The 144,179-nt window shown below is 37.8% G+C and overlaps 8 protein-coding genes and 1 non-coding gene across 16 annotated transcripts; 2 read left to right on the forward strand and 7 right to left on the reverse strand.

The window, feature by feature from the left end:
• Positions 1 to 7,497: 7,497 nt before the first annotated feature.
• LOC132116127 (microfibrillar-associated protein 3-like) lies at positions 7,498 to 13,526 on the reverse strand. Of its 3 annotated transcripts, none has more exons than XM_059524736.1 (3): positions 13,368 to 13,526; positions 12,006 to 12,422; positions 7,498 to 8,583 (listed from the first exon to the last, which is right to left on the reverse strand). In XM_059524736.1, the coding sequence occupies exons 2-3, from the start codon at positions 12,319 to 12,321 to the stop codon at positions 7,691 to 7,693; spliced, it is 1,209 nt and encodes a 402-aa protein (XP_059380719.1). In that variant the 5' UTR covers positions 12,322 to 12,422; positions 13,368 to 13,526; the 3' UTR covers positions 7,498 to 7,690. The 3 variants fall into 3 exon arrangements, with proteins under 3 accessions (XP_059380719.1, XP_059380727.1, XP_059380736.1); XM_059524744.1 differs by having other exon boundaries at positions 13,265 to 13,526; XM_059524753.1 differs by lacking the exon at positions 13,368 to 13,526 and adding an exon at positions 13,119 to 13,217.
• Positions 13,527 to 29,533: 16,007 nt separating this feature from the next.
• On the forward strand, positions 29,534 to 31,686 carry LOC132116169 (INO80 complex subunit B-like). Its single transcript, XM_059524810.1, has 2 exons — positions 29,534 to 30,481; positions 31,074 to 31,686. Exons 1-2 carry the CDS (start codon positions 30,270 to 30,272, stop codon positions 31,432 to 31,434), a joined length of 573 nt encoding a protein of 190 aa, XP_059380793.1. The 5' UTR covers positions 29,534 to 30,269; the 3' UTR covers positions 31,435 to 31,686.
• Positions 31,687 to 33,017: 1,331 nt separating this feature from the next.
• intu (inturned planar cell polarity protein) lies at positions 33,018 to 68,870 on the reverse strand. Of its 4 annotated transcripts, none has more exons than XM_059524572.1 (16): positions 68,478 to 68,870; positions 65,462 to 66,030; positions 63,207 to 63,292; positions 57,868 to 58,053; positions 46,890 to 47,008; positions 46,560 to 46,649; positions 45,475 to 45,552; positions 45,206 to 45,389; positions 44,987 to 45,040; positions 44,051 to 44,113; positions 40,005 to 40,223; positions 38,377 to 38,880; positions 36,697 to 36,791; positions 34,303 to 34,492; positions 33,509 to 33,648; positions 33,018 to 33,271 (listed from the first exon to the last, which is right to left on the reverse strand). In XM_059524572.1, exons 1-16 carry the CDS (start codon positions 68,567 to 68,569, stop codon positions 33,160 to 33,162), a joined length of 2,781 nt encoding a protein of 926 aa, XP_059380555.1. In that variant the 5' UTR covers positions 68,570 to 68,870; the 3' UTR covers positions 33,018 to 33,159. The 4 variants fall into 4 exon arrangements, with proteins under 4 accessions (XP_059380555.1, XP_059380538.1, XP_059380528.1 ...); XM_059524555.1 differs by lacking the exon at positions 68,478 to 68,870 and adding an exon at positions 67,711 to 67,961 and having other exon boundaries at positions 46,890 to 47,005; XM_059524545.1 differs by lacking the exon at positions 68,478 to 68,870 and adding an exon at positions 67,711 to 67,961.
• A 3,474-nt stretch (positions 68,871 to 72,344) lies between these two features.
• Positions 72,345 to 72,557, forward strand: LOC132128795 (small nucleolar RNA U3). Its single transcript, XR_009428367.1, has one exon. It is a non-coding gene; the product is annotated as a small nucleolar RNA U3 (small nucleolar RNA).
• Positions 72,558 to 74,140: 1,583 nt separating this feature from the next.
• trmt10b (tRNA methyltransferase 10B) lies at positions 74,141 to 78,939 on the reverse strand. The gene is made up of 8 exons (XM_059524762.1): positions 78,630 to 78,939; positions 78,451 to 78,556; positions 77,097 to 77,224; positions 76,838 to 76,990; positions 76,658 to 76,736; positions 74,627 to 74,694; positions 74,393 to 74,516; positions 74,141 to 74,298 (listed from the first exon to the last, which is right to left on the reverse strand). Exons 1-8 carry the CDS (start codon positions 78,747 to 78,749, stop codon positions 74,165 to 74,167), a joined length of 912 nt encoding a protein of 303 aa, XP_059380745.1. The 5' UTR covers positions 78,750 to 78,939; the 3' UTR covers positions 74,141 to 74,164.
• A 1,852-nt stretch (positions 78,940 to 80,791) lies between these two features.
• Positions 80,792 to 84,515, reverse strand: LOC132116181 (interleukin-8-like). Its single transcript, XM_059524852.1, has 3 exons — positions 84,378 to 84,515; positions 82,676 to 82,811; positions 80,792 to 81,239 (listed from the first exon to the last, which is right to left on the reverse strand). The coding sequence occupies exons 1-3, from the start codon at positions 84,430 to 84,432 to the stop codon at positions 81,131 to 81,133; spliced, it is 300 nt and encodes a 99-aa protein (XP_059380835.1). The 5' UTR covers positions 84,433 to 84,515; the 3' UTR covers positions 80,792 to 81,130.
• Positions 84,516 to 99,417: 14,902 nt separating this feature from the next.
• Positions 99,418 to 100,505, reverse strand: cxcl8b.3 (chemokine (C-X-C motif) ligand 8b, duplicate 3). The gene is made up of 3 exons (XM_059524839.1): positions 100,322 to 100,505; positions 100,027 to 100,156; positions 99,418 to 99,937 (listed from the first exon to the last, which is right to left on the reverse strand). Exons 1-3 carry the CDS (start codon positions 100,422 to 100,424, stop codon positions 99,865 to 99,867), a joined length of 306 nt encoding a protein of 101 aa, XP_059380822.1. The 5' UTR covers positions 100,425 to 100,505; the 3' UTR covers positions 99,418 to 99,864.
• Positions 100,506 to 103,478: 2,973 nt separating this feature from the next.
• Positions 103,479 to 105,640, reverse strand: LOC132116189 (interleukin-8-like). The gene is made up of 4 exons (XM_059524864.1): positions 105,080 to 105,640; positions 104,840 to 104,966; positions 104,029 to 104,097; positions 103,479 to 103,863 (listed from the first exon to the last, which is right to left on the reverse strand). Exons 1-4 carry the CDS (start codon positions 105,147 to 105,149, stop codon positions 103,830 to 103,832), a joined length of 300 nt encoding a protein of 99 aa, XP_059380847.1. The 5' UTR covers positions 105,150 to 105,640; the 3' UTR covers positions 103,479 to 103,829.
• Positions 105,641 to 115,830: 10,190 nt separating this feature from the next.
• On the reverse strand, positions 115,831 to 132,563 carry LOC132116194 (interleukin-8-like). Of its 3 annotated transcripts, none has more exons than XM_059524878.1 (4): positions 117,248 to 117,356; positions 117,013 to 117,139; positions 116,264 to 116,332; positions 115,831 to 116,100 (listed from the first exon to the last, which is right to left on the reverse strand). In XM_059524878.1, exons 1-4 carry the CDS (start codon positions 117,315 to 117,317, stop codon positions 116,067 to 116,069), a joined length of 300 nt encoding a protein of 99 aa, XP_059380861.1. In that variant the 5' UTR covers positions 117,318 to 117,356; the 3' UTR covers positions 115,831 to 116,066. The 3 variants fall into 3 exon arrangements, with proteins under 3 accessions (XP_059380861.1, XP_059380879.1, XP_059380869.1); XM_059524896.1 differs by lacking the exons at positions 116,264 to 116,332; positions 117,013 to 117,139; positions 117,248 to 117,356 and adding exons at positions 131,427 to 131,495; positions 132,199 to 132,322; positions 132,411 to 132,563 and having other exon boundaries at positions 115,878 to 116,100; XM_059524886.1 differs by lacking the exons at positions 115,831 to 116,100; positions 116,264 to 116,332; positions 117,013 to 117,139; positions 117,248 to 117,356 and adding exons at positions 130,968 to 131,264; positions 131,427 to 131,495; positions 132,199 to 132,322; positions 132,411 to 132,563.
• Between the last annotated feature and the right edge of the window lie 11,616 nt (positions 132,564 to 144,179).

The raw sequence follows: 144,179 nt of genomic DNA on the forward strand, positions 1-144,179 counted from the left end.
CTGATAAAAGTGCTTATAAAAAGCCAAATAAAATAAGACTGGGCTGTAGTGTCTTAAAATAAAAAGCATACACATGCCTATATTATAGCGACAGAAAAACATTACTAGTAGATCTGGTTTAACAAACAATAATACACTACTTTGGTTCCTTGTCTGGGGCAACTATATGGTTTCTAACCTGGATTGGAAAAAAGTACTAAAGACGATGTCTACTTAAATGACAGCTAATTTCACACGGTGTAATGTGAGCTGAAAGCAGAATTCCCACAATCTTCTCTAAATGTGTGATGTATGAATTCGTGCAGCAGCGAGAGGTTGTACCACACTTGGAGCAAGCGTGTGGTTTCTCTGTGTGGTTGCACAGGTCATTAGCGTCAGCGCCAGACTTTCCTGTCTGAGGACTGTCTACATTCACACACACACATCTACATTTGTATACTGAGACGAGCTACCCAAAGGCACAGAAAGGGGGAAGCCTTGTATGATGAGAGATGAAGAAAATCAATTTAAAACTGGTTTACTTTTAAGATCAGTTTATTTTGAACTCTACTTACAAAACCAAATTAATATGGATCTCTAATTCTTGTCTTGAATACGAATGAACAAATCATTTTATGACTTCAACTACTTGATGTCAAAATAAATGGTAAATGTTCACCATTTTAAGCCTTTTAATGGATTTAGTGTTAAAATGGTTTGTGCATATTTCCTTGCATTTGGTGTCTGTTTTCAAGGAAATGCAAATTGCTCATTTTCATAAGCCAAAAGCCATCAGTTTACTATTTTTAAATATTAAAGCATACTCCCATTTATTTGTAAGCTAAAATGTAATTTGTAAATCATTTGAAAGATGTGTTACAGCATTTATTCAAAATTTGAGATTCAAATTGAGTTCATTTGGCATTTTACAAAACAATACATCTTCCTAGCATTCATTTTAAATGTATCTGTAGTAATCAACTTTTTCCTATTTGGATGTGTAGTCTCAAGCAGTACTTAAGAATCATTTTATCACCGTCTGGCTGCTCAAAGGGACTTTTCCAGTGATTTTGTGGCTGTTTCCAGAGGAAACATCTCACATTTAAAAGCCTCTGATTTGAATGGGTTTTCAGAAGAGCAACAGTACTCTCTCAAGGCTTTTTTTTCAGTCCATAAACATTAGAATGTGTTTTAAGGTGACCTTTTTTTGTCTTTTCTTGTAAAAGAGGTTTGGTAACGTGACATCCATAGTTGCACATAGACACTGCTCCCATACTAAAGGCAAGTGTGTTTTTTTCTTATGAGTCACTTCAAAACTCCTCCCTAACTGAAAGTACAAGTTTGGTTCTCTCCTGTAGACATGTTAAAGGGTTAGTTCACCCAAAAATCAAAATTATGTCATTAATAACTCACCCTCCATTTATCTTTGTAACACAGTTTAAGATATTTTAGATTTAGTCTGAGAGCTCTCAGTCCCTCCATTGAAGCTGTGTGTACGGTCTACTGTCCATGTCCAGAAAGGTAAGAAAAATATCATCAAAGTAGTCCATGTGACATCAGAGGGTCAGTTAGAATATGTTGAAGCATCGAAAATACATTTTGGTCCAAAAATAGCAAAAACTACGACTTTATTCAGCATTGTCTTCTCTTGTGTCTTTTGTGAGCGAGAGTTCAAAACAAAGCAGTTTGTGATATCCGGTTCCCGAACGAATCACTCGATGTAACCGGATCTTCTTGAACCAGTTCACCAAATCGAACTGAATCGTTTTAAACGGTTTGCGTCTCCAATACGCATTAATCCACAAATGACTTAAGCTGTTAACTTTCGAACAAACCAATATCCCGGAGTAATTCATTTACTCAAACAGTACACTGACTAAACTGCTGTGAAGAGAGAACTGAAGATGAACACCGAGCCGAGCCAGATAATGAACGAAAGAAAGATTGGCTGCATCCGAAAACTTAGGCAGGTGACTTGCTGCCTTGCTGTCTAATCAGGCAATGCCCGAAGGCACCTCATGAAACGAATTTCGGACAGGCTTCTGAGGCAGTGCAATGGTTTAATGATTGACAGCAAAATATACAGAGCTTTGGTGATAACTAAGTGGATATATCATTACTGCAATATTAATTTCTCACTAGAAATTACATAAAAAGTGGAAAACGTTCATAAACATACATTTACACTCAAACTGACCGCAACTTTCAGACGCCATCTTTATTTTTTGGCTTAACTGTCACATAATGGAACGCACAGGATTGTGGGATATCAAAGGCAGCGAAGGATACATCTATGCTGCCTTCTATGCTGCTTTATCATGGAGACCTGAAAAATAAAAAATAACCAATTACCTTAACGAGATACATCAATATAAGATCAACTTCTGCCTACGTTTCTCTTTCGTTGACATTCTACATCATTTCGTAATTAATCCTGAGACCGTGATTAGTTGTTATTAATCCAAGATGTCACTTTCACGGTTTTCTACGATTTCGAAATTAGTCAGTACTTTGCCGATTCAAGTAAATCTGGAACGCAGCTCTGCATTCGTTCTTCTCATTAAAGCAATATAATGGTGTTACTCGTATTATTTTAAAACAAATCTTAAATATAATCTGACAGAACTGTGCGCCATTCCGCTCAGTTTATGCGCACGCACTGCTGGAGTCATTGGCGGGTAAACGTCAACGGCATTTTTATGTAAGGTCAGCCTCATTCTACAGAAACATCCACTTTTGTTATGGAAAGACGTCTGAAAATGTATTTCTTTTTTGTTTTACATTTAAACTTAGACCACATTACTAGATTACCTGTTGGCTTCATGAATACATAGCCTATAAATGACAGCTTAATTATTATTTTTTTATCTTTTGTGTATTTATTTAAAGAGCACGTGTCATTTTTTGTTAAGTTACTTTGGCAATTTTAGAGGTTTTTATGAAACAGCACGAATTCAGAGTTGCAGAAAAGTAATAATAATTCAACAAAAAAAGGAGATTGTTTTATTTATTTTTAATCGGGTTTGATAAAAGTGTGATTGAATGATGTTAGTTCATTTGCGAACCATGCTTTTGTTGTAACAAAGAAAATATTTGAAAACAAAAGTTATAAACAAGTAATGATGCAATCCTTTAAATCTTAACTCTTGATATTAAAAAAATTTAATGTGTTTAATGTAATACCAGTGACATTCATTAGACCAAAGATCACAGAGATGACTCAAGGTTTAATTGTTCAAATAACACATTGTTTCATTTAACAATAATATATATACAAAATGTAACCCTAAAGTGTTTTTCAAGTGTGATAGTTCTGTAAAGGTTTGGGCCAGAAAATTATAGAATGACCCACATATAATAATAATACATACGTAATTATAAATTACATACTTTTTCACTTTTTATTGCTGGTCAATAAATTTAATTAATTGAATTTAATTCTAATTATATTTTATTCCATTAATTTCAGTGAAACCATTCTGCAGTAAAAAAAAAAAAAAAGTCATCTTGTCTCCGAGCAACACGAGGGCAAGTAAATAATTGTTAATTTTTCATTTTGCATGAATTATTCCTTAAAATTAGATGCATTCATTCACATATGCAACTCAGTAAGCACTTGCACACACAATATCTGGACTGGGTGTTTTAATCAAGCATTTCAGCACTTGGAATATCCACCATTTAATTAACTTATTTAAACACTAAATCACTAAAACACTAGACATTGACACTAGACATCTGCAAAAGATCAACAAGTGCCTACAGAGAGTTTGGATGAAATTTTGAAGATACAAAGGCTTTATCAAAGATCAGAGTCAATGAAGACAAACAGGGAATCATGGGTACACAGCAGCTTTATTTCACTACTTCTAAAACAGCGGTTTGAAGAGCACCATGGCCATCGCTTCCTCACACAATCCTGACCAGGAACATTTGTAATGACTAGTGCTTAACCGGTTTAGCTAGCTATCAGCGGTGCAGCGAACTGCTAGGTGACTCTGGAAGAGCCCAAAAAAAGCAAGATCAACACTGAAGAATTCCAACTTGTTTGCACTAAAACTAAAATGTGAGCCTTTTTAAGAAATAAACCTAAGCATGTGCAGTGTTTCAGAACATTATTATCGTAACTCTCTGTTGTATTCTCAAAAGGACAGGTTGAAATAAAACAAAAACACTCAAAGAAAGAAACCTAGCTGTGCTGAAATCAAAAGTAATATTTACTGTTCTACTAGTCAAGTAATAATACTATCATTTATTACAGTAACAGTATAAAGACTCCAGTGGAAACTCAACTGAATAAAACGCCTCGTAATCAATAACCGTGTTTACCCGATACAGAAGATAAATAACACATAGTCAGACAAGATCACACGAACATAAGTGTAGCCTCTCCGAGTCCAGCACTGAAGACAGATCGACATGCATTCTTCATGCATTATACGAGGGAGCTAAATTTGAGAAATTACTGTGCACATCACTTCAGAAATATTTTTTTTAAATGTTGGATTTCTATGGAATGGAAAAATGCACTTCAGCCAAATGTATTGATTCTCATTCATTCCTGAAATGGATGATCCTGAACTACATCCACCCTACTGATGATTGAGACGCAAGATGTGAGCTTTGTATCCCTCAAGAGCCCTGGTTTCTAGAGAGTATAAAAAAAATATATCATGGGCAAACCTGGATTTTCTAAATAAATAGAGAACTTTACCCAAAATACATTCAGCATGAGTATTCATTGTCATGGGAAACATAACTTAAACAGGTCAATCTCACAAAGAAATGACAAGGCTATATTTTAAACCAAAATTTAAGGAGGGGAAAAATTGCATAAATTAAATTTTTTTAGGACAATTAATAATTTTAGGGGTTTGTGATATCATTTTAGGGAAATTTAGCCTTCAAAATCACACTAATGTACAGCAAAACAATTATAATAATAATAAAATATTAATGTAAATACACAGTAATGCAAATATTTATACTTTTTTATATAATTGCAAAAGTGCTAACAATTATTCGGTTCAGTTTTAATTTAAATTAAAGGCGCAATATGTAATTTTTCTGCTTTAAAAATAGCAGATATCACTATATCTATATTATATATATTTTTTAGTTGTGTACTTACATTATCCCGACAGTTTCCACGAACTTTCAAATCCGGAGAAATTATAGTTTAATTAGAAGACATGGGACGTTTCTTTATTTCCGTTTTGTCGCCCGACTATGGCGTCATATAAACTTTGACCCCTCTAGTTTATCTAACTTCCTGTGGAACCGCCAAATACAAAGGTGATCAGAAGCAAAGAAGAGAAAAAGAAAAAGTAGTAGCTAGCCTTGATCGAGACTATTATATTTTATATTTATATTGTTTATAAATATTTATATTGAGGTATGTATTTATACCTCAATCAATAACTTAGTTATGGATCATGATTATGCTTTGCATGCACGTTCTGTGAAGCGCAAATGTACGGGTGAAATAAATGACCCGAGAAGGTTTTGGGACAAGAAAAGAAACAAGACACGGGTAAATATTGGAGCTGCATTTCCAAGATGGAGAGAGCTTCGTGACAAGCTGAAACTACAGAGAGATGCCGAACTCGCTTGCATTCTAATAAACAGGTATGCATCCATTCAGCTAACTGTATCCATCCGTATATTTTGTGAAACGATGATGTCTTGTGTAAAACGCAGACGGACTAGCTCTCATGTATAGTATAATGTAAATCCACATTTGTTCTTTATCTAGCTGGATAAAGTAGCTTCAAATGCAGTTCACTATCTTGTTCGATAAACCTAATTATAATTTTTAACGAAAGGCGACCGTGTTTTTTTAACATATATTACTACTAGCTTGATGGAATATTGATTTGATAGGGGTCTGATAATTCATATATATCTCCGTTCGAAAATACGTGATAGTAAAAATACTAAGTTAGAATGAGTGCAGAATGTGGGGAGCGACAGAGCGCGTGTTCCAATAAAACAACAACTCCCATGAGCCCACGCTCTTTCCCGACGTCATCAAAGTACGTCTTTTGTTATTATTTTGATTGAGTGACCCCTGGTGGCCAAAAATCCCATACTGTACGTTTAACTAGGGATGTAACGATTAACCGTGAGTTGGTTGAAAATCAATTTAAATTTGTGATGATTCAAATCAGTTGAGATGCTAAACAAATCTTGATTCATTTAGGTGCAGTTTATATGAATGTATGTCTGAGGGGAATGTACGGTCTTTAGAAAAGTTTAGAAGGTATTTTTTTTTCTTCTTGCCTCTGTATAATGCACATTAAAGTTCATAAGTGCAGCACTGCTTTGTTTACAGCGGTAACCATGGAAATGCTTTAAGTGCCACCTGCTGCAGTGTTCATAAGTGCTTTGTTTACAGCGGTAACCATGGAAATGCTTTAAGCGCCACCTGCTGCAGTGTTCATAAGTGCTTTGTTTACAGCGGTAACCATGGAAATGCTTTTAGTGCCACCTGCTGCAGTGTTCATAAGTGCTTTGTTTACAGCGGTAACCATGGAAATACTTAAAGCGCCACCTGCTGCAGTGTTCATAAGTGCTTTGTTTACAGCGGTAACCATGGAAATGGTTTAAGTGCCACCTGCTGCAGTGTTCATAAGTGCTTTGTTTACAGCGGTAACCATGGAAATACTTAAAGCGCCACCTGCTGCAGTGTTCATAAGTGCTTTGTTTACAGCGGTAACAAAGGAAACATCGGTTTCATGCAGATATTTAATGTATAGTTTAACAAAAAGTCAAATCATTGTTTTTGCTTTAATTTTCAAAATTATACATTCTAATTTATATTAAAAACTGCTCATGTTAAATGTATGCAGCATCTTTGTTTGGATCATGATTAAAATGCAGTGGTTGCCACTAATTTTAAATGGAAAGAGCACAGACAGTGCCTTATTTTTTTATTTTTTTTTATACGAAAAGATTTATTTTGTGTTATTTGATTTGGAGCTTGTTTTATAATTTCAATATAGTTTTATTTACATTAAATGTACATTTAGCAGACACTTTTATCCAAAGCGACTTACAAATGAGGACAATAGAAGCAATCAAAACCTACAAAAGAGCAATGATATACAATTTCACAAAGAAATGTGCAGGATTTTGTCCAAGCAATAATAAATGGATATTTAATTTATTATTTGTCTTAAATCTCATTTTGTAAAAAAAATAATAATAATCAAATCATGTAATCAAAATCGTGAATTGAATCGAATAATGAGTTAAGTGAATCGTTACATCCCTAAAATCAACCTAAATTAAATTCTGTTGTCACAAATACAACCAAGATGTATAATTGAATATATATCGAGCATTTAAAATTAAAAAAATAAATAATTTTTAAATTGTACAGTATTGAGAACATTTTATGAATTACAATAGCTTCTAAAAATGGAGGGTTAATTTAATTAAAATATCACAACACAGCGCAGAAACTATGGAAAGTAGTATTTATTTTCTTAAAGAAAAATACAATTTCTATCCCCCCCCCAATTAATTTTAAGGTAAAATATGACCCAGAAATTAGATTTTTGCGAGATTCACCCAAACACAAATGGATCTATTCTTAATCTTTCCTAGGATGACTAACAGAAAGCAACTTCTGAGACGAAAAACAAATCTTGACCTTTTCGTTCCCCAAGAAAATGCATAGCGAGGTCATTATCCTTCCTTCAGGATATTACACATGGCTTTCATAAATGACTTGGGTTTCCTGTGCAGCACCACCTCCTTGTACAGACTCCACCTTGTTTTCATTCTCCTCAGACTCCGCCTCCAGAGGCACCTGAGCCAATGGGGGCGGAGAGGAGACTATTTCAGAAAGAGGTGGAGCTTCCTCGTTACAGCATCCTGCAGCAGCTAACTGTGGATGAACCGAAACCTGAATGGCTATGTGTTGAGGTTGCTCATGAAGCGATGCGTCGTCCGAGTCCACGGCGGGAGAATCGCTGCGCTCCCTCGCCCTCTCCCTCGCCCGTTCTCTTTCGTGCAAGATAGTGAAAACGTCATCATTAGTGCCAGCAGCTCCATCACCATGACTCTCAGGTGCTTGTCGGACAAAAGTATGTCTCATTTCCTCTACGCCGACGACCTCGAGGATCTCCTCCATGAAGGTGCGGCAGTTCATGATCAGCGGCGGGAGCGGTATGCTACGTGCTAACTCCTCGATGTAGCGCGCGAACTCCATGGTCTTGAACTGCGTGACCTTCGCCAGCTCCAGCGTTTTTGCTGAGGTAATGATAGGAATTCTTTTCGCAATCTCGAAGGCCTTCTGGAGCTTTTCCGCGCCTTCCGTGCGAAAGAACTCGTTGATGGCCTTCTCAGTTTTCTTCAGATGGCTGCTCATCATGCAAAGGCGAGTGATGTTCAGAATCATGATGATGGTAAACGTCACCAGACACACCACCATGTAATACACACCCATATCTCCGTTGGTGAAGACCACACGCAGCGTCACTGTGCAGTTGGCCTTGCCGTGCGCATTGGAGGCCGTGCACGTGTATTTGCCGCGGTCTGAGAACGTGATGCTGGTGATGTTGAGGACGCCATTGTCCAGAATCCACCATTTACCATCTGCAGAAAAAGACCAAGAAAAATCACTTACTGAGACTGAAAGTTTCTTTTTTTCATTAAAAACAGATTGAGTAAACTTGAGTGAAATCCAAAGACTTCAACAACAAAATGAGTTAAAAAAATTTATAAAAACCTTTTACTTTTGGCATAGTCTACTCCAATTTTCATTATATTGTGGCCAAGAATGGTTGTCTTGTTGCGTTCAAGTCAAGATCGCATTTAAGAGTTAGGCCTAAATGTACATGAATGTCACCACAAAGTTTAATTAACAGTGGTGAATTGATCTCAAATTACCCAACTTGGCAAAAGCAATGGACAAAGCATCTGTATCAATGGTAAAATTGTTACAATTAATATTGTTTATATCATAAAACTGTCTTAACTGCCTGTACAAATTACCATAGTACTGCTCAATAATGACAGAAAATATGATTCAATTTAGAGCATTATTAAAATAAAAAAACTCATATTCTTCTTTTTAATTTGTATATGTAAAGTGGAAAAATCTTGTTAAATTTCATTTACAAAAGTGCTTAAACCTGAAGTGATCTGAACGCACCTGAGGCTGTAATTACAACTTCCCAAAGAGGACTTGAATGCACCATTAAATATGAAGAGATAGTTTGAAAAACCCAAGTAAGTGAGCAGCCACTTTTTTGTTTTATGTTCAATTAGGGTCGTTTATGGGAAATAATTCATTCCAGCATAAAACAGCACAGAGAGAAAAAAAAAAAAAGTCAAATGAAAACAGAAGTGTCTATCTGTGACTGGCTATTAAAAAAAAAGCATGTGAATAAATGTGTCTAGACTTAGTAATCATAATTTCTGATCATCTGAAAGCAGTAAGCACTAAAATAACTCCAAGCTAAACCTGCAGTTCTGCTCACAGATAACTAGCGTCTTTTAAGATCCGAGATCTAGATCTGATGCCAGTAACCTGACAAATGATTAAATCCAGTGATTAACTGCTGAATATCATAACTCATAAACAGTTTCATAGAAGTCAACCAATCACATTAGTCTGTGCAAGATCACAATCAAGATACCAGAACAGATGCTTCTAAAATAACTGGTGCATGTTAACACCTTTTTTTTTCTGTAAGCCCAGTTCCTCAAGATGAAAGTACAAATGTAGTTCTGTGAACAATGCAGCCTTTGCATAACCCACAGACAACTATGCAACTATATAAAGGTCAGTTTCTGCCTTGTTTGTGCAGGAACTCTTAAACTGTCCACCTTCTCTAAAAGGACGCACATACTGTACATAATGCACAAGTCGCCTATGTTTAATGTGCTGATGGGAATTTATAAACTCCACATCAATAACTCCATTTTTGGCCCCAGTCCACCAACGCATCACTTACTGGCAGCAACCTGAGGTCTTTTAATCATTATGAAACAATTCAGCAATGCATTATGCATAAAGTAAATCATTTGATCTTTAACTGCTGGCTATTATCTGTGCAAAGTCAATAGTATGAAATTCAAATGTACTATATTGACTTTAATAAATTGAAATCCTGGTCTTATTGTGAATGAACAACGTGGAATGATAAATCAAATTAGCTGTCCTTCAGCTGATGCAATCTAGGCCAAGGGTGCTGCCTATTTTTAAGAGTGCTGGTAGTCTTTCAGGAAGTAGTTAGTCCTACACAACAAGATGGTTAAAATAAAGTTCCACTTCACATTTTTTTAAATATCCAGTTTCACTGAAATACGACAGTAAAACGGGTTGCAAATACTTAGTATGTACTTAATGTGCATGTCAAAGCTAACAACAATGTCCAACCATCCTGGGATTTTGTTTAACAGAATAGTTCACCCAAAACGAATCTTAGCATTACGTCACTTTGTAAGCAATGGATGCTCTGCAGTGAATGGGTGCCGTCAGACTGAGACTCCAAACAGCTGATAAAAACATCACAATAATCCACACCACTCCAGTCCATCAGTTAACATCCTGTGAAGCGAAAAGCTGCATGTTTGCAATAAACAAATCATTAAGGTGTAATAACTTTAAAACCTTAAGCTAAAATACAAGTTTATAATCCTAAATAACACATCCTTGAGTGAAAAGTCCGTATATACTTTGTTTACTTGTAAACGGTGCTTGATCTGTGCATATTTCTCTCCCGATTCAGATAAGATGACTTTAAGAGGATATAGCATTTTTGTGGATTATAGACTCTTTGAATTCAAAAACTCCTTAATGATGCATTTGTTTCTTACTTTTTCACTTCACAAGACATTAACTGATGGACTGGAGTACTGTGGATTAAGTCATGTCTTATTGTGATGTTTTTACTCTCATTCTGACGGCACCCATTCATTTCAGAACATCCATTGAGGAGTATATGATGTAATGCTACATTTCTCCAAATTTGTTCTGATTAACAAACTCATCTACATCTTGGATGGTCTGAGGGTTAGTACATTTTCAGCAAATTGTCATCTTTGGGTGAACTATTCCTTCAATATAAATTAAAGCCTGCGGTGTCATTCTTTTCATAAATGCTGTGCAAGATGAAACCCGTCGAATAGTCTTTAGTTCACACTAATTCTTCACACAGTAACACACCCCATCTAATTCATCGAGGCTCATTTGAATAGCATGAATGTTTCCATGTCACTTCAGTAAAAGCGTTGTTAGTATTTTTCATTACCTACGCTTGCACGATACCATCAGTAATCCTCCAAAAGTCACTCATAATCAGGAACTCTATAACACTCCAACTGGGAATTACGGAGACATTTTTTTTTACATCACCAGATTTACATTTACATTTATTCATTTAGCTGACGCTTTTATCCAAAGCGACTTACAATTGCTATATATGTCAGAGGTTGCACGCCTCTGGAGCAACTAGGGGTTAAGTGTCTTGCTCAGGGACACATTGGTGTCTCACAGTGGATTCGAACCCGGGTCTCTCACACCAAAGGCATGTGTCTTATCCACTGCGCCAACACCACCCCAGATTTAAAGATCAAATTGTTGCATAACGGATTCATCTCAAATAAAAAAAACGGTGCATGTAATAAAAAATAAATGGAAAACATCCACTGTGATCATTGCCAAAATAATTAAACATTAAGCATGTTTATATATACAAAATAAAAAACATGTTAAAGGAATTTGCATCAGAATATTAAAATGACTTCTGAAGGATCACGTGACAGTGAAGACTGGAGTAATGATGCTATTATATTAAATTGTAATAATATTTCAAATTAAAATTTCTAATTAATGCAACTTTGGGGAACAGAATGTACTAAAAAAAAAAAAAAAAAAAAAAAAAAAAAAAGTGTATAATGGTGTACACCTACAGAATCAAATAAACGTATAAAGTGACAAAATGTAGGTCCAGTGATATGAGAATGCATTGGTGTCAGAAGGTGTTTTTTTTTTTAAAGAGTAAACGTACCACTTTTGTCAGTATCAAGCAGGTGTCCGTGCGAGTTGAACCACTGGATGTCTGGAAAAGGGTCGCCAGTGATATTACAGTCAATTAAAGCACAGTTCCCCTCGCGGGCGATGATCTGGCTTACTTTGGTGAGCACCAGGGGAACTGAGCCACCTCCATCCGCCTCGGTCTCATTCTCTCTTCCATCCACCGCCGAGATGTTCAAAGCCTCTGCCGTGCAGAAACCAATCACGGACACTAAATAAATGATCATGTATCCGTATGCCCTGTTCATTTTCTCTGGCTTTCTGTAACAACCCTCAGGATCAGATATCATTCTCCACCGGTCCTCATGTTCCAGTCACTGGTTACCTGAAAAGCTGCAAGCACAGAGAACAAAAACCACTGGTGCACATGGCCCTTCCCGCAGATGCATCACTGAGAAGACAAAACAAAAAGGGAAAAGTAATAAAAAAATATATACTTGATTTGCCACAATGACAATGGTTTTTATCTCAAGCCTAACACGCATGAGCTGTGACTCCTCCTCCTCTTAGTGTGATCTTATCCAACAAGAATAACAAGGCGTGCAAAAATAAGAAATGACTCATATTTGTAAGGCGGAAATGATCATTAAATGGTTAAAAAGTCACATAAAGCCATTTAATAGTTAATTTATGACACTTGACATATTTAATCTCTATTTGACGTGTGTTGTACTTTCAAACCATTTGCAATCTTATTATAGCATTCATGAAGCAAATGAAAAAATGGACATAAACACTTGTTAATATGGTGTAACGTTACATTACCAAACAAATGGTAACCCGCACGTATTAGCCTAATGTCATCTTAAAAGCTTTAACGCGCAACAAAGCGATAGATTCACTAAACATAAACATATAAACCAAACAAGACCAGGTTTATGTCGTTTGATAGTGATATCCACACAGTTTAAATGCCTCAATCATATCTGACACGTTAAAATGTGTTGCTAACAACGGCTAACGTTAGTCATATGACGGGTCACCATCCGCAACGCAAGACGCATAAAATACAGATTTTTTCCACATTCAGTGGCTTTAACTCTTACAATTCAACATTTAGAAATGAAATATAACACCTAAAGCTTACACGTATTCTACGTGAATGTTATAAAACAGGCGCATGCCCGCTGAACACACCGCTAGCCTGATAGCCAAAACAGCCGCATTTCCTTTTGTTCAATTTCGCTAAACGGTTACAAATTCGGCGATTAACAACGTAATAAACTAACTTACACCCGCTTTTTGTTCCCCAGCTGTTATTATCTCTCGATGTTTGTCCTGAAGCGTGTGTCGACGCTCATTTGAGGATCTGGGTTTGGCTTTAACTGTGACTTACTTGACTTAGTTGATGATCTCTCGAGAAATTCATGGATCCCAAAATGATGTACTGTGAATGAAATAAGACAGACAGAATCGAGGAAAGCGTTGTGTTCGGTCCTTAAACTCCTCCTATCATCTACCTAATCTGCTTTCTGTTCCTCCCCTACCTTTTTTCCCCCTTTCACTCAACTGACCCAGTTTTTCCAGTAATTGGTTGAGAATTTGAGCTAACTTCGTCACCCAGTTTGGTTTATTTCCTCATTTACCTAGTTTTGCATACACAGAAAATGTGTGGTTTATGTTGGTCCTTTGCTGGTTTATGATGGCCTTTTGCTAGTTTATGATGGTCCTTTTCTGGATTAAGATGGACCTTTGCTGGTTTAAAATGGTCCTTTGCTGGTTTATTATGGTCCTTTGTTGGTTTATGCTGGTCCTTTGCTGGTTTATGATGGCCTTTTGCTAGTTTATGATGGTCCTTTTCTGGATTAAGATGGACCTTTGCTGGTTTAAAGTGGTCCTTTGCTGGTTTATAACCGTCCTTTGCTGGTTTATGCTGGCCCTTGATTGGTTTATGATGGTCCTTTGCTGGTTTATGCTGGCCCTTTACTAGTTTATGATGGTCCTTTGCTGGATTAAGATGGACCTTTGCTGGTTTAATATGGTCCTTTGTTGGTTTATTATGGTCCTTTGTTGGTTTACTATGGTCGTTTGCTGGTTTAAAATGGTTCTTTATTGGTTTATGATGGTTAAATATGGTCCTTTATTGGTTTATGCTGGTCCTTTGCTGGTTTAAGATGGTCCTTTGCTGATTTAAATTGTTTTTTTATTGGTTTATGATGGTCCTTTGCTGGTTTAAGATAGTCCTTTGCTGGTTTAAGATAATCCTTTACTGGTTTATGCTGGTCCTTAGCTGGTTTAAACTGGTCCTTTATTGGTTTATGCTGGTCCTTAGCTGGTTTAAGATGGTCCTTTACTGGTTTAAGATGGTCCTTAGCTGGTTTAAGCTGGTCCTTTATTGGTTTATGCTGGTTTATGCTTTGGCTGGTTTATGATTTTTGGCATAAAAGAAACATCAATAATTTTGACCCATACACAATCTATGTCTGACTATTGCTACAAATATACCTGTGCTACTTATGTTTTGTGTTCCAGGGTCACATATATATTATGTACCATACATATAGTTTGGTATATTGTAGTACTTTGGAGAACTGTATGAATACCATGGTAAGCAATCATTATCATATCATTTCAAAGTACTATGTGATATCACCACTGTACTGCTATATTTATACACATAAAGAAACAATAATCCTTGTTTAAGCGTGTGCCATTACTTTTATAATTATTTTTTTTTACAAAATCAACCCTGTAAAGGCCAGCTGATGTGCATGTGGCAATGTGTATCTTTCCACTTCTGTCACACTAGATTGCACATTCAGACTTAAGAAATCCAGTTTAAGAATGAACTGCCCTTGTTGGTCAATGTTAAACCACATCACTTTGACCATTTGTTATAACCAGCGTGTTACACTAATAAAACCCCAGGGAAACTTGCCTACATGCTTTTAATCTTGCTTTTAAAACACTTATGAGTGCATAACTCAGAGTTTCTGCACAATCACACCAAGATTTATAGCAGCTGTCAAAAGTGTGTGTGTGTGTGAGCCCATCATAAACACTTTCCCTGAGTAGGGTACACAAAGAATCTGTTGTCACTGAAACAACACACACTGTGTCAAATCCAGTACTCTTAATTATTTTTTTCAAAAGTTACATTATTACATTCTGCATTTTTAAAATCTAAAAGTTCTCTATTGAAAAACATTGGAACAGATGGTTCATCCAAAAATGGAAAATTCTGTCATCACTGTATGCTTTCTTTTTATTCTGTGAAGCACAAAAGAAGATACTTTGAAGAATGTGGGTAAGCAAACCGTTTTGGCTCCAATTGACTTACGGTATATAATATTTCACTATCCATAATATGGAAGGCAATGGGAGTCGAAAACATTTGGTCACCAACATTCAAAATATCTTCTTTAAAAAAGTAGATGACAGAACTGTAATTTTTTTGGGTGGACCATCCTAAGAAATAAAGCAAAGATTTGGTAAAAGCATAAAGCTGAGTAAGAATCATCATTATTTACAGTACAATAATGCAGTTTATCGATTTATTGAACCATTTTAGGTCCAAATGGACCAACTTGCACAGTTTTCACATTTCCAGAAATGTAACGGTGTATATATGGAAGACCAATGCGAATATAATTTTTGCATTACTATTTCAAAAATACTCCAAAAGCGTGAGCAAAAAAATCCAATAATGCATTCCAATGACTTTCCAAAATATGAAAAAAACAAAGATGTATTCAAGTTATTCAAGAAATTAGTCATTACAGTCTGTGATAAGAGTCCATCAGCATAATGCCATTCTAAAAGCTTCTACGAGCAACATACACATACTATGAGAACATTAATATAAAGGACTATTGCAATAAAATACATCCACTTGACTTTAACCTTTTCATGGTTAAACATTTTACACATTAAACCAGTTTTAAAATCCCTTGATTCCTCCTCCTGGAAATCAGCCGCTCACATGGCATCCTTCATAAGATCAGTCAGACTCCTGAAAGCCTGGATGAAGAGGAATGAGTCATAAATGACAAAGTAAGGCCTTATCCTGAAGTACAGATCAACATCAGATGCACTTGAGTCTATTTAGGCATAATATAAAATGAGAACTTATAAGACTGATTTGAAATGCTCTATGTAGGCAGCAACATTGTAAAAAAAAAAAAAGAAAAAAAAGTACTATACATCTATGAAAAATGATAAACAATGAAATACTGCAGTTAAAAAAAATCTGAGAATGATTTTTCTTTTCAAGAAAATTCATACTTTTAATGCAGTAAATTGATCAAAAACAGGATCTGAGCTGTTGATGTTGAAACTCAAATAAACACACATACACACATTCAACATTCAAACTTTGCTTTGGCAAAAAGCCCCAGCAAACCTGCTGCACTGTATCATAAAGCAACGGCACATACAAATGACTTTGACTCACAGGTCATGTTTGCAGTGATGAAGGAAAGTGGTTTCGTACAGAAGTGAGTATTTGTTCATGCAGAAACTGAAAACATTCATATCATCACATTCAGCCCCAATGTAAACTGTATGAGCTTTTGTGTATGTGTGAATTACACAGATGTGTGTGAGTGTATTGAACCTCTTTCTCTAACGCTCTCTCCATTTTCAGCAGCTGTGTGTCTTTAATGCCCTTGAGTTTAATCCACAGGAACATGCCGGGATGCCACTCAAGTACAAAACACACGTAATTAAAGTAATTAAAGGAACAGATCAGCCGAAAATGACAATTTTCTGAAGATGTACTCACCCCCAGGCCATCAAAGATGTTGATGAGTTTGTTTCTTCTTCTTCTTCTTCTTCTTCAGATATTGAGAAATCTAGCATTATATAATTTGCTCAGCAATGGATGTTCAGCAGTGAATGGGTGCCGTCAGAATGAGAGTCCAAACAGCTGTTTAAAAACATCACAATAATCCACACCACTCCAGTCCATCAGTTAATGACTTGTGAAGTGAGTTTTTGCTTTAAACGCATGGTCGATTACTAAAGAAGATCATTTAGACTTGACTCGCCATTTGCAATTTTAGTATAAAAAATGATATCAGGCATTGCACTGGGATCAATGTTAAAATACAGTTGCATAAGACTAATATGATAGTGTCAATAAAAGATGAGTCCAACCTTTGAGCCATTTATCTGCAGAGGAGAGCATGGCATTGCTCTGAGATCTGTAAAACTCAATCACCCTGAGGAAGAGCGAAAACAAAGGTCAGCCACATGCACATCTCAACTTAAATAAATATTCAATATTTAACAGCTAACCAAAGGTCCAACTGAAGTCTATAAAAGTTCACAATATGGAATAAAATACAGTTATGAAACAACAATTTTAATATAGTAAGCAGAACCCTGTGGTCATTTCTATAATCACACAGGAATTTGATCGAACTCTTAGAGTTGCTAAAATCACAAATCTCCGGCTCACCCTTCAATGTGCTTGAGAAGACCCTCTGGACCCCAGCAATGAAGCAGCTGAGAAACCATGAGCTGAAAACACACAGAGAGAGGAGAGGAGAGGAGAGGAGAAACAAACAGACTCGGAGTGTCATTACACGATATGACTAACAAGAGGCTTCTTTATTCTATTTGGGCTTTAGTTCGATTCATCTACAGGAAACATAATATGTTTGCCTGTATTTCAGGTCACAATATATCAGATATGGTATAGAAATTATAAAAACAAAAGAAAAACAATGCACTTTATACATTAATGTATAAACATACACGGTAAAACAAAACAAAAAAAACATCAGCTGTGGTTGCCGGAATTTTACCGTAAAAAATACGTTAGCAACATTTTAGGTTTCAAAGTTTTAACTTGAATATACAGTTAAATACTGTGATTTCATTAACTAATATAATGTAAATTTATCAACCTACTGAAGTACTGAAATCTGTTTTGTACCTTTGTAATACACTGATAACCAGTGTTGATGAGAAAATCACATGATGAACTGAAGCCCATCACAAGCAGCATTTAAATATTCACATGTATAGAAGGTGCACAGTGTCATTTATACAAACAATAAACACTATTATGTTTAAACACGTGAAACTGAAATAATGCAACAAACATTAATTCAACAACATTAGATGTAACATACATATACCCCAATGTACACAACTGATGAGAAAAAACTAAGAAACATACTTTCTGAAATGTGAAATGTAACGCAGGGTATTCTGGGAATGTCTTTTTAGGGTTATTCACTGTAAATGATATGATATTCACTTTTTCACTTCCAAAATGGTATACTACCGTAAAATTACATGTAATGTACAGTAGGGGAATTTACCGTTAACCATTTAACAGGTTTTTACTAAAGCATTTTGTCAGTATTTTACCGTTAAATTCACAGTAATTTTTTTAGTGTCATTAATCATCTCTCTACAGCTAAAAAAGGAAACATTATTTAAAAAAATAAAACAAATACTAGCAATTATTAATAAATAGTAAATATTATCTAAGATTATTTAATATTTTTTATTCTGCAAATCATTCCACCAAAGTGAAAAACAGGAATCAACATTATTATGTATTATTTAATGTATTAAATAAATATGAATAATTATCAGAATAAACATTACTTAATATTTATTTAATATTAATTAATGACTGGTAATCTTAATTAAATAGTATTTCGCAAATTGTCCCACCACAGTGACAAAATAGAAAACATATACACAATAAAAATAATTACCTAAATATTAGAATATTTATCCAACAGTATTTAATTCATTTTTAATCTTAAAGATTATTTTGCTAGTCATCCCACCACAGCAACAAAATAAAACCGAAAACAATATGTTATATATTATTTAATATATAAAATACATCTACTGTTTAGATAAAGATGCTTTATTAATACTAATAAATAAAGAAAACATTACAAGAATTATCTTTCAAATAAATATTTATTATTATTTGATATTGATTAAACATGAATTAATGACTAATTATTAGTCAAACCATCCCAGCGCAGCTGAAACAGATCCAGTCTCGCGGCTGTTAAAGCACCTGTGAATCTCACGCTTGTTTTTCTCGCTGCATTTCTTCTCCTGAGATTCACACTGTGAGAATAATTAACAGTTCAAATTCATCCCAAACGCACCTCCTGCTCTCATATATATATATATGAATGATTAATGGTGCAATATACTGTAGGGCTGGATGACAGCAAAGCAACAGAAGTAGAGAGCGGAGGATTGACTTGATTTCTTTATACTGAGTGTTATCTTATCACAGCAGCAATAGAGAGGCTATCAGAGAGGTCAGTGAATGACTATCGCCGCTTGCTAATCTATAACACAATACAAACAGAGAGATAAATCAGAGCTACTTACTTTCTGCAACTGTAGGAAATAATACGGGTCGTCCTCAATGATAAGCGAATCACATTTCCTGGGAAGCTGCAAATTAAAAACACAATAGTAAGCACATTCAACACTGGCTGTCTGCTATTGGTCGGAAAAGAGAGACAGACTCATGCCATTGGTTGAGAACAAACTTAAACTACAAACTTTGATAGTTGTCTTTTTTATATTACATTTTTTTTAACACAAAAATAATTTTATAGAAAAATAACATGGTAGAATAGTACTAGATGATATTAATATTTTGTATTGGTATTCATTTTTATATACTTGCACATCATGTATTCATAATTTTTTTATTTTCAGCTGTCATTTTAATTCAGTTCAGTTCAGTCAATAGTGTATATAAATATTAAGAAATAACTTGTAGCTAAATATTTTCATTTTGTAAGTTCAGTATTATTTATGTATATACAAGTATAGTACATATTGATATTCTAAATAAGCTATTATGTTAATATTTTTAGTTTTCTTTTAGTATTATTTATACACCCAGCATATACTGACATTTTTAATTATACAGAATCTTTGAATTATATATATTTTAGTTAAACATTTTCAGTTTGTTTCGTCTTAGTATTATTTCTATACTAGTACACTAAATATATTAATATTCTGAATTAGATTTTATTTGATAATATGTTCATTTTAGTTAAGTATTGTTTACATAAAAGTATAATACAGGCGAATACAAATTATTTTAGGATTTCCAGTTTTAATTTTAGTGTAAGTGATATGCTACATACTTTTGTAATCTTTATTCATTTGGGGGAAAAAATTTTTTTTTTTTTTTTTTTTTTTTTTCAGATTTTCCTGAAACGTCTGCTATAGCTTTAGTTAATTTTTAATTTAAGTTTAAATAATTTTAGCATGTCAACTTCAAATTACTTGTTTAATTTAGTTGACAAGGAACATTTTTATATTTCATTTACATTTATTTTAATCATCATTCTTGTATTATTCTTAATGCATTATTCATTATTCTAATCATTAAAATACATTAAATATATTACTTTTTTAATATATTAAGTATAATATTATACAATTTTTTCTTTAATATGATGTCAAAAGAAAGGAAGTAAACTGTGGGTCCTGTGGGTGTATTAAATACATTTCAGTAGTTCCATCTCTACAAGAAACCATCTCTAAATCCAGCGCTTCTTGAAAACTACAGACCGGTATCCCTTCTTCCATTCATTGCAAAGACACTTGAGCGAGCTGTGTTCAACCAGTTTTCTATGTTCCTTGTACAGAACAACCTCCTGGACAGCAACCAATCTGGCTTCAAAAGTGGCCACTCAACTGAGACTGCTCTGCTCTCGGTTACTGAAGCCCTGCGACTAGCAAGAGCAGCTTCAAAATCCTCGGTACTCATCTTACTGGACCTGTCTGCTGATTTTGACACTGTTAATCACCAGATTCTCCTGTCCACCCTCAGAAAGATGGGCATCTCTGGAACAGCACTCCTGTGGGTTAAGTCCTACCTCTCTGACAGATCCTTCAGTGTGTCTTGGAGGGGTGATGTTTCAAAGTCACACCACCTTGCTACTGGGGTTCCTCAAGGCTCAGTACTTGGACCACTTCTCTTCTCCATCTACATGACGTCATTAGGATCTGTCATTCAGAAGCATGGCTTTTCTTATCACTGCTACGCTGATGACACCCAACTCTACCTCTCATTCCAACCAGATGACCCGACGGTAGCTGCTCGCATTTCAGCCTGTCTGAGTGACATTTCTAGCTGGATGAATGGCCATCACCTTCAGCTTAACCTTACGAAGACAGAACTCCTGGTGATTCCAGCTAACCCATTGCTTCATCACAACTTCTCTATACAGCTGGGCTCATCAACCATTACTCCTTCGAGGACAGCTAGAAACCTAGGAGTTGTGATGGATCATCAGTTAAGCTTCACAGACCACATTGCTACAACTACCCGGTCCTGCAGGTTTGCCTTATACAACATTAGGAAGATTAGACCCTTCCTGTCAGAGCAAGCAACCCAACTCCTTGTCCAAGCTCTTGTTCTCTCCAGACTGGACTATTGTAATGCTCTCCTGGCGGGCCTTCCTGCATGTACTGTCAAGCCTCTGCAATTGATCCAGAATGCAGCAGCGAGGGTTATCTTCAATGAGCCAAAAAAAGCTCACGTTACTCCTCTCCTCATCAGGTTACACTGGCTACCAGTAGCTGCTCGCATCAAATTCAAGGTACTGATGCTTGCCTACAAGACGACCACTGACACGGCACCAACATACCTAAACTCACTGGTTAAATCTTATGTGCCCTCCAGAAGTTTGAGCTCTGCAAGTGAACGACGCCTTGTGGTACCATCCCAAAGAAGTTCAAAATCACGCTCACGGACCTTTTCCTGGACTGTGCCCAGCTGGTGGAATGACCTCCCAATCTCAATTCGTACAGCTGAGTCTTTACTCATTTTCAAGAAACAGCTAAAGACTCATCTTTTTCGCCTGCATTTAACCAACTAACACTAGCACTTTTCCTTTTCTTGTCTTTTTATTAAAAAAAAAAAAAAAAAAAAAAAAAAAAAAAAAAAACCTTGCTATGCGTTCTCTACTAGACTAACTGAGACTTGTCATGGCACTTGTACACTGTTGTTGTTCTCTTGTTGACCTGACTGCTTCTATTGTTCTCATTTGTAAGTCGCTTTGGATAAAAGCGTCTGCTAAATGATTAAATGTAAATGTAGTTCAATAATTTTCTCTGCGTCATTCCATTTTTGTTTTACACACAACTTAATTTCTGAACTTATTTATTTTGTTTTCTTTGTATGTATGAATAACTTGAATTGTCACCAACATCTGGTGAAATGTTCAAGTCAACAGCACCTTTAGAAATATATTTACTGAGAAAAATGTTGAGGTGTTTTTCCCCGCTGTATGTGTGCACTGAGGAATGAACTCTGCTCACCTCACAGACGTCCTGTTTCCTCAGGTCATGGTTGTTGTTTTTTGTCTGTGTAGCTTTTATTATCTTTTATCTATGCATCTGATTGGTTCCAGACTTAAAGCAGATGTATGTGTGATGTTAATGGTGTGGATGTAATTTGCAGAGCCCCTCCTGCAAACATTGCATTTGGTAAATTAATGTGTAATGATAGAACAACAATATCTATTGAACAGCTCTTTTCAGTCCACTGCATTATTTTCATGTTTCCTTTGCATTCCACAGTAAGTAAATGAAAAAAGACAACATGCACTGTGCATTTGTGGTCTATATAGATTTAATTTATTGTATAAATCATGATTTATTTCATTTTTCTTCCCAAATCCTCACGTCTCTTACCATGTTTGATTTCACACGGATGCTGTAAAATGTACTTGTTACGAAATACAGACGTACAGGTATATTACTGTAATGATATTTAACAGTAATAGGCTATTACTGCGGACAGAAGAGGGATCTTTAAGAGTTATTTATAGTATGTTTAAAGCAATTTGGTAATCTTTTACACTTTTACATTTCCTTTTCATGATCGATGGTTGAAGGGTGAGTAAAATAATGTCAACTCATTGTACAAATGCTCATTATTGCGTTCATAGAGTGAACCTTTTGCTGACTGTTTACAGTGTAAACATTAGTTACTGCTATAGATTTGAGCAAAGTGTCACGAGGCGTAGGAAAAAGGTGGATAACCAACAAAGTCTGATCACGATGTACATTAGAGATTCACAGACAGATTACTACATGAGATTTCACCATCACTTTATCGACCTCATTTCACCGTCATTTATTATAAAGAGAGCACCTTTTGTTCGGTAGAATTTTCATTGTTTCTGACTACTGAAATTTAACAACACTAAAGCCAAACAAGAAGCACCAAATGCCAGTATATTGTGCTATACTCGTATGAGCGGGAGTAGGCCAAGAAAAGTTATTTTAATTTTTGTGCACCTGTATTAAAATGTTTGTTATAAAATTCCACAAAATAAATGTAGACTGAGTTTCTATCATAATTTAGAAGCAATCCTAATGGGTTTTCAAATAGTATTTATGATGATAATAGAAAAAAATATCTCTGTAATCACCTAGAAATTACAAGTGTAAAAAGCCCATTAAAAGATCCCTGTAAGTATTTACAAAAAATAAATAAATAAACAAATAAATGAACCAGAGAAGGAATATCAGTGATAAATCATATTAAATTCAATGAGAACATTCATAATTTGGAAGCATCGTAATTCCTTTAATCCCAATCTTTTAATGATATTATCAAGATACAGGCTATCGAACAGTATTATTATAGAAGAAACTAAAGCAATGCAATAACTTAGAAATTTGTAAAAAATTCCATTGTTGAATAGGAATTGGTTCCAGAAATAAAACTAAAAACATAAAAAAAAAGAGAAAACCGGGAATGTTGCACATATTCATAAATAGACAAAGCAAAGTGATTAACAGTGCAATGGAAATCATACAGAACATATATATTTGTTTTTGTGCAAACTTAAATACTGAGCCCTTTATTGATTATGGTATTCTACATGAGCTTTTTACAAAGGAGCTGAGCTCATTATTTTCTAAATATGACATTATTTTTTCCTATAGACAAAAATAAATAAATAAAATAAATACATTTAAAATTTAGCACATATATTTTAACAAACCAAATAGAATTGATTAGTTGTGTAACAGAATGCTAAGTTTTTGATTATGCAAGGTAAAAAAAAGGGAGGGGGGGGGTGAATGAGGCCTACATCCTGTGCCGCTGACCGTCTCCCGCAATGCATTCTGGAGAGTGTAGTTTTCTTTCTTCGAGAGAAACGTAAACAGTTGTTCATTTTTTCCGCTTCAGAAGGCGAATCTTACATTGAACTATAGTCACTATTCGTTCTTTCTGGAGATTTATATTCGCTGAAAACGAACGTTCACGTTTATTAATTGCAGATGCGTACTAGAGATGCAAACGAAACTATTGTGATTGGCCAAGCCTGAGCTGCGCTGAGAAAAGTAACAGGCAACACATGACCTCGCCATCGGTACTATATCGTCACTAATAAAACATAACACGTCATTTACAGCTAGCAAAAACTTGTTTTTGAGGGTTGCAGCTACTAAATTATAATTTTATTTTAAATGTATTGAATATATAACAAAATACAAACAGTATTTCAGAAAGAAAGATACATTATTTATAAAAAAAACAGCTCCGTTGTGACATGCAACACGAACGTGTCATAGTTGATATTTCGTTTTATTACCGAAGGTATTATTCTTTCACAGGTTTAGTTTATAAACAGAACGCTTTCATTCAGTAAGCGGGCAGTTTGCACATGATTTAACACGTTTGCATTCATCTGATCTGCTCTGCAGTTGGAGAAAATGTATTCAGCATGATTATTGTGATGATTAATTAAGGCCAGATTAATTTATTTCTCCAGGGGGAAACGCAAAGACATGATTCAGCACATATGTATAGCTGGTAAATGTCATTTATAGAGGAGAGAGTGTAAGAGTTTTTCTTCACCCACGTGTCTCTTTGAGTAATAAAAACGCATTTCTTAACATGCACGGTAAGGTAATGACCTTATCGAGGGCTTGGAACCAGAGGGGCGTAAGTGGCATTTTGGGCGAAAATGAGTTCTATATATCAAATTAAAGGTCTTGATGAGCTCTATCTAGTTGTGCCAAAAAGACGCATCAGAAATATACCTGTATTGAATAAAGCAACAAAACAACAAAGACCTAACACAAAAGTTTGAGCATTGTTTGGAGCCAGAGGGGCGTATGTCCACTTACGCCCTTCTAGCTCTGAACAATACAAGAGTCTACAGTATTTTTCAGAGCCAGAAGGGCGTAAGTGGGTGGTGCCCCTAAACAGCACTAGCTAAAATGGCTGACACGCATGCTGCACACATGGAACTGTCTGAGGCGGAACAAATTTTGATGAATATAATGAAGCAAACGGATGAATCTTGTGAAGAAGTGACAGATGAAGAGATGTTTTGTCCTGGGTGTCCACTAGTGGGCTCACTTCCCCTTAGGCACCTCACCGTAGGCACTACAATTCCCACTAGCCTTGTCCCTTCATCACAGTAATTGCACCAGGTGCCTTCACTTATTAGTCATTAGCCTCCCTATATTTTCCAGTCTTTTCCTGTTGTCTGCATGGAGTCCTTTCCTTCCTTACCTTCCGTTACCCAGTTTTTCTCATCTTCCGAGTTCCTCGTCGTCCGAGTTCCTGTTCCTCTCCTGTTTATTTTTTTGTTTGTTTGGATGGATTTTTGGTTTTGACCCCTGCTTGTTCACTTCTCTTTGGATTACCCTAATAAAACCTACTGCTATTGGATCTCTCTTTTCCTGTGTCTCACTGGGTCCCGAACGTCACAGAAGGACTCCATCTACTAAGATCCAGCGGTATGTTTTTTGATGTTTCCTCCCCAGCCACCGAGCGGGACAGAAAGAGTGGTTTTGAGGGAACCCATCTGGTCGTTTTTCGTGAGACCAGGGGAGGTCGCAGAGGAGTGAGTTGTCGAGAGGAGGTCAGGCATCGCTCTCCACCATGGCCCCCCTTCGACCCTGGGTTCGTGAGGGACGGATCGGAGCCGCCGTCTCACCATTGCGGATGGAGAGGGAAGAGGAGGCACACGTCTGCCGAGCCAGCGCCGCTGCGCAGAATGGTCGCTGGCCCAGCGCCCCTGCCCAGGATGGCCGCCAGTCCAGCATCACGACGCAAGATGGCCGCCAGCCCAGCGCCACAGCACAAGATGGCCGCAAGCCCAACGCCACTGCCCAGGATGGCCGCCACTGCCCAGGATGGCCGCCACTGCCCAAAATGACCACCGGTCCAGCACCACGGCCCAAGAGGGCCGCCGGTCCAGAGTCATAGCACAAGATGGCTGCTTGTTCAGCGCCTCTGCACAGAATGACAGCCACAGTTGACCCTCCAGAGTCAAGTCAGGTTCCAGTTGACCTTCCAGAGTTGAGTCAGGTTCCCGTTGACCCTCCAGAGTCGAGTCAGGTTCCCGTGGACCCTCCAGAGTCGAGTCAGGTGCTCGTGGACCTTCCAGAGTCGAGTCAGGTGCTCGTGGACCCTCCAGAGTCGAGTCAGGTGCTCGTGGACCCTCCAGAGTGGAGTCAGGTGCTCGTGGACCCTCCAGAGTGGAGTCAGGTGCTCGTGGACCCACCAGAGTCGAGTCAGGTGCCCGTGGACCCTCCAGAGTCGAGTCAGGTGCCCGTGGACCCTCCAGAGTCGAGTCAGGTGCCCGTGGACCCTCCAGAGTCGAGTCAGGTGCCCGTGGACCCTCCAGAGTCGAGTCAGGTGCCCGTGGACCCTCCAGAGTCGAGTCAGGTGCTCGTGGACCCTCCAGAGTCGAGTCAGGTGCTCGTGGACCCTCCAGAGTCAGGGTTAGTTTCCGTTGACCCTCCAGAGTCAGGGCCAGTCACCGATGACCCTCCAGAGACAGGGCCAGTCACAGATGACCCTCCAGAGTCAGGGCTAGTCACCGTTGACCCTCCAGAGTCAGGGCTAGTCACCGTTGACCCTCCAGAGTCAGGGCTAGTCACCGTTGACCCTCCAGAGTCAGGGCTAGTCACCGTTGACCCTCCAGAGTCAGGGCTAGTCACCGTTGACCCTCCAGAGTCAGGGAGAGTCACCGTTGACCCTCTAGAGTCAGGGCTAGTCACCGTTGACCCTCCAGAGACAGGGCCAGTCACAGATGACCCTCCAGAGTCAGGGCTAGTCACCGTTGACCTTCCAGAGTCAGGGCTAGTCACCGTTGACCTTCCAGAGTCAGGGCTAGTCACCGTTGACCTTCCAGAGTCAGGGCTAGTCACCGTTGACCTTCCAGAGTCAGGGCTAGTCACCGTTGACCTTCCAGAGTCAAGTCAAGTCACCGGTGACCTTCCAGAGTCAAGTCAAGTCACCGGTGTTCTTCATGGGCAAAGGCAAGTTACCATTGATCTTCATGAGCAGAGTCAAGTCACAGACTATCTTCATGGGCAAAGGCAAGTCACCATTGATCTTCATGAGCAGAGTCAGGTCACCATTGATCTTCATGAGCAGAGTCAGGTCACCATTGATCTTCATGAGCAGAGTCAGGTCACCATTGATCTTCATGAGCAGAGTCAGGTCACCAATGATCTTCATGAGCAGAGTCAGGTCACCAATGATCTTCATGAGCAGAGTCAGGTCACCAATGATCTTCATGAGCAGAGTCAGGTCACCAATGATCTTCATGAGCAGAGTCAGGTCACCAATGATCTTCATGAGCAGAGTCAAGTCACCAATGATCTTCATGATGAGAGTCAAGTCACCAATGATCTTCATGAGCAGAGTCAGGTCACCAATGATCTTCATGAGCAGAGTCAGGTCACCAATGATCTTCATGAGCAGAGTCAGGTCACCAATGATCTTCATGAGCAGAGTCAGGTCACCAATGATCTTCATGATGAGAGTCAAGTCACCAATGATCTTCATGAGCAGAGTCAGGTCACCAAGGATCTTCATGAGCAGAGTCAGGTCACCAATGATCTTCATGAGCAGAGTCAGGTCACCAATGATCTTCATGAGCAGAGTCAGGTCACCAATGATCTTCATGAGCAGAGTCAAGTCACCAATGATCTTCATGATGAGAGTCAAGTCATCATTGATCTTCCTGAATCCAGTCTAAACTCTGCGGAACTACCAGAGTCTCTCCACGTCTCTGCGGAACTACCAGTCTCTCCACGTCTTCTGCGGAACTACCAGAGCCTCCCCACGTCTCGGCTGAACTACCAGAGCCTCCACACGTCTCTGCGGAACTACCAGAGCCTCTCAACGTCTTGGCTGAACTACCAGAGCCTCCCCACGTCTCTGCTGAACTACTAGAGCCTCTCCTCATCTCGGCTGAACTACCATAGCCTCTTCTCGTTTCTGCGAAACTTCCAGAGCCTCGTCACGTTTCAGCCGAACTGTTTGAGCGCTCGACTGATCCTGTCTTGGCCACGGAGGCCACCCTTAACTTGTTCATCTTCTCGGTTTAGACCTACTCACCCTGTGCACCAATGGGAGTATTCCCCACTGTTATGTAGAGTTCTATAACACTCTGACAGTGGGCAGTGAGTGAACCTTTTAGTTCAACTAAAGTGAACTAAAAAGTGAAATGTGTAATAAACAAGAGAAATTAAACTGTTTGAAATTAAATGTTAAACTGTTTGAAATTAAATGCATTAATGTGAACTCATGAATAAAATTTGAAATTAAACTGTTTGAAATTAAACTGTTTGAAATTAAATGTTAAACCGTTTGACATGAATGTGAACTCAAATGAGAACTGAAATTAAACAGTTAGAAATGAAATGTTAAACAGTTTGAAATGATGAAATTAAATGACTATGTATACAGTATTTTAAATAAAATGAAAAGTTATGAAGTTAGAGTGTTTTTAACCAATGTTTTTACCAATCATTTCTGCATTGATCAGCAGATACGCCCTATTTTTCTTTGGAAGAATTGGAAATGTTTGGTGCCAAAAAGGCGTATTTGATGTTCTTGCCATATTTTCAAGATTTTGCAAGGTTTTATAATATGTTCATTGTGTTAATATGCCATAATATGTTCTCTTAAGAACTTACTCGTATAAGTATGTAAGTGGTTGCAATGTTGTGGTTGAAGGTTAATAAATACAGTTGATTGAAGTGTGGTCAAAATTTTGTTTTGGCTCTCCTGTAAAGTTTGTCAAATGCCACTTACGCCCCTCTGGTTCCAAGCCCTCGTTATGTTAACCATGACTGACTTCATTTATTCCCCCTTTTTTTTCCTGTCTTTTTTTCTTCTTCTAATTAACAATGTGCAGTTTTGGGAAGTAACTAGTTACATATAACAAAATAAATGTAAATGTAATCAGTTAAAGTTAATAAGAAATAATGTGTGGTTAAATTGCAGTTACTTATGCAAATGTTAACTATTTAAAAGGGGGTTAACATCTGAATAATTTTACACACACAAATTTAATTGACTTCTTTCCATAAACTGTATTGACTAAAATATGAGACACCAATGTTTCAGGAGTTTAGGACACATGCTTATTTAATAACTGATTTATTTCCTATTTGTGTTTATGTATATGTTTTATTTTTTTTTTAAGATTAACTGTTAGATGCCAGTGTTTCCTGTCAAAGCAGTGCAAAGATTTGATTTCAAAAACAGTATCATAGCTATTAAACTATTATGATTTTAAATCTGTATTGAACCTGTATTTAACCAGCAAGATCAGCATTAAATCAATAGATCACCCCAAAAAAATAACAAATATATTATATTTTTGGGTGAATTATTGATGAGGCATAAAGATCTGGGCTAGTGACCAAACATTAGGATGTTCGAACCCAGAAAGAGCTGATTTGTATACTGTATGTCGGCTATTTATATTAGATATTGTTCTATGCAATCCAGACAGGTGATTTTTCATAGCACAATAACGTCTGATTTAAACTAAAGAACTCAAGTATTATGTAAACATACAATTTACCACAGTTAGTAGAAAAGTAGAGGTAGAGATGAGTGGCATCAGCATAGCAGTGACATGAAAAGCCATGTTTCTGAATGACAGAACCTAGTGATGCCCTGTAAACAGAGAAAAGAAGTGGTCCAAGAACTGAGCCCTGAGGCACCCCAGTAGTTAGATGTGGAGTGTAATGTGAGTCACATTTAATAAATGAATGTTCTTCTTGTTTCAGTGGGCCCACATTCATAGTGATCTGGGACTCTCTGTGCTCAGTTTCACCTCTGAACGTAGAGAGTGATGATGATGAAGATGACTCTGGTGATGACGAGACATTAGGGGAAGTTCCTGTAGAACAGTACTGAACCTGGCTGGGTGACTGAACCACTTGAAATTTTTTATTTTTATTTTAATTCAGTGACTTGCAGCCAGTTTTAATATGCATGAGTGTGTTTTTGTTGGTAATACCAGATGAAGACATGGACTCGTTTCCTGTGATGGACATGGACTCGCTGCTGGGCGGCCCGATGAATGAGGAGCAGCGATGGCTGGATGTGCTGGAGAAAGGACAGCTGGACGAGAATAGAGAGCTGAAGAAAGAGATGTCTCTGCTAACAGCAAGACAGGTGTCACATAAACCACCCTCACAATCAACTTTCATTCAACCTAATGAAACAAAAACTCAAAAAATCTCTATAAATGAGACAGTGTTGTGAAGATACGCAAATCTATCCTTAACCCGACAAGGGTTATTATTGTTAACTAAAAGGAGAAATAATAAAAGTTAAATAATAGAACAAAATATTAGATTAAAAAAATATTTTTCATTTAGTGTTATTTCTAATTACAAGACGTTTCTATTTGGAATAAATGTTGTTCTTTAGAACATTCTATTTTTTTTAAAGAATCCTGAAATAAAATGCATCTCAATTTTCACCAAAATATGAACCAGCACAACTTAATATATTCAGTTTTATTAAATTATATATATATATATATATATATATATATATATATATATATATATATACAACAGAAATATTTATTGAGCAACAAATCAGCATATTAGAATGATATGTGACACTGAAGACTGGAGTAATGATGCTGAAAATTCAGCTTTGATCAGAGGAAAAATTACATTTTACAATATATTCGCATAGAAAACAGTTATTTTAAATTCCAAAAAAATTCCAAAAAAATAATATTTCAAAATTTTACAACAGTTACCATATTTATTTATCAAAGAAATTGGAGCTGCCCATGGTATACAAGAAGGAGCTGACGGCCGAAAGCAAGGAGCGTGCCCGCAAGAGACGCCTACAGGCCACCAAGAAACCCGAGAGACTGACCAAGACCAGCAAGGCCAAGATCAAGAGCATGAAGGAGCACAAGCTGCCTGTGGTGAGGTACAGCAGTAACGCTCAGAGCGCCGCCATCTTGTACCCCGCCGGGATCCCCGTCTCAACGCCCACTGCCCCGGCAGAGCCTCCTCCTGCGCCCCTGAGATGCTCCAACATGAAGATATACTCCTGCTCCAGGACTGGGACACCGCTGTGCAGTCTGGAGTACTACAGGAAGAACCTGAGGCTGGTGCAGGAAGTCGCTTAAAGCACCGTCTGTCAATGGTGTGTGTTTAGTAGGTCCTTGCAATTATGTTGAACAGCAGACACAAAATTCTATGATTAATCAGCGTAAAATCATGCTGAACTTTATTTTGTGCAATTCATGAAACACAAGCTGTAACATTTTACGGTACGCCTCAATTTGGTAATATTAGGTTTCCTGAACTAACAATGAACAATTTTTACTGCAATTATTTATCTAACTTATAGATGTAAATGTATAAATATTATATACACACACACATGTACGCATGTATATATATACACACACACACACACACCCATATATCTATGTCAATTAATAAATGCTTTATATTATTTTCATTGTGAGTTTGATATCTAATGTTAACAAATCCAACTTATTGTAAAGTGATGCCCAAATTAAACTCAATGTGACAGTTAATTACAAATTATCATCATGAAGAATCATGACAATACATTTTTGTGCAAAAAAATAACTTTGAACTGAGGATAATGCAGCATAATGGCAAATATATTTATAAATCATTCTGTAAAGAACTCAAGTTGTTGCATTGAATTTGTGTGTACTAATGTTTTATAACACATTCATTCTGCTTGTGTTTGATGAATGAAGCTCACTATAATTAAAACTTAAAAGCACAGTTTTATTAGTGTAAATCTGGTTTAATTTATGCATTTGAAGCCACATAAAGCGTCATTCTACACCAAAACTAAACCAAATTTATGAAAGTACGGTTTAATTTATTATCATTAGTTAATGCATACTGCATTAACAAATTTAACTTACCATAAAGTTTTAAGAAAATTATTATTTTTTTAAATTCAATTCATTGTGACAACTAAGAATCGCAAATTATTTACAAAAAAATTCAGGAATCATGATAGTGAATGTGTACATAGTTAATAAAACCACTTTGAATTGATATATTTCTCTGTAAAGGACTCTGTAAAAACATTATTGCATTGAATTTGAATTTAAAAATGTTTTATAACATGTTCATTCTTGTTTAATTATGTAACAGCCTCATGGTTGAAACTACCCAGACTTAAGAGAGCAGCCTTATTTTTGTACAAAGACTGAAATAAAGAACAGCTGAAGTAAATCTGATTTCATTTATTTGATAAATGATGCACATTTGTTGGATGAACAATGCATTACAAAGTTTTAACGAGGAACATGGAGTTCCACACCTTCAATAAAATACAAAATCTTTTCATATCACAAAGTTCAGAAGTGTTGTTAAGGCTTTTGTCATAAAAGCTGCTTAGATTTCACTTGATCCAGCAAGGAAAAGTCAAGTGAAAACATCATGATCAGTTTTTTCTGCTGAGAGAGTTCAGAAGCCTGTAGCTTGTGCTCGTTGAAGGAATCCAGCTTAGTTTGAGGTAATGAAGTTTATCATTTCAATGCATTTTACTGTCTGATTTATCAGACTGCTTCATTAGTTTATTGCTGCAGACGTTGCTGCCTGTTTTGAACTTCCGTTGTGCAAAATAACATAAGATTAAAACAAGGATAGTCATTTTATCTTTAAGGAATGCTTAAACCAGAAATTAAAATTTGCATTAAATGTTCTCACCCTAATCTTGAATGGCCCGAGAGTGAGGACATCTTTGGCTGCTCTTTCCCTTTAAACATGAACCAGTAGTTTTCTGTCGGCGTCTAGTGGATTTACCTCCTAAAAGCTGGTTGTAGACTGCTGTCTGACGCTGAGCTCGTGTTACAGTGCTACACGGCCAAGCCGAACGACAGCCGGAAGGCCATTTCCACAGGAACTTCAGCCACGGAGTCATGGAAGCACACGTAAAACTCTTGAGGAACGGGTTCCAGGAGCATTCGCCTGCAACGCAAATGAGAGATTGGAAAACATGATACTTCTGATGTTTTTCCTGCTGTATGCATTTCAGCGTCTCACACATCTAAGCTCATTTTGTATGCTTTGCATTTACAGAAAGGTGCACGATGGGAGAACGTTTGGAAATGCAGTCCGTAATGGAAAACAGTGCATGTGAGATGTGAACACGTGTGATGCGAGCACAAGAACAGCGGTCAATCACTTGTCTGAAGGAACACGCACCCGATCACCCAGTAGGTCATGGTGGGCGCTGGTTTCTTCTGATCGGTCCAGTTCTCCGGTTTGCACTGAAACAAAACACCATGTTCTTTGACGGGACCCAAACCTCGAGTGCTCTGCGGCCGCTCCGACCCTCGGCGGTCCTGAAACACATTTACACATGCATGAGATGACGAAACCGTGCAAATACTAATATAGCAGAGAAATTATAACGTATTAATGAAATATGTTTTGACACTGTTTAATAGATTGGTTGAAATACACAGGAACAGAAAACAACTATTACAAATTATGGTCAATAATTGTAATAAAGCTGACCTAAAATGAAAAACTTGAACGAAAAACTACAAATGAACTCAATTAAATACTGTAAAAATTATCAATTGAAAAAAAAAAAAAAAAAAAAAAAAATATATATATATATATATATATATATTTTTTTTTTTTTTTTGTAAAAATGACAAACAAATAGACACTTCTAATTTAAATGAAGTATTAAAAATGAAGTTACATTAAAAACAAACAAAAAAAAACTCATTTTAAATTATTTAGAGAATGAAATGCACTACTGTTGATTTATTTTGTCTCTTATGCGCACCTAGACTAATTATTTGATCAGAAATAGAGTAAAAACCACAAACAATTGTGAAATAACATTACAATTTAAAATAGCTGTTTTCTATGTGAATATCTGTTCAAATGTAATTTATTCCTATGTTGCGCAGCTGTATTTTCAGCACCATTCCTCCAGTCTTCAGTGTCACATGATCTTCAGAAATGATGCTGATATGTGTTACCCGTGAGGGCAGGCTCTGCTGGAAGGCCTGGCGTATGGACAGACAGCAGTGGTAGAAGTTCTGGATGAGCTGTGGGTGGATGGAGCCGCTCAGATGATTCATTTCTCTGTGTGTGGGAGCGATGAAGATGCCCTGCACCGTCTCCATCAGCACGTAATGGAACAGTGTGTTCTCAGCGCCCGCCGTCAGTCTGTCACACACACACACACACACACACACACACACACACACACACACACACACACACACACTCACTCACTCAAACTGTGATCGCCTACACAGAACCATATTGATATAAAAATACAAAGAAAATAGATTCCATTGTGAGTTTAATGAAAAGCTAATAATGAATTAAATCATAAAAATGTCACATTAAAATAAATCATTTTAAATGTATGCATTTAGAAATTAAATGCATGCATTTAGCAGACGCTTTTATTCAAAGCAACTTACAGTGCATTCAGGCTATAGATTTTTTTTTTAATCTAACATGTTCTCCCCTGGGTATCGAACCCACTACCTTTTGCGCTGCTGATGCAATGCTCTACCACTGAGCCACAGGAACATTTCAAAAAGAACAAAATAAAAGATAAAACACTTTTTTATTAAAAATATATATTTGATTTGTTTGAATGCATGTCATGTGTATGGAAGGCATTTTCTGCCAAATTTAAATAAATAAATGAAATGATTAAAATTAAAATTAAAACCAGATTAACGATTTCATTTCAGAAAACTGTACGCAAAATATGTGACAAAATTGAGAATGAAATTAAATGATTTCATTTTCACGGTGACATACCTGTCAAATTGAAAAATAAAATGCAATTGGTGATTTCACATTTCATTTTCAATAGAGTCTCGAGGCAAGACTGCCAATATTAAAATGAAAAGCAAACGTGAAAAAGAAACTACACATAAAGTTTTAACAAAGCTCTTTATTAACACTCACGCAATAATAGTGACACAATTCAAATTTAAATGTAAATTTTACTTGTCATTTTAATTCCTCTTTTATTTCACTGTTTTCATTTTCGCTTTCATTTTCAAAGACAACCTGCATGCAAATTATATGTTAATGAGTGGGTGTTGCTCAATTACGTTGTTACGTGGAGGAGCTATAATGGCGGTTATGGCCAGTATAGCAGCAGAATTAAACCAGCTAGCAAGCATTTCGGATGATAATGACTTCATTTTGCTACGAGTTGAATCTATCTTGGATACACTTGGACATTTTGCAGCCGTCACAAACTCAGCAGACAGCAGATTTTCCGGGGAGTCTCGTGGAGGCTCAGGCCGAGGAACTGCAGTGGGTCGAGTGTTTGACGCATGCTGGTCAGGCTGGTTGTTTCTTCCACGTTCTAATGCTGCAGCAGCTTCCCGCAAAAGCTCACTAACAGATTCGCCATGTCTCGATTACAATATATTCACATTTTAATGTCGTTTCACACATTGTTTCAGCCACCATTCAACTCATGCACACGAGACTTCGACGACTGTCTCTAGCGCCGTTACTTGAATAAGCCACACCCACTCATTAACATATAATTTGCATGCAGGTTGTCTTTGAAAATGAAAACGAAAATGAAAACAGTGAAATAAAAGAGGAATTAAAATGACAAGTAAAATTTACATTTAAATTTGAATTGTGTCACTATTATTGCGTGAGCGTTAATAAAGAGCTTTGTAAAAACTGTATGTGTAGTTTCTTTTTCACGTTTGGCTTTTCATTTTAATATTGGCAGTCTTGCCTCGAGACTGTATTGAAAATGAAATGTGAAATCACCAATTGCATTTTATTTTTCAAATTGACAGGTATGTAACCGTGAAAATGAAATCATTTAATTTCATTCTCAATTTTGTCACATATTTTGCGTACAGTTTTCTGTAATGAAATAGTTAATCTGGTTTTAATTTTAATCATTTCATTTATTTATTTAAATTTGGCAGAAAATGCCTTCCATACATGTGACCACTGACCAACGCCAGAGAACCAAGAACATGCAAATGAGATACTTAATTATTAAAATATTTATTTTAAAATCTCAAGTGGCACTTCAAGTAAACATATGAGGTGAAAGAGGTTCGGCTGACAAAAAAGTCTGGGAATCCATGCATTGCTTATAAATAAGAAATTACATTAATTTGTGCATTTTAATGTGTCTGAAAGAAAAAATTCTTCCAAAGTAACTCAAAGTAATCATGTAATCAATAAAAACGCAACTGTAGTCTGATTACATGGATTTTAAAATGTAATTTAATTTAATTACAAGTACTTAATTTCTGGAATCTGATTACGTAATCCAACTTGGGTTACAACCCTATATAACATATAACAAGGTAAAAATGACAAAAAACCTAATAAAAGTTGTTCATACGACTGGATGAACTCACTTGAGAACGTTGTGCATCTCCTCAGTCTCTCTGTCAGTCAGACTCTTCCTCAACGAGCCCAAATAGAAAGGGTTAGGATGCTTTAACCTGGGAATCTGACCGAACACACACACACACACACAAAACTCACATGAAGACTGGATTACACTGCATGATGGACGATACACAATTGTACTGAAGAGTTACAGTTAAGAGCCAATTAAAAAAAACTTGAAAATAAAACAAAACTAAAATAAAATATGATTGGCCTTTTTTTATATTAATATATCTGACTTGGCTGGATAAATGTAAATGCGCTCTTCATCTAACAAGCGCAGCTACTGTCCTACATGTGGTGAAAGAACTGCATGCAATATGAGAGGAGAGGCCATTCTGGCACATACCGTATTTTCCGGACTATAAGGCGCACTTTTTTTCATAGTTTGGCTGGTGCTGCGACTTATAGTCAGGTGCGACTTATTTATCAAAATTAATTTGACATGAACCAAGTGAAATGAACCAAGAGAAAACATTACCGTCTCCAGCCGCGAGAGGGCGCTCTATGTTTTCAGTGTAGACTACAGGAGCACTGAGCAGCATAGAGCGCCCTCTAGCGGCTGGAGACGGTAATGTTTTCTCTTGGTTCTAAATGAATGCGACTTATAGTCCAGTGCGACTTATATATGTTTTCTTCTCTTCACTTCTCTTTCTCTGTAGGTTGTCAAGGGAAAGTACAAAGCAAGTGTTTTATTTCAGCACTTTCTACAGAAACAGAGTCAGTATTTTCCAAACTTCAGTTGGAGCATTGAAAGACAAAGTGAGTGTTTGAATTCAATCAGTATTCTTGTGATTATGTTTGATAATCACAAATCACACAATTCACCTTTAATTTATCGTTATGTTACACAAACCTACCCAAATCAAATACTCTATATAAAATAACATGCTTTATTTGTGAAAGATTTAATTGATTGAATATAATAATTGAGTTTTATTATTTTGACTTGTTTGGAATTTGGTAACAAAATAATTCAAAGAATCATAATCAATTTAAGTAAGTATAGGGTATATGATAAAATATCAACATGAAGAAACACGCTATAAATAATAACAATCTTTAAAATCTATATTTATAAAATCTGCATAAATGAATTTATCTGAATGAATTCATTTTCAGTATGATAAAGATATACAACTATGAAATATTCCTACAACTGTATTTTAATCATGAAGTAAAATGTACTTTAGAATTGAAATAGTACACTATAAAACACAATACAATCAAGAAATGTTCCTACCATTAAACTTCAATTATGAAGCAAAATAACTAATTTAAATATAAACTATTATAATATTTGCTATAAATATCTGCATAAATACATACATTTAAAAATATCTGCATTCATTAAAGTACAATAAATAAAAGTATGAAATATTCCTACAACTGAATTTCAACAGTGAAGTGAACTCTAATGTAAAATGTAAATAATATAGTAAAATATAGACTATGAAAAATATCTGCACAAATACATATATTTACAAAATCTGCATTTTATCAATGCATAATGTAATTTAGTATTTTATTTGTTTGATTTCAGGGCGAAATATGGCCTTTTTTAATGTTTTTTTTAAACTGACTCTTTAAAACGTACTACTAGTGAAACAGCACGACATGAAACGTGATTACTGTAAGAGAAAGACCTTGAAGAACCCTGCGCTGCCCAGGCTGCCGTCTGACCCTCCCGAGCCCAGGGAGTCTCTGCGTGTGCCACTAGAGGGCGTCCGGCGCACTGTGTCCGGTGTGAAGGACGGTGTCCCATCAGTGTGACCCTCGCTGCCGCTGTCAGACAGACTCCTCTGTGGACTTGGCCTCCGTGCTCTCAGACTCGACGACCCTGACCCCGCCTCCCCAAACAGACTCCGCCCTATCCCGCCCGGCGACGGGGGTTTGATGGCTGCCGTCAGACGGCTGAGGATCGGAGAGTCCTGTCGGTCCCGCCTTCCGGCAGGAAGGAACCAATCGGCGCAGGAGAGGCAGGGAGTGGGCGGAGCTGAGAGCCGCTCCTCAATGGCGGCGTCCAGACTCTCCAGCTGAAGGAGTGTGGCTTTGACCTGATCCACATAGACACAGTCTGGACCTGGAGATCCCAGAGCGGGCGAAGCACAACCACTTGCCTCCAGCAACACACACTGCATGAAGTGCCTCTGGAAACATCAGTAATATATTTTAAAAAAAACACGTTAACGTTATTAATCCACAAGTAATACACACCACTCCAGACCATCAATTAACACCTTGTGAAATAAAAAACTGTGTGTTTGTAAGAAACAAATCCAGCATTAAGAAGTTTTAACTTGTCGCTTTGGCCAAAATACAAGTCCACCATCCACAATCCATAGCATAATGTCTGATATGTGACCCTGGAGCACAAAACCAATAAGGGTCAACTTTTTAATTGAGATTTATACATTATCTAAGCCCTATATAAATAAGCTTTCCTTTGATGCATGGTTTGTTAGGATCGAACAATATTTGGCCGAGATACAACTATTTGTAAATCTGGAATTGGAGGGTGCAAAAAAAAAAATCTAAATATTGAGAAAATCATCTTTAAAGTTGTCCAAATAAATCTTAGCAATGCATATTACTAATCAAAAATTTAATTTTATGATATGATATTATATGATATCTTATATGATATGATATATAATATGATATGATATAATATTTCATATAACTGTTTTAAACTGCTTTCACTTTGGTAATCGGTGATTGATCTGTGCATATTTCTCTCCTTATTCAGATGAGATGGACTTTTCCACTGGAGGAAGTGTTATTGTGGATTATGGACTGGTACTTTAGCCAGAAGTAATGGTTTGAAGATGCAAAAGTCTGAATGATGGATTTGTTTCTTATAAACATGCAACTTTTCGCTTCACGAGACATTAACTGATGGACAGGAGTGGTGTGCATTACTTGTGGATTATTGTGATTTTTATCAGTTGTTTGGACTCAGTAAAAATACAGTTAAAAAAGTAATATTATGAAATATTATAACAAGTAAAAAATAACTGTTTTCTATGTGAATGTATTTTGAAATGTAATTTATTCCTGTGATCAGAGCTGAATTTTCAGCATCATTACTCGACAGTCTTGACAGTCTACAGACACGGTCTTCAGTGTCACATGATCCTTTAGAAATCATGTTAATATAGTGATCTGCTGCTCGAGAAACATTTATATACTTCATACTTTGTGGAAACTGTGATACATTTTATTTTGATGTTTCTTTGATGAATATAAAGGTGAGAAGAACAGCATCTCTCACCAGGCCCACTATGAGCAGGAAGTGTCTTCCGTATGGTTCACAGTATCCAGGATGTGATGCGGTGTTGTTCTGTGTTCTCCGCTGTGGAAACACCTCCCTCCACACCACCAGCTGCCCCACGCGCTGCTCCGACGCCAGCGGCAGCAGACAGTAGTGCTGACAGTACAAACACACGTCCAGAAGGTCTTCTTTAGGCAGGTGGTTCGCTATGAGATATCCCTGCCAGACAAATAACAGATCTGTATCCCTGGCCTTCAGTAGTGTACAAATGAGTGTGACAAAGAAAATAAACATTGCTAACTAAGCCCATTTCCACCACTGGATAAAAAATAAAACTATGACTTTTTACCAAGTTTATAACTCACAATTCTGACATTTTTCTCGCAATTGCGAGTTTAACTTTTTTCTCGTAACTGAGTTTATATCTCCCAATTCTGACATTATTTTTGCAACTGACTTGTTTCTTGCAATTGCAAGTTTATATCTCAGAGTTTTTTCTCGTAATTGCGAGTTTATATCTCACAATTATGACTTTTTTCTCACACTTGCGAGTTTATCTAACAATTATGACTTTTTTTCTCGTAACTGTGAGTTTATATCTCCCAATTCTGACATTAGTTTTGCAATTCTGACTTATAAACTTGCATTGCAAGAAACATCTCAGTTATGAATTTTTTCTCGCAATTGCGAGTTTATATCTAACAATTATTACTTTTTTCTCGCAATTGCAAATTTATATCTCACAATTTTGAAATTTTTTCTCGTAACTGAGTTCATATCTCCCAATTCTGACATTATTTTTGCAACTGACTTGTATCTTGCAATTGCAAGTTTATATCTCACAATTGCGAGTTTATCTAACAATTATGACTTTTTTTCTCGTAACTGTGAGTTTATATCTCCCAATTCTGACATTAGTTTTGCAATTCTGACTTATAAACTTGCATTGCAAGAAACATCTCAGTTATGAATTTTTTCTCGCAATTGCGAGTTTATATCTAACAATTATTACTTTTTTCTCGCAATTACGAATTTATATCTCACAATTCTGACATTTTTTCTCGTAACTGAGTTTATATCTCCCAATTCTGACATTATTTTTGCAACTGACTTGTTTCTTGCAATTGCAAGTTTATATCTCACAATTATGACTTTTTTTCTCACACTTGCGAGTTTATCTAACAATTATGACTTTTTTCTCGTAACTGTGAGTTTATATCTCCCAATTCTGACATTAGTTTTGCAATTCTGACTTATAAACTTGCATTGCAAGAAACATCTCAGTTATGAATTTTTTCTCGCAATTGCGAGTTTATATCTAACAATTATTACTTTTTTCTCGCAATTGTGAATTTATATCTCACAATTCTGACATTTTTTCTCGTAACTGAGTTTATATCTCCCAATTCTGACATTATTTTTGCAACTGACTTGTTTCCTGCAATTGCAAGTTTATATCTCACAATTATGACTTTTTTCTCACACTTGCGAGTTTATCTAACAATTATGACTTTTTTCTTGTAACTGTGAGTTTATATCTCCCAATTCTGACATTAGTTTTGCCATTCTGACTTATAAACTTGCATTGCAAGAAACATCTCAGTTATGAATTTTTTCTCGCAATTGCGAGTTTATTTCTAACAATTATTACTTTTTCTTGCAATTGCAAGTTTATATCTCACAATTCTGACATTAGTTTTGCAATTCTGACTTGTTTCTTGCAATGCAAGTTTACATCTCAGAGTTATAAATTTTTTCTCGCAATTGCGAATTTATATCTCACAATTGACATTTTTCTTCTATCTGAGTTTATATCTAATAATTCTGAATTAAGTCTTGTAATCTGACATTTTTCTTGCCATTGCAAGTTAATATTTCGTAATTTTGACTTTCTTCTTGCAATTGCGAGTTTATACAACCCGAATTCCGGAAAAGTTGGGACGTTTTTTAAATTTTAATAAAATGAAAACTAAAAGACTTTCAAATCACATGAGCCAATATTTTATTCACAATAGAACATAGATAACATAGCAAATGTTTAAACTGAGAAAGTTTACAATTTTATGCACAAAATGAGCTCATTTCAATTTTGATTTCTGCTACAGGTCTCAAAATAGTTGGGACGGGGCATGTTTACCATGGTGTAGCATCTCCTTTTCTTTTCAAAACAGTTTGAAGACGTCTGGGCATTGAGGCTATGAGTTGCTGGAGTTTTGCTGTTGGAATTTGGTCCCATTCTTGCCTTATATAGATTTCCAGCTGCTGAAGAGTTCGTGGTCATCTTTGACGTATTTTTCGTTTAATGATGCGCCAAATGTTCTCTATAGGTGAAAGATCTGGACTGCAGGCAGGCCAGGTTAGCACCCGGACTCTTCTACGACGAAGCCATGCTGTTGTTATAGCTGCAGTATGTGGTTTTGCATTGTCCTGCTGAAATAAACAAGGCCTTCCCTGAAATAGACGTTGTTTGGAGGGAAGCATATGTTGCTCTAAAACCTTTATATACCTTTCAGCATTCACAGAGCCTTCCAAAACATGCAAGCTGCCCATACCGTATGCACTTATGCACCCCCCATACCATCAGAGATGCTGGCTTTTGAACTGAACGCTGATAACATGCTGGAAGGTCTCCCTCCTCTTTAGCCCGGAGGACACGGCGTCCGTGATTTCCAACAAGAATGTCAAATTTGGACTAGTCTGACCATAAAACACTATTCCACTTTGAAATAGTCCATTTTAAATGAGCCTTGGCCCACAGGACACGACAGCGCTTCTGGATCATGTTCACATATGACTTCTTTTTTGCATGATAGAGCTTTAGTTGGCATCTGCTGATGGCACGGCGGATTGTGTTTACCGACAGTGGTTTCTGAAAGTATTCCTGGGCCCATTTAGTAATGTCATTGACACAATCATGCCGATGAGTGATGCAGTGTCGTCTGAGAGCCCGAAGACCACCGGCATCCAATAAAGGTCTCCGGCCTTGTCCCTTATGCACAGAGATTTCTCCAGTTTCTCTGAATCTTTTGATGATGTTATGCACTGTAGATGATGAGATTTGCAAAGCCTTTGCAATTTGACGTTGAGGAACATTGTTTTTAAAGTTTTCCACAATTTTTTTACACAGTCTTTCACAGATTGGAGAGCCTCTGCCCATCTTTACTTCTGAGAGACTCTGCTCCTCTAAGACAAAGCTTTTATAGCTAATCATGTTACAGACCTGATATCAATTAACTTAATTAATCACTAGATGTTCTCCCAGCTGAATCTTTTCAAAACTGCTTGCTTTTTTAGCCATTTGTTGCCCCCGTGCCAACTTTTTTGAGACCTGTAGCAGGCATTAAATTTTAAATGAGCTAATTAAGTGGATAAAAGTGTACAATTTCTCAGTTTAAACATTTGCTACGTTATCTATGTTCTATTGTGAATAAAATATTGGCTCATGTGATTTGAAATTCCTTTAGTTTTCATTTTATTAAAATTTAAAAAACGTCCCAACTTTTCCGGAATTCGGGTTGTATCTCACAATTCTGACTTCTTTTCTCAGAACTGTGAGATATAAATTCACATTTGTGATTTATAAAGTGCAATAATGTAAGTTTATTATATAAGAATGCTGGTAACCAAACAGTTCACGCTAGCCATTAAAATGGGGAAAATAATGCTATGCTATGGCTACCATCAACTGTACGGTTACCAGCATTCTTCAAAACATTCTTCTTTGTTCAACATTTGAAAGAAATTCATAAAGGTGTGAAATCACTTGTGGGTCAGTATATGATGACAGTGTTTATCTCTTTAAGGAGCAACAGATGGAGACTTCACTAATCAATCCTCTTCACATCATCATTCATAATTAAAAGAGTCTCTTCAGCTGACAGCTGCATTCACAAGAAGCAGCACGTCACACTTCTGTCAAACACCTTTCAAAGATTAAACCTGAACGAGACTCCTTTACAAGCACGTTTGAGTTTCAGAAGTGACATGTGACGGTGCTTGAATAACAATGGATGATGACACATGGCTTCAGGAGGTTCATCACTCACCTTGTAAAACAGACAGGAGCCCAAGATGACGTACAGACGCCTCATGCCATAGAAATCCTCAGACTGACCGAGAGAACAGAGAGAGGCTTACTTCATACCAGTGTTACTACGTTATCATTGCTATACTATCACAGTTTATAATGGTTCAGTATTATTGGTTTTAGATTAAGTTAATGATAATAAACTTGCTTAGGACTGTACATTTATAATGAGAGATACCATTTATAACCTTTCCCTGCCGCAAACCGTACCCCTTCGTGTTGAAATTGTTAATCAGGCATTTAAAAGTATTTCCATGCAGTTTTTACAGAATAATCCAAATACAATCTGACAGACAGTAACTGAACATCAGCCATATCAGACTCATTTTACTTTTAGTTTAAGGTTTGGTGAATTTTTTCTGCGATCTTTTGCAATTTTTATTGGATTCTACACACACAATATTAATAAAATAAATTTTTTATTATTATTTATTATAATTGTAATATATTAAGTTGAGCTTTTAATATTATCTATACATTAAAAATGTATTAATATTTAAAATTATGTTTTATTTTATTTTTTCCATTTCTATTCTTTTGTGTGCTTTTGTCAATTTTAGATTTTATATTTTCTTTCAGTAACTTTTTTTTGTGCTTTAAGTTAAATAAATAAAAGTTGTCAAGGCAATACTTATAATTAGTTAACATTTTTTAAGTTCTCATTTAATATTTCTATTTAGTTTATTCAATAAATATATAAATATAGATATGCATGTTTATTTCAAGTGCCAAAACTATCTTTTAATAATTTTAGTTAAGGATAATCACTACAGTATCTCTGCAAAACACAATCTGACATCAAATCATGTACTGATTTTATTCCTTAATGTTTTCCCATAGTTATGGAGTTATGATAATAAAAATTGGGTTATCTGAGCTCAATAACTCATCTTACCATGTCACCAAAATCCGACGACTCAAAGTCTGAGAGCACAGTGTCCACTTCCACCTTGAGAAACAGCCAAAACATAATAAACACATTGATATAACACCCATATTCTACCAGTTTCATGAGGATGTTCACTGAAAGACAGCAGCATATAGATTAGGACAACATGAAGGTGAGTTACTGACAGAATTGTGTGAAATAATCCTTTAAACTAAGTAGTCACACCTTTATGTCTGCTGGTAAAGTGAGCCAGCGCACGGCTGGGAGCCCGTCTAAGAACAGGCTCCCGGAGATGTCAGGGCTGGGGGGTCTGGAGCTGTCAATCAAACGCCAGGGCTGGACGAGCTGCTGGAAGAAGAGGCAGAAGAAGTGATCCAGACGAGGAGCGTTCTCCTCCTCACAGAAGCAGCTGAAGAGAGACAAACAGAGGTTATACAGTCATCAGCTGCTGTGTCCACACACACATAACGCTCTCCAGAAATACACAGACACACCTGTCAAGAGAGCCGTGCATGACCTTGAGTGTTCGGACAAGACCCTCAATCACAGTCTGCAGATACAACAGAGGAACCCTGCGGGACAGACGCACACTACACTGAGGGACTAACACTCCAGCAATGTCTATTATTCACCGCAAAACAATAATATTACTGAAAACTCACAAAAACCACATCTCAAGGGGTTAATCCTAACTGAGAAATCATTCTAACACCAGCAACAAAAATGAGGAATTAAACAAAAACCATGATAAAAGCTGGCAATAAAATAAGAAAAGATGGAAACATGAAAACTACAATTAAATTAAACAAACTTTAAGTAATAATAATAATGATATGATTTAATATTACTGTTGTTGGTATTATTATTATAGTTAGACTACTCAATAATAGAAATATCCAAAACAACATTTCTGATGCTTTTATATGAATAAATTAAATAAAGTAAAAAACAAATATATATATATATATATATATATATATAATATATTATATATAACTAAAGCAAAACAAAAACAACACTAAAGCTAGAGATAAAATAATGGGGTTGAAAAATTAGAAGGGCTATGAAACAAACTTTTTATTACAAATAACAAATTAATACTAATATTAATAGATATTGCTGTTGTTTAACCCAAATTTAAAATGAACATAACATAACATTTTTTTAAATATCTTTTAAAAATCTAAACCAGAAATCTCATGCTTTTGTAAAATAAAATAAAATAATATAAAAAAAAGTATTCCCGATTACTTGAGAGACTTCCTGAAAGACGTCATTTTTGTGTCATTGTTCATTTTGGAGCAAAAAACAGCGATGGTCATGAACAAGCTGAACATCTGGGATCACGGATCCGGTTACTGAGATTATTGATTATTACTGATCTGATTATAAAGATCAATACCAATTACAATCACTGGAGTTATTATCTAGATTACAGATATTGGTATGCGACGGGATGATTATAGAGATTAATGTTTGGTTTTAGGAGCAGAGCTGATTATAATGACAGTTATTATAGTTATTATCTAGATTAGAGTGGGCTGTTGGCATGCGGGATGGTTATGAAGATGAGAATTACCTGCTGGCTGGTACAGCGATCACCAGCAGACTGGATCCTTCCTTCCAGTAGCCCACATGAACCAACTGCTGCTGGAGCCACAGAGACGAGCTACAGACACACACACAGCAGCAAAACACACATCTGCAGCGATTAACACTGACAGTAATCTCCAGCAGCAAATGAGAATGATTTCTGAAGATCATGTGACACTGAAGACTGGAGGAATGATGCTGGAAATACAGCTGTGCATCACAGAAATACATTACATTCACAATGAAAACAGTTATTTTAAACTGTAATAATATTTCACTGTTTTTTAAGCATTTGTGGTTAAATAAAGCCCCTCACCTGACTATCTGTCCTCCCGTGACGTTCTCCAGCATGTCACACAGCGTCAGGAAAATACCCCTCACCGCTTTCAGCTGAAGCGCGGCTTCAGACGCCGGATACTGGTACAAAATCTCCTGCTGCAGAGAAACACAGATCAGTCGAAGTCAGCTAATACTGGCCACGGACCATTTCATGGCATATGTGCATAATCATGCTAAAGCTGAATTAATCATTTATGAATTTATACATTTTTATAAAAGTATTTGAGACCATTTTGCTTAAAAGTGTTTTTCTTGTTAAATAATAATTAATATCTTAGAGAATAAATATCTTAATAAATATATTACAGAATGAACATCTCGCAAAAAAATAAAATAAAATAAAAATAAATCTGGACATTTTACCAGAAAGTGTACATTTTTTAAATAAAAATTGTAATCTTTTTTTTTTTTTATAAGATCTGATGACACTTTTGTAATAAATCCATGCAAGCACATCATATCGAATATATTAATAAAAAAATAAAAATAAAATAAGAAGCATGAATTGTTCGTAATTTAGTCGGAAGTTGGTTAAATAAATAAATAAATTACAAATAAAATATTTCAGTAAAAATCTATAAAAAATTAAAAAGTAATCAACTAATAACAAATGTAACTACAAATTAAATATTATTTTGCATAAAGAAATGTAAACTAGTTTTACTGATTTTAATTTTTAAAAATAAATATCTTAGAGAATAAATATCTTAATAAATATATTAGAGAATGAACATCTCGCTAAAAAATAAAATAAAAAATAAATAAATGTGAACATTTTACCAGAAAGTGTAATTTTTTTAAATATATATATTTTTTTTTATAAGATCTGATGACACTTTTGTAACAATGCCATGCAAGCACATCATATAGAATATATTAATAAATAAAATAAAAATAAAATAGAATAAAAAAAATTAGGAATTGTTCATAATTGAGTCGGAAGTTGGTTAAATAAATAAATTTATTAAAAATAAAATATTACAAATTTTAAGAAGTTTGAATTGTTCATAAGGTTAGGAACATGTATTGAGTAAATTTGGTACAATAAAATAAGAGAACATCACTTACATTAAATTAAAAATAAAACTTTTTTTGAAGACGCCTAGATTGTTCATAAAACTAGGAACATGTAAATCAGCCATCTTTCGTAAGTTATGTTCTTCTTTGTCGAAACACAATGACTTTAAATTACCGCTAGCTCACAGCTCATAACTTTGCCAAAACCCACACATGTTCCCATGAGGAGCCGCTATTCTTCTTCTGATGCGTGCGCTTCAGCAGCACGAGACGCTTGAGGTTTGTCTGCAGGAGGGAATGAAGCCGAGGGACGCTTCCTTTGTCATTTTGATTAGTATGCGGAGCAGGAACGATTCAACCTGGCAGCGCTTTCAGACCACGAGCGCTTGAGTTTGTGTGAGGCATTGAGTTCTGCTGTCCTCCTTCAAACTTAACACACACACACACACACACACACATCTCTTATCTCTTCAGTGACGCTCTAAACGCTCCCGCCAGCGATCAGAGGTGGTCGTTTTGGCTTGAGGCAGCACTGCGGCCTGTGGTTTGAGAGCAGCAGCACATAAAAACACACATTATGAACACTCAAACTCACATTAGAGCTCGGCGCGCTATCAATCACTGCAGACAGAAAGAGGTTTTTAAGTGAGTCAGAGCGCAAACACTTCCACTGAGAGAGATTTAGTGCTGCTCTGAACTATCAGCACCTGGACGGAGGCATTTACAAAAGCTGCTTCGATGGGTTCAAAACTTCAGCCTGACAGGAGCCGTCTGGGTGCCAAAAAACTGCTTCAATCGTTGTAGAGGGAGTAAATCTGTGCAAGACTAAGTCAGAGATCCTCATTCCTGCAGGGTTTATGTTTAAACATGATCCAACACACCTGGCTGCAGTTTTCAAGCAAAGCCAGAGACTCTGATAAGTTGATCTGAGTGTGATTAGTGTTATTAGATGGAGCTAAACTTCACAGGGAAGTGGCTCTGCAGAACCAGGAACAAAAAAACTGTTAAATCAAATCCAAGATTGCTGAACTAAGCTAAACTAAACTGAAATAAAGCTGCAATAAAATATCACTTCAAATTTACTTTTTAGAGCGCGTTTAAATAGAACAAAATCTAATATAAATTACAAAACAACATAGCAAAATGACTAAAACCTAAAAAAAAATGAAATTAAAGGCAAATAAAAATAATAATAAAATAATAACAAAAATTATAATAGCGCATTGTGACGATGTAGTTATATAATAAGCAATTAAATGTTCATTCATCCCAGATTATCAGTCATCTTTCATTTATAAAAAAATATCCGAGTTCATTATCCATAAAAATCAAAACAATGTGTATAGTATATGAATGTGTGGTCGTCATAAGACAGCGACGAAGACGGTGACGTTTTGGGGACAGGCCAGTTACCTTTATTTGGATGACGTGCGCTGCTCAAGGAAGTTAAGGTGGCTGCCAGAAGCAATGCATTGAGTTCACTCGCGGAGCTCCGCTCGAAGACTCCCGCGATTCATTGTTTTATCCGTGGCTTTAGGTTTCGTCTGCGTTCTAATCAACCGCGCGCTGGATCATTAAAAGGAAAGGATTGTATCCTCGTTATGGTGTGACTAGCGGATGGTCGTTGAGACGCTGCAGGGCCAACAGTACGAGACGAGTGAGCAGTTCTAAAACCCGGGCGGAATTGGCGGATTGGGAGCCTTCAGCCTGTATACTCACTGTCTGGGTAGTTTCAGAAAAACGTGGACCAGACTGTTAAAGGAAAACGGAGTCGTGAGTACACTACTAGGCCAGTTCTGGATGACTGTTTTCAAGTGATTTGACTTTTGACTTTTTTTTTTGACTGTTTTCTTTGATCGTGGAAATGTATTTATATGACTATGTGAACTATTGAACTACATGAACTAAACTGTTGGAATTACTGCTGATCTGGTAACTTGAGGTAACTTTAGGGGAAGTCGTGGCCTAATGGTTAGAGAGTCGGACTCCCAATCGAAAAGTTGTGAGTTCGAGTCCCGGGCCGGCAGGAATTGTGGGTGGGGGGAGTGCATGTACAGTTCTCTCTCCACCTTCAATACCACGACTTAGGTGCCCTTGAGCAAGGCATCGAACCCCCAACTGCTCCCCGGGCGCCGCAGCATAAATGGCTGCCCACTGCTCCGGGTGTGTGCTCACAGTGTGTGTGTGTGTGTGTGTTCACTGCTCTGTGTGTGTGCATTTCGGATGGGTTAAATGCAGAGCACAAATTCTGAGTATGGGTCACCATACTTGGCTGAATGTCACTTCACTTCACTTCACTTGAGCTTATATTGTTTGTTTTTTTGTGGCCTTTGTGGGGAACAATTTGTGAATTAATTTTTGTTTTTCTTTTTCCTATTGAACTCAAGGTCATTTTTGAGTCACTTAAAACTGTGTGGACACTTAATAATATACATATTTGAATGAATTCTAGTTGTTTGTCATATTGAATGCAGTAGTGGTCTATTTAAGAGTGTTTTTTGGGGGTATTATTGCATTGCAATTCTTTTCTCAAATAAGTGAGGGGTTTTGTGAAAGACAAACAGACTGCACAAGACCTTTGTACGTTTTTGTACTGAACTAAATTATTATAAAACCTATAAAAAACCCCCAAACCAAAGAGTGTGCGAAATCGTTACATAAAAATGGCACCCCAGATGGGACCCAAATATTAAACACTTGTGAGAAGAAAAATGCACTCAAATCAGACCTTCTTTATTTCAAATGACTAAAAACAACACCCAATTCTTCAAGCAAAATGGCTGCATCTCCAAGCAGGTCTTGCCAAGAAATGGAGGGAGCTCGTAATCAAACCCCAACCAAGATTTTTAAAGAGGATCTTATGGATGTTATGGCTTTAGATCAAGATCAATCCTTTCCTCTAAGCACCCTCCCTAGCAGCACCTTGGAAGGTTTTCAGGCCATTTCATCTCAACACACTCTGCTAGATATGGACTTAACAGGAAGTTTTGATCTCAGACCCCCAATATCACCTTCATCTCAGCCCTCCTTAGGATTAACTGGATTCATGGACACTCTGACTCTTCAGCAATTGAGTGAAATGACCAGAACACAATACCAGAGTCTAAAAGACACCTTGTTTACTGAAGTTGGAGTGCTGAAAAACATTAAGGATACTGCATCTGTGAAACAAACAACCGAAATAAAACAGCTTATGAGTAATCAGTTTGAGTATTTCAGGAAAGAGGTTAATAACATGCTGCATTGGAAACTAATGAATCATCATGCAGAGGTATTGAAGGATTTCAATACAGTCATGGAACCAATGGCTAATACTCTGGATCTCATTCAAAAGACTACTGATCAATATACTCAACAAATGAATACTTTTCTTGCTCAGACAGGTTCAAATAGTAATTTACAGAATGAACTCCACCAGTGCACACAACATTTTCATCAATTAGCTAAAGACATTGAAGCTCTCAAGTCATCACAGCAGAGTTCAGTAAAAGCCAATGTTTCTGTACCAACAATTACGTCTCCATCTGCTTCTACTGTTGTGGAAATGCCGGTGGTGAGTACTAGATTACAGCGACTCCATTCAACATTTCAAAGTGGTCTGGGTGACTCTGAGCCTAATTCCACAAGTGAAATGGTTACCACTGTTGAAGGTAGAGGACATTTTTTGGGTAAACAGCCTGTGAAAATCCAGTTCCCATGCTTTGGCCGACTAGAAGACTGTGATGATCCTTTGATCTTCCTGGAGAAATGTTATGATTTCATGGCTCTCCACCCTCTTTCTGGTGAAGAAATAATAGCAACCCTCAGGACTGTGCTCCATGGTACAGCTAGAGACTGGTGGGATGTTGCTCGACTTGAGACAAACACTTGGCAGGAGTTTGAAGCAAAGTTTCTTGCTGCCTTCTTGTCAGAAGATTACGAGGATGAGTTAGCGGAGAGAGTAAGAACACGTGTACAGCAGGAAGGTGATAGCATAAAAGATTTTGCTTACATGTACCGAGCGCTATGCAAACGATGGAAGCCACAAATTGAAGAGGATGAAGTTAGTAAGTTGATCTTGAAGAACATCAATCCTCAGATGGCAAGTCAGCTTCGAAGTAATGGAGTTACTTCTGTTGATGGTCTAGTCCGTCTTGGGCAACAGTTGGAAAAAGACAAGGAAAACCAATTGCAGTATGAACAACGGAAAAAACCTTGGAAACTTAAAATAAGTAATCCTGCTCCAAGTCAGTTGGCAAACCCTGTACCAGCTTCAGTATCACAGGACTCCACTAAATCTCCCTTCTGTTGGCGGTGTAAAGGACCTCACGCTCCGAATTCTTGTCCTCAGAGTGGGCCTGTTAAGAATAAAAACTATAAAGGTCAGCAAGGTCCAAATCCTGTTAAAGGTAACCATGATAATCATCCAACTGTTAGCACTGTCACTCATATGGAGCCTGTATACTCACCTGCTCATCCTTTCTCCACCTCTCTACCTCAGCAGTTGATTGTTCCTGTAAATATTGACTCTTGGCAAGGCCAAGCTTTGGTTGACACAGGATCGTCATATACACTGTTAAATGAGAAATTGTGGGCAACCATGGGTTATCACACTCAACAGCTCAGACCCTGGACTGAGGGTCCCATTTATCTGGCTGATGGAGGAGCTCGGCAACCATTAGGATGGGGTGAAATACAAATTGCAGTACAAACATTAACTGTTCCCTTACCAGTGGTTGTCCTAGCCCCACAAATGCTTGCCTTTCCTGTTGTGTTGGGTTTAGACTATCTTTTCTTCAGTGGGCTGCAAATGGACATCTGGAACAATGTTTATTGGTTTCATCCTGATCAAAAATATTCTTTTCTGAAAAATGAAGCTCACTTCCATGAATGGCATAATTCTTCCCCTCTTGCTCTTTTTTCTGCGCTTCCCCCTGGTACCACAAAAGAAAAACCAAACCCTCTGAATGTAGCGTGCCAAAACACCTGCCTAGATGAGAGAGGAAAGGAGCGTTTTCTGATCCAACTCAAACAGAATTCTGATGTCTGCACAGAGGTTTTGGGTAAAACAAGTGTTTTGACACACAAAGTTTATGTTACCCAAGATGTTCCTATAAGACAAAAGCCTTATCGTGTTTCTCCTACGAAACAGAAGGTCATCAAACAACTGATTGATGAGATGTTAGCTGCTGATGTCATCGAGCCTTCCTCCTCCGCATGGTCTTCTCCAGTGGTATTGATTCCCAAAAAAACGGGTGGTTACCGTTTCTGCGTGGACTACCGAAAGGTAAATTCAGTCTCTCAATCAGATGCCTATCCACTTCCTACAATTCAGGAAATTCTGGAGTCCTTGAGTGGTGCTGTTGTTTTTTCCACCCTGGATCTCAACAGTGGATATTGGCAGGTTCAAATGGAAGAGGAAAGTCGAGATAAAACTGCCTTCATTTGCAATCAGGGGTTATTTAATTTCAAGGTCATGGCTTTTGGTCTCAAAAATGCACCAGCGACCTTCCAGCGGTTGATGGAGAGAGTCCTGGGAGAGCTACATCGAAAGAACTGTTTCGTCTACTTAGACGATATAATTATATACTCTTCATCAATGGAACAGCACTTCCAGGACATCCAGGCTGTTTTGGATAAATTGAAAGAGGCAAACCTGACTGTTAATATGAAGAAAACACATTTCTTCCGTACTTCTCTGAAGTTTCTTGGCCATATTGTGTCTAATACAGGTATCACGGCAGATCCAGAGAAAACCAGAGCAGTCCAAGATTTTCCTGTGCCAAAGAACATAAAGGAAGTCCAGAGATTTCTAGGCATGGCTGGTTGGTATCATAGGTTTGTACCACACTTCTCGCAAGTGGCTGAACCCCTGTATGCCTTAAAAAGGAAAGGTGTCAAATTCTTTTGGACTTCGCAATGTCAAACTTCCTTCCAAGCTCTGAAACAGCTCCTTGTGTCTCCACCTGTGTTGGGACATCCTAATCTGAATCTACCATTTGTCATCTACACTGATGCCAGTGAGGTCGGCTTAGGAGCTGTTCTCGTGCAGCAAACAGGACTGGGCACTGAGGAAGTCCTGGCATTTGCCAGTCGTACATTAAATCCGGCAGAAAGAAATTACACGACCACCGAGCAAGAATGTTTGGCAGTCGCGTGGGCCCTCGAAAAATGGAGGTACTACTTGGAAGGAAAATTCTTCACAGTCATTACTGATCACTCTTCCTTGATGTGGGTCTTCAAAACACAGAAACCTAACACTCGTCTAATTCGGTGGGCTCTTCGACTCCAGGAATTCAACTTCACAGTGGAGTATAGGAAGGGGAAGTATAATACGGTTCCTGATGCATTGTCTCAAGCTCCTGTTGACATTAATGAACCGGGCCTTCTAACTTGTTCCACTGCTTTATCTCTGAAGTCGAAGGGGAAACCCGAGAAAACAGAGGATCTGCCAATCACCGATTATGACATCTGGAAAGCACAGCAGACGGATCCAGACATTCACCATCTGTACGAACAAATAGTGGAATCAGGAGAAATCACTGTCAATTCCTCTACCAAATTTTCCATATTAGAGGGTAAAGTCTACAGAGTTGTCCAGTTTCCACACAAAATTGTGTACCAAGTTTACATACCAAAACCTCTCCGATCTCAGTTACTCCAGGTTCTTCATGAAGACCCTCTTGCTGGTCATCTTGGCAGATTCAAAACATTCAAAAGGTTGCAAGCTTTGGTGTACTGGCCTAACTTGAACCAAGATGTCAAAGAGTTTGTACAAAACTGTCCCATTTGTCAACGTTACAAGCCTGAATGTCGTCGAATTCCCGGCCTCTTGCAACAAACCATTGTACAACGTCCATGGGAAATGCTGGGAGTGGATTTGATGGGGCCATTCCCCAGGAACTCCTCTGGGAATGTTTTTCTGATAGTTTTTGTGGACTACTATTCTCGTTGGATTGAGCTTTTTAGTCTACGCAAGGCCACAGCTGAAACTGTCTCAAAGATACTCATCAGAGAAATACTTACCTGATGGGGGGTCCCAGATTACATCTTGTCTGATCAAGGATCACAGTTTGTCTCCTCCGTGTTCCAGGAGCTCTGTGAAAAATGGAACATCGGACGCAAAATGACAACTGCCTACCATCCACAGACAAATCTCACTGAAAGAGTGAACCGTACACTCAAAACGATAGTGGCCTCGTTTGTCAGTGACAATCATAAACATTGGGACAAGTTCCTACCAGAGTTCAGATTTGCTCTTAATTCTGCCGTCCATGAGTCCACAGGAGTTACACCAGCGGAGTTGAACCTCAACCACGAGATGTGTCTCCTGATGATTCTTGCTATGACAAATTGGCAGAATTAAATAAAATGAAGGAGTATGTTGAGAAGAAACTTCATTCAGCACGTCAACGTCAAAAACGTAACTATGACAAAAATCGGAGAGAAGTGTTGTATGAGGAGAAGGACCGAGTCTGGATGCGCTCTCACCCTTATTCCAAGGCAATTAAGTTTTTTTTTTTTTTGCTCCAAAATGGCAAGGCCCCTACAGGATAGTCCAGAAATTAGGACCTCTGAACTATGAAATCGTCCTGGAGGACACTGGAGAAGACTTAAGAGTGGTACACGTCTCTAGGCTCAAACCTTGCTTCCCCTCTGCACGAGAACTTGAAACACAACAACAACATCTATTACTAGAAATCTTTAAGGAGGACAGTGATGAGGAGGAGTTTCTTGGATTTACTGAGAAAAATATTGAAGACATATAATTTGACGCCTTACCCTAATGGCCGGCTTTTCTTAAAGACGGGGGAGTGTGACGATGTAGTCATATAATAAGCAATTAAATGTTCATTCATCCCAGATTATCAGTCATCTTTCATTTATAAAAAAATATCCGAGTTCATTATCCATAAAAATCAAAACATATGTGTATAGTATATGAATGTGTGGTCGTCATAAGACAGCGACGAAGACGGTGACGTTTTGGGGACAGGCCAGTTACCTTTATTTGGATGACGTGCGCTGCTCAAGGAAGTTAAGGTGGCTGCCGGAAGCAATGCATTGAGTTCACTCGCGGAGCTCCGCTCGAAGACTCCCGCGATTCATTGTTTTATCCGTGGCTTAAGGTTTCGTCTGCATTCTAATCAACCGCGCACTGGATCATTAAAAGGAAAGGATTGTATCCTCGTTATGGTGTGACTAGCGGATGGTCGTTGAGACGCTGCAGGGCTAACAGTACGAGACGAGTGAGCAGTTCTAAAACCCGGGCGGAATTGGCGGATTGGGAGCCTTCAGCCTGTATACTCACTGTCTGGGTAGTTTCAGAAAAACGTGGACCAGACTGTTAAAGGAAAACGGAGTCGTGAGTACACTACTAGGCCAGTTCTGGATGACTGTTTTCAAGTGATTTGACTTGACTTTTTTTTTTGACTGTTTTCTTTGATCGTGGAAATGTATTTATATGACTATGTGAACTATTGAACTACATGAACTAAACTGTTGGAATTACTGCTGATCTGGTAACTTGAGCTTATATTGTTTGTTTTTTTGTGGCCTTTGTGGGGAACAATTTGTGAATTAATTTTTGTTTTTCTTTTTCCTAATCAACTCAAGGTCATTTTTGAGTCACTTAAAACTGTGTGGACACTTAATAATATACATATTTGAATGAATTCTAGTTGTTTGTCATATTGAATGCAGTAGTGGTCTATTTAAGAGTGTTTTTGGGGGTATTATTGCATTGCAATTCTTTTCTCAAATAAGTGAGGGGTTATGTGAAAGACAAACAGACTGCACAAGACCTTTGTACGTTTTTGTACTGAACTAAATTAATGACAGTAAACCTGTCTGGCACCCCAGCATAAAAAACCCCAAACCAAAGAGTGTGCGAAATCGTTACAGCATGAATAATACTAAAATATCGCTTTCCTGTACTGACTGAATGGCACATTTCAGTAAAATATTACTTTAAAAAAATAACAAAAGTAATCAAAATGAAATATTATTTTGCATAAACAAATTTGAGCTAGTTTCTACAGATTTTAATTTAAAATTGCATTGTAATTTGCAATATACTTTATTACAAAAATATTACAAGAATATTTATCATTAAATAACAAAGCAAAGTTATGAAAGAAAAACATTTATGCTCATTTAAATAGAAATAAATATTTAATTATGATAAATATTTAAGAAATAACTGTAAATTGTTTAATGTTTCATATTTAAATGTTATTATATTTTAATGAATTACAACAATATAATTTCACTCTTTTACAGTTTCAGTAACTTATTACGTTCTATATATATATATATATATATATATATATATATTCTATTTGTTTACAATATTTTTATCATGTTTAATATATTTTTAGATTGTGATTATTGTTTTTAAGGACAAAATGTGTTTAACTGTCTTGAAAAAAATAACTGTATAATACAAAAAAAAAAAAAAACACATGAATGCCTTTAAATATATTTCTAACTACAATTTTCTCATTTTACATATATTTTTTTGTTTTTCTAGACATGCTCTGTGCAGGTTTTGTGAAAGTCGTCCTGCTGCATTTCCGCCAATCGTAACTTCTCATTCACATTTTGCTTCTCTTTATGAAATGAGTAATTCAAGCCCTTAAAAAGAAAACTTTCCAAAGTGCTGCCGAGTGTTTTTTCTCTCTGATGGGAACGCGGCGTCTTGCAGTGAATTATTCAGCCAGGCGCAGGCAAACGTCTCGCTCTCTTCTCCTGTTTCCTCACAGCAGAGCCATTCATGCTCAATCCTGACTGATTTCACTGGGGAAACTCATGGATGTTGATGGATTAAGCGCTGAATAAATCCACACACTGCTGCTTTAGCTCTGACCAGTTCTCACAAGCTGAACATGACATTTGTAATGCAATCAAAGAGAATCCCAGAACACCGTGTTCCTCTGAATGAAGTCAAAAGGACTGACCTCGTCCTGCGGCGAATCGGAGTCCAGTTTGAGCGAGAGGTACATGACGATGTGTGGGACATGTGCGATGGACATCTGGAGCTCGACGGTGTCCTCGCCCCACAGCAGACGCACCAGCTGACTGACCACAGGAGCCGCTTTAGCTCTGCTCCCGGCGGGACAGACCGTCTCCAGAGTCAACCTCACCTGAGAAACACAGAGGAACAACCTCAAATAAACACTGTGAAGATGACAGGACAATAATACAGCTACACTGAGAAGAGCCTACAAAACAGCAACTGAACTGCATGTGTCTTAGTGTGAAATGAAATGATCTATAAAGTAATATATTATATTTTATATATTTAAACATATTGCAAGAATTAATGTTACACTCACACACTCATGTTTGCTTCTGTGGATAGTGGGGACTTTGCACAGACTTCTGATACTTTTATTACTTTTGCACCAGTGCAAACCATCTTTTGGCGTCAAAATAGTACTGTCAGGTTTTTCTAAAGACGAATATGAATATGCATTACTGAATATGCATTTGTAGGCTTTTCCCTTTCAGTCAGCCCCAGCGGTTATGGAAGGAGAGAATTAAAATGAATTACGAAACGCGATTTACTAACTTTCAAACTCGTTAAATTACTGGTATTTGCGCCATTATCGAACACCCCAAAAAAAGCATGTCTTAAACTATTTTTTTGCGCTTGAAATATAATATTTTAGAATACATTTTTTCTATTAAAGGGTCATACGTACATTATGTGGAAAATAATGTGTTTTTTGTTTTACCTTAAGCAGCATAAACATTTCATTACACCAAATACACAAAATAATGTTCTTTTTTAGCAACGTCATATGACCCCTTTAAATATGTATTAATTTATAATAATTTTACTGTATTACATGAACAAAAGGCATACATGACGGCATTAAAAATGTCTGTAAAACTAAAGGATAAAGGATGGTCATTAACTAACTAATGTCAAATTCTTGCTTTTATTTTCTTACAGTGTCAGAAACCGTTCACTTCAGCATGAACATTGGAAAGATGACAAGAAATGATGGTTCTTTCAGATCACCGATTTTATTTTACTCACTCGCCAACAACTTTTTCTTTTGCACCAAGGTTAAGCAAAATAATAGAGCACATTGAGCACAGCGGTATAATAATGGTTGTTATTGCCAGGGTTGTATTACTTGGCATAAATAAGTATAACTTATATATTTGGTGCAACAGCCTGACATCAAGCTTCACTTAAATAAATAACCTCAGAAAGGCTGAATGATGATGGTGTAAAGAGATGTGGTTGTGTAAAAAGAGATTCGTTGCTTCAGTAATTCAGAAACATAAACCGTTAGTAATACAGTGCCATTCCTCCACATCTGATCTCTTTGTGTCTGATTTCTCACATGCAAAATTATTTTGAAAGTGGCATTTGTAATGTTACAAAAGATGTCCTTTTGAAATCCGTTTCCACAAAATTATGAAGCAGCACAACTGTTTTCAACATTGATGATAATCAGAAAAGCAAATCAGCATATCAGAATGATTTCTGAAGGACCGTGTGCACAGAAGACTGGAGAAATGATGCTGAAAATACAGCTTTGATCACAGGAATAAACTGCATTTTAAAATAAAAAGAAACCAGCTATTTTAAACTGTAATAATAATTCACACTCTCACCGTTTTTCCTAAATGTTTCATCAAATAAATGCATCCTTGTTGAGCAGAGGACCTGAAGCATTCAATGCACAAATAAGATTCAAGATTCAAGATAAACATGTTGCTCCAAAGTCAGCCACATATTGTTAGTAAAAAACAAACCGTAGCTTTCTAAGATTGTGCAGATCATAAAAGCCATGCACTCAGAGATCAAGGAGAGCAGCAGCTCACAGAAAGCGGCGTATTCACTCCCACACGGCTGTTTAACATGCAGAGCCGAGCACACATGAGTGTCTGCTGACCGCAAACATCTGGACGTAGCGCTGAGCGGGAAAACCATGGCAGTCTGTCATTAGAGCGACCTCACAGTCACATCACACACCTCATCTGTCAGGCATCTCTGGATAAAAGCGGCTGCTAAATGAACAAATGTAAATGTATGATGTCTTCATAGAGTAGGCCCAAAAGAGGTCTGACTTTTAAGAGCTATTATTAAAAAAAGTGTTATAAAAAAAACTGTATTTCATTTGATACTTGCATTACTGTAAGATTTTGTAATGTTTTGAAAGAAGTCTCTTCTGCTTACCAGGGCTGCAAGTCTTTCAATTTAAATTTTATACAATTTAAAATTTTAATTCAAATTCTAAAATATATTTTCTTCATGTGAAGGCAAAGCTTAATTCATTTGATCAAAAATACACTATAAAAATCTGAAATCAATGTCAATTTTATTTTCATATTTTCCATTCATCAGATTATTTTGACCAATTTCAACTTCATTTATTAATTAACACCTTGGCCTTAATTTTTTAAGTCAGTTTAATATCATTCAAGTTAAAATAACTTGTCCAGCCAGTTTGATTATGAATGTTTTAAATTAAAGAAAGCGTAATGTACAGTAAAAACTGTAACAATAATTATCATTTTTAAAAAATATTATTACAATTTAAAATATCAGTTTTCTATTTCAATGATTTAAAATCTAATTTATTCCTGTGATGCGCAGCTGAATTGTCAGCATCATTACTCCAGTCTTCAGTGTCACATGATCTTCAGAAATCATTCAACATTTCTTACTATTATCAATGTTGAAAACGTGTGATGCTTAATGTTTTGTGAAAACTTTATTCTAGATTCTTTGATGAGTAGATAGTTCAAAAGAACAGTATTTATTTGAAATAGAAATCACTGACAATGTTATAAATGCCTATTTCTATCAGTTTAATGCATCCTTTCTATAAAACCATTACTTTCAAAGAAAAAACAAAAAAAACAATCTGACCCTGTTTTGGTGTCCAAAGAAAGGCTGCTGTCAGTGGACATAATGGTTTTGTTCCTGTGGTTTAGTAACTCTTTGGGTCAGTTTTCACATTGAAAGTCAAAGATCAAGCAACTTTTACCTCATAATTTCACCAGCCGAGGCAAAGCTCATTTTAAAATCTTGGCAAGCCTTTTGAAACCTCACAAGAGCACAGTTCCTCTACCCTAATATCATAATAGTCTCGCCTGTCCCATTTTGTCCTGCGGTGTAATTTGCTATCGGTTCTCGTCCTTTAATCACTTTCTCCCTCTCTCCTCTCCACAGGATAATGGCTCTTTTCCTGTGGCCTACAAAAACAAGCGTTACCATAACCGCCGTCGCTGCCGGGCGACGCAACTCTGTAATTACCACATTCCTCTTTCAGCCAACTGAGTGCACAAAACCAGCTTGAGAAGTGATCAAATGGAAAGCATTCGCAGAAAGAAGCGGCGTGCAGAAAAACATGGCTGCAGACCGTCAGTGTTTGACTGAACTCAACATCTTCTGTGAGTGACGCTTGCTTGTGAGAAACTCATCCACACATTTAAAAAATAAAGGGTTTTTATTGGCATCTATGGTTCCGTGAAGATCTTTGAACAAGCTTTCCAATGCAAAGGCTCTTTATGGTAGATATAGTAGATTTTTTACATGTTCTTAACTTGAAGAAATATGGCTCTTTAAAGAACGGTTCAAAGGTTCTTTACAGAGCCAAAATGATTAATCAATGGAATTACTGAAATACCCATTTTGGGACCTTTTTTTTTTAAGAGTGCATGGCAAAAAAAGGACTTTTTTGACGAGTAAATATGACTAAAAAGCCTAAAAACACTACTTAAGATGTTGGTTTGTGTAAGAGCATCTTTCACAGGAGTGTATGATGACTTTCTGCAATGGATTTGTTTCAAACTAGTTAAAAACCAGACTCTTCTGTTCACCAAGGCTGCTTTCATTTGATCAAAAAAACTGTGAAATATACCTGAAGTATTATTACAATTTATAATAACTGATTTCTATTTTTTCAATTTTTTAAAACATAATTTATTCCTGTGATCAAAGTTGAAATTTCAGCATTGCTCCAGTATTCAGTGTCACATGATCCTTTAGAAATATGATATACTGGTTTCCTGCTCAAGAAACATTTCTGATTACTATCAATGTTGAAAACCATTTTGCTGCTTTATATATATGTGGAAAACTTTTTTATCAGGATACTTCAAAAAGGTTCAAAAGAACAGCATTTATTTGATGAGGTAAATCATGTCACATCACTTTTGATTAATTGAATGCAACCCTGATGAATGAAGGTCTGAAAAAAATTATATTCTGATCTCTATATATGGCTCAAAACTCTCATCTAAGAAAAAAATCTTAAAACTGATCCATCAATCTCGTTCATGATTGCATGAATTGTGCGTGACACATTACATGACAAAAAGTTGAGCAGTTGAGGTTATCGTTTTAAACATGCATTTCTGAAATTAAAAATATGGTTTTTGCAACTGTTTTAGTTTATATACTTTAACTTCAAACACCAGTTGATTTGAGTTTAGAGCTCATTTACAGTGTGCATTCAGACTTCACACAGCTTCTGGCTTTAGGGTTTAGTTGAAGTGATTTGGGTCGAAATCAGTAACTATTTTAAGTGGAAAATAAAATTTAAAACTGCAAACTTATCCAACATTTTGCAACAAGCAACAGCCAATCCGACCCAAAGAGATCAGAGGCAGCTTACGACATGAGGAAACTATCAAAGCTTAATGCACATCGACAGTCCATTTGTCTTGTTTATGACAAGATTACCACCAATATTTCAGCATGCACATTTAACCAAATTAGGTTAAACTCTTAACAATTTGCAGAATTATTTGTTAAATGTAAAAAATACTGTTAGTCTGGAGGGTTTTCTGGAAAAGAGCGCTTACTCGCAAGCCCAAGAGGCACAGACCAGAAACCAAAACCGCTTTTAGAAAGTGCTCATCTGAAACGATTATGTCTTGTTAAAAAACTCTCTAATTTCAAGCCAATTAAGTCAAATTAATCCCTTAAAAACAGACGTCAGATCTCAAAATGTAGAGTTGACCTGATGTGCTCTCAGCGTTTGTGAGTTTAGGGGAGGTCTGCGGGCAGGAAAACTAAGCGTTTGTCTTACGAGTGGTGAAAAGCATCTGAGATTTAAAGTTTTTCTCTGCTTTCATCCTTATATTTACCTCAGGGTTGAACTATTTGACTGCTGCAGTCAACTACAGAGCCAAACAAACATTGTGAGCTATACTTTTGTTCATTTTCATTGTTCAAACTTCAAAAAGACTTTGGCTCATTGTTTCAAGCATTTAGTCTTAGAAAGATGCTAATTTGCAAGGAAAAGACACAAAAACTTGCACTTACCTGTGTGGGGCCTGGTATACATGACAAAACCCTCTCAATGTTTTCTGAAGTAACATCCACATCGTCCACAGCAACCAGGGCATCACCTACAGAAAACATGAAAAACTAACATCTGCAACTTGTGGCCTGATTCTCCAGTGTGCAAACAACTTAGGAAAATGATATCTCTATCACAAGATAAAAACAAATGCACATCAAACAGCGCCTCCACCTGCCTTCGGTAGATTTGCACACTCTTCCCTTTGCGGCATGCAAAGATTTATTCAGTTATTTCAGATAAACGGTCTAATTGCTTTAGTATGGACGGGCGTTTGAGAAACAATCGTAAAAAGCTGCTGGGGAAAGAGTTTTCGGGGTGGTGTAACTCGTTTGGAATTTCTTTGGTCTGTTTTGGGTAGAAAATGACTGTGGGTTCCCCTTGAATGTCGCTTTAGGACATCAACAGAAAAACATTCACTGTAAATATACAGCGCAATTGAAAAAACAGCTTCCAATTGTATGATTTCATTACCAAATTTGCTAGGGACATAAAACTAGAGTGTTTAACAGGCAGTCGTGAGAGAGAATATGAGTAAAACCAACCACAGCACCAAGCTGTAACTTGACTATACATGTAATTTGACTTAACAGATTAAAAAATAGCTTTTTTTGTAGGAAACTCACCAGGTAGTTTCCAATAAGTTTGCTAAGAAGTTAATTAATTGATCTGAGAGACACCCATTTGTACAAATTGGTACGTATCTGCCAAACACAATGTCCAAACATAACGAAACTTGAAACATGCTGACCACAGGTCATTTTGAGGACACACACCAAATTTCGTCCAATTTCACCAATAGGGGGCACTAAAACTGAAAAACTAGTGATGTATGCTTTCAAAATAGTAATGTGTCGTTCGTGAACGAATCGTTCTTTTTTAACGAATCTTTTAGGTGAACGAATCGTTCTCTTTCATGCAATCCACTGACTCATATTTCTCGTTCACTGAAGTTCCTTCCTCCACAGCAGCGCGGCTCTATAAGCAGCTCATGCACAGCTCAGTGAACCGAGTGGCTCCCTGAACTGTTTCATCCTGTCAAAGAGTTACTCAACCTCGAGCCAATAGCCTTCGAGTATGAGATGTGACAGAGTATGTGATTTGTTGAATGTGGTGAACGAATACGCCCTTCAATGAATGAGTTTCATATGAGTCTGAACGAGATCTAGAGATCTTATCGTTCGTGAATGAAGTGACTGACTGGTACACATGAGAGTAAACTGGTTTAGTCTGCCATTTAGCGTTTCAATCTCGCAAAATGCAAAGCGCAGTTACAGGTACTGTGCACATACGCTTTACGTTTTCATATTTAGCATACAGAACTCCACTTTTAATCCCCGATTTATGAATGTGAATATATAATATACAAACTGTCTGACCAAACAATTAAAATGCTAATTAGGCAAGAAAACCTCGTGCTTTGTTCATCTGAACAACTTAATTAGATTTCATATATTGAATGCGATTATGCACACATTTTAATAAAGCCAGATCAGTTTTTGTAACAAGTGAATACGTTCGTTGACTTAAGATATAACACATCATACACTCTTTTTTGCAACCTGCTGGCATATTTTGTGTAATACGAAGAAATGATCACTGAACGAATCAGTGAACAATTCTGAACGAATCATTTTGGTGAACAAACTGAAAATGAACAAATCTCTTGAAAGAATCATAATTTCCACCACTATTTCAAAACAGTGCTTTGTGAAGCTTTGAAACCTCTGTGAATCATTTGTTTCGATCCAATGGTTCAGAGTGCATATTACATTTCAAAAATCACATTATTTCTGTAATTTCTAATGACACATTGGTATAATAAAAAGAAAAAGAAATAGTTAATATTTTCATACTGGCCTGTTTAGCCAAGCCCTCCATAAAACAAGCCTTGCAAATGAATAAAAGTACATGTGCTATACAGACACTTCATATTTAATGGTACTTGATGATTTCATTTAATAGATTACACTTTCAATAAAATATTTGCACTTTGTTTTTAAAACGTTTTTTATGCTTGTTTGGCCTGGATTTAAACAGCTCTGACCAGCAGGCATCAAATGTTTCTAGCACTCTGAAGCAGTGAATCATTTTGCGAAGCAATTGGTTCAATTGATTCAAAGTAAAAAAAAATTCTACTGGACATTTGAACTGTAGTGCAAGTAAAAATACTAATACATTTTCCTAGCTGACCCACTCACTGTCTAGCTGCGCTTACCAATAAGAATTTCGGCACACTTGCTAGCGGGACTGTGAGGGACCAGACCATGGATGATGAGTTTTCCCCCTTTTGTCCCTGGATTTCCCCCTGGACGGTGAATGACGCCCAGTAAGGCCTCTAACAAACCACCTCTCTCAGGAGACGGAGGCGAGGAACCGCCGAGACGTTTGGGGTTTAAATACACGCACACGTCCTTCAGACGCTGCTGCTGGACCACAACACCTGGCCGCTGGCCCGCTTGATTCCTCAAGATGGAGGTGGGACGCTGGGAAGACCCTGTGTCTTTCCCATCAGAGGCTTTCCTTTGAGATGGTCTCCGCTTTCGCCTCAGGATCTTGGTGAACTTCTTGAGTTTTGCTTCGGTTTTCTTGCTGGAGGCCGCTTGCTTTTTGCCATTGTCTGTGATGATCTCTGCCTCCTTTTCGCTGAAGCGGACGTGATTGGTGGCAGCGGAGTGACTGGCAGAGACCTGGGCCAGCAGAGCTTGTTCCTCTCCCTCACTCAGCTCCAGATAGAAGAGTTCACCGTTTTTCTGGACATCATCCAGCCATTCAGGCTCCAGGTCACTGTGACACAAAACAAAGAGTACATTAGAGCAAGTGATGAAATCCAGAAAACAGTAGCCTCAAAAAAGTATGGACAATAAAAATGTCTGACTGTCATTAATCTCAGAACTAACTTTTCTGAGTCAGCCCAGCTTATTTTCCTAATATCTATCCATTCCAACAGCTGTGAATAAATAGGAACTAACTAAAACAATTCAATCAACTACCTAAAGTAGAAATCGACTGTAGGATTTATTTTGATATTATTTACATACAACCTTTTTTTTAAAGGTTAGATTATGTTGTTAGGATGTTGTTAGGTTTATGTTGTATAAGAAAATACCATGTCAGTCTTTGTACTTCAAAAATACATGTTGTGACAATCTAATGTCATTTAAATGTGTTACTTTCTGTTTCTTTGTAATTAATTGGGGAAAAGGGTTTCAAGGCCATTTTTGTGTAGTATTTATTAATATTTCGAATAAGCTTTGATTTCACATTTTCAGTTATCATTTAAAGTTTTAGTATTTTTTATGTTCTTTAGTCATCTTTATTTTTCCAAACATTCCTATTTAGCTTAATTTCTATTATATCGGTTTAAGCAATTTTAGTACTTAAACTTTTTCTGTTTTGTTTTGTTAGTTAGTTGCATTTTTTTTATAATGATTTTAGTTTTAGTTAACAGTAACAACACTGGACATTAACTATTCACAATTATCGTAAATCGAAGGTCCAGTTTTTTTTTTATAAAAGCTTAGACTTTTATTAGAATTAGACTTGGACAACAGATTGGTAATTAATTACCTTGGAGGCTTTACAAATGTGACAAATTTATTTTAAAATTAATACTCCATGTAGTTTCTCAAATGATAAAAAAAGTGCAAACTGCATGGACATATAATTATACAAAAAAAAAAAAAATTCAAACGTTTAAGACTAAATAAAGCAAATTATCAACTATGCACGTCTCACAAACACAATATAAGAAAACATTTTTTGTTTTATATGCATGTGAAAATATTGCAGTCCCTCACTTTTTGCAACAGACTGCATTTCAGCCTCAGTAATGAAGCAATGCGTGATAGAAGAGTGTCTTAAAACTCAAACTAAACACTAAGCAATGAGTCAGAATGCTGCGGGGAAAGCCACACATCTCAAAGCTTTGAACCCCAATCCTCTCCTTCATTCCAGAAAAACTCAACTCAATACTCAGCCAGACATTATGTTTTCTTCCCCATTTCTAAATTAAGCCACACTACTCTGGTGGTTAGCTTTTGGCAACCATGTCCATAAATTCACTAAAGATGGTGAATAGCATATAATTATTTATGATGGCTGACTTTCCAAATTGGAAACAGAAAATCCCCTTAAAAAATGAGAGAGGGCAGAGAATGGACAAAGTCTATTTTCCTTTTTCACAAGCCTCTCTTTCTAGAAGTGGGTCAGAAGAGACCACTCCACTGAAAGAGTGTTGAACTTAAACTAGCTCTAATATATTTTGCTATTTTAACAGACTTCAACAAATATAAAACAAAAACTAATCGGTCTATTGTGTTTACATACAGCAGGATAATGCATCCAAGTTTACAACGATGTAAATAAAAAAACTTACGTTTATAGCGAAGCATGCAAAATGCTAGATATCTAATTAGCAATCAACTTATTAATAATGACAGTTTTTGAATTTGTTTATGCTCTTACTCGGAGTAATCTGAGTAACTGTAACATGATGCATCAGAATCAGTTTCGCTCCCTCCTTCTTCCTCTGTGTTATTTTCGCGTATGTCGCACTCAAAATCCGCTTCGGTTTCATCTTTAAAATGTCTAGAAGCCATTAGAGCATTTTTCTACTCAATAAACGGCGCTCGTGTCCGTTTAGATCTGTTTTTGAGGTTTCAGGTTTGCGCATTCTTCTTTTGAACGGCTATAGTGTCTTGCCATGTCATCCGCATACGGGTCTCTAACGACCATGTGACGCGTTTCTCAAACAGCGATTGGTGGAATCGAGTAGTATCTATAGCAACAAGGAAGCTTTTGTTGAACGGCGTGGAAAGTCGTTACGCGTCGCGTTACAAAAAAACGGCGACAACACAATCGCCTAGCGACTTCAGAATCATTAACAGGGGTTTTAATAAGCATAATTAAAAACAAATATCATAATAATGGAAGAATAAATATTACAAAAGCTTCGTTTTAAAATTAACAAGACGTTTAATAATGACAGCAGAATAAATTAGCGATTTTTTTGTCATATTGATATAAAGGTCGTTTAAAAGCCGTATTTAAAATATATAAATGTGTCTGAACTCAAGTGGCCCCCAAAAACCGCACGAGGTCTTTAAATCCCGTCCGGCATGCGAGAAAAAGCTGCTCGGGATTCAACTATTCGTCAACTATTCTGTCGCGGAGAAAAGCAACAAACAAACAACACACAATATATAATGTCAAATAAAACGAGTCCTACGAACCTGTACAGAAGCACACTCCGTATAGAATCAAAATCCTCCAAGTTATTAGAGAACGTCTGAAAAGATCGTCCATCCGAGCAGTTATTAAACATTATTTATGCCTCATACTTATATCAAAACGGTTTCGTCGTAGTAAATAAATGAGATCATAGAATCCTATCCGACTGGTAAATTCCTCGGTTTGAATATATTAGCGATTCAATGAAGAAATGGTTAGGGATTCTCTTTTGAAAGACTGTTATTAAGAGTTCAGGAGCTCCATTTATGACACGAGCAGACGATGGCGAGTCCAGTTTCTGTAAAGAAGCAAGGAAAGAAGTATGTGGTCTTGAGTATTTCTCCAGACGACGACAGACAGAGACTGACTGCATGAGCCGATGCTTGTCAAGGCTGATGGAGCATGTGCTTGTGTGTGTGTGTGTGTGTGTGTGTGAGAGAGAGAGAGAGATGCTGCTGCCTCCAATACGAAGCATTATTATTTTGATCCCTGGATAACCAAGGTCATCAAAAAATAAATAAATCAATAAATAAAGTTTAGATCACATTTAGATTGCGATCCCTAGGTGTCCTAGACCATTTTTTCTAAATAAAATAAACAATATTAATATAAATAAATAAATAGACAGACAGACAAATAAATAAATATATACATTTTAGATCACATTAATAAAATGATCCTTGGATATCCAAGGCCAAAATAAATAAATAAATAAAGTTTAGATCACATTTAGGTTGTGATCCCTGGGTATCCAAGGCCATTTTTTCAAAATAAAATAAATATATATATATACCTTTTATATTTTAAATGACACTGAGAATCATATTCTTACTGCTTCTGTCAAATGCCAGAAACCGTTGTAGTATGCTATTCTGAATTTGGCCAACCTCCTCGAATCTATTGAAGCATATGGGTAGCAATATTCAATTTGGGATGTAATATGCAAAATGACAATGCAATATGTAAAATGACAATGCATTTCTGTATTTATTTGTGCAACGTTTGGTGCAAAATGAAAATTAAAATTAAATTACATAATTTTCATTTGCCATATCATACACCAGTTTTAATATGTAAAATGAATACTAATTTTAACGCTTTATAAGTTGCAAAATTAAAATTAAAATGTATTACAGAAATGATTAGATATGTATAACATGTTCAAGCAAAAACTGTGGCAAAATGATCATTTAAATGCTATTTTTCTTAAATACATTAACACTCACAGTCAAGACACTTATGATTGCATTTTCATTCAATGTCCCGCAATGAATGTAGCAAAATTCAATGTGCACATTGAAAATGCATTCCGAGCTGATCACGTGTCCGCCCCCTCCCGACACGTCAATCACTGCGTGAACAAGGCGGGGCTTGCAGAAGGTGAGAGACTCAAATCTCAAGAAGAGGATTCAAGTGAGAGAACATGGACAAGACAGTTGGTCCGTCTACGGTTTGATCATTTCGGTTTATGGCTTCAATATTTCATTCGCACTTATGGGCGGAGCTAAAACGCTGCTTTCATCTGATTGGTCGAATCGCTCAACCTTCAGCTCGGTCTTTTCATTCTTTCAGGCAGAATAAGAGTCAGTACGAGTGCGGCACTGTAATGTCTGAAACTACACTCACTGTTAATTAGCATAATATTTGAATCAGATGTAGCTGGGCACATAGTTCGTGGTGCTGTGACTTGCAAGAGACCCCGTTAAATTATTTCTAGGTTATAGTATTTTATAAATATTGTCCCACTGATAAAAACAGTGCAAATAGTTCTGTCTCCTTGAATAACAGTGAAGTGGAAATAAATATAGTTAAATTTATGAAATAAAATTAAATAGGATTTTTTGGGAAGGTAAGTCTGGCCAGTTATACAGCAACACGAGTCAGACGAGTCTGAAGATCTGAGCTGAATTTGGTGAAACATTAAAGTTCTAGTCTGTGTCAATTACTCTCATAATAAATAATAATAATAATGTTACCTGTATTTTTCGGTATAAGTTGCATCAGTCCAAAAATACATCATGACGAGGAAAAAACATATATAAGTCACACTGGACTATAAGTCGCATTTATTCAGAACCAAGAGAAAACATTACCGTCTACAGCCGCGAGAGGGCGCTCTGGGGTAGGCTACAGGAGCACTGAGCAGCACAGAGCTAATTTTACTATTTTTATTTCAGAAATGTAACTATATTAATTTTTAAAATTATTTATTAATGTCACACACACATACCTAGTGCCTTATGACTTAAAAGATGAGAGTGGTAAATGTTACAGACATGAAACTGTTCAGTCTATTATTGATTTTTATTTCCACTTCACATTTATCCAAAGAGAGAGAACTATATGCACTGTATTTATCAGTGGGACAATATTCATATAATACTACAACCTATAAATAATTTGCAGGTCTCAGCAGCACAAATTATGTGCCCAGCTACATCTGATTCAAATATTATGCTAATTAACAGTGAGCATAGTTTCAGACATTACAGTGCCGCACTCGCACTGACTCTTATTCTGCCTGAAAGAATGAAAAGACCGAGCTGAAGGTTGAGCGATTCGATCAATCAGATGAAAGCAGCATTTCAGCTCCGCCCACAAGTGCGAATGAAATATTGAAGCCATAAAACGAAATGATCAAAACGTACATGGACCAACTGTCTTGTCCATGTTCTCTCACTTGAATCCTCTTCTGACCTTCTGCAAGCCCCGCCTTGTTCACGCAGTGATTGACATGGCGTGAGGGGGCGGAGACATGATCTGCTCGGAATTTTGCTACATTCATTGCGGGACATTGAATGAAAATGCAATCGTAAGTGTCTTGACTGTGAGTGTTAATGCATTTAAGAAAAATAGCATTTAAATGATCATTTTGCTACAGTTTTTGCTTGAACATGTTATACATATCTAATCATTTCTGTAATACATTTTAATTTTAATTTTGCAACTTATAAAGCGTTAAAATTAGTATTCATTTTACATATTAAAATTGGTGTATGAAATGGCAAATTAAAATTATGTAATTTAATTTTCATTTTGCACCAAACGTTGCCCAAATGTATTGGAAAATGTAAATGTAAATACAGAAATGCAATGTCATTTTGCATATTACATCCCAAATTGAATATTGCTACCCATATGCTTCCATACGAATCTTCTCTAGTCTATATAATTAATTTAGACAGTAGAGTAAGCACCTAGTGGGTGAAATATGTAACTGCAGGTTTATTTGCATCCCGGAAATAGTCGAGTTGCATGACAGGATTTAGTTCTGAAGCACCACTATCTGCATAACACATTTATATGCTGTTTCCTCTACAATTCAGATTTACTAATATGTATTTACTATATACATTTTTTAACGTAGCTGTATTAACTTTAACGTACTCGGTTTAACACACACATGCCTGATCACCAAAGGAAGGCTGATACCGAGGAGGATTGTGGGTAATGGCATCATTTTCAACCTTAGTTTATGTTTTACATGCTTTATTGAACGAAATAACATTTAATTAATCTTAAAAGAGATTAAACATATAATAATGAATGTACTGTCACACAAAGTTAAGGGTTGGTGGAATTCAACACATGATGTTTAAGTCATCGCTGCTTCATCAGACACCACTGAAGTCACGTTTAACTTTGGGGACTTTATCAAATAGTTCCATTTACATAATTTTGCATTGAATATGTGCGGTCCTAAAGTATGGGCCATGCTCTTTTATGTTGATATGGCCTCTTAAATCGAGGAGTTTGGTGCGTTGTTTTAATCATCAGTTCGAAGTCTCTGCGGTGACGTCATCTTGCACCACCGTCTGCGAGCCTCATGGGGTCTTTGATGCGCTCCCCGCCGCGCGCTTAGTGAAGTTAAGACTATACTTTCAGGGATCATTTCTATAGTTCTTAACTAGGAAATGTGTTTCGAAAGTGTTGCGTCTCTCAAACCACGATGATGAGTGAAAGTGTACTCCTCTGAGCGTGAGTCGGATAATAACTAGTGATTTAATCACGGATTATTATTATTGATGAACGTTCATTGATTCGGTCTGGATCTTTGAGGGGGAGTGCACGATCCGAGTGGTTTCTTTTAAGTACATAAAAAATTAGAATATATCTATGAATATCATTAGTGATACATCATTTAAAGTAACAGTAAGCCCATTAATATTCCAAGTGCTCAAAAATAAAATAGCACAGTTCTATTTTGGAATGTGTAAAGTATTCAGATTTATTAAATTAGGTGAGTGCTGCATATTAGCATTACAGAAAATTTAATACAGGAGCTATTATTAAAGGTTAGTCATGTGCATTTAGCATGGTACATTTTAATTCACTGAAAGCACTTAATATCTGGCTTCATCTGTAGGTTAAAACGATGTAAATGCAACAATATCTCAACATAAACTTGATATGCGTTTCATAAATAATTGCAAATGCTCTCTTGATAACAAAGCTTATCAAATGCTGCTAAAATTAATTAAATGCCATTAAAGATGAATGTTTCTGTGTTAAAGTTCATTCATATGTAAGACATGTTTCTGTGTTATCAGGCAAGGATTGACAACCTAGAATGATCGGAAGAGATTAAATATAATTCTTTATAAATTATACACGTTAAATTTTAACATGGATTTAGTTCCTTGAAAATGAACTTGAATTATCAATCTGTCACAAGATCAGTAAAATCCACGAGACAGTCATTCATGGGTTCACCAGATCCATCATCCTCTTGGCGTTTTAGAGAAAGCTGTTTGTCAACATTTCGATAAACTGCGAATTTATGTGTTTAAATAAGAAAAGATAAAAATAAAACGATAAACATAAATTATTCTAAGTGCACACAATCCGGTGACAAACTTAGTGCATTACTATTTTAGTTACAATTTAAAGCACAGTATATTTTACAAAATGGCATTTTTAAGGATTATAAGAAGATTCCAGGTGTTTAAGTAGTTCATTATAGAGAATTTTTGTTAAAATTCTTATTGCTGGATTTGTTTCTTACATAGATTTTCGCTTCGCAAGTCATTAACTGATGGACTGGAGTGGTGTGGATTATTGTGATGTTTTTATCAGCAGTTTGGACTCTCATTCTGACGGCACCCATTCACTGCAGAGCACCCATTGCTGAGCAAGTGATGTAATGCTACATTTCTCCAAATCTGATGAAGATACAAACTCATCTACATCTTGGATGACTTGAGAGAGAGTACACGGTCAGCAAAAACTAATCTTTTATAAACTTGCCTTCCTTCTTCAGTGGGCTTTGTTGAAGGCAATACATCATGCAGTTACAAACATCAACCAACAGGTCGAGCTGATGCCTAACTAAATGATTTTGTTTGTCAAGATTGGTTATAACAAAGACAAAGACCCAGTGTAATGTTCCTAATGCGTTAGATTAAACATTAACACACACAGTCATTACTTTATCACTAATGTGATCCTTGCATATATCAGTTTAAACCAGTGGAGCTTTATTGCTGACAAAATATCAGTCAGCTCAGTATTTAGACTGTGCAAAAACCCAACCGAATTAGAGAATTTCAAAATAAAAGAAATGTGACATAAAAAATGCAGTCAGGTATTTTGAATATTATTCATTCAAACATAAAATTGTGTAATATATAGATGAGTCATTAACACTATCATAGGCTCAATAAACTCTATGAAAGCAAAGTCTATGCGTCTACAACTCTTCCGGGGTGTTTCTGTCTGTAGATGCCTCTGACGCCACCATGTAACCTTTTCCTGGAGGTATTCCAGCCGCAAGAGCTTTAGTCCAGTCTTTAGTGTCCCGAAATGTCAGAAGGATCTCAAACACTGGAACACATCAGGCACATGCTAATTATACATCGAGTTTCACAACAGGATTATGAAGGCAGTGTGTGAAAGCAGAGTCAGAGAATGTGATCACCTTGATTAATGGCTAGGATTTTGGAGTGGAAATTTTTTGGGTTTGGTCTCTTCACCATGTACTCATCAATCGGCAGCCGCGCCGTGGGAACGCCGAGCTCTTTCGCCCTCGTGTAGCTTATTTTCTTAAAGAATACAGCATGAGATCATGTTTAGTTAAGCGGTTTCTATATTATAAAATCTCTCAGTAATGTACCTTTAATAAATAACCATATGACCACGGTATGAGTTTCACCTTTTGTATGGTTTCATCCACTAAACCTCCAAGGATGTAGACTTTATCTTCCTCCACATACTCTAAAGCTAACAGGGCAACATATTAAATATTTACATAGAACTATAATGAAAGAAATAGGTTACTTATTGTAGCATTCACATTAATTTTATCTTATCTTTACGACTTAACATGTCAAACTCAAACAGTTCTACTTTTGCATATGACTCATTTATGATCGGAATACAATAGTCAACGTGGAAAAATGACACAGATATCATTTAAGGCAGTGTTATTGTTAACTAAAATGTTTTCGGTAACTGAATCAAAGCTGAAGTTAAAATATAAACTGATGAAAAACGAACACTTACAAAAAGAAGAAAAAAGTTATAATATATAAGCGATTTAAATGGTAAGAAATACTATAATAATGTATAAATAATATTAAAGTGGTTTCATATTACATATTTTGATAACAGGGTTCATATAGAAACTGCAAAATGAAATTTCAGGACTTTCAAAAGCACTACTTTTTTGTTTTTTTCCAAGGACTAAAATCAGAGATCTCACTTATCAAATTCTAACAAATAAATGAAAAGTTCACAGATTAAAAACCTTTATGTTTAGTCACTCCCTCGCACAAATAAAGTGCAGCAATAAAGCATGCAATGAATGTGGCAACTTTAACATTTGCAAGGATATATTATTGCTTTCCTTATACAAACTGATTTTTTATTTTATTTATGAATATACCTGACCTGAAGAATGAAAGCTGTATCATAAATCACCACTTATCAAAATAGGGTCGTGTGTGACAATACACTTACAGATACTTGGTTCACTAGAATGAGACAATACTTTAATACTATTTTTAAGATTTTTTTTTTTAAATGACAGTATGTATTTTGAAATATTGTAACTAATCTAGGGTTGTAACTAATGATTATTTTGACAATTGAGTAATCGAAAATATTTTTTTAGTAAAACAAATAGACTTAAGTGAAAAACAGGCTTTAGTATGACTATTTATATATGAACTAACGATGAAGCAATAATAATTGGTTCGAATAAAGTATCAAAACCAAGTAATTACACTGTTTTTTTGAACAACCCTTATAAAATAGGCCTACATCTACACAAAATATAAACATAACCAAATTATTATTATAACTTATATATTATAACATTAACCTGCAAAGGGCGCAAATGGCCTGGTTCATTTTACAGCGTTATTCAAGGACTTTTAAATCCATGTAATTTTAATATTTGTCCACCTGCAAACTCATACTTTTGAAATCACGATGTACAACAAATCGCATACTTAGAAATATGTTGATGTATTCTCCTGTGTTGGCATAGGTAGATTTATACATAATTTACATTACAAGTTTAAGCAACAGAAAACGAGTTTGTGGAACAAGCGGCTGAGATGGAGACGTGTGAATGATAAGTGTAAAAAAAAAACGCGTAAGATTTTATATGCATGGCCTAAAGAAACGCAAACTAACAGCACTTACAATAAAAGAACGTAAAATATAATGCAGGCACAATCAAAAGTTTTACCACAAACACAACTTTACTAACTAATATCGCGAGACCACTTTTCACCTAAAGGAGTAATATTGCGAGATCTCGTGCGCTGCTAAAAGCCAGGTGAAACGGCTCTGTATTTATATCAGTCTGCATCGTTTATTTTGTGTAAAAATACTATTTTATCGAGGAAAAGCAATAACACTTATTTCATATATACTGTCCTTTAAAAATACAAGGAATTTTCAAGTAGTACTTTCTCAAAAATAAGGCTGTTTTCCAGGACTTCAATTTCAAAAAGTCAAATTCAAACACTTTAAGCACCTTGTACGAACCCTGTGATAAAAAAACAAACAAATTTTCACCATTTGAAACAGTGCATGCCAATGAATCATACACAATAAAACCAGGGCTGTGCACTTAAAAAACAAAAGTCAATATATTCAATGTTAAAGTAAATGTTGATGTTTTGTTGACCTTTAACTTATTCTTAACGCAATATAGAATATGCGCGACATGAACCTTCACTTGCGTCTGGTGTTAAATATATCACATCTTCAGAGGGAAACAGATGAAACCAGCTCTCCTCAGTCACATCAATCTGTGGGATTCAGAGACACCATAATAAAACTCGTTTGCTGTATATCATTTCTGTGATTCTGCTTTGACTATTGAAGGTTTTAAAACTAAGAGAAGACTAACCAAATAATTCACAAAGCCGTCATTCATCCGAACACACTCTTTATACAGCAGACTGTCCTCTTTTAACTCCGTCAGAAATATGCGGAAAGGCTTCAAGGCTTTCTTATTGCATCCATAGAGGCGCCTGATCTGACATGCAAGGTGGCTGATTTCCTGTGAGAAACAAATGATGAACAAATAAAACTCTCACTCTACTTATCAAGCCAGCAGGATCAGGTATCAACCTGCCAGACTGCGGTGGTTGTGTAGTGAACCTCACTTTGGCAGAGAGACAGTCAGTCATGCTGAGATCAACACACAGGCCAGGTCCTGCTTCTCTGGCCTCCTCCAGTCTCTCTTTGGTAATCGCTTTAATGACACGTTTACTGAGCTGCAGCTCATTCATATCTGCAAGATAAACATCTTATCCATTAGGAAGCAGTCATTATTCCAGAATGTAATCGAATAAACACTACTGTGCAGACGTTTGGGCTTAGTAAGAAGTTTCTGAGAGTCTCTTCTGCTCACCAAGGGTGTATTTACTTCATAAAAAAACAAAAAAAAACAGTGAAATATTATTACAATTGAGCACTGCGTAAGCACTAGCAGCGCAAAAGGTCATGGGTTCAATTCCCAGGGAACACACATATGGGTAAAAAAATGTATTACCTGAATGCACTGTAAGTCACTTTGTATAAAGCGTCTGCTAAATGCGTAAGTGTAAATAAAAACAATATTACAAGTTAAATTAAAAATTTTTAAATATATGCTAAAATGTAATTTAATCCTGTGATCAAATATATATATATATATACATACATATATTTATTTGAAATGGAAACCTTTGATGACATTAACAGGACTTACCTGCCACTTTTGATCAATTTGAATGCATCCTTGATAAATAAAAGTTGAATTTGTTTTGAGTTGTCAAGCGATTAAACGCGATTAATCACATCTAAAATTAAAAGTTTTTGTTTACATAATATATGTGTGTATACTATGTATAATTATTTTGTATATATAAATACAAACACATGCATGTAAATATATTTAAGATAGGGTATGTTTATATATGATATATTAAATATACAATATAGGAATATAAATATATATGCATGCAAATATTTTCTAAATATATACTACTGTATGTGTCTGTATTTATATATACATGAACACATGACAGGTAAAAATTGATAGCCTGAATGCACTGTAAGTCGCTTTGGATAAAAGCGTCTGTTAAATGCATATATTTTATTTAATTTAATATATACACACAATATACATGACAGCACTATTTTTTTTAATACTCCAAACTACATCTAGCAGTATGTAAAATGAGTGTTTATGCATTAAACATATAGCTGCTTTTCTCAATTTAACAGGATGTTTAAAAGAACCATATTTATAATGCTGTTTGTAGAATTACAGATGCCTTTTTACCATCATTAAGTTCTTTAAAAAAATGTATATGCATGTATTTAAATGGAATAACCATGAATTCCATAATATTTTAAATGTAATTAGAATATTTAAAGTTGTAAAGTCAATATAAGGCATGTATGAATGGGACATGAAATGTACTTCACACAGTAAGATTGTCAGGTAACATGGTGTATTAAAACCCATATCACCTTTATTTTGTTTGTTGAGCTTCTTTCTTAGTTTCTCCTCTCTTCTTTTGCTTCTCTTCGCCTCCAGTCTCCTCTCCCAGTTCCGCTGTTTGCGCAGGACATTTTTCTGCAGAAGCAGTAAAACGAGTGACACACTGGTAATTAATATATCACAGTATAATTACTGTGTGTCATCTTACAGAGCATGTGGTCTCCTCGCGGTCACACAAGGGCTCGAGCTCCACATCGATGCGCAGGAGCGACAATAAATCCGCGTTCACTTTGGACAAGGCTTCTGCACAACTGCTCTCTTCTTCCATTCGGTTTAGTGTCTAAAATGGGACCTATATATATATATACCATCTCCGTCAAACTGAAAGAGGAAGCAGCAAGGAATAACTGTAATCTAAGTGTCAAAACCCTTTCCTAAAACTTGTAAACCACACATACAGCGTCTCGGGTGTTTAGATGATCCTCTACAGCTCGCGCATTGTGATGACGCAACTACCACGCTGTCGCTCTTACAGCTGTAACCTTAGCACAGAAAGATCAACGGTGTACATGTTGGATTATTAATAGAAGACACATTAAGCTTGTATGCTTGTAATGACAGAATTAGATTGATTTCAGTCCTAAATAGATGAAAAGAAAAGAAAACGGCTGCATTTTTAAAACTACGAATAATCGCATCATAAAAAATAAGTTTTTGTTTTTCCTGTGTATATGTATTATGCATATATAAATACACATGCATGTATATATTTCAGAAAAAAATAATTAATATATTTATTATATAAATTGTATGAATATAGCCTAAATATAGACATGCACATATTTTCTTAATGTATACTATATGTTTGTGTATTTATATATACATCATAAATATACACAGAACACACACATATGTATAGTATGCAAACGAAAACTTTTATTTTGGATGCGATTAATCGTTTGACAGAACTAGGCTACTTAAAACAATAAATTGTCAATAAATCTAATATGGTTTTATATGATATAACCCATATACCTTTAGTTTTGTGTTTCTTGATTTGTTTGTTTCTGAACATCTGCTTGTGGATTATTGTTAAAATGTTTAAAACGAGCAAATGAACATGCATATCTTATTGATATCAGGCAGAGAGAGGCGTCTCAAAACGCTTCAACACCGAATTAGCCTCTTATTGCTCTTGTAAAACAACAACAACAACAACAACAACAGAAAAACACCTGCAAAATATGTCAAAAGACCCGTCTTGGAAAGTATGGTGAAAAAAAAACTCTCGGTTATGTCTTGGGTGAAAGTAAACAGTTGATAAAAACATCGGATGTGTGTTATATTCTGTTTTTATACAGTCTATGGTTATATTGGATGCATTCATTGTCTCTTAAAGTGACCGCACCTTACTAGCTGCTTTAATGTCAATCCAAGAAAATTAAAGATATATATATTATAGTGCATATATATATATATATATATATATATATATATATATATATATATATATATATATATATATATGCACTATAATTCATTTATGTAAGTGAGTATAGCAAAAATAATATGAACTGTGACATATTATACCCAAAAATTCTTCATACAGAAGACACCTACAAACTTGAAAAAACTTAAACATTGTGTATATAGCAAAAAAAAAAAAAAAAAACAGATTAAGCACTTTCAAACAGGGCCCACTGGTACGACCTGCAAACCCCATGGCCACATGGCCATGTATTATTTACCAGAAGCTTTTATTATCCATAGGAATTTACAAGACAGGAGTAGAGCCTATAAATGTAAGTGATTCATGATCACAATAAAGTTATGAAATCAATGCATTATATTGCAAACCCTCATACAAATCCCATGCATTCAAGGTTTAGAGGCATTCATGATAAGTGTCTTTATTGAGCAATCCCAGAGTCTGCATGTGACAAAGGATGTTTTTGTGACTGGGAAGCTGTGGTGGAGGTTTTGTGACGGATGAAGCGTGCAGATACTCATTAATCATATATCTGTTGAATGATCTTTCACATACAAATGCAGTCAAAATGATAAAAAGATAAAATTGGCTGCATGCTTCTGTGAATCAAAATGATAAGCACTACTTTCTCATGAGAAATAAATAAAGTCATATCCCAATTTTTTTTCGTAAGTGGACTGTAAATATTTCCCGCAATACTTATGTTTTAGATAATGAATGAGAACTGTGATTAAGTGATTGTATCAGGCTCTCATTTCAGCTCCATCTGGAATGAAATCATGCATTGTGAAATGTAATATGCAAGAAAACCTGCTGGGGAACATTTGGTCATTTTCTTGAGAAAATGGATAAACTCCTCAAAGTACACTAAACAGAATGGATTAAAAGAAAACATTTATTTAAAAAAAACTTTTTTTCCCCCCAGTGAAACGGCAATTAAAAGCAACACCAAAAACTTTGATTGTATCAGTGTAAAATTAAAACAGTCAGCATATAAGTCAGTGTGTAGTGTAGGAGACACATATTTTCAGTTCATCTTGAAATGATTTTCAGGAAAAACACATATAAATCACAATGAGATGCTCAGCATACAAGAAAAACAAAGCAGAAATCTAATTCTGCAGGAAGATGTCAGAGATGGCAAAACTATAGCATGCAAGTATTATAAACTCTTCTTGTGAGTCTCTCGAGTAATTAAAAGGTTACAACATGAACGTCTTCTACTCTTTCTTGGTCACTCGCTCCTTTCTCTCGATGAAGAGAATGAGTTTTTTAACCCATGGTGTCTTGGGGTTCAGACAGATCCTCTCTCCACTCGATAAATCAGCACTGAAAAGATAAAAATAATAAATGATATTTCTGTTATGTCTGGGGTCAATAAAAAGTTATGAATGTTTACTCCGAACATCTGCATTCAATTGTTAAAAAGTAAATGTGACAAAAGATTTCTATTTCAAATAAACACTGTTCTTTTGAATTTACTATTCATCAGAACATCCTACGCAGCACAATGCCTTTCAGTAATAATAATTTTCTTTTTGTTTGTTTTTTTGAGCAGCAAATTAGCTTACTAGAAAGATTTCTGAAGGATCATGTGACTCTGAAGACTGGAGTGATGATGCTGAAAATTCAGCTTTGTATTACAAGAATAAGTTACATTTCAAAATGTATTTTAATAGATAACATTTATTTTACATTTTAATAATTGTTCATTATTATTTTGCATTTTTGATCAAATAAGTGCAGCCTTGTCCAGTCCAGAGTTGCCAACTTAGCAATTTTGTTACTAAATTTAGCAACTTTCCACACTACCATAGCAGCTTTTTCTTCCAAAAGCACCTAGCAACAAATTTAGCTATTTTTATAATTTATTTTGGCAACTTTTAGCAACTTTTGATAAGTGTCTCAAATGATAAAAAGGCACACATTTTAGAGGAAAGCAAAGATGCCTGGAAGTGCACACATCACATGAATTAAGTTAGCTGCTATTTGCAATCGGTTAATTTAATAATTATAATTCATTAATTAAAAAATTGTTCATTTACGATACACCTTATTAGTAGCTTGTACCTGCGGCTGTTGATCAGTTAGTACATTGTAAGATAAATATCTAGAAAAATGGAAAATGTACTAGTAATTTTCCAGGAAATTATCTGTTATTCATTTATTATATATTATATATATTCATTTATTCATTAATTATTCATTTTAACCCTGTAATTCGATCACACAAAATACAATGCGCAATTTAAAATACAAGTGAAAAACCTGTGGAAAATCAATACGGAAAATTCCTTCACATTAACATTGTAGATTGTGTCCTATTTTTACAGACTTTGCTTAGTGTGTAGCATACTAACTGCTTATACACTGCTTAAAACTATAATTGTAGTTTTACTTACTAGTTAAAAAACAAGAAAACAAAACACCTTAAATTGTAATTGTTCAAATAGGTGTAAGTGTTCAATAATTCAGTGTTGGTTTTAAAAATCCAGTTATATTCTATTATTATTTTACGTTATGTTATTTTACAAATAAATCTAAAGATATATAAAATATATAATTTTTGTTGTTGCATTGTAATTAGCCTACATAATGATGTCATCATGCAATGACATCACAACGTCATTTAGCAAATTTTGGCAACAAATCAACCTTCCTTTAGCAACTTCCCCTGAAACTAGTTGGTAACACTGAGGCTCCAGTCTCATAACTGAGAGGTGAAATAAAATACTTTGGCAAGACTGGTGTGTGGATATACTTACATAACCTCAGTGGTCTTGCAGTGTGGTCCTCTGGGCAGGATCTCCACGCGGCGCAGGTGTCCCTGAGGGATGATCCTCGACTCCAGCGTCAGACACACGCAGCGGCTGTTGTATCCCGCACCCAGAGGCTGCACAGCTGGGGAGGAACACACGACTGTCAGCTTCTGCTGGGAAACTGTGTCCAGCACTTACACAACTGACATGTGATCGAATGGTCTTGTGCCACAGTGTGCAACAGTTTTGAGGAAATGTGAAGCAAGGCCATCACGGTTCCATGGAAGATGCTGGAATGTGGATGATGTACAGGGACTCACAAGGGAGTCACTGGTCACATTTCGAGTAAAACAAACATTTAATTAAAGTTTTTGGCTCGAAATAGCCAGTGTTGGGTAAAGTTAGGTTACTTTTAAAAACAATGCATTGCAATATTGCGTTACTCCCTAAAAAAGTAACTAATTACGTAATGTTACTTTTGAGTTACTTTTTGAATCTGGGCAGGGCTTGCTTGTTTGTTTTTAATATGAAAAGTTATTTTACAAATGTAAAAGCCCTTTCACAACAAAAGTGAAGTGAATGCCCTCGGGCTGCAGGAAATGTGAATTCATGTCTGAACAGTAGAGGGCATTATAGAAGCCCATTTCTGCCACTGAATAAATAATAAAAAGTGTAATAGTGATTTTTTGTCTCACAATTCTAACTTTATTTTTGCAATTGCGAGTTAACATCTCAGAATTGCGTCATAGAAACTTGAAATTTTGTGACTTTTTTCTCCCAATTGTGAGATATAAACTCACAATTTCGTCTTTTTTTCCTGAAAAAAGTCAGTTTGTATCAGACAATTGTGAGATGTAAACTCAAAATTGTGAGAAAAAAGTCAGAATTGTGAGATAAAATGTTGCAATTATCTTTTTTATTTGTATTTTGTATTTAGTGGCGGATACGGGCTTCCATAGGGCACAGTTCAAAAATATTGCATGTAGAACATGACACATTCATTTGGCTGATTAATAAAATGGGAGTAAATATTATATTTGTATTATTACACATATTTAATTATTTGTATAAAATTCTACATTTGCATCTGACTGTTTTTATTCGTTTTGAGGAACACTGAATCTGTTTTCTTTTCAGCTGAGATGAGTAAATACATATTCATATTTAGTCTAGAACTACAGTAAGCATCATGTTCAGACAGCGCTCACAATGTCTCTGCACTTAGCTACTCCTGATTTCTCTCAAAATGGAAACACGAGAGCTGTAAGTCAATACATGGGAGACAAAGTAACTGGTGATACTAATTTGAAAAAGTATCTCCGATATTTCCTTCTAAATTAAAAAGTAATGCATTACTTCACTATTCACTTAAAAAAAGGTAATCTGATTATGTAACTCACGTTATTTGTACTGCAAACAAACAAACAAAAAAACTAAACAAGAGAAACCATCTAATGGTTTCAACTACAAATACCATTACAAACCATCAGTTTTTATCCATAAAAAATGGTTTTCTGTAGTGTGATTTGGGACATATTCCATTAGTATTTAGTGGCAACCAATTACCAGTAGAGACCAATAGGCATCATGACAGTTACCAATAAAACCAGGACAAGCCCCATTATAACCATTAAACCCATTACAAATTCTGTGATGGTTTCTATAGTTTTTTAAAGCAGGGATGACAAATACTGAAGATGAATCTTACCATTGGACAGAACGATGCTGGCTCCAATAACGGTTAACATCAGGAAGGCGTTCATGATGGTTGATGCTTCTGCAGGTGATTTCTGTGTAGAAACTCTGAAGATAATATGCTGCTATTTGGGATGCTGCATGGCTTTATATGATTATGATTTCAAAGGCCTCGTGATCCACAGAGTAGTGACTTTATTTCACTTCCTCTATCGTTCTCTGTGTGTTTGGGTCTGTTCGTGTGCGTGTGAAGGCTCATGTGTAAATATGTGGTTTGAATCTGTTCACATGTTCATCAGCCGTGGGTAATCTGGGCACATCTCATGTTCGGCCCGGTTACCACATTCAAAATCCCCCTGGAGTCCCAGACTGTTTTTACCAAAAAATGATGTGTCAACTTCATGAGTTGCATTTGACTGCTTACCACAGGTGGAAAATGTCTTCAATAGCCCAAACATGCAAGATTAATAAATTAATTGTTCATTATAATATATATATATATAATAAAATTATAAATATAAGAATATTAATTATTAATAATATATTCATATCAGAACAAACACAAATCGTCAGACCTGTTTTAAATATAAAAAGACAAACAATGTTTATTTTAAATTAATCAGAGGGATACAAACACAAGGCTTCAGAAGGGGAAAAAGCCAAAATAACAAAAGGAACTCTAACTGAAGGTTTGTGAAAATACCTTACCTAGCATTAAAAGAAAACTGGGTAACACTTTAGAATACTGTTTCTTACTGACTACATAACTAATAAGGAATTATTGAAGAACTAACATGTGATTATTCATTAACACTTAACTCACTACTGTTAACTACTAAGAAAGATGTGTTAACTAATCAGTATGTAATATAATTTTATGATTATCTTAAGTAACAGTTAGCTAATCAATAACTAATGTACAACCCGAATTCCGGAAAAGTTGGGACGTTTTTTAAATTTTAATAAAATGAAAACTAAAGGAATTTCAAATCACATGAGCCAATATTTTATTCACAATAGAACATAGATAACGTAGCAAATGTTTAAACTGAGAAATCTTACACTTTTATCCACTTAATTAGCTCATTTAAAATTTAATGCCTGCTACAGGTCTCAAAAAAGTTGGCACGGGGGCAACAAATGGCTAAAAAAGCAAGCAGTTTTGAAAAGATTCAGCTGGGAGAACATCTAGTGATTAATTAAGTTAATTGATACCAGGTCTGTAACATGATTAGCTATAAAAGCTTTGTCTTAGAGAAGCAGAGTCTCTCAGAAGTAAAGATGGGCAGAGGCTCTCCAATCTGTGAAAGACTGCGTAAAAAAATTGTGGAAAACTTTAAAAACAATGTTCCTCAACGTCAAATTGCAAAGGCTTTGTAAATCTCATCATCTACAGTGCATAACATCATCAAAAGATTCAGAGAAACTGGAGAAATCTCTGTGCATAAGGGACAAGCCCGGAGACCTTTATTGGATGCCCGTGGTCTTCGGGCTCTCAGACGACACTGCATCACTCATCGGCATGATTGTGTCAATGACATTACTAAATGGGCCCAGGAATACTTTCAGAAACCACTGTCGGTAAACACAATCCGCCATGCCATCAGCAGATGCCAACTAAAGCTCTATCATGCAAAAAGGAAGCCATATGTGAACATGGTCCAGAAGCGCCGTCGTGTCCTGTGGGCCAAGGCTCATATAAAATGGACTATTTCAAAGTGGAATAGTGTTTTATGGTCAGACGAGTCCAAATTTGACATTCTTGTTGGAAATCACGGACGCCTTGTCCTCCGGGCTAAAGAGGAGGGAGACCTTCCAGCATGTTATCAGCGTTCAGTTCAAAAGCCAGCATCTCTGATGGTATGGGGGTGCATAAGTGCATACGGTATGGGCAGCTTGCATGTTTTGGAAGGCTCTGTGAATGCTGAAAGGTATATAAAGGTTTTAGAGCAACATATGCTTCCCTCCAAACAACGTCTATTTCAGGGAAGGCCTTGTTTATTTCAGCAGGACAATACAAAACCACATACTGCAGCTATAACAACAGCATGGCTTCGTCGTAGAAGAGTCCGGGTGCTAACCTGGCCTGCCTGCAGTCCAGATCTTTCACCTATAGAGAACATTTGGCGCATCATTAAACGAAAAATATGTCAAAGACGACCACGAACTCTTCAGCAGCTGGAAATCTATATAAGGCAAGAATGGGACCAAATTCCAACAGCAAAACTCCAGCAACTCTTAGCCTCAATGCCCAGACGTCTTCAAACTGTTTTGAAAAGAAAAGGAGATGCTACACCATGGTAAACATGCCCCGTCCCAACTATTTTGAGACCTGTAGCAGAAATCAAAATTGAAATGAGCTCATTTTGTGCATAAAATTGTAAACTTTCTCAGTTTAAACATTTGCTATGTTATCTATGTTCTATTGTGAATAAAATATTGGCTCATGTGATTTGAAAGTCTTTTAGTTTTCATTTTATTGAAATTTAAAAAACGTCCCAACTTTTCCGGAATTCAGGTTGTATTCTGTCATACCTCCTTAAGAACTGCTATTAATTATCTACTAGTTAGGGTTCAAGAAAAATAACTATGAAGTAACTACTAATGAACAGTTTTACACAATTACATTGAATTGTGACCCTTTCATATAAATGTTATTAGCAGTAGTAGTAGTATGAAAATGCAATATTAATAAATGCAATACATTTTATAGAGGTTTTAGCTATGTAGTAAATTGTTTTGTGAGTGTGTTTTGTAAGAAATCAGCTTCCAACAGGAACCCCACCATGACTCCAGTGCCTTGCGATAACTTACTTTAGTTTTTATATTTTACATACAGCACTGTATGTGTGCCTCCTCAGCATATACCACATTACCATTAATTCAATTTCTGTATGTAAGGCAAAGCCTGAGGAAAAGTGAAAATACAGGTATCCAATTTGTAATTAATAATTAATTATCAAATAATTCTGAAGGACTTATTTTGAACCTGAAACATTAGGCCTATTCTAAAGTGAAAATGTTGAGAACCCATTAGTAATTAATAAAGAATTATTCAGCTGCAACGTGATCTCATGAGAATACGTGTGTATTTTTATGTTAAATGTGGTTCTACCACACGTACATTTACTTACGTTTTCATGCACATAAAAACGTACAACCTTGATGTATTTATAGCAGTAAAACGTACTCGGTTACTAACGTAACCTCGGTTCTCTCTAGAAGAGGGAACGAGTACTGCATCTTAGCTAAGACGCTACGGGAAAAGTCTCTTTTCACGATACACTGAAGCAAAAAATTATCCTTAATTTTGAATTATTGTAAAGTGCATTTGCAGCAGCACACAGCCATAGGCGAGAAGGCTCGCTCGCTCATTGGCGGTTCTGCGGCAACTGCATAAGCCTATCGAGCGCAGGCTGATGCAACATCAGACCAATGAGGGCACTTCGCGCCCTCCATGCCACTTCCCGCCGAAATGGGTGTGGCCTAGCCCTATAAAGGGAGCTCGAAAAGGCTGCCTCACCTGATTTATTTCATCGCCGAAGCGAACCAGAGTGAATCGTCGGCACGACAGAGAACGCAGTACTCATTCCCTCTTCTAGAGAGAACCGAGGTTACGTTAGTAACCGAGTAGGTTCTCTTACAAAAGTTCTCTCGTACTGCGTCTTAGCTAAGACGCTACGGGAACCCCATGTAAAGCGCCGTGCGTGCAGAGATCACACACCAATAAACCTGGAAGCGAAGCCCAGGATTTACAGTGCACAATCACTAGAGGGACTCACAGAGAGTCCTAGAACAGGAGTGGGGAACCCTCTGTCCCCATATCCAGCAGCGTCTGTAGACTCGACAATATGACATCACATATTCAATGCAAGGCCTGACTAATGTGGGAATGTGGGTCTTACGCAATACTGCCCATATAACAGTCGGCAGCGCATCGCGCTTGCGATCTCAGAGTTCCAATCAGGACACTGATTCAACTATACCAACAACAGCTTTGCTAGCAGAGCGGGAACCTCTAGGTTATAGAACCTGATAAATGTAGACGGCGAGGCCCATCCTGCCGCCATACATATATCCTGTAAGGAAGTCCCACAAGATCACGCCCACGATGAGGCGACGCCTCTTGTGGAGTGTGCTCTGACACCCAGTGGGCACTGAAGGCCCCTGGAAGTGTAAGCTAACGTTATAGCTTCAACTATCCATCTGGATAGGCTCTGTTTCGAAACAGCTATTCCCTTGGAACGTCCACTGAACGAGACAAACAGCTGCTCAGTCTTTCTGAAGACAGCAGAGCGAGACACATAAGTTCTTAAAACCCTAACGGGGCAAAGAAGACTTGAGTCTCCATCCTCTTCTGACACCGACAGGGCAGACAGGGAAATAACCTTAGCTCGAAACGGTGTGTTGTGGGATTTCGGCACATAACCGTGCCTAGGTTTGAGTATGACTCTTGAGTCATTAGGCCCAAACTCCAAGCACGTCGGGCTCACCGAGAGCGCGTGCAGGTCACCCACACGCTTCACTGAAGCGAGAGCCAACAAGAACACTGTCTTGAATGACAGATGTTTGAGGCTAATCGTTTGGATAGGCTCGAAAGGGGAACCTTTCATGGCCTCCAAAACCGTCGAGAGGTCCCATACAAAGACTGACGGAGGTCTGGGAGGATTCAGCCTCCTATCTCCTCTAAGGAAGTGGATGACCAAATCGTTCCTTCCTATTGACTGACCGAGCGTTGTCTCAGAAAAAGTTGCGATAGCCGCCACGTAAACTTTGAGCGTGGAGGGGGCTCTGCCCTTATCCAACAGCTCCTGTAGGAAGGAGAGAACCTCCGTCACCTCACAACTAAGGGGTGAACGTCCCCGAGCTGTGCACCAGCTGGAGAATACTGACCACTTCGAGGCATATAGCCGTCGAGTCAACGGAGCTCTAGCCTGAGTGATAGTATTTAGCACTCCCACTGAGAGATCAGCGGGTAACCGTTGAGTGCCCACACATGGAGGGACCACAACTCTGGTTGAGGGTGCCAAATCGAGCCCCTGGCCTGCGAGAGGAGGTCCCTCCTCAACGGCACTGGCCACGGGGCAGTGTCTGCTAACTGCATCAAATCTGGAAACCATGGTTGGTTCTTCCAAAGTGGTGCTACAAGCAGTACTGAGCATCCTGTTTCCCTCACCCGTTCTATCACCTGCGGAAGGAGGGAGACGGGGGGAAAAGCATAGAGTGGGCAGCACGGCCACCTTTGTGACAGCGCGCTTTCGTTCTTGGAAAAGAACGCGGGGCAATGAGCGTTTTTGTGGGACGCGAAGAGGTCCACTTCCGCCCTGCCAAATCTCTCCCACAGCAGCTGGACTGTCTGTGGGTGTAGAGACCATTTGCCCGTGGGAATTTTGTTTCTGGACAGTCTGTCTGGACACAGATTCCGTAGCCCAGGCACATGAACTGCTCTCAGCGAGCACAAGTTGTGCTGAGCCCAAACCAGGAGGTTTCGGGACCTGAGACCAACCTGGCGATTTATGTAGGACACCACAGACATGTTTTCCGAATGGACTATGACGTGGTGGCCCTTGATTCGGGGACAAAAGCGCGTCAGCGCGTTCTCCACTGCCAGCATTTCCAGACAGTTGATATGTTGGAGCTTTTCCCGTTCTGACCACAGGCCAAAGAACGGTCTGCCCTCGAGCAGCGCTCCCCATCCCGAAGTGGAGGCGTCTGTCGACACCACTTTCACTTTTGAGGAAGTCCCCAGGCTTACACCTGATTGGTACCAGTCGTTCGCTGTCCAGGGTTTCAAGGCTGTGACATAGCTCTGATTGACCTTGAGACGCAACTGACCGGATATCCACGCTCTGCGCGGTACTCGGGCTTCCAGCCAAAACTGCAAGGGGCGCAGGCGGAGCAGGCCCAACTGAAGAACTGGTGATGCTGAGGCCATGAGACCTAGCATCTTCTGAAATTCTCTGAGCGAGAAGGTCGCGCCGCAGTGGAGAGAGCTCGCTGCGTGCTGAATGCCCAACACGCGCTGTGGTGACAGCCGCGCCGTCATGGAACGTGAGTCCAGAGCTATACCCAAAAACAGTATCGTCTGACTGGGGTTCAGCGAACTCTTCGTCCAGTTGACACTGAGACCGAGTTTCTCGAGGTGATCGAGTAAAATGGCCCTGTGTTCCACGAGCTCTGATCGTGATTGAGCCAGAATCAGCCAGTCGTCCAAATAGTTCAGCACTCGCATGCCTCTGATTCTGAGAGGAGCGAGCGCTGCGTCCATGCACCTCGTAAACGTATGAGGAGCCATGGACAAGCCGAACGGCAGGACTGTATACTGGTATGTCTGGCCCTCGAAGGCGAATCTCAAGTATCGCCTGTGATGTGACGCTATCTGTATTTGAAAATACGCGTCCTTCAGATCTATCGACATGAACCAGTCTCCTCTGCGAATATGCGCAAGGAGTTTCCTGTTTGTAAGCATTTTGAAACTGCGTTTCACCAATGCCTTGTTCAGCTGTCTTAGATCCAGTATGGGTCTGAAACCCCCGTCTCTCTTGGGCACTAGAAAGTATCTGCTGTACAGCCCCCCTTCGCTTTGAGCTTGAGATACAGGCTCCACAGCCCCTTTGCTCAACAGTTTTGATATTTCGGCTCAAAGTAGGTGTGCTACTTCTGTTTTGACCGTAGTTTCGACGCGCGCTAAAAAGCGCGAAGGGCGTCGAAAAAACTGTAGCTAGTAGCCTCTCTTTATAATGTTTAGCACCCAATCCGAAACCCCTGGAAGCGCCGACCATGCGTCTGCATTAATGGCTAAGGGTTGGATGCGAAGCGCGCTCTGTTGGCTGGGCAACGGCAGCGCTTCGATGTGCTGTAACATGAGCGTTATGCCTGTGACATTTGAGGCGGGGAGCTCGCTTATCACAGCGGGCAGATCGCTCGTCCTCGACCCCGCCACCGTGCTTAACCGAGTGAGGGAGGGCTGAGCGGGTCCCGTGGGACTCGTGCTGTCTGTGAGTAATTGTGGGCTGTAAGCGTGCACATTTACTGCTTTCGACTCGCTGTCTGCCTGGGCAGAACGAACGTGCACGGGTTTCGTTTTTACAGAAACCACATGCCGTATGTGACATAGTGTTTGTGGCCACTGAGGAGTGGGCACGTTTACTATGTAGTGCGCGCGATCGACCTGAGTCGCTTTTATGGGCGCGAGCCCTGTGTGAAGGACTGTGCTTATATGTGGAGATGGGCACTGAGCAGTGGGCATCGTCACTACATTTATAGCACCATCGGCCGTGGCTGGGACACCAGAAATTACACTCTTTACGGGAAATATCTGGGTAGCCGTAATAACGGCTTTTGTGTGCAGGCAAGTGGGCAACTGTACAGGCTTGCGCGTTGCAGAATACGCTGAGACAGTAACAATTCCTGGAACTGAAACAGCAGCGCGCTTGGGTGAGAGTTCGGCCGCAGCGGGACTCGTACACCTGCGCTTTCCTAGGAGTGCTAGGATGACTTCGGGGCTTCCGGCCTTACCGTAATCCTCTGCCGTGGTCCCCGCGGCGCGGGGCGACGGCCGGTAGAGCGAGAGCGGGGTCTCGAGCTGCGTTGCTGACGCTGTTGCGATGAAGCAGCAGGAGGCGGGGGGTGTGGCTGAGAGCTTTGCGGGGCCGGTCTAGCACGACTCGCTGCAGATCCGGAGCGCTTCGGGAGGAAGTGCTTGAATGCTTGCGACGCTTTCTGGTCCTCGACGAATCTCTCAACGAACTCGTTGACAGAAGATCCGAAGAGGCCAGCGGGAGTCAGCGGGGCATCGAGGAACGCAGTGCGTTCAGACTCTGCCATGTCTGATAGCGTCAGCCATAGATGCCTCTCAGCCACAGTAGCGGAAGCCATAACTCGTCCCATGGCCTGTGCAGCGGACTTAGTAGCGCGAAGAGAGAGATCCGAAGCACTCCTCAAATCCGCGAGACAGATAGCCTCAGGTCCCATCTCGTCCAGCCTACGGAGGAGATCACCCTGGAATATCTGCAGCGTGGCCATGGTGTGTAGTGCAGACGCAGCCTGCCCAGCAGCAGAAAAGATCCGCGAAAGCAGAGATGACGTCATGCGGCAGGCTTTAGATGGCAACACCGCTTTCGTCCGCCGTCCAGCAGATGGTGGGCAAAGGTGCGTCGCTATCGCCTGTTCCACCGGCGGAAGTGACTGTTAGCCTCTGTTTTTAGCATCATCCAGTGTGGAGAATGCTGGTGAAACAGACGAACGAGATTATCGCTGAATATGGAGCGTTCCACGCCTTTGCCACCTCTTCGTGAAGCTCAGGAAGAAATGGGGAGGGCTTTGAGTTCGGCGAAGTACGCTCATCCGGAAGAAAGCTACCATCCAGCCGGGAACGAGAGGGGGGCGCTGGTGCAGACCACTCGAGGCCGAGGCTCGTTGCGGCCAGCGTGAGCACTCGCATCAGCTCCTTCTCGATGTCAGCTCGTCTGCTGGGCTTCTGAGCAGAAAGTGCGAGATCCCCGGAGCTCGCCCAGCCTTCACTGCCCGAAGCTAGCAGAGAGCACGTGTCCTCTTCCCCCAACGCGGCCCTGAGATCTACTTCCTCGGAAGACACGGCGGCAGACAGTGGGCACTGACCATCGGGAAGCGATGCAGGGGAGGCCGGTGAAGCAGGGCGAACCAGTGAGCTCGGTTGAGCTGGAGACGGTTCCGGAATCCGCTGGGAGCGGCGCTTTTTACGGCGCTGCAGCGCAGCGGGGAATGCAGGCTCGGAGAAAAATGCCAAGCAAGTCCTCAGAGTCACCATTGGCAACAGCTCTCAGTGAGGGCAGCCGCCGTCAGCGAGCGCGAGCGCTGCATGATCCTCACCCAGGCAGGAGACACAGATAACGTGACGGTCTCCCTCGCTGAGCGGGGCTCTGCACGAGCCGCAAGAGGGCATCTTTAAAGAGACGCAGCTCTTTTATGAGTGTGTGTCGCAGGGCGAACACACACACGAGGATATGAAAAAAGGATATAGGCGCTGGAACGCGCAGCAGGAATGGCAGTGGAAGGCGGCGTTGGCCAGCGGCTTCAGGAATGGCTCGTCCCGCTGAGGGCAATGAAGTGCCCTCATTGGTCTGATGTTGCATCAGCCTGCGCTCGATAGGCTTATGCAGTTGCCGCAGAGCAGCCAATGAGCAAGCGAGCCGTCTCGCCTATGGCTGTGTGCTGCTGCAAATGCGCTTTACAATAATTCAAAATTAAGGATAATTTTTTGCTTCAGTGTATCGTGAAAAGAGACTTTTCCCGTAGCGTCTTAGCTAAGACGCAGTACGAGAGAACTCTCGTAAGAGAACGTAAAAATACTTACGTGTTAGCAGCTAAAAAAACGTAAAAATCTAACGTAAAGTGTGAATGTTTTGCTGTGCGATTTTCTCCTATCCAATGACTGGCATTACAACCATAGATACACAAAAGCACAGCATAAAATTACATATCACATCCATTTTATTTGTTTGCTGTACTCCATATCTTTAGAATCCAGATGTATGCAAGGAACATATCCAAATTCAGACATTTATCAATCGATCTTCATCTTCATTCTAAGCAACAGCGACCGCCACAGTCAAAGCCCGCGCTCGTTATGATATGATTCGAATTTAAAAATAGCGCCTGTGCGCCACCCTCGAGAAACGTTACGACATGGTTTACGGCACTGATATCGAACTCTCATTGGTTCTCACCTTATTCGTCACAGATTGCGACATGCCGTGTTTCAGTTGATAGACATTTGAAATCAGTACTGCGCCAGTGCGCCTTCACGGAGATAAGATTCATAATTTCACGGATTAATAAATTAAATTCTGCTCTGTACCTTATAAAAACTATTACCTCCAGAGAGGACTGCGACTGGAACTCATTATCATTTGAACTACTTTTGGTACCACTTTTGATATTTTCGCAAAGAATAAATGATTAATGTTATGTTTGTTTGTCTGTTATTTGTTTATTTATAACAGTAACGTTATGTAGTTTTAAGTAATGGTTATGGGTAGGTTTAGGGGTAGGTGTAGGATTAACGTTAGTGGCTCAAAATAACGTTTTAATGTTATATTTTTACTAAAATTGTGTTTTATTATGTTTTATTCTTTTAACATTCTGTATAAAATGGGTAGGTTTAGGTTCGGGTGGGGTTTAGGGATCTTACATTTATCAAAAAAAATTATAAAAAGGGAAAAAAACCAAAAAAAAAAACAAATAATAATAATCTGATACGCATTGAAAAGCAGCTTCATGAGCTTCTATGGATAACTGACTGGTCAGAGAAAACGTTCTATCTGTACGTATTTGAGGTTGTTTTTACGTAAATTTAGTTACGTATCGAACCTGTAATTACGTCCAGATAATACGTAAACAACACTGTAAATACGTAAAGGCACATTTTGCAGGACTTACATAATTCTAAAATGAACCTATTAGTAAATAATAATAAACTACATCATTTTGACTAAGAACAACCTATAAAAGTAATCATAAACTTTGTAAAATACTCTCATCTGTTTATTTCAGATGAGAACATTTCTTAATACAGCATATTTTATTCCATTTTAACATGTATCCTGCCCACATTTGAACTAATTTAACAAACATTTCATAATCAAAAGTTAAACATTTAGAAGCAAACAAAATCCATATTTCATTTCCATTATAGGCTAATAAGTGGGCTGTAAGAAAGTTGCTACTGTAGTAGTACTTTGTACTTGTCCTTTTACTCAAGTAATTTTGAAAATGAATAGACCTACTTATAAAGTCGTGGAAGTCGTGGCCTAATGGTTAGAGAGTCGGACTCCCAATCGAAAGGTTGTGAGTTCGAGTCCCGGGCCGGCAGGAATTGTGGGTGGGGGGAGTGCATGTACAGTTCTCTCTCCACCTTCAATACCACGACTTAGGTGCCCTTGAGCAAGGCATCGAACCCCCAACTGCTCCCCGGGCGCCGCAGCATAAATGGCTGCCCACTGCTCCGGGTGTGTGCTCACAGTGTGTGTGTGTGTTCACTGCTCTGTGTGTGTGCATTTCGGATGGGTTAAATGCAGAGCACAAATTCTGAGTATGGGTCACCATACTTGGCTGAATGTCACTTCACTTCACTTCATAATTTTATTGGCGTAATATTTTATTGGGGTATCTGTACTTTTACTCAAGTACTTGATTTGTGGGACACAGCCTGATTATTATAGTGTTTTTTTTTTGCATATAACTGTTCAGTAGTAGTTATTTCATAGTTATTTTTCTTGAACCTTAACTAGTAGATAATTAATAGTAGTTCTTCAGGAGGTATGACAGAATACACTAGTTATTGATTAGCTAACTGTTACTTAACACAATCATAAAATTATATTACATACTGATTAGTTAACACATCTTTCTTAGTAGTTAACAGTAGTGAGTTAAGTGTTAATGAATAATCACCTGTTAGTTCTTCAATAATTCCTTATTAGTAATGTAGTAAGTAAGAAACAGTATTCTAAAGTGTTACCGAAAAATGAAACAAAAGACAAACACTTCCCTTAATCCCTCTCTAGTCAAATTGTCTGTCTGTCTATCTGTCTCTTTCTCTCTCTCTCTATCTATCTATCTATCTATCTATCTATCTATCTATCTATCTATCTATCTATCTATCTATCTATCTGTCTGTCTGTCTATCTGTCTCTTTCTCTCTCTCTCTCTCTCTCTCTCTCTCTCTCTCTCTCTCCCTCTCTATCTATCTATCTATCTATCTATCTATCTATCTATCTATCTATCTATCTATCTATCTAAAAAACTCATTCTGTATGATTTATAAGCATTTTGAAAAATGGGGACATGGGTTATGTCCTCATAAGTCACCCTCTCCTTGTAATACCTGTGTCATACCCATGTCATTACACAGAGTTGTGTCCTGGTATGTCTCACACACACACACACACACACACACACACACACACACACACACACACACGCACACACACGCACACATGCACACACACACACACACACACACACACACACACACACACACACACACACACACACGCACACACACACACACACACACACACACACGCACACACACACACACACACACACACACACACACACACACACACACACACACGCACACACACACACACATGCACACACACACACACACACATTCACCTGCTGTCTCTCAGACTGTGGCACATCCACACATATCTCTCAGGCAGTGCTGCGGTCTAATGGCTGTAAAATTTTCTATTACAGTTTTTCTCGATTGGTTTGGCTCATTTCTTGAAACCGAGATGACATTCTCAAAACCATAAGGTCATTTGGCCAAACAGTCTTACAGTTCTGCTCAACATTATAGCTCACTAGCAAAATCAAATATCTTTCCCCAAACTCTTCTTCCATGCTTCAAAAGCAGATTCCTTTCCCATATAAAAGGTCAGTACAGTCAAAATAGCACAGATCCTTCTCAATTGCCTTGGCACATGTGCATTCATTTAGTGCTTTTGTCAAAATAATCTGGATGGTTTAGCACAACACCATGGATCCCCTGCAAAAGCTCATATCTCTCCCAAAACAGTTTATCCATGTGTCAAAACTAAATATCCTTCTCATATAAATAGTCAATGCCCCCAAAATGCATTATACCTTTGGCATTGTTTAAGCACTGCAAGTCAAAATGCTTAGATGTTTTGTCACTGAGGCACAGGTCTAGCAACAGAATACCACTATGAATAAAACTAAAAGATTTTACAGTAAAATCAGCCTCCAATAAACCACTCATACTCAAGGAAACTGTAAACATTTTTATTCGTACAAAGAAATGTTAACATTAGAGAACATACTGTGAAAAGAAAACATATACAGGATTCTGTAAATGTGAACAGTTATAAACACAAACAAAAAACAAAAAAAACTCTAGCCTACCATACTGTAAATAATGTTTCAGAACTATAGTACAGTAATATTTTCAGTGGTCGCCATTGTCACCCTCTCTTTCCTGGCCACCATCCTCATCCTCCTGGCCATCGACGCGCTGCTCTCTGTTAGGCCATAAATTCTCATCCACATCGCAACGGATATTTTCTCTTGCGATGCAGCGAGGGAAGAAACGGCGTGAATGTCTCAACCATCCCCTACATTGATCCCCTGTGATGTCCTCACATGCAGCATCCATTGCATGCAGCAGGGCCCTCTGGTCTTGAGCCTGATGCTCATACACCCTCCACCTCCAAGCTGATTGATTGTCAAGTACTGTCATAAATTTATCAAATGTTCCAAGAAATTCTTTCATGGTATTATATCTTTGACTAATTTTGACAGTTGAACAGACAATTGTGCATATGATGACTTACACAATGAAACCATGCTGATATGTTTTGGAGAGAGTAACCATTTCACTGAAAAATCAACTAATCAGTTTAGATCAGCAAGATCTATTTATTTGGAAAATGTGCTAAATGTGGGCTCATTGTGCTAACTGTAGCTACTTGTACATAATCATTTGAAAAAAAGCACAGAGTCACTTGAGACATGTACTAAAGCATTTGCAATTTGATAAAACCAATGAAAAATGACATTCTGTTGTGAACAATTGCAAGGTGGTTTGGAGATTTGTCCATGTTATTTTGAGAATGTCATCTCGGTTTCAAGAAATGAGCCAAACCAATCGAGAAAAACTGTAAGTTGGTGAATTTGTTTAAGTAGAGGTTTCTTATGGACATGTATTTCTGACAGTGAATGAATTCTCCTGTCTGACACTGAGCACACACTCTCAGCTCTTTCTGTGTCTGCCTGTCTCGATGGCTAGACTGTGCTCACTGAGCCTTTACTTGGTCAGGATCAGACTCTGCTTTGTGTCTCTGACGCTCTGGAGATAATCCTCACATTCATAATTTGATTTTAGAGTTCAATAGAATTGTAGTTTACTATGTGTTTTAGTTTCTTGATCCTAATGTTCCAGATATAAGTTTTTAGATTGTTTAATCATTTTTTTGATTGATTTTGATGTTTGGATTAGAAGCAGTGCTGGTCTGAGACTGGTTAGTGTTAGTAGAGTTAGTCAGGTTAGTAAGTCTCACAACTAGCTGTCTGTCATGTACTGATACTGAACAAAAACTCAGTAACTTGACAAAAAAAAAAAAGAAGGAAAAAAGATTGAGTGAGCCATTCAGATGTTTTTAGAGTATTTACAGTAGCTGTCTTAACATGTGCAAATATTTGTAGAAACATAAAAACCACTAAAATACACCGAACAAGTTTCACAAGAATCTGTTCTGATCTGAACAAGAGGAGGGTCAATATCAAATCTCACAGTAAGTTTATTGTTCCTCCACCGGCTGCTTTATGTATTCAGTGTGTTATTTGCTGTCTTTCTAATAAGTTTCACCATCATTTTTCAGTGCACAATATAGTTTATAGAAGTAACAGAAGAATTTGCAACAAAATACGGTTGACTGAATACCAATAACAAAATGAAGTGTTTTTCCTCCCTTTTAAAAAGGTATTTTATAATAATATATATCACACTTTATTATTCTGTCCTAATGGTAAACTTAATTGAAAGTAGTGTCACTCACTACCAACAGTTAAGAAATTGTTCTATATGTGTTGCACGTCATTCTTAATCTGTGGAAAAATTCCATAAATGGTCTAATAATTCATTCTGCCATGCGTTGTGAGACTGAACAGGGCAGAAGTCTAACTACAGCACACCAGAGAAGCATGCATGAGGAGTGAATTATCAGGAACTACCAGGAACAATAAATCTGCCCAAAAATATATCCGAAGGAAGAGGTCAGTGTTAGTTTAGAGGCACAATGCATGAAGACAAATGAGTTAATAAAAAAACCTTATGACAAGTTACAAAACATGTGCATTTATTATATACTTCCATGTAGGAGATAAGCATTTGATGTGAAACCTGGTACAGAGTTACATTGAGTTACAGAGTGCTACAGAGTTTTTTTTTTTTTACACATTTAAGTTATAGTTTTGATCATTTACTCATGTCACTAAACCCATATGACCAACCTTCTTTTGTGGATCTTACTCATTTTTAATGCAATTTTCAGAGATTTATTATAGCAAAAAAATAAAACAAATCAGTCATGTAGCATGTTCAAATCTAAAATAAAGTCATTTAAAGTATTTTGAATATAATAATGTATAAAACAGGTTTTATCATATTTATTGAAGTGGAAAAGGAAAAGGTAACAATTTTTCTAAATATATTTTTTTCCTACATTACAAAAAAATTATTAGTCAGAAATGTTACTTTCAGCCAAAAGGACAAGACATTTTCTGCCATGCAAATTTTACATTTGTTTCGTCAGAACATGTTTCTCTGGTGAGCAAGTCACCTGCATCCAAAAAGTTTTGCAATGAGGACATTTGCATTTGCATTTAATGGAAGCATTTCACAGGTCTGCAGGAATATGCAGTAGAAATTATGTGCTGAAACATACAGTAAGAAAAACCATAAACTTCTGCATGCAAACACAGATGGGAAATTATTCTTCAATGAACTTTTTCACCCATTCATCTTCGGGATTGAGGCATGTCTGTCCATTCTTCAGAGTGGCACTGTTTAAGACAAAAAATAAAAATAAAAAATGACTCCACCATGCATTCAGACTTGTGCATTGCATTGATCTTTGCTTTGTCACACTCACATGATCTCATCGTTTTTGCACTGTGCTCCAGCAGGGATCATTTTTACTTGCTGTATTAGTTTAGGGTTAATTGGTTTTCCCGAATACATCTTAGCACACTGGCAGCGTAGCTGTAGTCTGGCTGCGATGACTTAATGAAGCGAGAGAGAAAAAAAAGATTATTAGTATCTCTGCAAGCTCTTACAATATTTATTCAACACATACTAGCATTTTAAAACTTTTAATAAACAATACATAAAATATAATCACAAACAATGGATATTGTCAATCACAAATTAAAAACGATTGTGCTTACCTTCAGTCGTGAACAGCAGTGTCATGCATGTGAGAAAAAAAAAGGCTGCTATGGTGAATTTCATTGTTGTGAAATTTCTGACCAAGTGATCAAGCATCAGCATATAAACAGTAAAACTACAGATGGTTCTTAAATAAACTGTCTTGTCAGGCTGTTGATAGTGTTTGTGAATAATTTGCCAAGACTTTTTCTTTTAAAGAACTCCACTGCTGACATCACACTTATCGAAACCTATTGTGCAACAGGTCCTCCTTCAGTAAACCCAAATTCCAGTGAATGAACCCAGAAGCTTTATACTAAAACATGTTGTTGCAAAAACATTCCAATAATATATTTTTCACAGTCTGACAAGCATTTTCAACCAGAAATGATAGGTAGGTAAAGCAAGCCATCCCAAAACAGATTGATCAAAAGCCAATCACACACACACACACACACACACACACACACACACACACACACACACACACACACACACACACACACACACACACAGTTAGTTACAGACTACAGTTACTTTTTTATTATTAATTACATGATTACATATTCACTCAATAGCAATACATGATTAATAATTTATTGATTCTCCCTAATTCCTCTTTTTTTTACAGCTTCACACAAAGACCAGTCACCAGTCAAATGGTTAAAACTGACAAACTACACAGCATTTGATCACTGGATTTACAAAAATAATAATAAAAAGTGCTTTTGTTGCATTTCAACATTTCAACATTTCAACTACTGATAACCAGAAGTGGGGTATTTAATCATGCATTACTTTGACTTTGGAAAGCTTTTGTCTTTCAAACAAATTGCAATCCACAAATTCACATTATTTCTTATTTACACTTATTTATATATATATATATATATATATATATATATATATATATATATATATATATATATATATGTGTGTGTGTATATATATATATATATATATATATGTGTGTGTGTGTGTATATATATATATATATATATATATATATATATATATATATATTTAATAAGCGCTTTGTTTTGATTGATGTTATTTTAAAATTATTTTAATTTGACATTTTTATGATTTCATTACAGTTTTGCGCAGTCGCTTTGGTGCATTTCTCAGATCAGAAATTAAATTCTCAAAATTACTTGTTCAGTCCACATCATGTAGTCACTTGTGCACATCATGAAAACCGTTTCTCATTCTTTTTAAAAAGTTGCAATCACTTTGGTACATTCATGCATATTATTATGTATATTTGTCTGTGGTTTCCTACATTGCTAATGTCATGTTCCTCAAAATGTATTATAGAGTTCATGAGTTCTATGGTTTATTTTTAATGGCAGCTGTATGATGGTGTTAATGTGAATCAGATCTAGACTGACAGTCTGAACAAGGGTTTAGAGTGCATAAGTTCTATGGTTTGTTTTTATTGGCAGCTGTAAGACGGTGTTAATGTGAATCTGATCTGGACAGAGACTCTGAGCAAGACTTTAGTGTGCATGAGTTCTATGGTCTATTTTTATTGGCAGCTTTATTATGTTTTTTAAACACTTCAGTCCCTGTTTATTGTAATGCATGCAAACGCACACAGAATTTTTTTTAGTTCAGTTTAGTAATTATATAGCACATTAAAAACAACCATGGTTGACCAAAGTGCTTAACAATTGTCGGAAATAACACACACAAACAAGACAAATAGAGTTAAAACATCAGAATATCTTAGTTCAGCTTGAAATAAAAGCCAAGAACCTAACAACTTAAAAATTCCTACAGTCTGAGCAGTTCTTATGTGTACAGGTAAACTATTCCACAAATTAGGTGCCACCACTATAAAAGGTTGGTCACCTTTATTTCTTAACTTGGCTTTCAGAACATTGAGGAGCACCTGATTGGACGACCTCAGTGCAGGAGCGTGGACATGTAAAAGCTCTGATAAATAAGCAGCCACAATCCATTAAAATCTTAAAAACAAACAATAAAATCTTGAAATCAATCCTCAAGGCCGACAGGAAGCCAATGTAGTGAAGCTAAGACTTGGGTGAGGTGCTCATATACTTTTTAGTCCCAGTTAATGTCCGAGCTGCTGGATTTTAACTGTAAGCACTGAAGAGATGGCTGAACATACAAACCTAAATTACCAAGTGCATCTACGTACACAAGCCCTTAAATCCCCAGGACGACCAAACACAACAATCTCAGTCTTGTTTTCATTAAGACAAAGAAAGTTCTGATCCATCCATATTTTTAAATCTCTAAGGCAGTTAGGTAATGACAGAACTAAAGCGTTGTCATTTGTTTTGACAGGCAAATAAATTTGTATATCTTCCACCTAACAGTTTAATTAATTATTGTGCTTCCTAAAAATATACCCCAGCATATACAAAGAAAACAACATGGGGCCCAATATTGACCCCTGGGGGACACCACAAAAAAGAGGGGCAGCAGATGAAAACAATTCGCCAAGGTGAACAGAAAAACCACTGTCTGTCAAATATGAATGAAACCATTTAAGGGCTATGCCCTTAATGCTGACACACTGTTCATGTCTAGATAAAAGAATAGAGTGGGCAACCTTTTTCACTTTCTCTCTGCTACTTTGCAGGCACGTCTGAGAGAGCAGCTAGTGACACTAAACCAGGGTTCTGACAGATCTTTAGGACGTTTTTCCTCAACGGAGCAACAGAGTCCAAAATCTCAGTATATATAAGTCAGTGAATGCTTCTACACTGAGACCACAGTCATCAAGATTCTACAACAATGAGTCTTTAAAAGCCCTAGAAGACACAGTTAAAGGGTTAATTGCCTGCAAACTGCATGCAGAAGCAGAGGTTGAAATCTCAGAACTGGGAACAACCACAGTAAAAAAAAACAGGCAGGTCATCTGAAATACAGGTGTAACATATTAAACTAATAGTAATACATAAACCATATGACAGAATGTCTTATTTTGGGTTGTGCAGGAGAAGTTTGGAAAGACATGATGCAAATAAAAGGTATTTAATTATTGTGTGAACTTCATTTTATTGTGAACAGCTCAGGGAATGATATTGTAATGTTGCAATGTTTTGTGATATGACAAAATCACACAATAAAGACCAACTAAAATATCCATCATGACAGTTTTTTATTACAAGTTTTTATTATTATTTTTTGTTTTAATGAAGTCTTCATTCAAAACCAATGCAAAACTATAACACTACAATTCAGTGACACAACAAAAATGAATATATCTAAAATATCCATTATGACAGTTTTTCATTACAACTCTTCATTCAAAACCAGTGCAAACATATAATAAAACATATAATTCAGTGACACAATAACAATAAATATAATTGAATAAAATATAATGAAGGATACAGTAAAGTTCATCTTTAATAAAACAGGTGGTAGTGAAAACACATTTTCACATTCAATACTTTATATTTCACCAAGAGATGACAAAATAAAAAAATTCCTATATTACATTAAGAATAGTTGAACCAGTTTCTTCAGTTGCTCATGAACGGTGATATTCATTCACTGTTGACTCGTGACATTCTTCTTGTTGAATCTGCAAACATGAGAAGACACATGTTAGTGTCTGAAGGATTCAACAAAGTGCCTCATTGTCTGAATTCAAATGCATTAATTATTATTATTATTATAAGATAATTAAAATCATGCTAATTAATAATTTTGAGAAGGATAATTAGAGTCATCACAGGCAAGAACTTACTTTTCTTTGAGAGAAATCACCCAGTCTTTTGCAGGATTGAGACATGTCACTCCTTTCTTCATTGTGGCACTGTAAGAAATAAATGTGAAATTGTTTAAAATCAATAGAAAAACCCTTTACTATTGCATAAAATTGTACACGAGTCACATTTCAATTTCATCATTTAACCGAATTGTTTGCCCAAAAATAGACATTCAGTCACCGTTTAGTTGCTAAATATTTAGGACTTACTTTCTTCTGAGGAACATTTAAGAAGTTACTTAGCAGAATTGTCTAAGCCCAACTTTTCCAAACAATAAATCTCAATGGTGATTACGACTGCCAAGGAAAATGTTCAAAGCAAGACTTTTATTTTATATATTTATTTTTACTCTTTTATTTTTTTTTAAGGAACAATTCTGTCATTCTGCTAAACATCAATGTTGGAGATAAAAATCACACAGACTGGAGGTGAGTAAATTATGACCAAATTTCATTAATTAGGTGAGCTATCCATAAAGCATCAAATATTTGCACACTCATGATCTTAAAGAACTTTGTCTGAATCTTATTCTAAAACAATCATTGAATTTGGTGAAAGAAAGTGTTCACCACAGAAGTGAACTCCTGAAATGATGTTTGAAAGTATACCAGGATGCACCATGAGACAATTTTTAATACTTTTGTCTGTAATTTGTAACAGTTACATATATTTAGTTTCAGTTAACTATTTCTAACTTTTTTGAGGAAGCAATAATAAACAATGTTTTGATTGGTAGAGCACATTATGTGTCTGTATTTGAAGTGCTGCTTTGGTAAGATTCACACTCACATGATCTCCACATTTTTGCAATGTGGTCCAGCAGGAATCACCTTCAATGACTGTATTTTGTCAATTGGGATTGGCTCTGAATGTGTTTTAATGCACTGACAGCGTAAAAGCATGGGTTTAGGTCTACCTGCAATAGCACAGAGAAAGCTGTAGTGGGATTATCACGAAAGATTGAGCAAAATAAATAAATTTAACAATAATAAATCAAAAAGCATGATGAATGTAAGTTAATCTGCTTACCCTCTGTTGTAGACAGCAGTGCAGCTGTGCAGATCAGAAGCATGAAGGCAGATGCGCTGAACTTCATCATTCTGAGTCAGTATTGTGCCAGTGAAGGTATCAAGAGACGGTCTGCTGTAGTCACTCACTTGTGTGTCTAACAGTCGCCGGCACTCTTTTTATAAAGACTGACACTCCCACACAACATGAAAGATTTTATTGCTTAATTTCTCTCTTCCAAGGAACTGAGGCCAGGCCCAGTACTGGTGTTTGCATGGGCTAAGTGTCCATATGGCTTGAATCATTTAGCATAATCCCACGTGTAATCTTCAATTGTATGTTTTCTCTCTCTGTAAAGCCGTGTTTTTATATAGAATGTAGTATATGTAGTACTGCCCAGTCCATATCAGTATCTCCACATGTCACTTCCTTACAGGTAGGATGTGGTCTCTGTAGCAATCTTTTCCTCAAGGCTCACTGCCGTATCGTTCTGCGAGGCTGAAAAGAACAAATAGGAAAGATTTTAATCAACCTTTGACCGAGGGTTCAAATTCATTGAAAAAGATCTAACACTGTTACCTTAGTAGTTGTGTTTTTCCGCACCATTAGGTGGAACAAATATTCTTCTTAGATGAGTATTTAGCCAGTTTCTATACAGTCGTGGCCAAAAGTTTTGAGAATTACATAAATATTAGTTTTCAAAAAGTTTGCTGCTAAACTGCTTTTAGATCTTTGTTTCAGTTGTTTCTGTGATGTACTGAATTATAATTAAAAGCACTTCATAAGTGTCAAAGGCTTTTATCAACAATTACATTACATTTATGCAAAGAGTCAGTATTTGCAGTGTTGGCCCTTCTTTTTCAGGACCTCTGCAATTCGACTGGGCATGCTCTCAATCAACTTCTGGGCCAAATCCTGACTGATAGCAACCCATTCTTTCATAATCACTTCTTGGAGTTTGTCAGAATTAGTGGGTTTTTGTTTGTCCACCCGCCTCTTGAGCATTGACCACAAGTTCTCAATGGGATTAAGATCTGGGGAGTTTCCAGGCCATGGACCCAAAATTTCAACATTCTGGTCCCCGAGCCACTTAGTTATCACTTTTGCCTTATGGCACGGTGCTCCATCGTGCTGTAAAATGCATTGTTCTTCTCCAAACTGTTGTTGGATTGTTGGAAGAAGTTGCTGTTGGAGGGTGTTTTGGTACCATTCTTTATTCATGGCTGTGTTTTTGGGCAGAATTGTGAGTGAGCCCACTCCCTTGGCCCCAAACAATCGCAAAGGGGCTTCATTGGAGAATATGACTTTGCCCCAGTCCTCAGCAGTCCATTCACTATACTTTCTGCAGAAGATCAATCTGTCCCTGATGTTTTTTTTGGAGAGAAGTGGCTTCTTTGCTGCCCTTCTTGACAGCAGGCCATCTTTCAAAAGTCTTGTCCTCATTGTGTGTTCAGATGCGCTCACACCTGCCTGCTGCCATTCCTGAGCAAGCTCTGCACTGGTGGCACTCCGATCCCGCAGCTGAATCCTCTTTAGGAGACGATCCTGGCGCTTGCTGGACTTTCTTGGACGCCCTGAAGCCTTCTTTACAAGAATTGAACCTCTTTCCTTGAAGTTCTTGATGATCCTATAAATTGTTGATTTAGGTGCAATCTTAGTTGCCACAATATCCTTGCCTGTGAAGCCATTTTTATGCAACGCAATGATGGCTGCACGCGTTTCTTTGCAGGTCACCATGGTTAACAATGGAAGAACAATGATTTCAAGCATCACCCTCCTTTTAACATGTCAAGTCTGCCATTCTAACCCAATCAGCCTGACATAATGATCTCCAGCCTTGTGCTCGTCAACATTCTCACCTGAGTTAACAAGACGATTACTGAAATGATCTCAGCAGGTCCTTTAATGACAGCAATGAAATGCAGTGGAAAGGTTTTTTTGGGATTAAGTTAATTTTCATGGCAAAGAAGCACTATGCAATTCATCTGATCACCCTTCATAACATTCTGGAGTATATGCAAATTGCTATTATAAAACTTAAGCAGCAACTTTTCAAATTTCCAATATTTATGTAATTCTCAAAACTTTTGGCCACGACTGTACATAAAGAAGTAGGCAAGTGTTTGGACAGAGGAAGTAATGGCTTTGTAGTGGTAAAAACAGGGGGGCAGGGTTTAATTTGTTTTTAAGCACCCATGGGCACCGCCATTGGCTAGCGGACCCCCACCTGCTGTTAGCATTCCATTGACTTCCATTCATTTTGGCGTCACTTTGACAGCGAATAACTTTACATCTGAGGCGTTTAAAGACTCCATTTGACCATTAATTATTTCTAAAGAAACACGAAAATGTATAAAAGGCTCCATTACCTTGTATCTTACGCTATGGTCCCGTAGAAGCAGTTTTTGTAAAAAAATAGGCTAACGATTGCATCATAACCAGCGACTCTCTGTTGCACAGTAGAGAAATTACCGTATGGACAGGAGAAGAAGCTCGCAGACAATCTTTTACTGTCTATGAGGCTATCGGGGGGACGTGGAGGCATAAAGTCAAGGGAGATAATTAATCAGAATACTTACAAAAATGTGCTCCTGTTCATGCTCGCCTTCTCTGGAAGATTCGGTGGGTGATTCAGATTTCTCTTGGCACAGCGATAAGAAGACTTACAGGTTACTCACGTGACATCTACGTCATCAAGCTCAGTTTGAGTCTGCGCAGTACACCCGACCCCCAGGAAGTGCATGCTTCTAATTGACTTCACTTGTCTCCGTTGAATCCAATGGGGTCGCTGTGTCCATTTCTTTTACTGTCTATGGGTAAAAACAAGCTTCAACTTTCTAACATATCCCTTGTTTCTTGGCCACTTTGGGAGGTGCTGATGCAATATTCCGTTTTGATTTGTCCACTGCAAAAATGGAGGACAAAGTCATTGTCGCTGTATGTTGATACCCAGAGCTGTATAATAATTATTCATACTTTTACATAAACTGGAATATAAAGGATCTTGCTTGGAAGAAAGTGATTGAGGAGGTCAGACAATCCGGTAAGTTGTAAAAAATGCTCTTTACTCAATTTGAGCTATATATACATATTAAGCTGATGTGTTTATACAGAGGAAGTGTGCAGAAAGACAAAACTTTTCAAATTTCCTTTGATTCTTCTTAAAAAATTACACACATAAAGATCTTTGAATTCTTCACTATCTGCAGCATCAAACTTTAAAGTCTTTCCAATAACATTCAAATTTAACTCAGCATTAGCTCAGCCAATTACCTCCTCGAGCACATACCTCTTTGAAAAGTTTCCATTGTTTGCTGGCTCCAATGCTCTGCGGTCTCAAACACTCTATCCATTCCATTCACGTACAAAATTAATCCTCTTCTCAAACAAGTTCCATTTTCAAAGCAAAGTCTTATGACATAATGTAGTGGTAAAAACAAGCTTCAACTTTCCAATATGTCCCTTGTTTCTTGGCCACTGTGGAAGGTGTTGATGCAATATTCCGACGCGTGGAATGCAAAGCATCATGAATAAATCCAGGAAGGCTTGTGGAAGTTCCAAACAATAACTAAAGTTTTTCAAACCAAAATGAATTTGAAATGCAGCATAAAACAAACAAACAACTCAAAGGCTAATTGCAGGCTTGTTGCACCACCCACATGGAAAAAAACTATATAAACATATATGTTTCAATATAGGTTTTGATATAGGTTTTTAATATATGTGACATATATAAAATTGGCCGTTTTCCTATATTATGCACACATATATATGTGCATATATATGAACATATATATGTACATATATGCACACATATATTTACACATATATGTACATATATGCACACATATATTTACACATATATATGTGCATACATATACCTATATAGGTACATATATGCACGTATACATTTACCTATATGTTCACCTATAATAGTAAAATTAAAATCCATAGCGGCTAGGCAACATAAATAAAAGTCCAAAATGTAGAAATGTACATTATTTATTTACTCAAGATCAATCAAATAGTACAAAACAAAAAATATAGTACAAGAACAAAAATAAGACAAAAAACCTGCTAGGCAACATAAATAAAAGTCCAAAATATAGAAATGTACATTATGTATTTACAAGAACAATCGAATAGTACAAGAACAAAAATAAGACAAAAAACTGAACAGAAAAAAAAAAATCTTTATTGTTCTTTGAAGGTCTGTCATGACGCGCCTCATCATCCTCCTCCTCCTCCTCTTCCTTCCTGCACTATCCAATGACACAACACCACTACATCATGTAACAGCAACAAAAACATGAACAAACACTGAACGCTAACATTAACACGGATTAATAAATGTACTGTTCCATGTTCGTTTGTGTACCACGCGCAGCAAATCCATGTCTTCTTCTCTGTTTTTAATGTATCTCTGTGGCAGAATTACAGCTCCACGTGTTGGTCTGGCATGTATACTACATCGGTTTCATGTGGACGCGGATATTTCTTGAGACGAGGGAAAAAAAGATCGGGGTTCTGTCTCCGTGTGGACGGGCCGAAGAAGTAACGGGTACTTATGGTTATGGATAGAAATGTAGCGGAGTAAACAGTACAATATTTGCCTCTCAAATGTAGTTTGAATAAAGTCATGAGTACTCCCCAAAAATGATACTCGAGTAAAGTACAGATCTCTCAAAATTGTACTTAAGCACTGTACTCAAGTAAATGTACTCCGTTACTGTCCGGCTCTGTATATCATGTTAATATATTGTCATAGTTAAATTCCATAACATGCCAATTACATGTGATACCAATTTCACATGTTCGCACATACATAAGTTCTTGCATAATTTTTTTAGTTAATTCTTAGGTTTTGCCTTGATAATAGAAAATATGAGCTAGTGATCATGTATGACAGTCAAAAATGGGATATGAGCTACAAAATGACCAGATCCTGCCATTAACTATATAGAAGACATATCTTGTAGGTATAGGGCTTATATGTGGATATGAAGAAGCAATACAGGAGACCTATATTTCCTGTATATGCACATATATGCACCTCAATTTTGCCTATATGTGGCATATATACGCATATATGCAGTATATATATGGCATGTATGCAGTATATATGCAGCATATATGCGCATATATGCAGCATATATATATATTATCATATATGTGCATATATGCAGCATATATGTGCATATACACTGCATATAGGTTTCATATATGCGCATATATCCACATATAGGTTCTTTCCATGTGGGCATGCCATCTTAGTTCCATGCACATGGTAGAAAGACTGTATGCTCTCGCACCAGCACCCCACTCCTGTCAGGGGTGAAATCCTTTTAAAAAATATTTCCTTCACACCTATAGAGGGCACACACTCAGAAAAAGAAACAACATTAACAATATAGCAGGAAAACTAATATATAAATGAACATATAGAAAAATTAAATAAGATCGTAAGTATGGCTCCTACAGGCTTTCTTGTGCTATTCCAACCTTCTTTCTGAGGTCCTACTATTGAGGAATTTGTTTCCCTTTGGTCAATCAGTAAGTATTGTTGTTATGTTTTCATTCATTGTATGTTTTGGTGATTTGAACTAAATGTGTAATTGTTGTATTGATCATTGAGACAATCATGCATGCTAATTGTAAATGTGCCTTCTTTTTTGGATTTACCTTTATTCCATGCTTTCTTTTTTATGTGGAAAGTGTTTAAAAGGTTTGCTTCCACAAACTGCTCACTTTGAGGTTTGTTGCTGGACTCGTGAACACTTGGGACATTTTACACGAACACAAAGAGCAGGTGGATTCTACATGTGGAAGACAGGAGGACTCTTGGCTGTATCAAGTTTGATTTGCTTATGTCAACACTGGATTACAACTCATTGAACACTGCTTTCCCCTAGTGGGGATTCTTTCATCATAGTATTAACTATTACAAAACATGGTTGGCTTCAGTTTTACCATTCTTATTTCTGGTTCGTATCACCCCAATATTGAACATTTCTTGAATATTTTATTTTGTAATTATTTTTGATCATTTCATTTAACACTTTCTATTAGGTGTTTCACTGTTTTCTGTGCAATGTAAATGTTTGTGGTGATTGATACCTAGTTTTAAACTTTACATCCTTACTCTGATTTACAGCCATAAACTCAAAAATGGTAGCGGTTATACCCTTCCAAAATATTTTTTGTGGAAAGAACAGCAGCAGGGCCTTCTCCAACAGCAATGTACTCACCATTTGGTCCCCTTCGGTACCAAGGTCAGTGAATTTGTGCTGGGGCTATGGGAAGGTAACAACCTTAGAGTAGCTTTTGGCTTGACACGGTACAGCTCATCAACATTTGCAGCACCACAGGGTTGTGGCATTTTCCATACACCCCTTATATTGTCATGACATAATGTAGTGACCGACAACCTTGACACATTCTTGGCTCCTCTGCATAAAATTTAGTGAGTGGATGCATGCTGTCGTTTTTTCTAAAACTGAGAGATGATTGGGTTCCCAAGTTTGAACCCTAATGTCATCATGACATAATGTTTCAGATCCCTCCATCAGAGAACGCGGGTTATGTATGTAACCGAAAAGTTCTCAATGCTGTAGTCTAACCACTGAAAACATCTAGTCATTAGTTCATTGCATAAGCAATTAAATTAAAAATGGTTGATCTAACGGTCATAAACTGTCACGCATATTTGCTACACATTTCTATTAGACTTTTTGTAAACTTCCCAAGAATAGTGGAGGTGAATCTTGACTTTCCCTATAATGAAGAGAATTTAGATCAACCAATTATGAACCAGTTCTCTGAAATAGCTCCAAGGTGCATCTCGTGTACCTTCAATGGGAAATCATATAGAAAGAGGACAACACAAAAGTTACAAATACTGACAGTGGATGAACATCCAGGAAATTATCAGGATCAACAGTTGAGAGGAAGAGTAGGAGTAAGGATGCATGGTGGAAGGGAACAGAGACAAAACAGAGGAAACAAATAAACATTGCGCCTTTGACTTTAGACTTTAGACCAGGTGTGAGGTGGTCTATGGCACAGTCTATTTTCAGGTCCTCAAAACAGCAATGCCCGTAAACACATCTATTTTTTAGACCAGCACACCCATGGGTGCACAAATGGGCGCTAAAGCATTTTCTATATAAACAATGCAGTGCATGATAGGAAAATGAGAACTGCGTTGGTCTGAAACTGGCAAAAACACTTCCACCTCGCCCAGGCCCAGATTTCCATAAGGCCTAGCGGAGCATAAGCCCTAGGGCCCACGGATTGAGGGGACCGTATGTGATTGGCTGTGGAGGAAAGGAAAATTAGACCTGCCATTGATTGGCTATCGGGACCATGACCCCATGCCCACCTCAGTCCAAAAGTTATATGTGATTAAAAAAAAAGTCTTTGTACTCGTTTACACTATAGTTACGGATATAATTTAATCAACTCTGCTTTTCTATAAGTTACCTGATTAAACTGTGCAGTGCATGAGAACAGCTGGACCACACCGGACTAGTGTCTATTGAAGTGATTATAAGAGCCGCTTGCCCATTTGAATTCCACACACAACACTTACAATTGAACAGTAAAGTCTCTGTGGTGAAGCTAGTGGAAACCAGATTGAATAGCGCTACCCATGTAAACTGAAGTGTAGAGATAAACTGTTCAAAATAAAGCAATTTAATCGACAGCACCACACCTAGGCTATTTAACATGTATTTACTGACACTGGAGAAACAAGGTTTATGTTATTTATTATTAATGTCACGAAAATTGTCATAGGATACTTAGCCTATAAATTGCCTATTAAATATTGGTTCAAATAAAGGCAATAAGTCAATTTTATAAAGGTTTACTAATACTATAGTTAGCTCTGGATTCAAGTATTAGCTTTTTATTAGGGCTACTACAAAGGACAATTTAATAGTTCTATTAAAGTTTATTTGCTGAAAAGTATGAATTCAATATGTAAGAACCTGTAATATAATGGAATATTAATATTGTTAAATGCATTTTAAGTATTCAAAAATATTATTTGTTTTCGTCTGTTATTTATTAATAAATAATTTATTCCAATTGCCCTAACCCAGCAGAAAGAAAAAGAAGAAAATAATAATAAAACTATTTAAACTAATCTCCTTAAGGGAGCTGTATATGTTCAAGAGTTGTTGCTGCTTCTGGAGACATGTTTGCTTTGACTTCATATATCTGGTGTTAATGTATTTTTTCTTTTAATGTGTTGTAGCCTGGGATATTTAGTTTACACATTGTATCTCTCTGTATCTTAATCTGAGCCTGGCCGTGCCTTGCACCTCATTGCGCCGTATGTATGAAAGGGCCCAAGGACTTTACTTTCTGATGGCACTGATATGTTCATTGAGATAAATTCTTACTTTTGAAAGAACTGAAAATTTTGTTTCAGGCTTTTTCAGGTAATCCATTCTGTGGTGCTGTTTGTACGAATTGTTTTGAGAAATGCACATACTTCTTTGCAAATAATAAGGATGATTGGAGAAATGCACCAAAGTGACTGAGAAAAACTGGTAATTATTAGCTTTCCATTAAACTCGGAATATGGAATATATTTTCTTTTTCTTTTAATTTACATACAAATACAACGTCAAAGGTAAGGTCAAAAGTAATCCAAAATGAGTCTGATTATATTATCTAAAATGTGTATGGATTATGATACTAACTATATATATATTATTTTCTTGTAATTTGGAATCAGTAACAGATTACAAATTGTGAGTAAAACACCCAACTCTGAGAACATGCAAATGTGGTAAAAAACCAACTGAACTTGTAAAAACCTGCAAACTCTTGCCAAGGCGACCCAGTGGTGTTTACAGCGCACTGCCAAATGCAAACACACTCGAGCCTCTCATTCTAACTGAGCTGCGCTGAAAAACACAACTGCTTGAAAAAGTTTGAAAAAGATTACATACTAATATGCAATGTTATAATCAATTTAAATATATTACAATAACACACACACACACATGGTCAGAATTGTTGGTACCCTTGATAAATATGATCAACGAAGGCTGTGAAAATAAATCTGCATTGTTAATCCTTTTGATCTTTTATTTAAAAAAAATTACAAAAATCTAACCTTTCATTCGAGAAAAAGAATTGAAAATGGGGGGAAATATCATTATGAAATCTTTTTTTTTTTAAATACATGTTGGACACAATTCTACTGGTACCCGTAGAAATTGTTATGAGTAAAATATATCTGAAATATATTCCCATTCGTATTCACAATTTTGAGCACACTAGGGAGATTATGAACATGAAATTATCCAGCCATGGCTTCCTGTTTCACAGAAATATAAATAGGAGTGAAAACAAAGTCCAAATTCCAATGTAATCATCGATCACAATGAGCAATATATTTCTATATATTATTTATATAACAATATATATTATAAATAATATAGTTCTGATGTGCAGCAAAATATAATTGAGCTTCACAAAAGTGACTTTAAGAAAAGAGCTAGAGCAGTGAAAATCCCCATTTCCACCATCAGGGCAATAATTTAGAATTTCCAATCAATAGAAAATGCTACAAATTTGCCTGGAAGAGGACGTGTGTCTGCAGTTTATTGTCCTAATGCACGGTGTGGAGGAGAGTTTGAGTGTCTTAAGACTCTCCAAGGACCACAGCTGGAGAACTGCAGAAATAGGATGAGTTTCGAGGTCAGAAAACCAAAAATAAATAAAAAAATAAAAAAATAAATCAAACAGCACCTACATCACCACATGTTGTTTGGGAAAAAACAATCCCCAGCATATTCTGTTGTCAATTAAAGTACCCCATGTGTCCAATGAAATATGCTGTTGTATTTTTTATATTGTGGGCCTATATTTCTTGTTTAGATACATGGAATCTTTGATTCTATCAAATGCCAACAGATGAAAAATCTAAAAGTGACTGACTGTTAGAAATCTTATAATGGGCCATGTTTGGATCTTCCAACCGGACAGTAATCTTGAAACAAACCTTAAAAACAACACAAAAATGGGTCACTGGTCACAAAGCCAAGCTTCTGCTATGTCCATTCTAGTTCCTTTAGCTGAACCCTATAGACTAGAAGTGTGAAGAACTGAAGAGGAGAAGCACCGTCATTGAGCTGGGAATCTGATGTGATTCTGGATGAAGAAATTGTCTCTTCTTATCCTCCAGTGCAAGGTAAATTTTGTTTTGTGATTTTTATTTTTTTAAATAAAAGATCAAAAGGATTAACAATGCAGATTTATTTTCACAGCCTTCTTTAATCATATCTACCAAGGCTACCAAGAATTCTGAACATTTGTGTACAATATCAACAGCTATACTGTTTGTACAATGTTACAATTCATTAGAGAATGCACACAGTAAGAGTTATCAGAACTCACGTTAGTTGAAGGAAGGCTGATTGCAAGGAGACGTGTGATAAAACATTAATCACGTTTGCCACACCTAAACAAACAGAGTTCACACACACACACACACACACACACACACACACACACACACACACACACACACACACAATACACACAAATTTAGTATTCTTAGCCTCGAGCAGACTTGGCGTAAACCATCAGCTGAACTTTGATTTAATTTCATTGTAAACAGCTCAGGGAATGATACTGCAATGTTGCAATGTTTTGTGATAGGACAAAAAGCACAATAAAGACCAACTAAAATATCCTTTATGACAGTTTTTATTATTATTATTTTTTTTTTTATTAAGTCTTCATTCAAAACCAATGCAAAACTATAACACTAATTCAGTGACACAACAATGAATATAATTTTATAAAATATAATAAAGGTCAGTGAGGTTACAGTAAAGTTAATCTTTAATAAAACAGGCATTAGTGAAAACACATTTTCACATACTTCATTTTTCACTGAGAGATGACAAAATAAAAAAATAAAAATCCTATATTACATTATAGTTGAACCAGTTTCTTCAGTTGCTCTTTGAACGGTGATATTCATTCACTGTTGTCTTTTGAGGTTCCTCTTTTTGAATCTGCAAACATGAAGAGACACGTTAGTGTCTGAAGGATGCACCAAAGTGCCTCGTTGTCTTGATTTAAAAGCTTTAATTATTATAATTAATATAAGAGAATTCAAATCTTGCTAATGAATAATTTTGAGAAGGATAATTAGAGTCTTCATGGACAAGAACTTACTTTTCTTTGAGAGGAATCACCCAGTCTTTTGCAGGATTGAGACACATCTTTCCTTTCCTCATTGTGGCACTGTAAGAAACAAATGTGCAATTCTTTAAAATCAATAGAATGAGTCTTTACTATTGCATAAAATTATATACTGTATGAGTCACATTTTGAATTCATCATTTAACTGTATCGTTTGCCCAAAAATACACATTCAGTCATCATTTAGTTTAATTTTTCATTAATCAATCATACATTTTTTATGACTTAATTTGTTCTGAGGAACATATAATACGTTACTTATCAGAATTGTGTAAACCCATCTTTTCCAAACAATAAAACTCAATGGTGATTATGACTGCCAAGGAAAATGTTCAAAGCAAGACTTTTTTACACAGGCTGGAGGTGAGTAAATTATAAACATATTTCATTAATTAGGTGAGCTATCCATGAAGCATTAAATATTTGCACACTCATGATCTAAAAGAACTTTGTCTGAATCTTATTCTAAAACAATCATTGAATTTGGTGAAAGAAAGTGTTCACCACACAAGTGAACTCCTGAAAGTATTTGAAAGTATACCAGGATGCACCATGAGACCCGTTTTAATACTTTTGTCTGTAATTTGTAACAGTTACATATATTTAGTTTTAGTTAACTATTTCTAACTTTTTTGAGGAAGCAATAATAAACAATGTTTTGATTGGTAGAGCACATTATGTGTCTGTATTCGAAGTGCTGCTTTGGTAAGTTTCACACTCACATGATCTCCACATTTTTGCAATGTGGTCCAGCAGGAATCACCTTCAATGACTGTATTTTTTTGATTGGGATTGGCCTTGAATATGTTTTAATGCACTGACAGCGTAAAAGCATGGGTTTAGGTCTACCTGCAATAGCACAGAGAAAGTTGTTGTGAGATTATCACGAAAGATTCATCAAAATAGATAAATAATAATAAATCAGAAAGCATGATGAATGTAAGTTAGTCTGCTTACCCTCTGTTGTAGACAGCAGTGCAGCTGTGCAGATCAGAAGCATGAAGGCAGATGCACTGAACTTCATCATTCTGAGTCAGTATTGTGCCAGTGAAGGTATCAAGAGACTATCTGTTGTAGTCATTCAGTTGTGTGTCTAACAGTGACCGGCACTCTTGTTTATACAGACAGACACTCCCACACAACATGAAAGATTTTATTACGCAATTACGATTTTTCAATGTTTCTCTCTTCCAAAAAACTGAGGCCAGGCCCAGTACTGGTGTTTGCATGGGCTAGGTGTCCATATGGCTTGAATCCTATTTCATAATCCCATATGTGTATTCTTCAATGGTAAGTTTTCCCTCTCTGTAAACCTGTGTCTTTCCTTGAAAGACCCGCTCTGTCAGTCTCTTCTGGCAGTTGTTCCATCTCTACTCTAAGGTAGGGTCTGCCTCAGAGACCCATTCCATATGTAGCAGAGGTGGGACAAAGTCATTGTTATGCAAGTCACAAGTAAGTCTCAAGTCTTTTCCCTCGAGTCCCGAGTCAAGTCGAGTCAAAGATGAGGCAAGTCCCGAGTCGAGTCAAAAGTCAAAGCCAACAAGTCTCAAGTCGAGTCCAAAGTCCTACCAGTAGTTTTTTAGTTTCGAGTCATTTCAAGTCCTCTTACCACAGAAATAGAATTTATACAAATCATGTATGTCTGTAAGATTTGTATTTATTTAAACCTCTTTTTATACAGTGACATTAATCAAATATAAAATATTTGATAAATAAAATTTTAGTAGAAGGAAATCCAAGGCACTCTTCTTTAGAAAATTATAAAAATCCTTTATTGGACTGGCTATTTCATGATAGAAAATTTAAAAGACATGTACGACTGTATACGACTGTAACCTTTGTTCCCCGAGAAGGGGAATGAGAACTGCGTCGAACGACACTTTGGGGGAAGCCCCTCAGTGTAGCGCCTCTGAAGTATGAATGAAACTGAGCCAATCTTGATTGGTGTTGCGTCATGACGTAATGTGTGACGGCATACGTGGAAGCTATAAAAAGGACGCCGGCACACAACAGAGATAGCTTATGTGATGAAGGAAGCGCACCCAGGCAGGGGGAGGTGTGGCGACGAGACGCAGTTCTCGTTCCCCTTCTCGGGGAATAAGGGTTACAGTAGTAACCCGAGACGTTCCCCTTCGAGGGAACATCGAACTGCGTTGAACGACACTTTGGGGGAACGAGTACCCACTATGCCACAACGAGCCCTGCCTGTCCTGGAGTGAAGCTGCGCACAGGCACACTTAGGACGAGAGCACAAGGGTGCCAGGAGTCGATGGAATGTCCAGGCTGTAAAATCTAATAAAAGTGTGAGGGGTGGCCCATCCTGCTGCATTGCAGACCTCCTGGATGGGGGCCCCTGAGAGGAGGGCTCTAGAGGACGCCATGCCTCTAGTAGAATGAGCCCTCACGGCCAGAGGTGAAGGCAAATTGCGCACCTGGTAGGCCATAGATATGGTCTGTTTGGAGGCAGGAAGCCCCTTCTTGGGCAACCCGAAACAGACTAACAACTGGTCTGACTTCCGCCATGAGGAGGACCTCTGGATATATATTTTAAAAGCTCTGACAGGGCAGAGCAAGTGAAGTCTCTCCTCATCTTGGATCTTGGAGGAACTACAGCAATGAAGCCACTGGGCAGTTAACTGGGTCCACCTCCTGCTCTCTGCACCAAACGGTGAAAACATTCCATTTTAGGCCGTACAATTTCCTTGTGGAGGGAGCTCTAGAGCTGAGTAGGGTCTCCACTACTCCTGCTGACAGGCCTGCTTCTCGGTACTGTGCCCCCTCAGGGGCCAGACCCATAGTTTCCATAGTTCGGGCCGAGGGTGAAGAATTGAGCCCTCTGCCTATGTCAGCAGGTCCCTCCTGGTGGGAAGCTCTCACGGAGGGCCGTCCAGGAGTAATATTATGTCTGAGAACCATACTCGGGCCGGCCACAATGGGGCTACCAATAATAAACTGATGCCGTTGCGACGAACCCTCTCTAGAACTCCCAGGAGCAGATCGATCGGGGGAAAGGCATAAAGACGCAGCCTCGGCCACGTCTGTACCATGGCATCCAACCCCAGTGGGGCTGGATGTGTGAGGGAGAACCACAGTGGACAGTGAGTTGTCTCTCGAGACGCGAATAAATCCACTTCCAGTGGGCCGAACCTCTGACATATGGACTCTACCACCTCGGGATGGAGTCTCCATTCCCCGGGCCTTAGCCCCTGCCTCGACAGGATGTCTGCTCCCTGATTCTGATTCCCTGGGATGTATGTTGCTCTGAGAGACAACAATTTCCCCTGGGACCACAATAGGATCTGATGCGCCAGTCTGCCTTGGGGGGGTAGACCTCAGACCCCCTTGATGGTTTATGTAGGCCACCACAGACATATTGTCCATCCTCACAAGGATGTGATGACCCTTGAGATCCGGCAGGAAGCTCCTCAGAGCTCGGAACACCGCCAACATTTCCAGGCAGTTTATATGCCAGGAGGAATGATGGTCCTGCCATGGACCTCTCGAAAAGCTGCCGTCCATGACCGCGCCCCAGTCCGTGAGGGAGGCGTCTGTCGAGACGGTTTTCCGGTGACATGACGCTCCCAACACGGTACCTTGGGACAGAAACCAAGCTTTCTTCCACATAGATAGGGAACGAAGGCATCTGCGCGTAACCCTGATCATGCGAAATGGGTTTCCCCTCGGGGAGAACCCCTTGGTTTTCAACCACCACTGCAAGGGTCTCATGTGCAGGAGACCGAATGGAATGATATTGGATGCTGCTGCCATGAGACCTAACACTCTCTGGAAATGTTTTACAGTGATGGCCTGGCCTAGCTTTATCCTGGTCACCGTGGAGACAATTGTGCCCGCATCGAGACCGAATCCCACACCACTCCCAGGAACAAGGTTCTCTGGGCTGGTGCCAACATGCTCTTTTTCGTGTTGAGTCTCAATCCCAGGCTCTGGATGTGGGCAAGGACAACATCTCAATGCCGAACTGCCAGCTCTTGTGACTGGGCTAGAATCAGCCAGTCGTCAATATAATTGAGAACCCTGAGACCCTGAAGCCTCAGTGGTGCTAGAGCTGCATCCATACATTTTGTAAATGTGCGAGGGGAGAGAGCTAGGCCAAACAGAAGAACCCGATATTGGTACGTCTCGCCCCCGAAGGCGAACCTCAGGAACTTCCTGTGAGACGGAAGGATGGAAATGTGGAAGTATGCGTCCTTCAGGTCTATCGTGACAAACCAATCCTCGGATTGAATTTGGTTCACGATGATGGGAATAGTGAGCATCTTGAACCTGAACCTCCTCAGAGACCGATTCAAGTGCCTGAGATCTATTATTGGACGCAACCCCCCATCCTTCTTGGGAGCTAAGAAGTAGCGGCTGTAGAACCCGGACTCCCTGTCTGAAGGAGGAATACGTTCTATAGCCTCCTTTACCAGCAGAGAGTTTACTTCTTGTTCCAACACCCGACTCTGCTCTGGGTTGACTACAGTCCAGACCACCCCATTGAACTTTGGTGGGCGGGAACCAAACTGTAATCTGTACCCCCTTTGAATGGTGCGCAGAGCCCAAGGAGAAATATTTGTGAGATTTTTCCATGCATCTAAATACTCTACTAAGGGGACCAGCCCCTCGAGGCTGGCCTTGGGTATTAATCGGGATTCGTTCTTGGCCCCCCGAAGCGGATCTCCGGCAGGGTTCGACCAAAAACGATTCTCGATGTGCGGACGCGAATGCTGCCTGGCCGCAAGCCTGTGGGGCGGACAGTGCAGGGCGCGTTCGCTGGAGACCGATGCGTCCCGAAGCGTACTTAACGGCGGGAAGTTGACATCGATTTCCTGTGGGCTCCACAGAGGAGGCGACCCCGATCGCTCCCCCACGGGTGGGGCCGCCCGCAGAGGGCCTAGGCAGGCAAGGACCTCTTTGTTTGAAGGCTTCTTAGCCTGTAGGACGGCCCTCAGGTCGCCCGGCTTAGGCTTCGGCTGAGAGCGTCATCTATGCCCCCAGGCTGCCTGAGGGGGGGCTCTAGAAGCGACGCTCTCCTTTTGCGCCTGTCTATAGGCGGAGGAGCTGGCGGATGGCTGCGGCTGCCCGCCTGGGGCAGGCTTCTTAGATCTCGAGCGGCGAGGGAGGTATTGTTTAAAGGCTGCAGACTGTTTCTTTGCCTCCTGAAACCTGTCGACGACGATATTAACTGAGTCGCCGAACAGGCCAGAGGGCGAAATCGGGGCATCAAGGAGGAAAGCCCTGTCCTTCTCCTTTATGCCTGACAAATTTAGCCATAAATGTCTCTTGGAGACCACCATTGCCTCCATGGAACAGCCGATAGCATAGCAACTGGCGGATGAATCGCGAGAGCGTGCCTCGGCAGTCTTGAGATCCCCCGCCAGATCCATCTGCGAGCCCCATGAAGAGCGTTGCTGCGCCGCCTCGGCGGACGGGGCTCGCGAGCCTGGCCATCCCCAGTGAAAACGGCCAGGCGGGAGCGCAGCACACGGATTGGCAATCTCTCACAATCCTCGCAAGCAGCCCCCTCGAGAGCTGCCCGCGCATGCTGCACTCCCAAACAGTGCACACACATTCGGTGTGTGTCCCCACCCGTGATATAACGTGGGCAGGGATGCACACACCTCGTGAAACTGCTCGCCATAATAATGCTTGTGACTAAAGACAATACAACACCAAATAAGACACACAAGACAGAGAGCGCTTGCTGAAGAACAGAAAGCTATCTCTGTTGTGTGCCGGCGTCCTTTTTATAGCTTCCGCGTATGCCGTAACACATTACGTCATGACGCAACACCAATCAAGATTGGCTCAGTTTCATTCATACTTCGGAGGCGCTACGCTGAGGGGCTTCCCCCAAAGTGTCGTTCGACGCAGTTCGATGTTCCCTCGAAAGGGGAACAACCCACGCGCAGTGGCACAAACAGCCTTCTTCAGGGTATGGGTTTTTCCCCCAATGTCTTTTAAATTTTCTGTCATGAAATAGCCAGGATTTCCGTGCCTTGGATTTCCTTCTACTACATTTTACTGAATTCCCGAACCCAAAGAGCACCTTAAAAAAAAACATTTTTTTGAACTCCTTGAGCACCCTGGACATTTTTTTTTTCTTTCCATAAATTAAATTTTAATTAGATTTTTAATTTTAATTTTAAATTTTCACAAAAATGCTTGTATTTCAACAGCATATTGCACTAGAACAATGACCTGTTTTTTTCCCATGTGTGTTGGAGAGACTGAGATATACATTTATGTTTATCCGTCTAGCAGCAAGGTAGAAATGGTACTTTAAAACGGACGTTGACATGATGTTGGCGAGGTTTTCCATCTGAGTGTGCTACACTCATGTACCTCATTTAATCCGATTTCAAAAATCCCTATTTTTGTTAGCATGAACCAGCAAGGGAGACGTGCATTTACTGTCTCGTTGATACAGTACGGTACATCCGATAAGGTGCTTAGCATTCATTCAAAACTTACCTTTGTGCAACTTCAAGTGTCAAACAAAGTTGGACGTTGTGGCACCTCCGTCTGTAATCTTCGACCCGCATGTTTTGCAAATTGCAACTTGTTTTTTGTCGACTACCTCGTAATTTTTATAGCCAAACGACACTATCTTTGGTATCATTTTCCCAACTGGTGCATTGTTTCTTGTTGCGCTTCAGTGGTTGTCTTGCAATGTGCCTGCTTAGATGCTGTCGAATCAAACCAACGTGGGACTACAGTGATTAGATGTCGTGCAGGCAGCGTGCGTGCTCTCTGCATGCATACAGGTGGTGCACATTTTTTTCACAGATGCAGATACACTGAGAGCGGCGTGGCCGTGTGAACTATTTTTTTCCCCAGGTTTTCATGGGAAGTAGCAAGTCTTCTCGAGTCAAAAGGCGCAAGTCCAAGTGAAGTCACGAGTCATTGATGTTAAAGTCCAAGTCGAGTTGCAAGTCTTTGTACATTTTGTCAAGTCGAGTCTGAAGTCATCAAATTCATGACTCGAGTCTGACTCGAGTCCAAGTCACATGACTCAAGTCCACACCTCTGATATGTAGTACTGCCCCTTGGGTCAGTCCAAATCAATATCTCCACATGTCACTTCCTTAGGGTAGGATGTGGTCAATCTATTCCTTAAGGCTCGCTTCCCTATTGTTCTGGGAGGCTGAAAAGAACAAATAGGAACGATTTGAAGCAATCGTTTACTGAAGCCCACATAACAAATGTCTTTTGGCCCAGATCCGGGCCACACAATGACTTTTCCCACGGCCCAAGTACCGCAAAAAATGATGGGGCGGAAGTGGCCCAGAACTAGATTAAAGACTCGTTCCAAAGAGAGCCAATGAACGTTTGATATCGCTGCCATAAAACTTGTTGTAAAACTTCTTAACGGCACATTTTTAAATACTTACTATAGCTACAGAGGAAGGAGATACATATCGCCAATGAATGCGGTTTGAATTTGGATCTGTTCCTCACACCAAGCATCACATGGATACAGGATTTAAATAAAAATAAAATACTTTTATGATCATTTTATTTAAAGCTTGTGCATGACAGCCTACTAATAAAAATGATGTGCCCCCAATCTCTATTATAGATACTGATCCCAAACCAAATAAATATTACAGGATAATGGTTAAATACTCTCTCTCTCTCTTTCTTTTCATGTAAGGATTCTAACAATATTTGTACCAAGAATAATAATATAAAATTTTATAAAATTATAATTAAGTGCAGTTTAATGCACTTGACTGATTTGCTTAATTTTGAAATGATAACGTTTCATTCTGTTTTGACATCTCATTTCAAAGACTACATTTTAACAATACTACACTTCATTAAAATGTATGTGATCTTTTAACCATTATCATGCAATATTGTATTTATCTTGTTTATCATGGGTCACATAATATGCTGCCAGATCTTAGCCTGATTTGGGCCACATATCACCTGACTGATCTGGGCCACACTCCTCCCACCAACAATTGGCCCTCATGTTGTTTGCTGGATCCCAGCCGTGCTGTCATTGCCACACATGGCCCAGCTCTGGCTGAAAGGGTACATGCCATTGCCGACAGGAGGCCAGCAGTGCCACCTTGAGCCCACATGTGGGCCAAGTCCATTTGCTATGTGGGAGGTTGAACTCCCTTGTAAAAGACACTGTTACCTAATCAGTTGTGTTTTTCGCAGCATTAGGTGGCACAAATCATCTTCCTACAGTAGATGAATATTTAGCCAGGTATTATACATAAAGAAGTAGGCAAGTGTTTGGATAGAGGAAGTAATGGCTTTCTTGTGCTATTCCAACCTTCTTTCTAAAGCCCTATGTTTGAGGAATTTGTTTCCTTTTGGTCAATCAGTAAGTATTGTTGTTGTGTTTTCATGGATTTTATGTTTTGGTGATTTGAACTTAATGTGTAATTGTTGTATTGCGTATGTATTGATTATTGAGACAGTCATGCATGCTAATTGTAAATGTGTCTTTATTTAGATGGACCTTTATTCCTTGCTTTCTTTTTTATGAGGAAATAGTTCATAAGGTTTGCTTCAACAAACTGCTCACTTTGTTTGTTGCTGGACTCATGGAGACTTGGGACGTTTTACACGAACACAAAGAGCAGGTGGATTCTACATGTGGTGGACAGGAGGACTCTTGGTTGTATCAAGTTTGACTTGAGTTGGGATTCTTTGCATGGACATCATAGTTTCAACCATTAACAAACATTGTTTGCTTCAGTTTTACCATTCTTATTTCTGGTTCATATCTCCCCAATATTTTACATTTCTTGAATATTTTATTTTGTGATTATTTTTGATCATTTCATTTCATATTTTCTAGTTGGTGTTTCACTTTTTTCTGTGCAATGTAAATGTTTGTGATGATTGATGGGGTTGTTGAATATAATATATGTGACCCTTGACCACAAAACCAGTATTAAGTCGCTGGGGTATATTTTTAGCAATAGCCAATTCACGAGTTTACCCTTACGTCTAATCTGATAACAAATAGTAAGCATATTTTGGCGTGCTGTCCTGGGGTAGAGCTCCGGGGCCGGAATATAGCCTGAACCCAAAGAACTCCCCCTATCCCTATATGGGATGACAATAGATTAGAAGTGAGGAGTTGGGGTGGAGGAGGGATGCGGCTCGCAATGTCAGACTGGCGAGCCCTATATGCCGCTAAGAGAGAAGCACAATGCCAGATATCAAATGAGGGACTCTTGCTGCATTCGAAGGGAGCTGCGGCTATGCTGCACCGACTGAGTATGAGGCACGGGTTAATGCGTCTGATGGAGGGCTCTCACTGCAATCGAAGGGAGCCTGCAGCTCTGCTGCACTGGGAGGGAAAGCTCCGTTTGCTGCCAAGTACGCAGTGTAAATCAGACAATCGACGGAGGGCTCACACTGCAACCGGAGGGAGCCGAGGATCTGCTGCACTGGAAGGGAGAGCCCCATCAGATGCTGAATAGGCAAGGATATTCGAGGCATGGTTTTATGCATCGGATGGAGGGCTCCTACCACAACCGAAGGGAGCCAGTGGCCATAGGCGGAAATCGCGGGGGGGTCGGGGGGGTCCGGACCCCCCCTATCTGAGGGTTGTCCCCCCCTAAAATATAATTGAAATATGTGTATTGTAAATAATATAATGATATATAGTTAAACTAATTGTGTAAGTAGTAAAACAATACAAATGCAAACGGAGCAACATCAAAAAAAGTTTTAAATATCTCGAGTTCCCTCTGCTTTGCCTCACATTGCTTTGGTCCACTGCCTGCTCCCCTTTTACCTCACCACCACCGACACACACACACACACACACACACACACACAGTCCGGTGCGAGAAAACAATGTGTTTAGTAGTAGTGCAACTCCATAAGTCAAGCTTACTTTATTCACATTAAACATCGGATGATGTGATTATTTTCTCTTTAATAAAGATGATGCTGAGGCATTAATAAATCGTGTCCAAAAATATTGTGAACCAATTTACTTTTGTCACCGATGTAGTCTGCGCTGTTAGCGATTATAACAGGCATTTTATACAGGCGTTTACTTAGCTTGTTTAATATCATTAGACTAGTGCGGGTGTGCATTTAGATTTTCCCCGGTTCACTATGATTTAGTCGGTTCGGTTTATTTAATTTAATATAGTTAATATAACATCATACAAAGAGTGCAGTTGTTCTCCAGATATTAGCATAACAAATGTGATTTTGATTTTTATAAAAATTGAATTAACAATAAGTTAATATTAAGTGCATTTTAGGCACCATATTGCCTGTTTTAGCACTATTTCACCAACGAAAAAAGTTGAAAACTAAGCTACAGTAACAGCACTGTAATTGTGTCTTTGAGAAACACACTGAGGAGGACAAACACAACTTCGAGAAGAAGGATAATGGAACGGGAGGGAGATCAAATTAAGCATACATCATAACTCATATGACAGATGGAGGGTTCACCCTGTGACCGAAGGGAGATGTGGGTCTGCTGCAGCAGAAGGGGAGCCCTTGTCCGATGCTGAATAAGCAAAGAGACGTGACTGATCAAGGGACTCATGCTGCATCCAAAGGGAGCTGCGTCTCTGCTGCACCTGAAGGGAGAGTCCCCAGTTGCGGCTGGATATGAGCTGCAGTTTGATCCCTCGAAGGGAGCCCGTGACTCTGCTGGACCAGGAGTGGGAGCCCTGTCTGCTGCAGAGCATGCAACGTGACTCAAAATGACAGACGGAGGGGTCACACTGCTGCTCTGGAAGGAAGAGTCCCTCTTGCGACTGAATATGAGGCGTGGTTTGATGCGTCAGATGGAGGGCTCCCACTGCTACCGAAGGGATTCGACGGCTCTGCTGCACCAGGAGGGAGATCCCACGTCCACCGCTGAGTGTGCATTGTACTCAAAACAACAGATTGAAGATTGACCCTGCGACCGAAGGGAGCCGACAGGTCTGCTGCACCGAGAGGGGAGCCCCATCCGATGCGGAGGAAGCAATGAAACGCGACTAATGGAGGGACTCCATCAGAAAGTGAAGAATATGAGAATCAGGGCAATAATTAAGAATTTTCAATCAACAGAAAATGATACAAATTTGCCTGGAAGAGGACGTGTGTCTGCAGTTTATTGTCCTAATGCACGGTGAGGAGGAGAGTTTGAGTGTGACTCTCCAAGGACCACAGCTGGAGAACTGCAGAAATAGGATGAGTTTCAGGGTCAGAAAACCTAAAAAAAAAAAAAAAAAACAAAAAAAAAGATCAAACAGCACCTACATCACCACATGTTGTTTGGGAAAAAACAATCCCCAGCATATTCTGTTGTCAATTAAAGTACCCCATGTGTCCAATGAAATATGCTGTTGTATTTTTTATATTGTGGGCCTATATTTCTTGTTTAGATACATGGAATCTTTGATTCTATCAAATGCCAACAGATGAAAAATCTAAAAGTGACTGACTGTTAGAAATCTTATAATGGGCCACGTTTGGATCTTCCAACCGGACAGTAATCTTGAAACAAACCTTAAAAACAACACAAAAATGGGTCACTGGTCACAAAGCCAAGCTTCTGCTATGTCCATTCTAGTTCCTTTAGCTGAACCCTATAGACTAGAAGTGTGAAGAACTGAAGAGGAGAAACACCGTCATTGAGCTGGGAATCTGATGTGATTCTGGATGAAGAAATTGTCTCTGATCTCTTGTCAGGTGTTCTCTAACCTCATCAGGCATTAAAGGAGAAAACTCCTATACTAATTTGGCAATCAAAATATGCAATCAAATTTCATTTTAAAAAGTATTGAATAAAAGTGTCCCTTTAATTATGTCCATTGTGTATTAGAGTAAAACATTTATTTCATAATGATATTTCCTTTTTAAATTCTTATTCTCCAATGCAAGGTAAATTTTTTTGTCATTTTTTTTTTATTTATTTTTATTTTTTTATTTTTTTTTTTTATAAAAGATCAAATGGATTAACAATGCAGATTTATTTTCACAGCATTCTTTGATCATATCTACCAAGGCTATACAATTCTTAACATTTGTGTATATAATAACAACAGCTAAACTGTTTGTACAATGTTATAATTCTTTAGAAAAATAAATGTTTCTGAATTGAGAATGCACACAGTAAAAGTTATCAGAACTCAAAATTTGAAACAAATTACAGATTCTAAGACTATTTTAGTAGAATTTTCCATTTTGATTTGGTAGGTCTACCTCACATCAATTGTAGGAAGGCTGATTGTAAGCAGAGATGTGCTAAACATTAATCATGCTTGCCACACCCAAACAAACAAAGATCACACACACACACACACACACACACACACACACACACACACACACTGTAAAACCCGACAAGTTAACTTAACTCAAACCGTTTGAGTAAACCGATTGCCTTGACTGTAATACCCGACAAGTAAACTTAACTCAAACGGTTTGAGTAAACAGATATCCTTAAGTTATGTTAACTCAAACCATTTGAGGCAACCGATTGCCTTAAACCGTTTAAGTTGAAAAAACTCACAGTTATGAGTACTCTGAACTTAATTCAGTTGAGTTCACTGAAAGAAGATATACATTGCAATTAAGTAATTAAGTGATTAATTGAGTGATAATTGAGCTTTAGTGATGAACACCTGCTGTTAACAAACAGAATCACTGAAGAAAAGAGAGAAAGGAACTACAGCTGACTTCAGACACAGCCTCACTCAAACCTGACAAGTTATGTTAACTCAAACCGTTTGAGGAAACCGATTGCCTTAAACCATTTAAGTTGAAAAAACTAACAGTTATGAGTACTCTGAACTTAAATCAGTTGAGTTCACTGAAAGATGTACATTGCAATTAAGATTAACTAAGTGCTGATTGTTAATTAGTAATGAACAGCTGCTGTTAACAAACAGAATCACTGAAGAAAAGAGAAACACAAGAACTACTACAACTGACTTCAGACACAGCCTTAGATGAAATCAACTGAAATAAAATACATGAAATCTCTCAAGATCTGATTAGACAACCCCACAAACAGCATCACCAGCTCCACTTATTAATAACCAGACTGACTTTATTTCTGTCAGATGTCTACAGAAGATCTTATTGAGAATGAACTAAGGTTTAGATGTTGATTTATTGTTTCATTTGAAGTAACCATGTTAGAGATCAGTGTTTGCTTTAGTTGGGCTCTTGACCCTTGACTTCTGTCTTAGTCTTTTTTCTGGCTGTTATAACCGTGTGTTTCTAAAACACATTTGTTGTAATCCAAAAGCCCAGAAGAAATGCCATCAGGTGTTAACCTGTACCTAGGTGTAGGTTGTTATACTTTATATTGGTGATGATAATTATTCATTGTTATTCACAATTATTGAGCCGTACAGAGTCTAATCTTTGATGAAGTAGGTGTAGTGTAATTTGTAGAAGTGGTTCTAGTAAAAAATGACACTAAGAGCCAGTGGTTCTGTGATAATCAGTTAATATAAAAATGACTTTCTAAACATTTTGTACACATACATTTTTCTTCTATGCCAGTAGTTGGTCAAACACAGACATTAATAATCAGAATATGAACCTCTACAATGGTGACGAAAAAAAAACATGTTGCAATGCATGCTGGGTACTATTGTAGTACAAAACTCATCCATGGCTCCCAGCATGCTCTGCAGCATTTTTTTTTTATGGTCACCATTGTTGAGGTTCATATTCTGATTATTGATGTCTGTGTGTGACTAATTGACACCATAGAAGTCCAAACTGTTTGGAAAGTCTTTGTATTATCTGATTATCACAGAACCACTGGCTCTTAGCACCCATTTACTATAATCAATAAAAAACTACACAACACCTATTTCATCGGAGATTAGACTCAGAACACTTCAATAATTGATGATTATCATCACCAATATAAAGTATAACAACCTACACCTAGGTACAGGTTAACACCTGATGGCATTTCTTCTGGGCTTTTGGATTACAACAAATGTGTTTTAGAAACACACAGTTATAACAGCCAGAAAAAAGACTAAGACAGAAGTCAAGGGTCAAGAGCCCAACTAAAGCAAACACTGATCTCTAACATGGTTACTTCAAATGAAACAATAAATCAACATCTAAACCTTAGTTCATTCTCAATAAGATCTTCTGTAGACGTCTGACAGAAATAAAGTCAGTCTGGTTATTAATAAGTGGAGCTGGTGATGCTGTTTGTGGGGTTGTTTAATCAGATCTTGAGAGATTTCATGTATTTTATTTCAGTTGATTTCATCTAAGGCTGTGTCTGAAGTCAGTTGTAGTAGTTCTTGTGTTTCTCTTTTCTTCAGTGATTCTGTTTGTTAACAGCAGCTGTTCATCACTAATTCTCAATCAGCACTTAGCTAATCACTTAATTACTTGAATGCAAAGTTTCAAAACATACATGGTTTAAATCAAGGCAATCTGTTTACTCAAACGGTTTGAGTTAAGTTTACTTGTCGGGTTTTACAGTGCACACACACACACACACATTTAGTAGTCTCAGCCTCGAGCAGACCAGAAGAATCACAGACACAGGTAAACTGTGAGCTTGCCATAAACCATCAGCTGAACATTGACTTCATTTCATTGTGAACAGCTCAGGGAATGATATTGTAATGTTGCAATGTTTTGTGATAGGACAAAAAGCACAATAAAGACCAACTAAAATATCCTTTATGACAGTTTTTTATTACAAGTCTTCATTCAATACCAATGCAAAACTATTTGAACATCTAAAACTACAATTCAGTGACACAACGACAAATAAATATATTTTAATAAAATATAATAAAGGTCAGCGAAGTTAATCTTTAATAAAACAGGCAGTAGTGAAATTTTCACATTCAATACTTAATTTTTCACCAAGAGATGACAAAATAAATTTTTTTAAAATCCTATATTACATTATAGTTGAACCAGTTTCTTCAGTTGCTCATGAACGGTGATATTCATTCACTGCTGTCTCGTGACATTCTTCTTGTTGAATCTGCAAACATGAAGAGACACATGTTAGTGTCTGAAGGATTCAACAAAATGCCTCGTTGTCAGAAAAAAATGCATTGATTATTATTATTAATATAAGAATTAAAATCATGCTAAAGAATAATTTTGAGAAGGATAATTAGAGTCATCACAGGCAAGAACTTACTTTTCTTTGAGAGAAATCACCCAGTCTTTTGCAGGATTGAGACATGTCACTCCTTTCTTCATTGTGGCACTGTAAGAAATAAATGTGCAATTCTTTAAAATCAGTAGAATGAGTCTTTACTATTGCATAAAATTATACACGAGTCACATTTTGAATTCATCATTTAACTGTATCGTTTGCCCAAAAATAGACATTCAGTCACCGTTTAGTTGCTAATTTTTATGACTTACTTTCTTTTGAGGAACATTTAAGTTACTTAAATGAATTAGCCCAACTTTTCCAAACAATAAAACTCAATGGTGATAATGACTGCCAAGCAAAATGTTCAAAGCGAGACTTTTATTTAATTAATTTATTTTTGCTTTTATTTTTTAAGGAACAACTCTGGCATTTTGCTAAACATCACTGTTGGAAATAAAATTCACACAGGCTGGAGGTGAGTAAATCACAAGGTGAGCCATCCATGAAGCATCAAATATTTGCACCCTCTCATGATCTTTAAGATCTTTGTCTGAATCTTAATCAATATTTATTTAATTTGGAGAAAAAGTATTCAAATTTTGTTAAAAAGTATACCAAGATGCACCATGAGACACGTTGTAATACTTTTGTCTGTCATTTCTAATACTTACACATATTTAGTTTTAGTTAACTATGAAAAACCCATGGATTTCTAACTTTTTTGAAGAAGCAATACTAAACAATGTTTTGATTGGTAGAGCATATTATGTGTCTGTATTCGAAGTGCTGCTTTGGTAAGATTCACACTCACATGATCTCCTCATTTTTGCAATGTGGTCCAGCATCATTCACCCTCAGTGACTGTATTAGTTTGAATGGGATTGGGTCTGAATGTGTTTTAATACACTCACAGCGTAGCTGGATTGGTTTAGCTCCTGCAGTAAAACAGACAGACTTGCTGTGAGATTAGCTCAAATAAATCAAAAATCAGAAAGCATGATGAATGTAAGTTAGTCTGCTTACCCTCCGTTGTAGACAGCAGTGCAGCTGTGCAGATCAGAAGCATGAAGGCAGATGCACTGAACTTCATCATTCTGAGTCAGTATTGTGTGCAGAGTAATGTCAGTGAAGATATCAAGAGACTCTGCTGTAGTCACTCAGTTGTGTGTCTAACAGCGGCCGGCACGCTCACTTTTAAAGACTGACACTCCCCCGCAAGAGTTTGTTGCGCAATTACAATTTCTCACTATTCTTCTCTTCCAAGGAACTCACTCTCTTTAAATGGCTATTTTTCTATTGAAATTTCACTTGATAAAAGGAATTTAGAAACAGTACAAGTACTGCTGCCAAATGTCAATGGAGATAAAAAAAAAAAAATCCTAGAGGATTTTGAGGATATAAAGGATTTCTTTACCCAATAAAGGTTATTGTACAAGACGTGAACATTTCTAAAGCTTGTAAATTATCAGCACAATCAAATGTGGCACAAGTTACTACATTATTAACAATATAAAAGTTATATAGAAAGGAATGTTTTATGAAGAAGACTTGATCATACCTATTTTTTTATGATCCTTCATAATTTGCATAACTGCATTATCATGTCAGGATTTTTAGGGTTAATATAAATATCATTACTACAGCGCAAGCAGTCTTCCGTGTTCCTGAAGGATATATTTACAACTATGCATTTGCTAATGCATAAAACTTGAACTGTAAAATATAAAATATATATCATTCTGACTGATGTAATTTCATTCTGCTCTAAAATGATGAAGAAAGGCACCGGAGCTGAGCAAATACTAGAAACCCAAATACACATGCTTTCAATTTAACCCAGGAGAAATGTGTTTAGTATATTCAAATTACATTTTCAGGTTATTGTATTTTTGCAGCAGTTAAGAAAATGTCAGTTAAGCAGGAGTTTTATTGCATGTGTCATCTCGCAGTTCCTTTTAAGAGAACCGTTGCAGCATAACAGAAGTAGTGAAATCTCTGCTGACTCACTGAAATAGTACCAGTATTGCAAAAAAGAAAATGTCAAAGGGCCATGCCATTAACTTTGCTGTGTCGTTTAGTATATATATCAGATATAAGAAAGCATGAAATCTGTTACCAAAGACAACAGATGACATTCTCAAGCTCCTCTGAATTTTGAGCATGCTGTGAAACCAGGATGAAACTGTGGGAAGTTGGATCCTGGTTCAATTCCAAACAAAGCGTTTGTGCTGCCAAAAACTCTTATTCACTGTTAAATATGACTTTTCCCTCAATAAATGTTAATTAATAGTTAGTAAGGTAGATTTTATGCTTAGGTATTGGGTAGGATTAGGGATGTACAATAAACTCATCTAGAATAAGGAATTAATATTTGCTTAAGTACTACTAATAAATGGCGAATATTCTAGTAATATGCATGTTAATAAGCAACTAGTTAAGAGACCCTAAAATAAAATGTTAACATTAAAAGTTCTTTCCCAAGAAACACACAATACTGGAGCTGAAAGTAATTCCAGAAATGGTGAGGATCAGTCTGGGAAGGGTTCCAAAGTCAAGTGCTCTTGGTCTCCAAGGAACCAGAGTCAGAGACATTGTCCAAATCCAGCAGATTAGCGAACTTTCCCAGAGGTAGACGACCTTACAAAATTCCTCCAATGGTACAGCGCTGACTCATGCCACAAATGCCCCACGGTCAGCATAAAAGGAATCACAGACCTCTTTTGCATCAGTGAAAGTCTGATGCAAAATATTCGCAAGCATGTCACTGACATGTCACTGACATGTGACAGGTATATTTTTAATCTATAAATGTTAGAAAGTAGGGGTGTAACGGTTCACGGTTAGGTTCGATACAATACACTGGTGTCATGGTTTGGTTCGGTACGGTTCGGTACGTTTTAGATACAGCAAAAAGAAAAAATTAGCAGATAAATTTCCTTGATTTTTATAAAAATGTTTTATTTATTAAAACTAACAAATTATGTTTTTTTTTTTTTACATTGAACAATGATGGAGCTATTCTTTACCCATCTTCTATGGTGTTTTCTTAACAGCATACTGTATAAAACAAAAACAGCTCCTTATAAAAAAAAAAATGAAAATGTTATATTAGTTATGAACAAATACAAAGATGTAACTTTTTATATGGAACTCTATAACTCTTTATATTGAGTGTGTTTTTACTCAATTGGTTCTCTATAGGGCTTATGTTTTTTGGAACAAAGCAGGAATTACGGTCTGTCTGAAATGAGCTCGTGAAGGAATATTGTAACGGGCCTCAATTACATTAAGCATGTTCTTAAAACCTACGTTTTCCACTACAGCACAGTTACTTATTGCACGGCTCGCGAGCCGCATGCGGCTCGTCAAGTTATAACTGGCGGCTCGCATAGTAGCTTACAGTATCACACTGCCACTTGCCTTCAGAGCATGTGAGGCGGGAGCGAGCGGGGAGCGCGAGCGGGCGGATCTTGGACAGAGCGCAGAGCGGCAATTTCAAAAGGACGGTGGACGGAGCATCGCATTTCCCGCTCCAATTTCGCTCTGCTCACACCACGAGTCTGAAGCATGCTCATTCAAGCCTGACCCTGAATCCATTAGTCTTGCACAGTCATCAACAGTAGACTATTTTCAAGCAAAACTCGGCTCAATAATGGAGTTCAAAAAGTTAAATGAGAATTCATACAGGTGTAGCCTATAAAGGCGCATCAGTCAAAAAATGTGCAATGAAGAAGAAAAAACATATAGGCCTAGCCTCGCACTGGACTATAAGTCACATTTATTTAGAATTGTAAAAAAAAAAAAAAAAAAAAAAATGTGAGCGCTCTGAAAGCGGCACTAAGACTGCTTTAAAACTTTCACTGAGACCTCAAACAGAAAGCACAAAGCCTGTCTTTAAATTTGATTTCGTTTTGTATTAATTGTATCTTAATCTTAAATCAACCAATTGTCTGGATTTAATAAGAAGTCAATAGAAAATAGATAGGCCTAACCACGATACGAAGGAGCCGGTGTGAACCTGGACTTTGTCTCATGAATGAACCGAAACTCAGCGTATAGCCTACTTGCCTCACAGACCCGACAAATAGGCTATATATAAAGCTTGAAATGTCTACTTTTAAACAAAACAATTCAAAACGAAAGAAAACAGACTGCTCTCCCTCCCGTATGAAATGTGCATTTCTCTCAGGCGCGTTCACTACTGCGAAGATCACGAGTCAGCATCTTTCTAGCCGACAGACAAAAAAATTAAATGTCTTCTGCTATATTTTACATATTCATAATCATTAATTTTGCAGGTTCGTTGTGACAGATTTTAGGTGCCCTTATATGTTACATGAATGCATCAGCACTGAAAACAGAGATTTTTTTTTTCTTTTGGGGGCATTTTGTTTGACATGCATGCCAGCTTTCGCTCATCCCACTATTAAAGTAAATCTGTTCTTAAACGAAAATGTATTGGCCGTGTTATTTCTTTTTTGTGGGATGTCCAATTTATATGTAGAAATGCACATTTGCAAAGGTGACTTAGTACTATGTTGTCGTAAAAGTGGCTCGCCTTTTGATTTTGCTCTGCCAATGTGGCTCTTGTGAAAAAAATAGTGAGGATCACTGCACTACAGAGTAAGGTGCTCGCTCACTCAGTACGCCCTGAAGGCTCGTTGCAAAATGGCTTATGCGTTTAACAGACCAGAAATAGAAGATCCTCCAATAACCAACAGGTCTGGTGTTTGGGTGCACTTTGGATTCCCTGTTAAACGCATTGGCCATTTTGCAACGAGCCTTCAGCGTGTATTACTGAGTGAGCGAGCGCCTGACTGAGTAGCCTAACATAAACATAAGTTGGTGTTTTTTTCTTCTTCGGGGGTGTCAGGGGCGTTGCCTGTTACGTCGTTTGGGTTATTGGGCTACCTTGTTGAACGCATATCATTATATTTCACAATTTTTTTTATTTTCCAAAATATAATTAATTAGTCCAACGAACCATTGGTTCAGTACGAATACGCGTATCGTTACACCCAAGGGCGTAGATTTGGTTTGAACATTGGGGGGGTTGAACGTTTTATGCTGCCCGTTATTTTTTTTTCAAAAAATTTTTTTTATGTGTATTGTTATTGGATAATTTATTTCTTCCTATCTATCTATCTATCTATCTATCTATCTGGCAACATGCTTTAACTGATTACAAATTCAACATATACAAATATGAAAGAGACAACATTTAGACATTTATTTTAAGATTTTTACATTCCACCTTAATGCATTTTAATTTTTTTTAAAGGGAAACATCTTTAAAACATTAAAGGCATTAATGTATAGCCTAACTTTACAAAGCTGCTGTTTTTCTATACTGTTTCCTATTTTATTTTATTTTATTGATTGAATGGCATCTTCTTTACCTGATCACCTGCTCCTCCTCTCCCTCTGCTGACTTTTCTACCCTGCTGCTATATTTACCTCGAATCTGTTATAAAAACATGTTAAGAGATTATACACCTCATAACCTTATGAAATTTGTGTATAATCATCATTCATAAAATTCTAACATAGTAGAGATTATCAAAAGAAAGAAATTATTGAAACCGCCAGTAGGCGGCAGTGTTTCACTGTTTTAATGAGTTAGCCACTTAAATCGTTAATTCATCCAATTCGTTCAAAAGTCAGATTAATTTAGGAATAAAACAAACACCGATGTGAATACTTTTGTCGTTGATAATTACAGACACTATTGAAAAATATACTAGCAAAACAGACAGCTGCTTTGGTAACTTGTTATACTGATAGTTATAGTTAAATACATTGCTATGGATTAGCTAGCTAAAATATATGTGGTGTGTACTAACTATTACACAATATTCTCATACCTCATTCTCAGTACATGCTTTAATTTTTTTTGCATCCCTCTCTGACCAGCAGTTAAATATAGTCCGCTGTGCAGCGCTTCTCTTCATTTTTGGCGCTAACATTAACCGTGTGCTCTCCCATTCAAACACCTCTCGCTTGTTTCGGTGAAAGTGCGACTCATTGGTTGGGCGTTACCAATCGGTTCAAAGGAGGGGGAGTATTTTTTGTCTGATTTATTATGACATACTCATATTGGATTAGGAACAAAATTATTTTTACAAAATAAATGAATTCTATTTTTTCATATTATATTTTTCATTTGATCTACTGTGATTTTCATGTTGAAATATTGGGGGGGTTGTAACTGATGGATTTGAATATTGGGGGGTTACCCCCCCCCATCCCCGCCACAAACTACGCCCCTGGTTACACCCCTATTAGAAAGTCATGAAAACATATTCATTTTGTTGTCAGGAGTGAGCAAGTCTACTGAACGAGCGCTGCTGTGCGCATGCGCACTAAACTAACTGAGCACAATCGAATAGGACAGCAGTAATTGTTAGGAAAATATTCTGATAAAAAAAAATATAGTTTTTGGACATTAAATGTGTCTTTTGTAGAATTTTAAACCAACATATAAAGTGTATTTTTATGATACCAGTAACTGCACATGGACTACTGTAATAGGTAAATCAAAAGTAAGCTTTTAGGCTACAGTACTAATTACAAAGCTTAAATGAGTTAATGTGTGTTTCTTATAGCAGTTAAAATACAGTCATTCTTTATTATTTATTTTCATTTTAATCAGAATCAGAATGTTCTATTGTCATTATGCTCACACATAACGAAATTTTGTGTGAGACTCTCGGCTTAAAACAGTTATCATACAAAAAATGACACAGCAATTATATAAACACAAGCAATATATAAATATAAAATAGAAATAAATACCTCAAGTAAACACCGGACACCAGAATACATTCAATAGCAGCAGAGTAAATATATATACTAGAGTATTAAAATCAAGTAGATTAAAAACAGTGCAGCAATGCAAAACAATCAGAGTTTTTGTATTCAAGTAAGTATTTTGCATCAGTAGGAGTAGGGTGCATGTGAGCGAGTAAGTGTGTGGCTATATAGGGAGGTTGCATGTGTGTTTGACTGCAAGGGAATGGAGGAGGGTGATAGCTTTCACAGCTCTGGGGAAAAAGCTGTTTTTGATTCTGGTTGTGGTGGTCTTGATGTTTCTGTACCGCCTTCCTGAAGGAAGCGGTACAAACAGTCCATTTCCCGGGTGGATGGGGTCGGCCACTATGCGGCTGGCCTTCTTCCTGATTCGGACAGCATATATCGTGTCCAGGTCTTGGAGATGGCAGCCCACAATCCTCTGAGCAGTTCTCACCACCCGTGCCAAGTCCTTCCTTTCCTTTGCAGTGCAGCTGCCATACCACACTGTTGCATTTAAGCAAAGTATGCTTTCTATTGTAGCACTGTAGAAGTTCTTGAGCAGCTGAGAGGAGAGTCCAGTACGTTTTAACTTCCTGAGGAAGAAAAGACGTTGTTGCGCCTTCTTCACCAGGTGTGATGTGTTGACAGACCAGGACAGGTCAGATGAAATATGGACGCCCAGGAACTTAATACTATCCACACGCTCCACTTCATCCCCCCGTATGCAAAGAGGAGCGTGCTTCGTCTTCCTGGACCTCCTGAAGTCCACTATGACCTCCTTGGTCTTGTTGGTGTTCAAAATAAGATTATTTGTTGAACACCAATGTATCAGGTGCTGGATCTCCTCTCTGTATTGAGTCTCATCATTGTCAGATATGAGACCCACCACGGTGGTGTCGTCTGCAAACTTCACGAGCGTGTTTGTGGAATGAATAGCAGAACAGTCAAGAGTAAAGAGGCTGAAGAGGACCGGGCTGAGCACACAGCCCTGCGGTGTTCCAGTGTTCAGGATCAGGGTGGAAGATGTATAGTTCCCTATCCTCACCAACTGTGGACGATTTGTGAGAAAGTCCCTGATCCAGGAACACAGTGAAACTGATAGTCCCAGGTTGTGGAGCTTCAGCACCAGCTTATCCGGGAGAACAGTGTTAAAAGCTGAGCTGAAGTCCACGAATAGCATCCTAACATAAGTGTTGGGGTGCTGCAGGTGTGTCATGGCTATATGGAGTGCTAGCGAGACAGCATCCTCCGTAGAGCGGTTCTTCCTGTAAGCGAACTGAAGGCTGTCAAGTCCAACAGGGATAGCATCTCTGATGTAATTAAGGAGGATCCTCTCAAAACACTTCATAATTACCGGGGTTAGGGCAACTGGACGATAATCATTGAGGCATGTGGCGACTGATTTTTTGGGTACAGGCACAATGATAGAGGTTTTGAGGCAAACAGGGACCATAGAAAGCTGCAGGGACAGGTTGAAAATGTCCAGGAAAACTCCTGCCAGCTGGTCAGCACATGATTTCAGAGCCCAACCCGACACCTTATCGGGTCCTGCAGCCTTGTTGATATTGATGTTCTTTAGGGTAGAACACACTTGGTGCCGCTGCAGGACTAGGGGCTGGTGCTGCTCCTCTAGTTGGGGGAGGTGTACAGTCTCTCTGCTGCTCACTGAATCAAAGCGTGCAAAGAAGCTGTTCAGGGTATCTGGCAGAGTGGGGTCATGGCTGACCTGCCGGTCACTGTGCTTATAGTCCGTAATGGTCCTTATACCTCTCCACATATTACGTGGATTGTTGTTGTTGAAATGCTCCTCAATGCGCTGTTTATATCTGAGTTTTGCTAATTGGATACCCTTTTTCAGTTCTTTCCGGGCCCTACTGTAAGCCAGCCTGTCTCCTGACCCGTAAGCTGCATCCCGGGCTTTAAGCAGGTGCCACACTGTGCCGTCCATCCATGGCTTCTGGTTGGGAAAAACCATAATGGTCTTTGTGGGCAGGACAACATCAGTGCAGTAATGAACATAGGACAGAACAGCAGAAGTATATTCCTCAAGATTAGCGCCCTGTTTGAACACATCCCAGTCTGTATGCTCGAAACAGTCTTGTAGTGCTGAGGAGGCCTCCTCAGTCCAGATCTGCACAGTTCTAGTAGTGGGTTTAGTCCTGCAGATCAGAGGTTTATAAGCCGGGATCAGCTTCACTGTGATGTGATCTGACATGCCCAGGTGTGGAGCTGCATGAGCTTTGTATGCTCCCGGAATGTTACAATAAACCTGATCCAGTGTATTATTTTCTCTGGTTGGAAAGTCAACGAATCTGTAAAATTTGGGAAGCACTGATTTCAGTTCTACATGGTTAAAGTCCCCAGCTACAATCACAGCTGCCTCTGGATTAGCGTTCATCTGCGTGCTAATCAGACAGTACAGCTCCTCCAGTGCTAATTTAGCATTAGCCCTCGGTGGTAAATAAACTGCTATGATTATAACAGAGCCAAGTTCTCTGACCAGTTTGAACGGTCTGCACTTCACTGCCATATATTCCAGATCAGGGGAGCAGAATGTTCCAATAAGACTAGTAGCAGTACACCACAAGTTATTAATGTAAAGCACCAAACCTCCGCCTTTGTTTTTGCCCGAAGCTGCGGTCCTGTCGGCTCGGAACAGAGAACGCCCCGCTAGCTCTACCGCAGCATCGGGTATGTTGTTATCCAGCCAGGTCTCGGTGACGATCGCCACACAGCTGTCCATCCTAATTCAGTTATGTTATTAGTTATTTATCTAATGGTTAGAGAGTCAGCCTTTTAACCCGAAGGTTGCAGGTTCGAGTCTCTGTGCTGTCAGGAGTTGTAGGTGGGAGGGAGTGAATGAACAGCGCTCTCTCCCACCCTCAATACTCATGGCTAAAGTGCTCTTGAGCAAGGCACTGAATTGCTCCCCGGGCGCTGGATCTATAGCTGCTCACTGCTCCGGGTGTGTGTTCATGGTGTGTTCACTTCTAAATGCTTTGTGTGTGCACCTGGATGGGTTAAATGCAGAGCACCAATTCCAAGTATGGGTTACCATACTTCGCAAATGTCACGACTTTTCATATCACTAAGTTCCTGTTGGTCAGTAGAGAAGCTTAACCTGACAGTTTTAGCCTGCTTTAGACCAGGTTAGTCTCCCAGCATAAGTTGCCGCAGTAACTAAGCTTGATCTAGGGCCTATGTTAAATTTGCTTTATGAAGCCAAATCATTTGACAATGAGTCAGACTACTGAAATAACCCTGTTTGGTTAACTTGTTTTATGAAACAGACCTGGAGTCATTAAAAGTATTGTTTTTCAAATATTATTACTGGTTTTTCAAGTATTATTTTCTCCATTGCATCGAATCGCTGTAACGGTAGCGGGCCCAAAACTTAAATAAAACGTCTAACTTAACTATACACAGTTCGGGCGCCAGACAAGCTGAATCTTGTCAAAATACATATGCTATTTGTTGCTTTTTACCACGGAATGTCTCTATTAGCCACCGATTACAAACATAAATCAGAGTCTCACACAAAGAAAGTTAACCTTCACAGTTATATATTTTCACCAAACTAACAAGGAAACAAAAAAAAAAAAATAAAATAATTCACAAGTTCATTGTCATGTTATGTAGGTATATTTTCTTAAACAATGAAGGTAAGAAAATCACAAAACACCAACAAAGGAGATCAAAAATAAATAATAGGAAAAGAATTATTATGCACCCTTAGTTTCACGCAACATTTCCTCAACAGGAGGTACTGGAAACAGAAAGGATGAAAAAGTATATATAAAGTATAAAGAGATCACCTTGGTTTGAATTCAAAATAAAAACATACGTTCTTCAACACAAAAAAAACAAATACAGGGAAAAAAAAATATATATATAAATACTTCTACACGCTAAATCAAATCAAACACCATGAAATGGAAAAAGTCTCTGACTTGGTGCGCTGTGATGAATGGGCGTGCTTGAATGTTCAGGTAGGTTTGCATGACGCGTGTTAGTGTAGTGTGTGTGTTTGCGAGGAGCGCTGAGCTCGGCCGATAATGGCAGGGAGGAAACTGTTTTTCTTTTTTGTGGGTTGGAGTCTTTTAAACTAAGGAAGTTTAAACAGGAGTTCGTTCACCTGAGTAGCTCACTCGCTCTCGTCAGCCACAAAGACTACGTCGCCCTGCAACCAGCAGCCGAGAGTGCATGCCGCACTCAGTGATCGCCCTGGAAACTCGCGTCCGCTTCAGCAACCCAGACTGGCCCAAACAGCAGCGATGCGTTCAGTCTCACCAACTAGGCGGTTGTCTCAGGTAATCGGTTTTCTCTTTCTCTCGTTCCTTCTCTCACTTCTCTCTCCTCTTTTTGTTCCTCCTATAACTCCTCCTTATATACACACGTTTCCAATTACCGGTTAATTTACTTCCCTCCTCCATCCAGCCACACAGCAAAAAAACCTCCTCTTTTTCCCCCTCGCACTGCCACATCGCATTGTGTTGAATCGAATCGAAACGAAACGAAACGAAATATAATCGCACTACATCGAATCTTATCACGTTGGTAGCTGCTTCTTATGTATCTTTAAAGTATCGTATCGTTAACTATGTATCGAGATGTGTATTGTAGTCATGACAGGCTACTACGACACATATAAAAAAAAAGTTATATATATATGACCCTGGACAGTGTTGGGGAGTAACTAGTTACATGTAACGGCGTTACGTAATTTAATTACAAAATTATTGTAACTGTAATTAGTTACAGTTACTACGAAAAAATGAGTAATTAAATAACAGTTACTTATGAAATTTTTAACGATTACAAAGGGGATTACATTTGAATATTTACACACATCCACATACAGATTTAACTGATTTCTTTCCCAAATTGCACTGACTATTCTGAGACATGCCACCCTGATAATTTCCGGGATGCGGAAACACAGTCTGGTTCGTAGAATCCAGTCATAAAAACGAAATGGAATATGCCGGAATATGCCACATTTTGGATGACTAAATCAAAAGTAGGTCAGTACACTTGAATCAAAACATGACATCGACTAGTGTCTGTGAATATTAAGCCCCACAAATGCAATATATGACTTGCACATTCTGCCTGTCTGTGGAAATCAGGTGCGGACTGGACACCGGGAGAACCGGGACAATTCCCGGTGGCCTGGCAGCCGATTTTACCCCACTATTTAATATCATTATTGTATAATTGCCTGCCGAATGTACTAAAGCGATCATTTGCGAATCCGCCATTTGATAATTAAATCTCTAATAAGTCAAGTGTTAGTCATGACTCGCGCGCTCTCCGCGCCTCCGCCAAACGGTTTGGATCAGACTCAGAGTAATCAATGAGAGAGAGAGAGAGAGAGAGAGAGAGAGAGAGAATAAAGTGGACTGTGGAAGCGCACAGCTGGAGCAGAGAAGCAGAACTGTTCAGGGTTTTAGGTCAGTTTCATCTGTAAAGATGCTTTTTTGTCTTTTTTTTTTTTTTTTTAATCAAGCAGCAGCACGTTGCTCACCAGCCATCACTCAAAATACTAAAGGACATCATCATTATCTGTTGTAATGTTACAGTAGGAATTTATCTGAAAAAAATTCCGATTTAATTTTAAATTTTAATATTTAACTATAAATCCAGAGAAAATGGTTACTATTGTTTAAATGTGATAACCAAAAATGTAAAAGTATTTTACAAATGTATTTATTTAAAAATAAATACAAATCCATTTGCAAAAAAAACAAAAAAAAAAACAAGGTTATTTTACTTTTATATAGGCTAATAAAAGCAAGGTTAATTTTTGTAAGGGAAAAACATGACTCGTGTACAGTATTAGGATTTTTCTATAAAGATATTGTAGTATTGTAGAGTATTGTATTGTAAAGTATAGTTTTGTTCAATCTTGAGTATTAAAGTCATGAGAGAGATGGATAACGGCAAAATAAAGAGACTGAAGAGAAAAATGGAAGTGAAGGTGCAGTTCAGGAGACAACT

The sequence above is a fragment of the Carassius carassius genome, chromosome 3, assembly GCF_963082965.1.
Source record: "Carassius carassius chromosome 3, fCarCar2.1, whole genome shotgun sequence".
NCBI lineage: Eukaryota > Metazoa > Chordata > Actinopteri > Cypriniformes > Cyprinidae > Carassius > Carassius carassius.

Excerpts from the sequence above, each read along its gene's own strand:
- LOC132116169 (XM_059524810.1), top strand. The coding sequence starts at position 30,270 with ATGAGTGTGTTTTTGTTGGTAATACCAGATGAAGACATGGACTCGTTT. Across the intron at positions 30,482-31,073 it reads AAACCACCCTCACAATCAAC|ATTGGAGCTGCCCATGGTAT; the intron begins TTTCATTCAACC and ends TTTATCAAAGAA.
- LOC132116189 (XM_059524864.1), bottom strand. The coding sequence starts at position 105,149 with ATGATGAAGTTCAGCGCATCTGCCTTCATGCTTCTGATCTGCACAGCT. Across the intron at positions 104,098-104,839 it reads TGCAAAAATGTGGAGATCAT|TGCCACAATGAAGAAAGGAG; the intron begins GTGAGTGTGAAT and ends TATTTCTTACAG. Across the intron at positions 103,864-104,028 it reads GTGATTTCTCTCAAAGAAAA|ATTCAACAAGAAGAATGTCA; the intron begins GTAAGTTCTTGC and ends TCATGTTTGCAG.
- LOC132116181 (XM_059524852.1), bottom strand. The coding sequence starts at position 84,432 with ATGAACGCCTTCCTGATGTTAACCGTTATTGGAGCCAGCATCGTTCTG. Across the intron at positions 82,812-84,377 it reads CAGCATCGTTCTGTCCAATG|CTGTGCAGCCTCTGGGTGCG; the intron begins GTAAGATTCATC and ends GTTCCTCCCCAG. Across the intron at positions 81,240-82,675 it reads TGCAAGACCACTGAGGTTAT|TGCTGATTTATCGAGTGGAG; the intron begins GTAAGTATATCC and ends TTATCTTTTCAG.
- cxcl8b.3 (XM_059524839.1), bottom strand. The coding sequence starts at position 100,424 with ATGCTGATGCTTGATCACTTGGTCAGAAATTTCACAACAATGAAATTC. Across the intron at positions 100,157-100,321 it reads ACTGCTGTTCACGACTGAAG|TCATCGCAGCCAGACTACAG; the intron begins GTAAGCACAATC and ends CGCTTCATTAAG. Across the intron at positions 99,938-100,026 it reads TGCAAAAACGATGAGATCAT|TGCCACTCTGAAGAATGGAC; the intron begins GTGAGTGTGACA and ends TGTCTTAAACAG.
- trmt10b (XM_059524762.1), bottom strand. The coding sequence starts at position 78,749 with ATGGAAGAAGAGAGCAGTTGTGCAGAAGCCTTGTCCAAAGTGAACGCG. Across the intron at positions 78,557-78,629 it reads GCGAGGAGACCACATGCTCT|AAAAATGTCCTGCGCAAACA; the intron begins GTAAGATGACAC and ends CTGCTTCTGCAG. Across the intron at positions 74,517-74,626 it reads TGGATGAAACCATACAAAAG|AAAATAAGCTACACGAGGGC; the intron begins GTGAAACTCATA and ends GTATTCTTTAAG.
- LOC132116194 (XM_059524878.1), bottom strand. The coding sequence starts at position 117,317 with ATGATGAAGTTCAGTGCATCTGCCTTCATGCTTCTGATCTGCACAGCT. Across the intron at positions 117,140-117,247 it reads ACTGCTGTCTACAACAGAGG|GTAGACCTAAACCCATGCTT; the intron begins GTAAGCAGACTA and ends GTGCTATTGCAG. Across the intron at positions 116,101-116,263 it reads GTGATTCCTCTCAAAGAAAA|ATTCAAAAAGAGGAACCTCA; the intron begins GTAAGTTCTTGT and ends TCATGTTTGCAG.
- intu (XM_059524545.1), bottom strand. The coding sequence starts at position 67,844 with ATGGCTTCTAGACATTTTAAAGATGAAACCGAAGCGGATTTTGAGTGC. Across the intron at positions 45,553-46,559 it reads ATCGCTGTACCAGCCAGCAG|GGTTCCTCTGTTGTATCTGC; the intron begins GTAATTCTCATC and ends TCTGTCCCGCAG. Across the intron at positions 38,881-40,004 it reads TCCTGCTCATAGTGGGCCTG|AGGCACTTCATGCAGTGTGT; the intron begins GTGAGAGATGCT and ends TGATGTTTCCAG.
- LOC132116127 (XM_059524736.1), bottom strand. The coding sequence starts at position 12,321 with ATGATATCTGATCCTGAGGGTTGTTACAGAAAGCCAGAGAAAATGAAC. Across the intron at positions 8,584-12,005 it reads GCTTGATACTGACAAAAGTG|ATGGTAAATGGTGGATTCTG; the intron begins GTACGTTTACTC and ends CTTTTTCTGCAG.